The 144,179-nt window shown below is 40.4% G+C and overlaps 1 protein-coding gene and 1 pseudogene across 1 annotated transcript; one reads left to right on the forward strand and one right to left on the reverse strand.

Annotated features, from left to right (window-relative positions):
* Positions 1 to 43,362: 43,362 nt before the first annotated feature.
* LOC133806422 (serine/threonine-protein kinase BSK5-like) lies at positions 43,363 to 46,888 on the reverse strand. Its single transcript, XM_062244525.1, has 7 exons — positions 46,780 to 46,888; positions 45,781 to 45,909; positions 45,162 to 45,295; positions 44,962 to 45,067; positions 44,589 to 44,674; positions 44,277 to 44,465; positions 43,363 to 43,440 (listed from the first exon to the last, which is right to left on the reverse strand). The coding sequence occupies exons 1-7, from the start codon at positions 46,886 to 46,888 to the stop codon at positions 43,363 to 43,365; spliced, it is 831 nt and encodes a 276-aa protein (XP_062100509.1).
* Positions 46,889 to 46,938: 50 nt separating this feature from the next.
* LOC133806423 (putative metal tolerance protein C3) lies at positions 46,939 to 104,079 on the forward strand (annotated as a pseudogene).
* Positions 104,080 to 144,179: the final 40,100 nt, after the last annotated feature.

Below are 144,179 nucleotides of genomic sequence, written 5' to 3' on the forward strand. Positions count from 1 at the left end.
CTTAAGTGTACCAAAGAATATAGCATTCACTACTAAAATTTTCGTAGAATACTTGAAGGATATTCCATGCTAGTTGAATTTTCGAGAGTGTTCTTTATATTTTCTATTGTCCTTATTCCATTCTCTTATTTTTCTTTGTTCTTAATTTATTTATATTGTTATTTTCTTGAGTTTGTAATCTTCTTCTCTTCTTCTTTTTCATATATCTATTTTACTTGTATTTTGTGCATTACAGTTGCAACTTTATTTTATCAATTCTATCGTCGAAATTGTATTCTTGTATTGAGTTGTATATTTGGTTTCTATTATTCTATTGAAATATATATTCTCTAACAGTGGATTGAGAAGAGAGAATCATTGACAGATTTATGCATCGGAGTATCTTTTTGCAGATACTCTCCATCGATTCACTCTTTCAATTCAGTAAAAGATCACATTTCGCTATTAGTTTAACCAATAGAATGTTTAAAGATCAATGGTACTGCATAAAGACGAAGATCTTTCCAAATTGAAAATGTTATCGTTTGGAAAATTTTTGACCCGAACAAATATATATATAAATATTCTTGTTGAAAGAATACAGGAAAAAAAAAGTCATATATAATTGTTGACGCGGTTCTTCGGCAACAGGTAATTAAGAGAAGAAGAGAGAGATTAGTACTTAAAAGTAGAACCGCCGCAGATATGAAATCTTTGTGAGATGAACTAGGTGACCCTAAACACGTTTTTTAAGTGGTTCGAAGGTTAAAATCCTTCTACTCCACTAGTCAATATTATTGATCTTTTCTGGGTAATTGGTTTACAAAATATATAGTTCTTACAAGACTATTTTTTCCAACCCCTATCAATTCCCAGGGTCTCCATATTTATAGGAGAAGGCACCTGGAAATTGGTAGGGAGGTCATCCCGTGACCTTACCATTTGTCATATCAAGTCTGTGATATTCATGATTACTTCCTAAACCTGACACACAAGTGTGGTCTAATCAGTATGGAAGGAGATAATGGGCCGCACGGCCCAACCCATCCGTGGGTGTCTGAATACGCACGTTCCTGCGGCGTGTCCGAGAAGTCAGGGGGATATCGGACACGTGATGGAAGGATTATGCACGTTTATCTTGCGTGTTGACCTCCCATAGGGTCAGAGCTTCCTGAGAAGCTCGCTACCGGAGCAATCCATAACCCGAGCTGATCCTTCAGTGGTCGTCGGATGTTGTTCCCAGCTCCTGGAACAACAAGAAGGAGCAGGAAACTCCATCCCCTCGAGCTAGAAAGGGCCCGTCCTGAAGATAAAGCTTCTGGCCTGTGGGAGCCTCGGGCTAAATCATGTTTAGTCCGAGGATCGTCCTGCTAAACAGCCCGTGGGAAATCGAGGGCGTACATCTGCCCCCCAAGCTCCTGCTCGTGGTTCATGACGTCAGACATGGGAGACCACAGTTGGAGCTTTTAGACTTCTCCCACAACCCTTCGCATTCCATGCTTTTCGCATGCGTCTGATACGTGGAACGCCGCGGGTGGCGACGGTACATTCTACGAGAACCGCATTAAATGGCCTAGCCTACTGTCCAGCCGTCGTTTCACATTTCGAGTGGAGGGTCTCCCAGGAGCCTTTTACACGTGATCCCCCCTTGTATAAAAAGGGGGTGGTCATCCCACGCACGGACCACCTTACCATTCAGAACCTCTCAAATTTCCTTCTTTTCTCTCTGACCTTCCGAAGAGCAAAACCCTCATTTCCATTGCTCTCATCTTCTCCGTTCACGAAGCTTAAGCGTGCGAGTTCCTTCAAGGCCTTGGAGACTACTGTGCCAACGAAGCCCCTACCCGCGCAGCAACCTCGCTCACCATCCAACCCTATACTGTAAGTCTTCTGTCCCCATTTATTTTTGAAAGCATGCCACTGTAGCCTAGGTAAAAAATTTTACTGTAGCCACATGCAGAGGTTTTCTGGGTCGCGCGGATATGGAGGGTGATGGCCCTTCTTTGATTAGGGCACATTTGCCATGGGACATCGCATTAGAACATGGATTCCATGATTCTTTCTTAGGAACAATTTCTGGTAGGATCCGTAGGAACTTTGGGTGCAAAAACCGGGTAGCTTAGGGAATACGCCTTAAAAGCGGTTTTGCCACGCCTTGCCTGTTGAAACTTTCCCCCCAAGGCAAATTTTTTTTCTTACTTTGAGCCATCTGACACACGAATTCCGGGTAATCTGGGATCTGTTGAGGGCATAGGCGCGTGTTCCTAGGAACGCGTGGCACCACTCTCCACGGGCTGGGCTTACCCCAGCTCGTGTACTTAATGCTTGCCTCACTCTCCTGCTTGGGTCGCCTTTTAACGGTTATCTTATTTTAGCCCGTCCCTTATTCCAATTCTGATTTCGACCAACCTTGCAGCCATCTACTCGAGGACCGAAAAGTCCGTGACCCTCGGGGGTCAATACGACACACTGGAGAACCTGCCTCCCAGTGAGAAAGACTACCGCGTGCTCGTGACGGACGAGACGATGGTATTCTGCAAGCTGATTTTCCCAAATCAGACCTTGAATTTGAAAAGGCCCCGGGGGCCTCCCCCAGCCCGCGACAACAGGCCGATCGTCGCGGAGGAGGTCGCAGATGACGAAGGCGAGGAAGAAGGTGAGGAAGTTCCTCTGGTGAGGAACAGGAAGCGGAGCTTGGAGGTCGCCCAGGGGATGATCGAGGAGAGGGCCCAATCCGGAGCAGCCGCGGGTCCTTCCGGTCAAGGTAACTTTTACTTATTTAAGAACGTAGATAGGGCCACTGCAGACCCCCGGCTGGTTAGGTTCAACCCTAGGCAGCTCGTCCATCGTCACCCAAGGAATCCAGACCTGGACACGCTTCTGCTCCACTGCGTTGACCAGCTCGTGCTAGACAACCAAGAGAGTCGGCCCAAGGGTACCGTAGTAGTAGATAATACCCTAGCCTTTAGGTCGGCCATTTTTGAGGAGTATGGGACCAATTTACGCACGTGGCCTGCGCTCCAGAGGGGCGTCTACGCTCCGGGGATTAGGCAGTACGTAGAAGAGTCCAGCCCTGATTCAGAACCGGACCTAGAACCTTCGCCAGTTCATGAGATAATCGTCCTAGGCTCTTCCAGCTCGGGGGGTAGGGCTCCCTTAGTATTTGCTTTCTTATTGCCTTTATTTCTGTATGATTGCTGATAACCGTGTTTTTTGCTCTTTGGCAGAAGAGATGTCTCAGCCCGGGAATAGTCTGCGGGGCGTTGTGTTTGGTGGGAATCCCCCAGCGGGGCCGAGGTTAAAGAGGCTTCGCGAGTCCAAGAGCTCGACCGGGGTCTCCACCAAATCCCCAGCTACGGAGAAGGGGAGAGACCCGTCATCCCAGGTCGCGGGGGCGAACCTCCCTGTCGCCAGGACAGGACTCATGCATCCGCCACCCCAGCGATCTCCACTGGCCGCCCAGGACGGGGTAATAGAGGTCGGGAATCTGGTCGCGGTAGCCCCGGACGTGCGTATCCCGGTCGACCCCCGGGCTCTGGAGAAGATGCCCGAAGCATTCCGGGGTACGGTGTACGAGTCGGCCAGCTACGCCGTCAGCCACTATTACAATATCAGGGAGAAGGAGCTCCGGGCCATCGAAACAACGAGCCCGGTCCGAGTTATAGAGTCCGCTATGGACATGACTTTAACGGTAAAGTGCCCCCTTCTTTTAAGGCTTTGACACTCACACGCCGCCTTTCTCCTTCCAGTTTGCTAATTTATCACTCTTTTCTTGCAGGGCATGGCTGCCGCCTATAGAGGCATCGTTAGGACCAAGGCCCAGCTCGAGGGTTTGGAAGCAGATCGCCAGACTGCCCTCCAGGAGTCTCAGGAGGCGAGAGACGCCTTGGCGGCCTCAAAAGCCGAGCTAGAGAAGGTCCGCTCGGAGAACCAAGAGCTTAAACGCTCCCTGGCCGCATCCGAGCTAGAGAAGCTTCGCTCCGAGAACCTAGAGCTTAAAAACTCCCTGGCCGCATCGCGGACAGATCTTGAGGCGGCGAAGGCCGAAGTCCAGACCTCCCAGACCGCCCTGAAAGACGAGCGGGTCGTGTCGGAGCAGTCCTTACAGGACCTATTCTATCACTGCTGGTCCCACAATCCGGACGCGGACTTCTCCTTCATGCCGCCGGACCTCTGGGCATTCCTGTTGCCGCGGCTTCAAGCCCGCCTGAATAAGGAGGCTCCTCCTTCGGAGACTGGAGAGGCCTCTGCCGCGGCGGAGCAGGGTGAGACCGCGACCTCCAAAGGGCCAGCTGATGGGGCTTAGGATGCTTCTTGTTTTCGTATTTTGAACTCTTTTTTTTTTTTTATTGTAATTCTCTTTTTTATGTGAGGCGTTTCCGCCTCGAGACAATTTGCTCAACCAGTTTTACATATATATTTTCATGTATTTGGTCATAATTTATCTCTTTATTTTTATGAACGTAGTTCGAGTTAACTTTATCCGTATCCCGGGCTCTTTAAATAAGATCCGCGTTCAACAATTTTCTAGTTCACTCCTAAGTTTTCTGACCTGGTTAAGACCAGGAGCTTATTTTGAAAAAACTCAGATCGCGTCAACTTTTATCCGTATCCCGGGATCTTTAAAGAAGAACCTCGGTCAACAAATTTTAGCTAACTTCTAAGTTTTATGACCTGGTTAAGACCAGGAACTTATTTTGAAAAAACTTAGTTCGTGTCAACTTTTATCCGTATCCCGGGATCTTTAAAGAAGAACCTCGGTCAACAAATTTTAGCTAACTTCTAAGTTTTATGACCTGGTTAAGACCAGGAACTTATTTTGAAAAAACTTAGTTCGTGTCAACTTTTATCCGTATCCCGGGCTCTTTAAAGAAGAACCTCGGTCAACAAATTTTAGCTAACTTCTAAGTTTTATGACCTGGTTAAGACCAGGAACTTATTTTGAAAAAACTTAGTTCGTGTCAACTTTTATCCGTATCCCGGGCTCTTTAAAGAAGAACCTCGGTCAACAAATTTTAGCTAACTTCTAAGTTTTATGACCTGGTTAAGACCAGGATAGGACTTAGTTTGTGATAACTCTTATCCATAGATAAAAATTAACACCTAAGTCGTTAAGGAGACCTGGATATATCCGGGTACCATATGCCCCCCAAGTAACTGGGAAAGGGTCTTTCGTTGTTACTTTAAAATTACCCTTGCAAATAACGAGAAACATTTGATTTTTATTTATACATGGGAGGTGACCTTCTAGGTCTTACACATGTTTATTGATAATATTTCTTTAGGTGGATTGCATTCCAAGTCCGCGGGACCGCCCCTCCACCAAGTCGAGCTAATCTATACGTCCCTTCTTTGATGACTTCGATGACCTGGTATGGTCCTTCCCAGCTTGGTCCCAGAACCCCATCTTTGGGATCTTTCCCGGCCAGGAAAACTCTCCTCAAGACCAAATCGCCGACGCTAAAGGCACGTCTTTTGACCTTAGCGTTGAAGTAGCGAGTGATTTTCTGTTGATAATGGGCGAGCTGGAGTTGTGAATCCTCTCGCCTCTCATCCATCAAGTCTAAGGAGTGGCATAGGAGCTCGTGGTTCTTATCCTGTTCGTAGGACCGGACCCTGTGCGACAGGACCTTTACCTCCACGGGGAGGACCGCTTCACTTCCAAAGGTTAGGGAGAAAGGAGTGTGACCCGTGGGAGTCCGATGTGAGGTCCTATAGGCCCACAGAACTTGGGGGAGCTGTTCTGGCCAGATCCCCTTTGCCTCATCTAGCCTCTTCTTGAGGCTTGCCTTCAGAGTTTTATTGACAGCTTCGACCTGGCCGTTCGCCTGGGGATAGGCCACGGATGAGAAACTTTTCACAATTCCATTTTTTTCGCAAAATTCGGTGAACAGGTCGCTGTCAAATTGAGTGCCATTGTCGGAAACGATCTTTTTGGGTAGGCCGAAGCGACAAATGATGCTTTTAACCACGAAGTCTAGCACCTTTTTCGATGTTATTGTCGCCAACGGCTCTGCTTCGGCCCACTTTGTGAAGTAGTCAATGGCTACCACGGCGTAACGGACCCCGCCCTTTCCGGTGGGCAGGGCGCCTATTAGATCTATGCCCCAAATGGCGAAGGGCCAGGGAGACGATATCATTTTTAGCTCGGTCGGGGGTGCTCGTGCAACCGTGGCGAACCGCTGACATTTGTCGCACTTTTTTACGTATGAGATCGAGTCTTTGGACAGAGTCGGCCAGTAAAAACCCTGCCGAAGGATCTTCAAGGCCAGGCTTTGCCCCCCAGTGTGATCTCCGCAGAATCCGTCATGAACTTCCTGCAGGATGGCCTTCGCCTCACTTGGAAGAACACACCGGAGGAGAGGTAATGAATGCCCACGTCGGTACAACACCCCCTCGACTAGCGTATATCTCGGAGCTTGATAAAGGACTCGCCGTACGTCGTTGCGCCCTTCGGGTAACTTGCCCTCGACGAGGTACTCAACAATGGGAGTCATCCAGGTCGGCCTGATGTCAATCATCTCAATATCCGCTCGATCTCCGTCTATGCTTGGTTTGTCCAAGAACTCAATTTGCACCAACCCCAGGGTTTCTGCCTCCCCCGAGGTGGCGAGCTTGGCGAGAGCATCTGCATTGGCGTTCTGCTCCCGAGGTATCTGCTCGATCGACCCTTGCCCAAACGTAGATAATTCGGATTTTACCTTAGCCAAATAAGAGGCCATCTTGGGACCCCGCGCCTGATACTCGCCTAAGACCTGATTCACCACGAGCTGGGAGTCGCTGTAGCACTGGACAGAGCTTGCCTTTAGCTCGCTAGCTATCCTAAGTCCGGCTAACAAGGCCTCGTACTCTGCCTCGTTGTTGGACGCCTTGAACCCGAATCTCAGCGCCGAATGGAATCTATGTCCTTCTGGGGATATCAGAATAATTCCGGCCCCGGAGCCGTTCTCGTTAGATGAGCCATCAACGAAGATCCTCCACGATGAGCCTGAGGATGTGAGCTGCTGTGAATCTTCTGATGGGATCTCACGGAATCCCGCGCATTCTGCCACGAAGTCGGCCAAGGCTTGACTTTTTATGGTAGTTCGGGGAGTATAGAAAATCTCGAACTGACTGAGTTCGACCGCCCACTTTAGCAAGCGTCCCGAGGCTTCAGGCTTTTGCAAAACCTGCCTTAGAGGCTGATCGGTCATGACGTGTACAGAGTGGGACTGGAAGTATGGCCTGAGTTTTCGCGAGGCCGTGATTAGGCAGAACGCCAGCTTTTCCATCAACGGGTACCTTGACTCAGCTCCGAGGAGTCTCTTGCTGATGTAATAAACCGGTTTCTGAGCCCGGTCCTCTTCTCGCACCAGAACGGCACTAGCTGCGTCCTCAGTCACGGCCATGTAGAGGAAAAGAGGTTCTCCTACCCTGGGCTTTGATAGCACAGGTGGCTCAGCCAGGTGCGTTTTTAGGTCGAGGAATGCGCCCTCGCACTCTACTGTCCATTCGAACTTCTTGTTTCCGCGGAGCAGGTTGTAGAAAGGCAGGCACTTGTCGGTCGATTTGGAAATGAACCGGTTCAGTGCCGCCACCCTTCCTGTGAGTCCTTGGACATCTTTCCGCGACCTGGGGGATGGAAGCTCGAGCAGTGACCTGATCTTGTCGGGATTTGCCTCGATTCCTCGGGTATTGACTATGAAACCCAAGAACTTCCCCGATGCGACACCGAAAGTGCATTTCTGAGGATTGAGCCTCATGCCATATTCTCGCAGTATGTTAAAACATTCTTCCAGGTCGGCAATGTGGTTGGTGGCAGTCTTTGACTTGACAAGCATATCATCGACGTACACTTCCATGTTCTTCCCGATCTGATCCGCGAACATTCTATTTACCAGCCTTTGGTAGGTAGCTCCGGCGTTCTTTAGACCGAACGGCATGACCTTATAGCAATAGACATTAGTCGGGGTCATGAAGCTGGTGTGATCCTGGTCTGCTGGATTCATCGCGATCTGATTGTAGCCCGAGTACGCGTCCATGAAGGACATGAGCTCGTGCCCCGCCGTGGCATCCACCAGTTGATCGATCCTCGGCAACGGAAAGCAATCCTTGGGGCAGGCTTTATTCAGGTCAGAAAAATCAATACAGGTCCGCCACTTGCCATTGGGCTTTGGAACTAACACGGGATTGGCAACCCAAACGGGAAATCTGGCTTCGCGGATAAAGCCACATTTCTTGAGCCGGGCCACTTCTTCTTCAAGGGCCTCGGCTCGGGTTGTCCCTAAACGCCTCTGCTTTTGAGACTTTGCAGGGACGCTTTTGTCTAGGTGGAGCGTGTGCATGATTACGCTCGGACTGATCCCTATCATGTCCTCGTGCGACCATGCGAATACGTCTAGGTTCTTTTTCAGAAACGCGGTCAGATCCGCCTTTCTTCTATCGCAGAGGTTCTTTCCGAGCTTCACCGTCCGTGAAGGGTTTTGTTCATCGATGCCTACCTCCTCGAGATCTTCAATAGCTTGGAGCTCGGACCTGTCCTCGCCTACTCGGGGGTCAATGTCCTCGCTTAAGGCGAGCTTTTCGTCTTCGGAAACCCGAGGTTTTTCAATCTCAGGGGCCGCCTTGGGTCCCTGCGATTCCTCTTCATCCTGAATGGCCATCGCCACCTGCCCGGGTTTAGATTTTCCCTTCATGGAAATGCTGTAGCATTCCCTGGCAGCGAGCTGATCTCCCTTGATAGTGCAGACCCCTGTCGAAGTAGGGAACTTCATGGCGAGGTGCCGGACGGATGTGATGGCTTCGAAAGCAACGAGCGTTGGTCGGCCCAAAATTGCATTGTAGGCAGCGGAGCAGTCAATGACTACGAATTCGAGCAGTTTGGACACTGTTCGGGACTCGTCGCCTAGGGTAACAGCTGGTGCGCAAAAGAAAGGTCTTTGAAGAAGGACAACATCCGGACCAAGGCCGAGCTGGATCGAGGCCAGCAGCTGGCACCTCCGGCCAAGGTAACCCATATAGTGAATTAAACCAACCTGGTGCCAGCTTTATGCTAGTTCGATTCAACCCAAGACAGTTTTTGAGTTGACATATGGTTGATCCAACCCTGAACGTGACCTTCATTTAGTGTGTGGATCACTTGGTTGTACGCTAAGACCATAGCTACCCCTGGAGTACCGTAGTGGTAGATAACACCCTTCACTTTAGATCCACAATTTTTTAGGAGTATGGTACAAACCTTTCGTCATGGTCTTCCCTCTGTCAGGGTGTTCTTTCCCCGTGTATTAGGCAGGCTGAACATGAGTCTAGTTTAGATGAGGAGCCTGAACCCCGTAAGTCCCATAATGTAATAATATTATAGTCCCCCCACTTTTGATAGTACAAGAGTTAGAGGTTTTTCTTAGCCCAGTTCATAATTCAGGATCAATCATAGTAGTTTCCTCCTCTAGCTCGGAGGGTAGGGTTCTTGCTCTATTCTTTTCCCAGCCCAGCTCTATTCTTAGATCTGAATTCTGCTTGTCCTTTTGTAGGTGAAGATATGAGCGTGAAGGGTGCCTTCAAATCTAGTGCGGCCGGAATTGGACCTGTAGTCAAGAAGGCGAGAATATCAAAGAAAAGCGCCTCCAGAGCCGGAGCTATCACTGGATCTCCTGCAAAGGATAAAGGTGCCACCTCCACTCAACAATAGCAGCATCAAACACAACCACCCGCTCCAGTAATTGCAGTTACCGTTCATGAGGCTCCTCCTTCTCATCCCCATGAATCTGCTCTAGTTCCCCAAGTTGTTCAGGGCGAAGCCCCATCTGTACAACTCCCAGTCAAACCACTCGAGGTTGCAAGGGTCCCAAAAGCACTTTGAGGGCCCCTCCATGACATGGCGAACCACATGGTGGGTCATGCCAACCAAGTGAACGTCAAGGACTTGAGGGCTATAGTGGAGTGTTCCCTAGCGGAAGTTCTGGAGCCAGCCTTGGGGATGAACCTGACCGTGAGTTATCCATCTTCCTCCTATAATATTTCACTTTTTGTTATTACATTTGTGAGCTAAACCTGTCATGCGCTTTTCTTTTGCAGCCTTGTTTAGCTCAAATTCATGGCATCACCCAGAATCGAGCTCAAAGAGATGAGCTCAAGGCCACCCTAGCGGGATCCCAAGACGACGAGCGAATAACTAAGGACCAAGACATTGAGGTGAGCCAACGACAAGATCAACTGCAGGTCAAGGTCGATAGCCTCAACAAGAAACTGGAGGAAGTTAATGTGCTGAAGAATAAGTTGTCGAGGTTGAAATCAAAGCCATGGAGGATGACGAGAAGGTGAAGTAGGATGCCGAGCAGGTGAAGCTGGATGTTGCCAAAGTAACAAATTCCCTGGAGGAGATGCTTTACCGGTGCTGGGCATAAAACTAGGAAGGGGATTTCTCCTTTCTGGATGTGGAGCTTTGGGGACTTAATCTTGTTAAGTTCTAGAGCCGAATCTCACAAGAGCCCTCCAAGACTGCGGAGGCTTAAAGAGCTACTGAGGGGGGTGACGATGAGGTGACATCACAAAAGCAAGTTACCGGAGCTCAGTGATGTTTAGGACGCCCTCATCTTTTTTTTTTTTTTTTTTTATTTCGGGTTTTTTATATCCCTTGTAACTGTGCTTTCACAAGCTGAAATAATCACCTTCGGGCTTAGTTTGAGGTTATTTCTCCTCGTGATATTCATATACTTGTTTAGTATATTTTCATTACTTTATGATCTATTTTGTTCCCCTTAATCTATTATCTTTCTATGCTTATGAATTTTAAGTCCTTGCACACTCGCAATCATAGGGATTATCTTTAGATCGAGATAGATTTCCGATGGCTTAACCAATTAAATCTGGTCAATACCATGGTTATACCCCGGAATTAGCCAGCCTAATATTGTTATACCTGTTAGGAATCAGGTCTCGGACCTGGTTATATCCAGGGATTTGTCCTCCTTATAGCATTATACCTGTTAGGAATTAGGCCTTGGACCTGGTTATATCTAGGAGTTTGTCCGCCTAATAGAATTATACTTGTTAGGAATCAGGCCTCAGCCTGGTTATATCCAAGAGTTTGAAGTTGAATTCTAGGATTTGTTTCTTTGAATTTTCCTAACTTAGTTCGTATTTGGAATTTCCTAGAAAAATTGAGCTAGCTATAAAAAGCCTTTGAATAATGAATTTTCCAGATTCTAAGTTTCAAATTTTATCCAATCACACTAAAGGTTATAACTTGTATATCACAATCAACCATGTAAGAAGATTTTATAACTTTAGCAGCAAGTGACAAAGAGGCCGGGTGGCTTAGGGATCTCATGTTGGACATCCCTTTTATCACAGATATGGTATCAATGATCTCGATACATTGTGATAGTCAAGCTACTCTTGCTAGATTATATAATAGTGTGTATAATGAGAAGTCTAGACATATAAGTCTAAGACATGAATATGTGAGTTAATTGATTCAAGATGGAATCATATCTATCTCATATGTTAAGACTAGTGAGAACTTGGCAGATCCATTTACAAACTCTATTGTGAAAAGGTTAGTAAGTTCTACATCTAGAAGGATGGGACTAAAACTCTAATGACCCGGAAATACTAACACTAATTTTGCAAAATTATAGTCATTTATAACATTAAAAAGACCTAAAAATCCGGATAAAAAAAACTTTTACTGTAATGTGTGTACACACTAAAAATATTTACATTAAAACTTAAAAAGTATTGTGATATACCCAACATAGTTTAAACATAATTACAACTTTAATTTAGAAAGTGAAGACTCCACAAAGGTCGGGCCACATGTATACTTTCGCAGGTAAACTCCGGCTCTAATTGCGTTAGATTTCCTTGTCGTTACCTACAACATGAGCAACTAAGGGTAACCATCAGTTACATAGGGCATTTATACTAATTTCAAACAAGAATGGGGTTTGGTGGATCCACACCGACTCATCAAAACTCCTAGGTTATATGGTTCACTTACGTTCTGGCCAATTGTCACAGTAGCTAAACAAAAAAATAATGTCAAAGGCAGGAGCCACTTGCACAATGACCGAGTAAGCGGAAAAAGTCTGCTCTACAAATAAATGAGGTAGCCCAAAATATGAAAGGCAGAAATCGTCTACACAGTCATTAAATTGCCGGAAAATGTCCGCACTATATGACAATATGGAAATTGACCATGTTTATAAACCAAAAAAGGAGAGTAAGTGTCGCCTAATCATTGCGTCTAAATAATCCATCTCTTTCTAACTAGCCTATAAGCCATACTTCCAACAAGAAATCCACTAGTTAACTCATGTTGCAAACATATAATCATAAACTGACTTACAAGAAGTCCTTAGCTGCACACATCAATCTTCCCTCGGAGGAATTCTACTTTGTTAGCCAACACTGTAACTAACATACAGTGTACTCGGAATAATTATGGCATTATAGTAGATTAGCACTCTACTTTAGGCATTAATGTCATAACAAAATACCTACCAAGAGTATTTTTCGTCCTCACTCGTTTTAAGCATAACGACATTCAAAACTTTCAGAAAAACTTCCCTCAACGGGTCTAGTTATTTGAAAGTCATTTTTTTTTACAACATTTAGAATAAGATATTCACCAATGATGGAAACTCAACTTGAACCTTGTTAATATCAAGGGAAAGATTTCAATGGGTTAGAACATGTCAATGATAAATTGATAGTTTCAACAAGAAAAAAATTATGAGTTCCATCCAAGATGGTTAGTGTTGGTTGCTACTGAGGGAGGGTTAAACCTAAGGTTTTTAATGAAGTTCAGTTGAGTGCAACAAGCATCTCTAAAGGTAGCAAAGATGTTGTAAGAACTTCACCTATGTGAACTTAAAGGTGGTGCTGCCTATCATGAGAGTTGGAGTTTCTCCCTAGAAAGTTCATGAAAGGATGACCACATCACCATATTAGTGCTAAGCTAGAAAAGTAGGAAAATGAATGATCAAGTGGTGGTGTGTGAGGTATCACCGGTTTTATCATAAGGAATACTTGGTTCAAGCTTTTAAGCAATCAATGATTCCAATAAGACTTTGTGGTATATTCACTAAGGTAAAGTTCATGTCGAAAGAAGCTTTATTTTAGGCACTAACACTCTATATGAGCTAGAGGAAGAAGTTTGTATTTAACCAAGTGGAAGAAGTTAGTTGGTTAAAATACAAACTACAAGTGGTCTTATACAAGCTAGGTGTAAAACCCTAAACAATTTAACATAGTGAAGATGTGAAATTTGACTTTCTATTTTAGACATTTAAAAATTATGTTTTTGTATCCAAAGTGATACATTGAGGTATCTAAGGATGCCCAAAAAGTTTGGGAGAAGTTTGAGGTGTTTAAGGTCACTTTTGAGAAGTTGGATCTGCCCATGTGGCGTAGCATATCCTCCTTCGAGGTGATGCATTGCCTAACGTGTCCGTACATACACGTGTTTTAAGCTCCAAATGATGTGTTCATGTAATACCCGATAGATATTATTTGTGTTATATTTTTTTGTCTATTTGTTTAATTAATTGTAATTTATCTCTTTATTTATTTATTTGTTAATTAATTTATTTTCTCTAATATATTCTTTCATGTTGTATGTGAGTATGTGTGTGTGTGTGCATGTACATGTGAGTGTGTGTGTGTGTGTGTGTGTGTGTGTGTGTGTGTGTGTGTGTGTGTGTGCATATGTGGGTGGAAGACCACATGGGTGTGTGACATATAGAGAAAGAGATTAATGGTGATCTTGATTTAGGTCAAGAGATAAGATCTTGGAAAATAGCCATATTTAGAAAATATGAGCAATTTTAGGTAAGGGGTATTTGGAGATATTGCCTTTGATTCTAAAATATGTTTTAAATCATTCTATAAAAGGAAATTAGATTTTATTTATTATTAAATGGTAAATGGAATTACCATAGTGATAGAAATAAACTATAATGCCCGAAAACTGCTATTAGGGTTTAGGGCCTTGATTATCGTGCCGGGAGGGCATAATTGGATATATGTGTGATTTATTGATTAAATGCATGACTATGTGGCATGCATGATTTATATGATAATATGAATATATTTATATGCTTGTTTATGAGTATTAAATATGCATGTGGGCCTGTTCTTTTTTATAAGGGCATATCTGTAGTTTTGGCCCGTTAAGGGCATAAATGTGATTATATGTGTGAACTGGTTGAGACCACATTAATATGTGGATATATTTGCAGTATACGACTCGTGGCGATCCTAGTGAGCGGATTAGCAGAATAGTCACAGTGGATTAGCGGAATAGTCACAACGAGGTTTAAATGTGATTTTGGGGTATATTGATTAACGAGTAAGGGTTTAGTGATTAGTTGGGCATGTCGGGAATAATTGAGAATTTGTAGGACGACTCGAGGAAGTAGTGGGAAACGGGGCAAATGATCATTTTACCCTTACTAGAAATTACAGGGCTGGGTTGATAACAGGGGCAATTTGGTGTTTTGGTTAAAAGGTATATTCAACTAAGACTCTAGGAAACAATTAGAACTTAGCAGAAACCTCTCAAGCCTTCTTTCTCCCTCTCACTCATGTTCTCTTTCTCTCCCTCTCTTGGGCTTGAAGGTTTTGAAGTGTTGAAGGGAAGCTTGGTTTAAGCTAGGAAAAAGTTTGGGAATTTAGAGCTTGGGGATTGAAAGATTGAAGCTAGAAGTAGGCAAGGAACAACTGAGGATTAAGTCATCATTGAGGTAAGATTTTAAGCCTTATTATGCTAAATTCTGGTTGGGTTGGGTTTTGTTTAGAGATGTTTGGATTAGCTTTTGAATTTTGGATTTTAGGGAGAATTGATATGGTGTTATAGGCTATATGGGTTGCTTTTAAAGTAGTATTGAGAATTCTGAACCTGGTTTTGGCTTGGGTGTATAACTAGGTTGAATTTTCAGGCTTTAGTTGGGGGAAAAACGCAGAGAAACCGAGGAATTTCTGGGTTCACGGGGGCGTGCTGCGAACGAGTTCATGGCGCCGCAGCCCGTATGCTCCAGAAGGCCCTGGGAGGGCTTGCTGACTTGTGGGCGCGTCGTGACCCTAGGGGGAAAGTCGTGGCCCGCCTCCCCCTAAGACAAGAGGCTGACACCTCTGACTTGAGAGTTCATGGCGCCGCAGCCCGTATGCTCCAGAAGGCCCTGGGAGGGCTTGCTGACTTGTGGGCGCGTCGTGACCCTAGGGGGAAAGTCGTGGCCCGCCTCCCCCTAAGACAAGAGGCTGACACCTCTGACTTGAGGCGCGCTGGGACGCTTAGGGCCAGGTCGCGACCCGCCTAGGCAGCCATAGCCTAGGTTGGTTTTTAGGCTCGGAGATTTAAACCTAAGTGCTCGGGACAAATTCTACTACCATGTTTAGTAGAATTCAAGGTCCAGGAGGCTAGTATTTGTTTCCAAAGAATTTAATTGGATTATATTTTGATAGTTATCCATTGTCGCTTGTGACTAAGGTAACCGTTAAGGCTCAGGACTGAGGATTGTGCTCGGGACCGCTCTGCATCCTTCTCTCGGGACTCGAGGTAAGAAAACTTCACCCAAGTGGTTGTGATTGGGACTGAGATTCCCTATAAATGAACATATGTGTTATGTAATTTATGTATCTATTATGTGTAATGTGAAAGTACGACCTAAGGGAGTCGGGGCTGATGATAAGTGTACTGAACGCAGCTTGGCCTAAGAGAGTCGGGACCAGCTTAATAACCAGAGGGCTCGGCCTAAGGGTGCCGACCCCTAAATATTTGTATTAAAGATTGAATTTTATGTTTGGAAGTATATGTTTACTGTTGCCTAATTTATTGCTTGTACTTTGTTGTTGGTTGAACTAGTTGATTTAAAGTTTAATATGCACTTTCTGTGTTATCAATGCTTGTTGATTAACATTTTCTTGGTGGGCCTTGGCTCACGGGTGCTACGTGGTGCATGTAAAGGCAAAGGAAAGGTGGACCAACCGTGAGTTGGAGAGCTTTGGGGGTGGAGTGTACATTACAAGTTGCTCGACCGCCACGGCCGAGGGAATTACAGGGACTAGAGCTCAAACTTGTATTTTGCCATTTAGATTGGCTACTGTTGTGTTAGCTTTTGAGGGTTGTATCCGCCATGTAAATCTTACTTTTGGGATCCCATGTATCAAACTATTATTATAATGAAAATCGGCCATTTTACAATCAAAATCTTTTAACTCTAACCTGTCACTTGACTTTAGAAACACATTTATGTTCAAACAACTTGATTAGCAAGTTTGACACTATTTTAAACATACAGTGTAACGGTCTTGGTTATCCATGGTGTTACATAAACCTATTAGATTTTAAGAATATTTTAATATTCTATTCTATTATGGGAAAAGTTGAATTAGAAGATTGATGATTAAATAGGAAATGAAATATAAGAAAAAGGGATTTGGAGTGATTAAAGAGAGAAAGTTACATTTCTCAGAAATCCCATAACTTTATACTCAGCTGTAGTATAATGCACATAACTGGAGGCATAGGAGTTTGATTTGAACAATCTCAGTATCTTTGGAAAGATGATTTGATTATCTACAACTTTCTAGAAATAGTATTTTTTCTAAATTAACGATGTAACCGGGCCAAAATCGAGTCCCAATTTACAACACCCTAGAGTTATGAAAGGTCCCAGAATATTTACTTAGCTAGCTAGATAGTAGTAGTAGTTAGTATTAGTTTGTAGTATGTTAGTTACCGTGGATTTTGGTTCAAGCCGGGACTTAGTTGGACACTTATAGCAACAGTTATGGATTTTTATAAGTTTAACCTATAGTTTAAGAATATTAATTATAACATAAGGTTTGGTTAATATTGTTGGTCATAGAAATATATTTATTATAACCAAAGGTTTAGATAAAACCATTAAGAGCATGACACTTGTCATATGCATGTTTATTAAGGATTTAAGTATTTTTGATGAATAATTTAAATAAAAGAAAGATCTAGAAGCTCTAGAACCTTCCAGAAACTGTTAGGATCATATTATGACTCAGTCAAAGCTATTTATCCAATTCAAAATATGTTAAAAAAGTGCAAATACGTGTTTGATATATCAATGTATGCCGATATATCGTAGCTATAGGGGCCGATATATCGCCTACGGGAGATACGGAAAACACGTCGACTTTGCTCGAACGGGGCTCGGGATTAGGGTGGAGCCAATATTTCGCCCAGGGTAGGCGATATATCGCCCCTTGTGATATATTTTTGAATGTTGATGATTTTTAAATTTAAAAATACCCTTAACCACTTGGACCTGCCTTTGAACGATTTTGACCGAGTTCTGGGCGTCTGTTGAATGAAAATTCAAATCTTTTACATTTTATAATAATTTATTTATTCAAATGAAAAGGGGTTAGTTTCACTCCTTGAACTCTATAAATAGGACCTAGTACTTAGTCATTTTCTTCTTTCTTCAAGCAGTCTTCAGAGCCTCCAAGTTGCTAGTGTTACTATAGAGAGATACACTTGGGTTTTGGGTTAAAGCTTTATCATTCAAAGCTTTTCTAAAACACTTGGGAAGTGAGATATAGTGAGATTTCGGTATTGAGGTTTAGAACTATCCATAAGATCATTCAAGGTATTCTTATCCCTAAGTTCAGTTCTTTATGATTCTATAGTTTTCTTTAGTTTTCTATTATTCAGATCCTAACTCTTGTTTATGATTCTTGATTAGGTATTTAAGTTTCTTGAAACTTAAGGTTCTTCTTGGTAAGTTTCTTCTTGATGGTTTAGTTTTATTTCCATCTTTATTCTTTAGAGATACTCACCATTTTTACTGTTGGGTTATAGGAGTGTTCTAATCCCGTTCTTGTTCCCAAATATCCTGACTTTTGGTAAGGAAAATAGGATAGATTATATGTGCTTATATGTTTATGTTATGATATGTTTTATGCTATGATATGTATATGTATAATATGTCTTGTAGTCTTTGGGTCTTATAGTTGCTTAGCGAGCAAACCCTAATGTTTTTATGTTGCTTGGGGCTTATAGTTGCTTAGCTAGAAAACCCCAATGTTTTCTTTTATGTCGCTTGGGACTTATAGTTGCTTAGATAGCAAACCCCAAGATTATTATCAGAGTTATGATTTATCCTACCTCGACTAGTAGAGGACCTAGATGGTTTATCACATGCCATGTTAATGAGTTAATGGCCATTAATATTGTAGTCCTATATGATATACATTTTTATAGTCATATGTTTTATAGTATATGTGTATGATATAGTCTTATGTTTATGAATTATGATATATGATTGTTAGTAGATTTTCCTTATTGGGCATTAGGCTCATTCCTTTGTTTTTTTTAGCTTGATGCAGGAAAATGAATATGGAAGGCAGAAGGATTTATGGCAGCTTGGCTTGTGTATTAAGGATAAATGGATTCAATGGACTGCATGTTGATCAAGGATGACGTTAATTTTAGTCTTTTAAATTATGTTTTTGATGTAATTCCGCAATTAGTATGTAAAGTTATGTTTTATGTTTTTTAAACAATGGGATCCCATACAATATCTATCACATTTTATATTTTTATCTTGTATTTGATACAATATTTTGGGTTTTCAATAAAGATATGTTTTTTCTTATGTTTGTATCAAAATAGTAGTTATGTCTAGTAGTTTTAATGGTCCAAGGTCTTAGAAATAGTTGGGTCATTACAAATTCCATTTAGATAATTATTTTATTTTAAACCTATAACTCATCTATAAAAAGAACCTTAGAGTATTTTACTCAACCTTTTACACTAGCTGTCGTCAACCCCCGAGAGAGAGAGAGAGTTCGAAGGAGAGAAAGAGAAGAAGGAATGGAGGATCAAGGTTGCGATAAGTATTCTTCATTTAGTTTTTAGTATTCTCTTCATCTTTGTGGATTTCTAAGAGATGTGATATTTGTGATTAGGATTTTGAAATATATCAAGGAATGAAGCCTTGATTAGAGTTTCGGTCATCACTCAAAGAAGGTAACAATTTGAAGTTTTTATTATTTTAGATTTATGTTAGAGTAAAGGTGATGTTTTGAAAGGATGTTGATCTAGGGTTTTAGATTTTATTTTAAGAATTTGAATTTAATTTATTGGATGGATAGTCATAGAGAATTATTTGATGTTTATAATGTTTTGGATGTAAGGTTTTCCCACACCATTTTCTCTAAAGGTCACTCACGCCAAGGTAAGGCAGTTGGACTTTGTTTTCCATGTGTTATGTTGCATGATGTATGCTAATGTTTTTAGGCACAAGTATTTGGGAAGATAAGATATTTGGCAGTTAATGCCCTAAAACTGTGACCAAGTGGTCTTTGAGGAAAATTTTCCTTCGAGTTTCTATCCCATTTATGCATGGTTATGCATTCATGAGTTATGATGATAGTTGTGTGTTATGCTTGTTGGTTATGATGTTATGTATTATGTGTTTGCTATGTTTATGATGATGATTACAGGCACATGTATTTGGGTAGATGAGTTTACCATGTATGACCAATTGGCAGTAGTTTCCCGAGAATTGACCAATGTGGTCCAAGGAGGATAGTTTCCTACACCTAGCATCTATTCCATAATACTTGTTGCCTTTAATGTTTACGTATGAATGTATGAATGCCAAAGTTTGACATATGTAATGTTTGGGAATGGAAGTTATGACCTTGTGGTGTTTATACTATGACTAGTTTGATGTTATGTCATATTAAGTTAATGATAGGCTATGATGAGTTTAAATATTGTGCTTTTCATAGATGTTGTGCATGTTAAGACATCAAAGTGTATGTTGGCACTATGAAAATTAGAAAGATTGATGAATGGTAAGAGTTAAGTTAATGCTGCAACTTTGTATGAACTAAGGAGTATATGATTTTCTATTAGTTTCTAAAGTGGTTATGATTATTAAAATGTTCTGTTTGCAGGTTTGTGCCTCCTTACTGGGCTCTCGAGCTTACCTCTTACTTTCCCTCCAGTTGCAGGTATTAGTTGAATGCATACCTATGAATGCGGCAAGTTGAAGCCCTTCCAGATGAAGTATGTATATTGTGGGGGCCATATGAACTAGAAATCGATTAAGGACGCCACATGTTTATTTTACATTTCAAAGCATTTTAAATATGTTCAGTTTCATCTTAGAAATGTAATTAGAATTTTAAAGACATTTATTAGGTTGCATTAAATGTTTTACTTAAACCTGGATCCAATATTTTCTTCATGTTTTATTATTAAGGTGATATGGGCAAAACTGGCATTTTTTATACATTATGTCAAATTATGTATTCTCGAAAAGATAGAATATTTAGGGCGTTACAGTTCAAAAGCTTTAATTCTATTAGTTGGACTTAATGACGGTGCTTACAATATAAAATGGTTCTCTAAGAGTTTTGATAGACTTGATCACTCTTTTAAACCTATAGCTCACCTATTAAAAGGAATTTAGTGTATTTTACTCAACCTTTTAACCTACCTGCCATCACCCCTTAGGGAGAGAGAGAGAGAGAGAGAGAGAGAGAGTTCAAAGGAGAGAAATAGAAGAAGGAATGGAGGATCAAGGTTTAGCGGTAACTATTCTTCATTTAGTTTTTAGTATTCTCTTCATATTTATGGATTTCTAAGAGATGTGATATTGGTGATTAGGATTTTGAAATATATCAAGGAATGAAGCCTTGATTAGAGTTTGGATCATCACTCAAAGAAGGTAACCATTTGAAGTTTTTATTATTTTAGATTTATGTTAGAGTAAATGTGATGTTTTGAAAGGATGTTGATCTAGGGTTTTAGGTTTTGTTTTAAGAATTTGACTTTAATTTCTTGGATGGGTATTCATAGAGAATAATTTGATGTTTATAAGGTCTTGGGCGTAAGGTTTTCCCACACCATTTTCTCTCAAGGTCACTCACACAAATGTAAGGAAGTTGGAATTTGTTTTACATGTTTATGTTTCATGATGCATGCTAATTTTTTCAGGCACAAGTATTTGGGAAGATGAGATATTTGGCAGTTAATGCCCTAGAAATGTGACCAAGTGGTTTTTGAGGACTGTTTTCCTCCCAGCTTCTTTCCCATTTATGCGTGGTTATGTATTCATGAGTTATGATGGTAGTTCCGTGTTATGGTTGTTGGTTATGATGTGATGTATTATGTGTTTGTTATGTTTATGATGATGGTTGCATGGGTAGATGAGTATACCGTGTATGACCAGTAGTTGCCTGAGAATTGACCAATGTGGTCCAAGGAGGATAGTTTTCCTCACCCAACATCAATTCCATAATGTTTGTTGTCTATAATGTTTATGTATGAATATATGAATGCTAAAGTTTAAAATATGTAATGTTTGAGAATGTTTGTTATGACCTTGTGGTGTTTATGCTATGACTAGTTTGATGTTATGCCGTACTAAGTTAATGATAGGCTATGATGAGTTTAAATGTTGTATTTTTGATAGATGTCATGCATATTAAGACATCAAAATGTATGTTACTGCTATACAAATTAGAAAGATAGATGAATGGTAAGAGTTAAGTGAATTCCTTGGAAATGCTGCACCTTTGTATGAACTAATGAAGTAATGAATTTATATTAGTTTCTAAAGTGGTTATGATTATTGAAATATTCTGTTTGAATGTTTGTACTTCCTGTAGATTCCCAGAATGTTTACTTAGCTAGCTAGATAGTTAGTAGTAGTTTGTAGCATTTTAGATTTCGTGGATTTTGGTTCAAACCGAGACTTAGTAGGACACTCGTAGCAATAATTATGGATTTTATAAATTTATCCTATAGTTTAGAAATATTAATTATAACATAAGGTTTAATTTTTTTAGTAGTTATGATTATTATAGTATAGTATAGGTTTATGATATTAGTAGTCTTGTTTGTGGAAAAAGGGGGTGATTTCATAAGAATAAATTAATTATGATATTATTAAAAAAGTATTATGGATCAAGCCTACATAAAACCTAAAAGCCCAATAAGATTTTGGGCTTAGTAAATTCGAAATCAGCCTAGGGAATTAGAGTTTGTTATTTTATGGTTAGTTAAGATATTTGTGGATTATGTTGTTATTTAGATAATTAAATAGATTTTCCGTAACTTTAGGTTAATATAACTTCCAACCTATTTTTGATCGAGTTATGTTATGAATTTCGAAAAATAGTATTTCTAGAAAGTTGTAGATAATTGAATTAGATTTCTAACGGTATAAATATGGTCTAAATTGAAATCATACAGCTCTAGTTATGTTGATTTTACTACAGGTGAGTTTAGAGTTATGAGATTTAGGAAGTTAGAAGTTTGGATTCTATTTTATTTAAATTTAAATTTGGATTATAGTTAGAATGAAATTAAGTATTTTTAAAAAAAATAAAAGAATGATCTAGAATTTCTAGAACCTTCCAGAACCACTAAGAGCATGACACTTGTTGTAATCATATTTATTTAAGGATTTAATTATAAAAGAAAGTTCTAGAAACTCTAGAATCTTCCAGAACCAGTAAGAGCACGACACTTGTCATAATCATGTTTATTTAAGGATTTAAGTATTTTTTTAATAGGATAGCTTCACTCCACAAACTCTATAAATAAGAGCTAGTGCTCAGTCATTTTCTTCATTCTTCAAGCTGTGTTTAGAGCCTTCAAGCTGCTAGGATTTCTATAGAATGATACACTTGGGTATTGGGGAATAAAAGCTTTATCATCTTATGCTTTATAAACACTTGGGTAGTGAGATAAAGTGTGTTTTCGATATTGAAGTTTAGATCGGTTCTAGTTCATCCAAGGTAATATTATGCATAAGTTCTATTCTTTATGATTCCTTAGTTTTCCTTAAGTCTCTTTCAGATCCTAACTTCTGTTTATGATTTTGTGGTTAGGTGTTTAAGTTCTTTGATCTAAGGATCTCCTCGGTAAGTTTCCTCTTTGATGATTTAGTTTCCATTTCATCTCTTTTCTTTAGAAACTCACCATTCTTACTTTTGGTTTTAGGAGTGTTCTAATCCCGCTCTTGTTCTCAAATATCCTGGTTTTGGTAAGGAAAATAGGATAACTTTTATATATTTATATGATATGTTATGCTTATGTTATGTTATGCTTATGATATGTTATGTTATGTTATGTTATGTTATGTTACGTTTACGTTATGTATAGTATGTTTATAGTCCTTGGGCACATGACTTGTCTCGCTAGCAAGCCCCAATAATTTATGGGCATATGACTTGTTTGGCTAGCAAGCCCCACAAATCTATATGGACATATGACTTGCTTAGTTAACAAGCCCCAAGAAGTATGATGGCCATTCTAGTCTTATATGATATATGTTTTATAGTATATGTTTATGATATAGTCTTATGTATATGATTTATGATATATGTTGTTAGTAGATTTTTCTTGTTGGGCATTAGGCTTAGTCCTTTATTTTTTTTATTGTGATGCAGGAAACTAGATACGGAGGTGGAAGGATTCATGGAAGCTTGGCATGTGTATTGTGGATGAATGGAAGGAATGGGCTGCGAGTCGATCGAGGATGACGTTTATTTTAGTTTTTATGCTTTTATGTATTTTCTGCATTTAACTTTGTAAACAACTTCATTTAATTTAAAGTTATGTTTTATTTTAAAATAATGGGATCCTATACCGCTTATTTATGTATTTCAATATTTACTTTGGAGTTTTTAATAAAGTTATGAATATTCCTTATGTATGCTTTCTCAAAAATAGTGATTTTGTCTAGTAGTTTAATGGTCCAAGGTCTTTGAAGTAGTTGGGTCATTACACTTCATTACTGGGTTCACGAGCTCACCCCTTACTTTCCCTCCACCTGCAGGTATTAGTTGAACTCATACTGATGAGCATGGCGAGTTGAAGCCCATCCAAATGAAGTATGTATACTGTGGGGGCCATATGAACTAGAAATCGATAAAGGACGCCAAATGTTTCTTTTATCTTTCAAATTATTTTAAATAAGTCCAGTATCATCTTAGAAATGTAATTAGGATTTTAAAGATGTGTTGACACAATTTTTTGCCAACAGTGAATTAAGAAATTTGAGGTTGAAATCTGGGTTTAGTTAAACCAAATAAAGTAAACACCAAGAAATTTACGTGGTTTAGTGGTTAAAATCCACCTACTCCACGAGTCTATATCATTGCTTGTTTATCTCTTAGGAAATTGTTTATGACAATTTCTGCAGAGTTTTGGCATACAAAGCTTCGGTCCCTTTTTCTGTCAATTTCCTTTCTATTTATAATGGTTCAGTGGACAGATTTGGGTAGTCGTTTTACATTGTGTAACATACAAGCTTGGGTAACTTCCCAAACGTACACATACATATATTAAATACATTTCTTGTTTAATGTTGTACGTTGATCAGGCATGGGTTACAATATACTAATTATGCATATAAAGTCCTCGAGTCTTCAGAATTCAAGACTTCGTATTCCAGTTGTCGACAACGAGCTAAATGCACACTATGTGTAATGACCCAACTATTTCTAAGACCTTGGACCATTAAAACTACTAGACATAGCTACCATTTTTGAGAAAACATACATAAGAAATAATCATAACTTTATTCAAAACCCAAAATTTATATTGTATCAATAACATAAAAGTATAAAATAAAATGTGATAGGGTATGGGATCCCATTGTTTACAAAACATAAAACATAACTTTAATTACTAATTGCAGAATTACATTAAGAAAACATAATTTAAAAAACTAAATAATGTCGTCCTCAATCGACACGCAGTCCATTGAATCCATTCATCCTCAACACACAAGCCAAGCTACCAAGAATCCTTCCGTCTTCCATATTTATTTTCCTGCATCATACTAAAATAAAGGAGTGAGCCTAATGCCCAGTAAGGAAAATCTACTAACAACATACATCATATTTCATAAGCATAAGACTATATCATAATCATATACTATAAAACGTATGACTATAAAAAAAAATCATATAGGACTACACTGGCCATCATAACTTCTTGGGGCTTGTTAGCTAAGCAAGTCATATGCCCATTAATTTGCGGGGCTTGCTAGCTAAGCAAGTCATATGCCCAATATAACTTCTTGGGGCTTCCTTATCTAAGCAAGTCATATGCCCAATCATAAATTCTTGGGGCTTGTTATCTTAACAAGTCATATGCCCAATCATAAATTCTCGGGGCTTGCTTATCTAAGCAAGTCATATGCCCAAGTGGCTGAAAACATATTCTTGGGGCTTGTTGTTTAAACAAGTCATATGCCTAAGGACTATAAGACATACTATACATATACATATCATAACATAAACATATACATATACATATCATAACATATACGCACATAAAATCTATCCTATTTTCATTACCAACAACCAGGATATTTGGGAACAAGAATGGGATTAGAACACTCCTTTAAACCAACAGTAAAATGGTGAGTATCTCTAAAGAATAAAGAGATGAAAAGAATACTAAACCACCAGAGAAGAAACTTACCAAGAAGAACCTTAAGTTTCAAGAACTTAATTACCTAATCAAGAATCATAAACAAGAGTTAGGATCTTAATAAAAGAAAACTAAAGAACCATAAAGAATGAACTTAGGAATAAGAATACCTTGGTTGATCTTATGGATTGATCTAAACCTCAATACCAAAATCACACTATATCTCACTTCCCAAGTGTTTAGAAAGCTTAGAATGATAAAGCTTTTATCCCAAACCCAAGTGTATCTCTCTATAGTAACACTAGCACCTTGGAGGCTCTGATCAAATGCTCGAAGAATGATGAAAATGGTTGAGCACTAGGTCCTATTTATAGATTTTAAGGAGTGAAACTAACCCCTTTTAATTTTAATAAATAAATGAATATAAAATGAAAAAGATTTGAATTTTTGTTGAGTAGACGCCCAAAACTTGGTCAAAATCGTTCAAAGGCAGGTCTAAGTGGTTAAGGCTATTTTTAAAATTGAAAAACCAAACTTTTCAAAAAACTCACATGGAGCTGATATATCTCCCCCCTTAAGCAATATATTGCCTCCCCCACTATTCCCAAGCCCCGTTCGATCGTTCGTGCAAAGTCAACGTGTTTTCCGTATCTTCCGTAGGCGATATATCGGCCCCTATGCTGCAATATATCAACATACATTGATATATTAAACACGTATTTTCCCTTTTTCAGCATAATTTGAATTGGATAACAACTTTGATTGAGTCATAATATGATCCTAACAGCTGCTGGAAGGTTCTAGAGCTTCTAGATCTTTCTTTTTTTAAAACTATTCATCAAAATACTTGTACGCCCTGATTCTCCCACAGGCTGATTAGCGAACTGAGATACGACCTAATCACGACTACCACGTGAACATCCCCAAGACCGGAGCTGCCATCGTAAGGTCCTACCTCCTTAGCTCAACGTAACCTAAGGGTTCACCAAGATTGCTTAAGGACTGAGCCTGGGCTCTGAAGACCACAGGTCGAGGGAAGCATCCAGCTCGTGGTACGAGTTGGAGTTGAAGGCTGTGACCTTTTATAAAGTAAATCACGCAAGGTAAACGTGCATATATCAGACATCACGTGTCTGATATACCCCTGACTTCTCGGACACGCAGCAGGAACGTGCGTATTCAGACACCCACGACTGGTTTGGGCTGTGCGGCCCATTATCCCCTTACCTATTGATTTGACCACACTTATGTGTCAGGTTTAATAATTAATCATGAATGTCACAGAGTTGACATGATAGGTAAGAAGGTTAGGGGATGACCTTCTTACCAACTCCCAGGTGCCTTCTCCTATAAATATGGAGACCCTGGGAGTTATAAGGGGTTGGATGATATATTGTAAGAAATACCCTGTAATCAAATATCCAGTATATAGCAATAATACTGACTAGTGGAGTAGAAGGATTTTAACCTTTGAACCACTCAAAAAACGTATTTTGAGTCACCATTTCATTTCTAAGATCATTTATCTATTTCGGTTCAACCTGAGCACTAATCCCTTTCTCTTCTTTTCTTAATTACCCGTTGGCGAAGAACCGCGTCAACAGTTTGGTGCTTTCATTGAGAGCAAGTCAGATTAGTGCGACTGCAAACATCCAACTATGGTGACTACTCGATCCAGACACGGTAACGAGACGGAACAACATGATGGGCAGGAGGCTCATCATGTCGCCATCCCCGACGAACAAATTCATGAAGACCAACGGCGGCCAGGAAAACAGCCGGCGGGCCAAGATGACACTGGAAGTTCGGCGCCCCGGCCACCTAATCCAAACCCATGTTATTACACTACGGTGGAAATGGAGAATGCTCAGCTGAGGAGCCAGCTAGCAATAGCTAATCAGCAGATCAAGGATGTGCTGGCTCGACTACCCCCTCTCACAACCGACGTTATTGTCGGAGAGAGGCAAGGCGAGGCTCCTAAGTCTCGCTGGGGTAATCAGTCCAGGCATAGCCGCGCGGACAGACTTCCGACAGCCAACCCCACTCCCTCGTCGCACCGTCAAGAGGCAAAGAACAACAGCAGTACAGCCGTTCGGTCAGGACTTCGACTCCTAGCTCCCAACCAGCCTCGAGCGCGCCCAGGAGAGCTCGAGGAAATTCCAGAAGGAGGTCCGGGGAGGGATCACAGCGTCGGCCCGTCCCCAACAGCCATCCTGCGCCTCGTCCAGACCGCCAGGCTCGGGACCCGCAGGTTGGTAGGGCCGAAAGGCCCCCACCTAATTTGATCCGTCTTGACGAAACTAGGATCGCCTCTCCGGTCAGGCATCCTTCGTCTCTAATCAGATATCCATCTCCTCCTCGGCCCGTCTGTGATATTCTAGCCTATGGAAGTAGCAGGAGAAACCCGCCATCAGCCGGACCTTCCAGACGTAGCAGGGCATTGAGAGAAAGCCCAGATCCTCACCACCAAAGGTGAGCTTCGAGCCTCTCTAGCAGGAGCTATTGGACCGGCAGTCGCCGGAGTGACCTTTCGGGCGGAGACTTGCGTTAGCGTTTGAGCTCGGCACAAAGTCCACAGGCCACCCAGGGGGGCGACCTGCGAGATCGCCTTAACTCTCATAGAGGGGAGCCAGCAGGAGGAAACAGCCACACTCGCTCAGGGGGAGCCCTGTCCGAAGTACGTAACAGAGGGAATGCCCCAAATAACCTATCTCAAGATAGGAGGGGCAATAACCCACCAAATATGTACAATGGATCTGGAGCTGTTGAACAGCCCCGGAATAACCAAGGAAATCAGGACCAAACCCTCGAGCGCCTGGCCCAGATGGAGGAGCTGATGAGGAAGCTCCTGTCGGAGAAAGAAAAAGATGAATAGGATTCAGGGGACGAGATGGAGCTCTTCGCCCCCAGTATAGCAGCAACGGCTTACCCACCTGGTTTCCATATACCGCACCTGTCTAAATTCAATGGAGACGGAGATCCGTCGGATCATCTGGGGATGTTCAACACCCTGATGATGACCCACAACATTGGCCCCGAGCTGAGGTGTTTAATCTTTCATTCCACACTGACTGGACGAGCCAGGCAGTGGTTCAAGCAAGGAAAAATACAGTCAATCAACTCCTAGAAAACTTTCTCGGCTGACTTCAAAAGGGCATTCCGAGCCTCCCAGGCTGCCCGCGTCCAGGCCGACTCTCTGGCTAACGTGAGGCAGCAGCCCGATGAAACTCTGAAGGCCTATCTGAGCAGATTTGTGAATGTCGCTGCTCGGGCCAGAGACGCGGATGATAGCTCCAAGCTCATGGGCATGAGAACTGGAATCCTTGTCGGAGGGGAACTTTGGAAAGATATACAAAGAAAGGGAGTTAACCCGGTTAACGAATTCCTCAACAGGGCCCAAGAATGGATCAACTTGGAGGAAGCCGAAGCCTCAGCTGCAGGAACCAGCCAGGTCCCTGATCAGCCCGCTGGAGTAGGGACGGAGGTCATGGCAGCGACCCAAAACATCACACAGAACAACCAGCTCGGCGGAGGCAAAAGAAAGGGGAATGGCGAAAACAGCTAGCATGGCCCAAAGAAGAATAAGTCCATGGACAAGTTCAAGCCCGTCTACGCGACTTATACTGAGCTCACCCAGTCTAGGGAGAATATCTTCCTAGCTAACTCTACTCGCCTCCCCTGGAAGAGGCCGGAGCTGTTGAAGCACCAAAAGGGGAAGAGAGACACCTCCAAGTTTTGTCGTTTTCACAACGATGTTGGCCACAATACTGATGATTGTAGGCATTTGAAAGATGAGATCGAGACTCTCATTCGAGCCGGCCCCTTGACCCAGTACACACGAAACAGGGTTCCAGTAAGTCGACCTGCTCCAGAAGTCCTGGTAAGTCAGCCCGGGTCTCGGGTAGATCAGGATGTCCTTCCTCCCGTGATAGGAGGGGAGATATCCACCATCTCTGGAGGTCCGCATATGGCTGGCACGAGCAGGGGTGCCCAGAAGAGGTACGTGAACGAACTCAAGGCGCACAATGGAGTAGAGTTTGTCCCGGAGCAGCGCCTGCCAAAGCAGCAGCGATTGGAGAAGCAACCGATCATTTTTACAGAAGAAGATGCAGGCCATGTCCATTTCCCGCACAATGACCCTCTGGTCGTAGCAGTTCAGCTCGCTAATCGGAGGGTTAGGAGGGTACTGGTCGACAATGGGAGCTCGGTGAACCTCCTATTCCGGTCCACGTTAGAGAAGATGGGTTTGACTGTTGCCGTGCTGAAGGCGACTTCCATGATGCTATATGGTTTTTCGGGAGAAGGATCAGCGGCTATAGAGACTATCAAGCTGGTGATCACCCTGGGGGAAGGATCTCAGACAATCTCCAAACTCCTCGAGTTTGTGGTCATCGACTGCTCCGCTGCATACAACGCAATTTTGGGATGGCCCACGCTCATAGCCCTTGAGGCCGCCACGTCCATTCGCCACCTCGCGATGAAATTTCCTACCTCCACGGGAATATGCACTGTCCTTGGCGATTAGATCGCTGCTAGGGAATGCTACAACATTACCATGAAGGGAAAATCGATACCCGAGCAGCTGGCAATGGCCATCCAAAGTGGTGAAGAGGAATCTCGAGACCCCTTGGCTGGTCCTGAGTTTGAAAAACCTCAAAGCGCCGAAGGGGAAAATATCGTCTTAAGTGAGGATATTGACCCCCGAATAGGTGAGGATAGATCTGAGCTCCAAGCTATTGAGGAGGTCGAGGAAGTAAACATTGATCCGAAGAACCCATCACGGATGGTCAAGCTCGGAAAAAACCTCTACAGCAAGAGGAAGGCGGAGCTGATAAGATTTTTGCGGGATAACCTGGATGTGTTTGCATGGTCACACAAGGACATGGTGGGAATCAGCCCGAGTGTCATCATGCACATACTTCATCTGGATAAAAGCGTTCCGGGAAAGTCCCAGAAGCAGAGACGCCTAAGAACAACCCGGGCTGAAGCCTTAGAGGAAGAAGTAGCCCAACTCAAAAAATGCGGCTTCATTCGTGAAGCCAAGTTTCCGATTTGGGTCGCCAACCCCGTGCTGGTCCCGAAGCCCACTAGGAAATGGCGGACCTGCATTGACTTATCTGACCTGAATAAAGCCTGCCCCAAGGATTGTTTTCCATTGCCAAGGATCGACCAGTTGGTGGATGCCACGGCGGGGCACGAGCTCATGTCCTTTATGGACGCGTACTCAGGCTACAATCAGATCGCCATGAATCCGGCGGACCAAGAGCACACCAGTTTCATGACCCCGACTAATGTTTATTGTTACAAGGTCATGCCCTTCGGGTTGAAGAACGCCGGAGCTACGTATCAAAGGTTAGTAAATAGAATGTTCGCAGACCAGATCGGAAAAAACATAGAAGTGTACGTTGATGACATGCTAGTCAAGTCAAAGACTGCCGATAACCATGTTTCCGACCTGGGGGAATGCTTCAAGATACTACGGGAGTATGGCATGAGGCTAAATCCACAGAAGTGCACTTTTGGAGTCGCATCGGGAAAATTCCTAGGTTTCATCGTCAATACCCGAGGGATCGAGGCGAACCCCGACAAGATCAGATCATTGCTCGAGCTTCCCTCACCCAGGTCGCGCAAAGATGTCCAAGGCCTGACAGGAAGGGTGGAAGCCCTCAGCCGGTTTATTTCAAAGTCCACCGATAAGTGCTTGCCATTCTACAACCTACTCTGAGGAAATAAGAAGTTCGAATGGACAGAAGAGTGCGAAAGCGCTTTCCTCGATCTGAAGGCACATTTGGCCGAGCCACCCATACTATCCAAACCAAAAGCAGGAGAGCCTCTTTTTCTCTATCTAGCTGTCACAGAGGATGCAGCTAGTGTCGTATTAGTTCGGGAAGAAGATCGGATTCAGAAGCCAGTCTATTACATCAGCAAGGGATTTCTCGGAGCTGAATCCCGGGACCCGTTGATGGAGAAATTGGCGTTCTGCCTTATCACAGCCTCGCGAAAGCTCAGGCTGTATTTCCAGTCCCACTCAATACACGTCATGACCGATCAGCCTTTAAGGCAGGTTTTGCAAAAACTTGACGCATCGGGACGCTTGTTAAAGTGGGCAATCGAACTCAGCCAGTTCGAGATTCTGTACACTCCGCGAACTGCTATAAAGAGTCAGGCCCTGGCCGATTTTGTAGCCGAGTGCACAGGATTCTAGGAGGATCCTGCAGAAGACTCACCCCAGGTCACCTCGGCCCAGGTGGAAGACATTCGTGGATGGTTCATCCAACGAGAATGGCTCCGGAGCTGGAATCATTTTGATATCCCCTGAAGGACATAGATTCCACTCGGCACTGAGGTTCGGATTCAAGGCCTCCAACAATGAGGCTGAGTACAAAGCTTTGCTGGCCGGGCTAAGGATAGCCCAGGAGCTGAGGCCGAGCTCCGTCCAGTGCTTCAGTGACTCCCAGCTCATGGTAAACCAAGTTCTGGGCGAGTATCAAGCACGAGGACCCAAGATGGCTGCCTACCTAGCAAAGGTAAAAGTTGAGCTGTTTGCGTTTGGACGAGGCTCGATCGAGCAGATACCTCAGGAGCAGAACGCCAATGCGGACGCTCTTGCCAAGCTCGCCACCTCTGGGGAGACGGAGACCTTGGGGTTAGTGCCAGTAGAATTCTTGGAGAAACTAAGTATAGAAGAAGTCAGGACGGAGGTCAAGATGATCGACGCCAGGCCGACCTGGATGACCCCCATCCTTGAGTATCTCACAGAGGGAAAGCTACCTGAAGAACGTAATGATGCACGACGAGTGCTGTATCAAGCTCCCTGGTATACGGTAGTAGACAGGGTGTTATACCGACGTGGACACTCCCTACCTCTCCTACGATGTGTTCTTCAAGGCGAAGCACAGGCCATCCTGCAGGAGGTGCATGAGGGTTTTTGCGGAGATCACACTAGGGGGCAAAGCTTGGCCTTAAAGGTCCTGAGGCAAGGTTATTACTGGCCAACTTTGTCCAAAGACTCAATCTCATACGTGAAGAAGTGTGACAAGTGCCGACGATTCTCCATAGTTGCCCAAGCTCCCCCAGTCGAGCTGAAGATGATCTCTTCCCCATGGCCATTTGCAGTTTGGGGGATCGACTTGGTTGGCACCCTTCCTACTGGAAAAGGCGGGGTCCGTTACGCCGTGGTGGCCATCGACTACTTTACGAAGTGGGTTGAGGCAGAACCTTTGGCAACGATAACTTCCAAAAAAGTCCTGGACTTCGTGGTTAAGAGCATTATCTGCCGATTCGGGCTGCCCAAGAAGATCGTTTCCAACAATGGGACTCAGTTCGACAGCGAGCTGTTCACCGAGTTTTGTGAGAGGTACAGAATTGTGAAAAGTTTCTCCTCCGTGGCCTATCCTCAGGCGAATGGCCAGGTCGAGGCTGTCAACAAGACGTTAAAGGTGAGCCTCAAGAAGAGACTAGACGAGGCGAAGGGAGTCTGGCCAGAACAGCTCCCCCAGGTTCTCTGAGCATACCAGACCTCGCGTCGGACTCCTACGGGTCATACTCCTTTTTCCTTGACCTTTGGGAGTGAGGCAGTCCTCCCTGTGGAAATTAAGGTGCTTTCGCATAGGGTCCAGTCATATGACCAAGACTGCAACCACTGACTACTTTGTGCTTCCCTTGACTTGGTTGATGAAAGGCGAGAGGATTCGCAACTCCAGCTCACCCATTATCAGCAGAAGATCACTCGCTATTTCAACTCAAAAGTAAAAAATCGCGCCTTTAACGTTGGCGACCTGGTCCTCAGGAGAATTTTCCTGGCCAGTAAGGATCCCTAAGATGGAGTCTTGGGACCGAACTGGGAAGGGCCATATCAAGTCATCGAGGTCATTAGAGAAGGAACTTATAAATTAGCTCGTCTAGATGGAGGGGCAGTCCCACAAACTTGGAACGCCATCCATTTGAAGAGATATTATCAATGATTCACTTGTAAGGCCTGAAAGGCCATTTTTTATGTATTAAGCAATGAGAATTAACTTTTTGTTTATGTTTGTACATGTTTTCAAGTGTAATCTAAAGTAACCACGAAAGACCCTTTCCCAGTTACTTGGGGGGCATATGGTACCTAGATATAACCAGGTCGTCTTAATGACTTAGAAGTGGATTCATATCGATTGATCGTTGTTTTTCTTAAAAAACACGAGATATTGATAAGGATCAACGCGAACTAAGTCCTATCCTGGATTTAACCAGGTCGCCTCATAAAACTTAGAAGTTGACTTAAATCGATTGATTGTTGCTTTTCTTAAAAAGCACGAGATATTGATAAAAGTTAACACGAACTAAGTTTTCAAATTAAGTTCCTGGATACAACCAGGTCATAAAACTTAGAAGTTGACTTAAATCGATTGATTGTTGCTTTTCTTAAAAAGCACGAGATATTGATAAAAGTTAACACGAACTAAGTTTTCAAATTAAGTTCCTGGATACAACCAGGTCATAAAACTTAGAAGTTGATTTAAATCTATTGATCGTTGTTCTTCCTAAAGAGCACGAGATATTGATAAAAGTTAACACGAACTAAGTTTTCAAATTAAGTTCCTGGATACAACCACGTCATAAAACTTAGAAGTTGATTTAAATCTATTGATCGTTGTTCTTCCTAAAGAGCACGAGATATTGATAAAAATTAACCTGAACTAAGTTTTCAAATTAATTTCCTGGATACAACCAGGTCATAAAACATAGAAGTTGATTTAAATCTATTGATCGTTGTTCTTCCTCAAGAGCACGAGATATTGATAAAAATTAACACGAACTAAGTTTTCAAATTAAGTTCCTGGATATGACCAGGTCAAAAAACTTAGAAGTTGATTTAAATCTATTGATCGTTGTTCTTCCTAAAGACCACGGGATATTGATAAAAGTTAACGTGAACTAAGTTTTTGAAAAAATTGTAACTGAAATGCGTAGAGGCAAAAGGGAGTTAATCAATTCAAAGGTAAAAATTAATTGTCTCGAGGTGGGAACACCTCATGCAAAGGTTACAAAAAAAATAATAATAATAAGAATGAAAGAGTGGGGGTAGAATGGAAAGGCTCTAGGTTCCACTAGTTGGCCCCTTGGAGGTCGCCGTCTCGCCCTGCTCAGCTACGCCAGAGACTTCCCCAGCCTCGGAAGGTGCTTCTTTCTCGAGGCGAGCTTTGAACTTCTCCAGCAAGGGCTCCCAAACGTCCGCTGCAAGGAAGGAGAAGTCGGCGTCCTGATTATAGGCCCAGCAATGGTATAACATGTCCTCCATGGCAGTGCCTGAAGTTGCCTGCTCGGCCTCCAGGGCGGAAGCCTTGGCCTTGGCCTTCGCAGTGTCTAGGTCGGCCCTTGAGGCGGCGAGGGCGGCTTTGGTGGTCTCGAGCTCTTGTAGCTTGGGACGGGCCTCTTTCAGCTCGGCCTGCGCGGCCGCCAGAGCATCCATAGCAGCCTGCAAGGAGGTCTGGTGGTTGGCCACAACCGCTTGGTGCTCGCTCTTCATCCCCTCGAGCTGGGCCTTGGTCCTGGCTATGCTCCGATGAAAGGCAACGACGCTCTTTGAAAGCGGAGAGACACATGCCTTAGAAAAAAAAAAGAGAAGGGAGAAAGAAAAAATAGGGCAAGGCATGATAGTCAAAAACCATAAAAGGTTGAGGTTAGCTTACCGTTAGGGCCATGCCCAGTGAAGACTCCAACACGCCCACCGGGCTCCTGGTTTCCATGGCCCTGAGCTCCTTCTCGTTGAACTTGTATATGTGGCTGACGGTGTAGTTCGCCGACTCATACACCGTCCCTCAGAAGGCCTCTGGAATCTTCTCCAGGTCCTGGGGATCAACCGGAATGCGCACCTCGGAGGTTGAAATTTCCGAAGTCCTGGGCTCCGCCCCTGTGTCCCGGACGAGGGCCGAAGCTCGCGGAGGGGGTGGGGGCATGCTGTTGCCCCCTGCGGCAGGAGGAACAGTTCCCACGACCTGAGCGGCGGGAGGCTGCTCTTTCTCCTTTGCAGGAGACTTGGTCGGGGTCCCGGCAGTTTTCTTTAAACTTCGGGGCTTCTTCATTTTGGGCCCAAAGGCCCCGGCTAAGGGATTCCCCCCGGCGAACGCAGCTCGAAGACTCCCTCCATGCTGAGACATCTCTTCTGTCAAAACAAAGATATGGTTAGTACACAAGTTAGCAGCCATTCAAAAACAAAAACAAAGGGGGAAAAAGAGAAATTCAAGTATATATATATACTAAAAGGGATCCTACCCCCCAAGCTAGAAGAAGAACCTATGGTTACGACCATTGGCCTCGGAGCTCCTGCGGGAGAATCTAAGTCGATTATTTCTCGAGCTGCCGCAAGTTCTGGATCCGACTCTGGTTCCAGGCTAGATTCTTCTACATATTGCTTAAGTCCTGGAGCTACGACACCCCTCCGGAGTGATGGCCAGGACCGAAGGTTGGTCCCATACTCCTCAAATAGGATCGGCCTAAAGGCTAGGGTGTTATCTACGACTACGGTACCCCTAGGTCGGCTATCTTGGTAATCCAGCACGAGCTGGTCGACACAGTGAAGCAGGGTTGTATCTAGGTCCGGATCACTTCGGTGACGTTGGACGAGCTGTCTGGGATTAAACCTAGCTAGTCGGGGGTCGGCAATGGCCTTATCTAAATTCCTAAACATCTAAGGGTTACCTTGGCCAGAAGGACCCGCGGCTGCTCCGGACCGGATCCTCTCCTCGTCCGTTCTCTGGGCGACCTCCAACGCCCGCTTCCTGTTCCTCACGAGGGGAACCTTGTCCTCCTCGTCCTCCTAATCTTCGTCCCCCGCGACCCCCTCCACGATGGTGGGCCTAGTATCGCGAGCTGAGGGAAGCGCCCGGATCCTCCTTAGGTTCAGAGTCTGATTTGGGAAGATCAGCTTACAGGCCACCATCGTCTCGTCTGTCACGAGCACACGGTAATCCTTTTCACTGGGGGGCAAGCCCGCCAGTGTCTCATACTGGGCCTCGAGGGTCATAGATTTCTCTGTCCTCGCGAAGATAGCTGCAGGATTAATCTAAGTCAGAAAGGGATACAGGAGGAGCTAAACGATACTTAACTTACGAGCTAAGGTTGAAAAGTACTTACGAGGATGATTGAAGTAGTGGAGCTCGCAATTTCAGAACCCCATCGACATAAAGAATTGATCTTTGAAGTCGTTGGGGTGGCTGGGCAGCTCGATGATCGCAGCAGTGTTGGGGAACCGGGTTAAGTAATAAAACCCGTCGCCTCGCCCCCGCTGCTCCGGGCTGGCCTTGAGGTAGAAAAAGTACAAAATATCTGCAGGAGTGGGGACCTCCCACTCCTGTTTCAAGAATAAATATCTTAACCCCGCCAATAGCCGATAAGAGTTGGGGGGAGCTGGAATGAGGCCAATCTCACATAATTTGAGGAAATCAGCAAAATACTGATCCAACGGGAGGAAGGCCCCCGCCTTAAAATGCTCGTCGCTCCAGGCCGAGAATGCCTCGTCAAGCGGCGCGCAGCTCCGCTCGCCCTCTGCGGGAGGTCAGGCAACCACGGATCTTCTCCCCAGCCCGATGTTATGGGAGAGGAATATTTTTTTGACCCTCGCCTGGTCAGTGATCTTTGAAACGTTCCTCTCTGCCTCAAAGAACGCGTCAGGAGCCACCTCGAGCTCCTGTTCCACTGCTGGCCCGAAGTTGGGGATCGGGGATTCGGCCATCACCTCCTTTCCTTTGTCTTGATGGGAGGACGAGCTTCCTACAGGCTTCTTGGGAGAATTCTTCTTGGGTCCCATCTGGTCGCCTAGCGAACAAAAAGAAGAAATTTTAGAAAAAGGCAACCTAAGGTGGAAGAGAATCTGAATGTGTTTCTTTGACACGAGCTGAGGTAAGCCCAGCCCGTGGAGAGTGAGACCACGCGGTTCTAAGAACACGCGCCTGTACTCCCAACAAATCCCCGATTACTCGAAATTCGTGTGTCAGGAGGGTCAGGATAGAATTTTCCTTGGAAGGAAAATTTCAGTAGGCAATAAGGCAAAACCGACTGTTAAGCGTGTCCCCTAAGTTACCCGATTTTGCACCCAAAAATCCTACCCAGAAATTTTCCCCAGAAAAGGCATCTTGTAAACCATGCTCCTAAACGGTTTTCTACTGCAAAGATACCCTAACCTAAAAGACTTTCACCCTTCATTCCCACAAAACCCAGCAAACCCTTGCATGTGGCTACAGTAAATATTTACCTAAGCTACAGTAAAAAATAATTTCGAAACATGCAAAGTCAAGAGACTTACAGAGTGTTTGGCTGGGAAGTGGATGAGGATATCGCCTGGGTTGGGGCTTCGTCGGAGCAGTTGGTTCCAAGGCTTCGAAGGAGTCTTTGCGCCTGAACTTCTTGAACGATAGGAATGGCGGTCGGGAAGAAGAGGGTTTTTTCTCTTGAAGATGAAGAGAGAAGAAGAGGAAAATTTCTGAAAAATTTCAAATGAACGGGTGGCCCGTGTGTAAGGTGGCCACCCATTTTTATATGCATGAAGGGTCACGTGAAGAGGGCCGTTGGATTGCCCTGATGTGGGATCCAAGGCCCTCCACTTGAAGTACGAAATGGGCATAGGCTAGGCCATTAAATGCGGTTCTCGGAAGACGTACCGTCACCAACCACGATGTTCCACGTATTCGGCGCCTGCGTAGAATGTGGAATATAAAGAGTTTAGGGGGAAGCCTAAAAGCCCTTACTGTGGCCCTACACGACGTCGTGTACCACGAGCAGGGGCTTGGGGGGCAGATGTACGCCCTGATTCTCCCACGGGCTGATTAGCGAGCTGAGATACGGCCTAATCACGACTACCACGTGAACATTCGCAAGACTGGAGCTGCCATCGTAAGGTCCTACCTCCTTAGCTCGAGGTAACCTAAGGGTTCGCCAAGATTGCCTATGGACTGAGCCTGGGTTCTGAAGACCACAGGTCGAGGGAAGCATCCAGCTCATGGTACGAGCTGGAGTTGAAGGCTGTGACCTTTTATAAAGTCAATCACACAAGGTAAACGTGCATATATCAGACATCATGTGTCTGATATACCCCTGACTTCTCGGACACGCAGCAGGAACGTGCGTATTCAGACACCCACGACTGGTTTGGGCTGTGCGGCCCATTATCCCCTTACCTATTGATTTGACCACACTTATGTGTCAGGTTTAGGAATTAATCATGAATGTCACAGAGTTGACATGATAGGTAAGAAGGTCACGGGATGACCTTCTTACCAACTCCCAGGTGCCTTCTCCTATATATATGGAGACCGTGGGAGTTATAAGGGGTTGGATGATATATTGTAAGAAATACCCTGTAATCAAATATCCAGTATATAGCAATAATACTGACTAGTGGAGTAGAAGGATTTTAACCTTTGAACCACTCAAAAAACGTATTTTGAGTCACCATTTCATTTCTAAGATCATTTATCTATTTCGGTTCAACCTGAGCACTAATCCCTTTCTCTTCTTTTCTTAATTACCTGTTGGCGAAGAAACCGCGTCAACAATACTTAATTCCTTAATAATCATGATTATGACAAGTGACATGCTCTTAATGGTTCTATACAAACCTTAGGTTATAATAAATATATATCTATGACTAGCAGTATTAATCAAACCTTATGTTATAGTTAATATTCTTAAACTATAGGTTAAACTTTTAAAATCCATAACTGTTGCTATGAGTTTCCAACTAAGTCCCAGTTTGAACCAAAATCCACAGTAACTAACATACTACTAGCTAATACTAACTACTACTACTATCTAGCTAGCTAAGTAAATATTCTGGGACACTAAACTATGTGGGCTAGAGGTTTAGGTTTGACCGATCTGAACATTGAAATGATCGAGCTATGCTTATGCGACCTAAAGATCAGGCTAGAAGATCTCCTTGATGTCTTATCGTCCTGTGCTTGACTCGAACTACTTGTTTGGGGACTTGAACCATCTTCTCAGAACTATGAATAACTCCATTAAGTGCCTGCCAGTTGTACTGTAAACAAGACACGCCTGATCGTGTTTTTCAAGTAGAACATTTTCCTTCAAGTCTTTGCTCGTGTATCATGTCACCCATTCTTCTGGCAAACATAGTAGAGGCTTTACCACATTTGTCATGGGAAATGTACCCACCTACCCTCTCGAGCATAGGACATGTGGCTCATTTTGATACGCATCTATTCGGGTTCCCGAGTATAGCGAAAGTTGTCTTGTCATCTTTTTATTGTTGTTCTGCCTATTTAATTATGGCCATCGGGTCTAGAAACCCCCTGATCAAACAACCCCAAATTCACCCCATGCATAGTCTATATATACACCATTTCTATGATTAGCTCCATTACCATCTTTTCATTTTTTCTTTGCAAAACTTTCTCTTCCATTCTCTCTCTTTCTTTAGAAGCTTTCTGGTAGCCATTTTTTAGATTCCATGTCTCTATCTCTCTAATTCTTCGAGTTTCACTCTTTGATCAAAACCTATAACAAGTGTAAGTGATTTATATTCTTCGATGCCTATTTATTTATTTTAGTTGGATATTTTTTTGGAATGTCCCTGTACCATTACATTTTTCACGTATTAGCTCTCTCCGAGAGTTTTGGTTTATATAGTAGTGATTGGCAAAGAGAAAGTATAGGTTTGATAATGTAAGGATATTGAGAGAATGAAATAGGCGACTTTTTTCTTGGAGTTTTTTTGGGTTTTTGGGTTCGAATCAGCAACAGATTAGTTTACTTTTTAGGTTGATTTTTGAGTTTCTAACCCCAAAACCAAGTAGCTTAGAGGACAAGTATCCTGAGTGGTTTTGCATTAAAACCGCTTTCCCAAAATAGATTTTTGACACGTGATATCTGGGGAGACAATACTTCCCAAGGGTAGGGCGCGTGAATTAGGGGCGCGCGTGAATCCATGTACACGGGTTCCATACCTGCACTAGCTCATGTAGGATTCTTAGTTCATAGGATTTTCCTGCTCCTAGGATTTGATTCCCATCCAAATATTTAGGTCGAGTTATCCAGTAGTGTACTTCTGGTTATTAAGCACAACCAATTTACTTGTTACTTTTGAACCTTATCCGAGAGCCATATCCTTAGGTTGCCCACTAACAGTTAACACTATTCCATACCCAAGCGAACTAAATTACTGTCATTAAAATGAGTCAACCCAAGATAGTAGCTAGTTCTTCCTCTTAAGGCCAGAAATTTGCAGTGACCCCTGTTCCCCACTTTGGGTCAGTGGTGGATAAGGAGGTCCAGGTAAATGTACGTAGCTTTTATGAAGCCGGGTGAATCATGTCTCAGATAGCACTACAAGAAAAAATAATATTCATAACACTTAAAAACTGTTAACTGGAAGTATTCATAACACTTTTCAAAACGCTAACATAGCCCCTGTTATTAAAAATCCCATCTTTTCTATAACAGTTTTTGAATGTTATGTTGGATGTTATCTTAAAGTATTCAATAACACATTTTTTGTTGCTATCATATTAAAATAATAACATTTAATTAGAGTAATTGGTTATAAATTTGAAGTTTATTCTTAAACTTTTTGCATAACACTTTTCAACTGTTATAATTGATTATTTTGATAGCATTTTTAGTTTGTTATATTATATAAATCATAATGTTTTGTTACACTTATAATATGTATCCAAAACAGCCATAAATGTCATATTAAAGGTCCAGTAATAAAATTTTGTTATTTTAGTCTAGATAATAACTTTTTAATTGTGTTGTGTAAGGATAATCATAATTTTTTTTTAAAATGAAAAGGATTTTATTATTGTATTTGGATAAAAAAGTATAAAAATTAATCGCAAAATGTAATATTAAATAGATTGATAAACCATAAGTATTACATTAAAATTCAAACCATGTTTGTGGCTACTTCATGAGATGTTCTAAATTAAGTTTGAAAACATACATAATAAAGTTCTATAATCTTGAATATCTTTTACTTCAAAAATGAAAAACAAAAACATAGCAAGATACACAAAAAGTAAACCATGAAATTTGCATAATATTATAACAAATACAAAAGTAAGAGAAGATACCTCTTGCAAAATGTTGGAAATAAAGTTTCCTTCCAATTTAAAATCCAATGACGCCACTAAAATGAAAGCAAAATTACATACCAATTAATAAACTATCAACATCAATAGACAAATTAATTGAGATAATGTAAGAAAATGTGTTAAGAAAAAAAAATCAAACTCTAAATTTTTATATTATATTCTATTGGAAATCAATCTTGATATATATTCTTAGTAAAAATAAGAACAAAGGAGCTAGCATCAAACCAGTAGAAAAGCATGTCATTTTTTTATTGTAACATATAGTCAAAATTGTTGTAGTGTCATGAGCTCATCAATAAGAAAGTTTTCTTTCTTTTTTTACTTTCTGACATATATGTTAGGCAATGTGCATTTTCTAGTTTTATAAATACTTATACCATGTAGATCACCTATTCAAATCAAGATTATTGAGAAACCATATCCAAAATGAGAACAACACATTAATAGCTTCTATTGCAACTATTATCAAACATTTCATATGCAATAATTTTTTTAAAAACTTTATGATAACATGAATAATAATAATAAAAAAAAAGGTTCTCATGATAAAATACAAAGAACAATAGATTTGTACAAGCCACACTTTATCAACACGAAAGCTTTTCAGTATAAAATAATCAAAGAGTGAAAGAAACATGCATATGTAAACCAATATCTTTATGGTCATTAAAAAACTTGCTTAAGAAATACTTAAAACAAATTTAGTAGCTCAACCTATTCATTAGAAACCAATACCCATTTCGCAATCTTCAACTATTAAAAGGTCATAGACCTCATCAATAGTTCTCAAGCCACGTACCTTTGGCACCCCACAAGAGAACCCTATTGGCATCCTCCAACTAATTACTACGAACCAACTCCTCTGCCACAACTAAGTAAGCATAAATCATACTAAAGCCCCACCGATATTAGTTTTCAAATTCTCTTATAGCATAAAATATATTTTTTGATACATTTAAGTTATTTACCATATCAATCTGTGCAAATAATAAGATTTTTGAACAATTTTAAATCTAACATGCATCTTTAAATAAAACCCACTTGCTAGAATGCTGCTAAGACTATTCTCAACTGCTTTGCCGAGAATATCATTGTTTGCATAATCCATTTCCACTCTTTTCATCTCCCAAAATCTATTTTAAAAATAATAAGAAAAAAGAAATCATTCCTTTTAAATCGAAGTCAATAATATTAAGTGAACTGATCTACAGAAAAAATGAATAAAACATATTACCTGCAAAATAGCCCCGTCCAAATCAAACCTAATTTCAGATTTTTGGTCTAATGTTTTTTATTACTAGACAGTTCTTTCAATAAAATTCTATACTATACTCATATAAAAATACATGCTTCTCTATGATTTGCTTGTTACCATACCTAGTCCAACAGTACAAAATAATTGTAATTTGGGATGAAAATTCCTCACTCACTCACTCCCTCTCATCTCTATCTCTATCTCTATCTCTCCCTCTCATGTATCTCTCTCTCCCCATCTCACTGATACCTCTTGTCTCTCTCTCTCTATCTGTTAGAGTTCTCTAGTGGTTACGAAAACAGGAAGTGGGAAATGTTGGCGAAACTTTCAGGGAAGATGGGAAATAAACATTCACACTATATCCAAATGTTAATAAAAACTTCTATCCGCAACCCAAGATTTTAGATAAAACTCCAAAATAAATTAGATAAAATATAATTAAGGGTGAATACCTGTTGCCGATTTTTTTCTTTCTGTTTTATGTGCATCTTATTGTTTTTATGCTTTGTTTTCTATTTCAATTGTTGCTCTTTCCAACAGCTTAGAAAGACCTTAAGGTATTAGTTAATTAATAAATAAAGAAACCCATGTAAGAAAGTTCAAATACCTTAAACCTGAATGTTAATCAAAGAAACTTCCAACTGTGAATGTTGCTTCATGCATTTTAATTTCTCATTAAGACCTGGCTAAAAGCAATCAATACAAAATATTATATAACCACTATGTCAAAAAGCAATCAGTTGAATATTTATATTAGATGAAATTAACGCATAAATGATCAACTCTTAATAATGGACCCATTCTAAAGATACTTTCATCTTTTACCAAAACATTGTCGGAATCACAAATTGTTAAGTGCTTATAGTAACTCTTAAAAAACCATATTAATTATCAAAAGTATCAAAGAAAGAAGCCTAAATAATATAAATTTGCATATAAAAATAGACCTATTTTGTAAAATTATTACTAGGCAGCCACAGAAATGCTCAATGGGTTTCTTCCATCCTTGTTATTAATATAAAATAAATTATAAAATAACGTTGCTAAATACCTACTCATCTCTCTTAGTTCAAAAACAACTTCAGAATAGAGGAAAAGCTGGAAGGAATAAAAGAACTCAAGAAAATAAAAGGTCAAGCAAGAAACTAGAATACACTGAAGCCATATATTATATTAACTCAATGACTAAGAAACAAAAGAAAAAACTGAGTTGAGTACATACCATGTTGAGTAATTGGAGATAAGCACTTGGTCATTATCAAATGAGAACGGCAGGTTTCAATAATTTCATAAATTGCTTGCATATGGAAGCAAATTTTCAATTATCAAATGGTCAAAATCTCACAATCCAATTTGGTTGTATCCTCAATTAGACAAGTGCCAATGATCTCCATTTCATTATTCCAAAAAAATACATAAAGGTAGTGTGCAAAAAATAGTATTTCAGGCAAAAAGATAACTAATAAAATAGAAGAACAAATTTACTAAACATAAAAATGAAAGGATCAAGTAGAGTACACACCTTTGTTTCTTTCTGAAGAGACATGAAAGAAGTGACAAGAGACTTTAAATTTGGTCTCTCACGTGCTTCATACTGCAAACAACGGGAAGCTAAACGCACAATTTCAGTTCCATCATCATTTGAAAAATTACCCTCTAGAGCAGAATCCATAAGCATCAGAAAATTCTTGCCACGAATTAGATCAAGTGCCTGCAAACAATATAAATCGACAATGTTGATCCAACTTATTATCCAGTTAAAACCAGAGATATGTGCTTATGAACTGATGTACATATATTTACTAGTAGTAGTAAGAATAAAGTGTGAACTCACATGACTAGGGGGTATATGTTTTCCACTCAGAAGATCCAGCAACAACGTTCCAAAGCTGTAAACCACACTTTCTGGTGTCACTCTACCTATCAACAAAGAATTGAATCGTATCATGTATATATCATATTGCTACCAGACTAAATTCTCTCAGCTTCATAAAAAAAATATTTTATACTCGTCAGCCAAAGATATCATGAGGAAAATAGTACAGCAATGCTTTTTCCATCAACATAATTTTACTTGGAATTTCCAATACTAAAGTCATGAAGAAATGGCTCTTCAGTTGCAAATATCTAACATAGTGATGCCCGTTCAATGATAATCCACATTAAAAGAACACATTATTTCTACTTATTCAAGCAAACAAAAATACCAGTTCTCAGGTACTCCGGAGGAGTGAATGCTAAGTTTGTACTGTAACTCTTGCCGTCCTTGCTATTCTTCATGAGGCCAAAGTATGATAGTCTGGGATTGCCATCCTAATCAATGATCACAGCCAACCCAATAGTAAATTATTTTAATTAAAAGTGTTAAATAAAAATAAAAACTATATATCAAAGAAACCATTGTTACCTGATCAAATAAAACCATGTAGGCATTGAGATCGTGATACAATGCACGTCCTTTGCTGCTACAATACTCCAGAGCTTGTGCCAGATGCAAAGCCATCCTCAATCTCATGGCCCATTTCATTGGTTGAGCATCCCCTATAACAGCGCAATCATAAGAAACAAACTATCCAAAAAAAATCACAAAATCATTCTTAGCTAAATTCAATTCAATTGAGTCGTGAATGAACATTAGAGGTTTATTTGAGAGAAGAAATATCAATTCATAAGCACTACTTTCCATCAATAGCACTTCCAAAATGATAAACAAGCAAGTACTTGGGCAATCAAGGCAATTAAATACCAATATTTCACTTTTAAGTCCCATGAAAAATCTTTTAATAACAAAGATCTTGAATGAAACATCAATTTTATTCAGTCTTAGTCATTTTGAACAAGTCAAAAACCTACAATGCATTTTTCAGCCAAACAATAACCAAATACATCTTCCCAGCTCCACTTTCAGTTATTTTATCTTTATTTAATAAATTATCACCCATAAAAAGGAAACGAAAAGGAAGTATGTACAAAAATATACATGTAAATATATATATATATATATATAAAGAAATAAAGTAACTTACAGTGAAAAAGATGCTTAGCGAGAGTTTCATGGGGCATAAACTCGGCCACGAGCAACCTTTCATCTCCTTCGCAGCAACACCCAATCATATTGGCTAATCGCTCACTTCTGAGACTCCCAACTGACCTAGCTTCTTAAATAAAACATATGAGATGATTGAGAAAAATAAACCCTTTACCTCGCCACCTCACATGAACCCAATGGCCCAGAAAAATGGCACGACAAATGACCCCAATGTAAGACAGCACCTGTGAACAGACTCCTCACCCACGAAGAGGAGGAACCCAAGGGCTACAAATTGGAGGGCAAAGGGCTTTGAGTGAGTAAGCGATGTGGAAAATCGGAGAGCAAAGTGATGAAAGGCACAATGATGTTTTTAAGCCTTCACCATTTGAACCAAGCCCATGGAAGCTGGAGCACAGAGTCAGCCAAGACCACGACGGAGAAGGAGAAAAATAAAGGGAAAGAGAGGAGAAGCCTAGATTCGGGAAATAAGAGAAAGAAAGAGGGTAGACTAAAATGTCAAAAACCAAAAGATACGGAGAAGTAATCTGAAAATAGTACGCGCCTACTATTTCATTTTGGCGCCTAATAATTTCACTAAAATTTATATATGTCTGTGTCTTTTTTTATTTACACCAAACAATAACGCTTTGGAAATTTTGTAATATTTTCTTGTAATATTTGGTGAAAATTCTTGTAGTGTAGATTCCATGCCCTAGGTAAATGCCATAATGAAAGGCCATGGCATTCAGACAGACTCAAAATTTTATGCTTGCCCAACATTCCAAGGAGAGTGGAGCTTCACTCCTGTAGAGGAAAATTTTGGGGCTTGGAGCGACGAGCACTTGAAGGCGGGGGCCTTTCTACCATCGAGTACGTACTTTTAAGATTTTCTGAATGCCGTGAAGCTAGTTCTATTTCATCTCCCCCCAAACATGTATCACTTCCTCGTGAGGTTAAACAATTTATTTCTTAGAAATTAATGGGAAGAGCCTACCTCGAAGGATATCCATTACTTTTTCTACCTTAAGGTCAACCCCAGCACCATGATCATAAGTGATGGGTTTTACTACCTCACTCGGTTCCCTAAAAGCTGCCACTATCATCGATCTCCTAAGTCATCCAAACGATTTCAATGACGTGTTCTTAATGTCGAATGGGTTTGTGATCTGTGAACATAGATACTTCAACCGACCTCGCAAGTATCTTTACCTTGATGAATTTGTAAGTATTTTTGTATGCTTCACAATACTGAGTATTCTGATCATGTTGATTGCATATGCAGCTTTCTACAAGAGGTCTGATGCTTCTCTAGTTCGGAAGGACCAGTACCTAAAGCTCGCCTCTGTCCCCACTAAAGAAAAAGACTGGCGAGTAATAATAACAAATGCCAACATGTTGGTTTGCAAGATCATTGGGAATAGCCAATCTTTGGCATTTCAACCTCGGGGCCCTGCTAAAAAGAGGACCTTTCATTGTTGAGGAAGCCGAGGAAAAAGAAGAAGTCACACCTTTAGTGCGTAGACGCCCTTCTCAGAGTGATCTCAGTGAGGACCGAGATCATGCTCAAGGTAACAATGGAAATGACATTAATCGGGCTGCTGCTAGCTCAACATGACCCGAGGACAATTGTGACTAGGCACCTTAAGGATCCAAACCAAAATGTCACCATCCAACAATGTGTAGGCCTTTTAGTTCCCTATCACGACCTAAGTCTTCCTAATAAGATGATAGTTGTAGATAATAACTTGCATATTAGGAGTGCATTTTCGACCAATACGACACATTTATTCAACCCGGAATAATTTTTGCCCCTGGATCACTTTTCCCTATCTCTATGCATGTAGAGTATGACCTGAGGTTAGATGATGAGTTCGAGTATGAAATTATTCTTGTGATCATTGTGATAGAGTCTCCTAAACCCCTAGTTATCCAAGAACTAGCTAGTCCTCCTTTAGTTAGCCTTGTCTTCAATCCATATCTGATTATTTTACTCTCATCCTCTAGCTTGGAGGTAGGATTTTCTTCTTTACTTGTTATTTTCCAAGCTTAACTGAAGTTTATCTAACACTCTCTTGGTTACTTTAAAGAGGAGAACATGAGCGACCTGATGAAAACCATCAACAACTCCGGCCCTTCCATCAAAAGGCAGATGTTAATAAAGAGGAACATATCTGCAGCTGGAAGTTCATCTACAAGGGCCTAACCTAAGGGCAAAGAGCTGTTGTAACACCCTACTACCTTAGAGTCGTTACTAAGTGAGTTTTAAAACAAAAAAGGTGCAATGAACTCGCTAACCGAGGTTTTTAAAACAAAAGTGTGACTAAGCAAAAGTTAAGGCTGTAATCTTTGAAAATGCGTTGTTTCATTGAAAACTTCTAGTATTAAACATTTGGGATACCAGAATAAGGTTTGAAAACCATTTACAACTTAAAATAAGTTTACAGTTGGTCCGTTATTAAAATCACAGGTTATTACAGCCATTTCTCGAAAATACCCCCAACCAAAGCAGTCGGGCAGGCCAAACATGTACGCGTCGCTTCACGCTCTCCGTTTTCATGGCTGGTTGACTCAATCTTTGCCCTTACCTGCAACATAGAGCACCCGTGAGCCGAAGCCCAGCAAGAATACTCATATAGCACATAACATATGCGATTTATACAGTTAACATATCAGATAATCTACAGATAACCAAGTATTCCATTAGACTAAACAAACACGGCCATGCCGTCCCAGAGGCCTTATCAAAGCCTGGGGTCTTGGTCTCCACCGAAAGGATATCACATGTATCCATGGGGTCCCACCCTGACTACAAGCACTTCACGTGCTAAGTGTTACTTCCGGCCCCACTGCCGTTCTCGGCCCTTGCCGTTCATTCGGCCCTTGCCGTTCTCTCTACTATAACTGCAAATAGTATAACTCAAGTAGCATTCAAACATATATCAATTCAATTAAGTGTGCACCCTAACATGTAATGCAATATAGGGCGGTGCCCTGCAATCATCTCAGCATGCAAGGTAGGGCCGAGCCCTGCAATCACATCATGGGCCCATGCCCTGTCCTACGGGTGCTATAGTTTTCTTACCTGTCAATTTGATAGCTTTCAACACTTGACTCCTTGAGCACGATCCCACCCAAGCCTTAGCGCACACCTAAACACAGCCATAGGTCAAAGTCAACACCGAACCCCAAGTCTGAAAACTTAGCCTCGGGGCCAATCCCGAGCCCCCCGGGAACTCCTAGATCCACAAAACAAGATGGAGGAATTGAACCCCGAACCCTAGGTCAAAATCCCTCAAAATAACCCAAAAACCCCTTTCTGGGAACAGGGTAGCGCTACAGCGCTCAAAAGGGGGCGCTATAGTTCTATAAGCAGAATCAGCATCCCCAGAAATAGGGCCTAGCGCTACAGCGCCCAAAGACTAGCGCTAGTTGCAGGCAGGCAAAACCCAAATTCCTTTTCTGCGATTTCTTTGAGCCAATCTCAACCCAAACTTCCCCAAATCTTTACCAAACTCAAAATCAAGCTTATAAATACTCTCCACTCATCCCAAGCATCCCAAATCCTCAAAACCCAAGCACATTCAACCCAAATCTCAAAATTCACCATGATCAACCCTAAACCCAGAAATTCAGTCAAACAACAAAGTTAAAGGCTTAGAATTCATACCGTTGATGCAATTTCGACCTTGATTCATTTCCTAGACCTCCTTAGCTTGCTCTTCCTCAAAGCTTGCCCAGAAATTCCATAAAATTCCCATCATCTCAGCCCAAAACACAGCTCAAACCAGCCAAACCCTTAAAACTGAAAACTCTAAGAACTTACCTCGAAAGTTGATGTGTTCTTGCTAATCCTTGCCAAATCTTCAAGTCTAACTCAAGATCCTTGATGCTCAGCCTATCATAGCTCTCCACTGAGCTTTGCTCCAAGAAATTTGAAGAGAAATGGTGCTAGAACCCCAAACCGATCCTTTGAAACAATACCCCTCTGTTTTTCTCTCTTTTCTTTTTCTTCCTTTTTCTTTCTTTTCCACAGCCATTCACTCTCTCTACCAATCCCACTAAGTATATAAAGCCTCATAAATCAATCTCTAAAAGCCAATTGACAAAAATGCCCTCCCTATTAATTCTAAACCCTTTTTGTCCAAGTAGGGCCATTTTAGTCATTTTACCCAATTCCCGCTAATCCTCAAGTGTCTCTAATATTTTCCCGTTGCTTTCCAACACCTGATAAATCACCAAATAAGTATTCCCCATCATCAAAATTAATCTCAATCTATTCTCTAAATTCCTGCTTATACCCCAAGGCTCGCCCCGAGCCGGGTATAAATTCCTGCCATGACTTTTTCGCTAACCTGCTCTCTGGGATCGTCTCGAGTCACAAATCACAGATACACCCACATACCATTGTGGTCTCAACAATCATTACATATCAATATAGTTATGCCCAAAATGGCCAAAATTACAATTATGCCCTTCTAACACAATCAGGGCCTACATGCATACTAATATACATAGTCATGCATCTCAAATTTTCAAATAGTCATATAACACGCTTTAAATCATAACCATGCATTTAACTCATAAAAATCACACATAAATCCCAACATGCCCTCCTGGCACACTAATCAAGGCCCTTAAGCCTTATTTGCGATTTTGGGTCGTTACAGCTGTCTACTTCCAAACCCCGAGCTCAAAAGGAGACCCTGGTTATGATCAAGGACGTTCCTCCTACAACTCATCGAGCTGATCCCCTAGGGTCTATCCAAACTCATCATATGGAGGTGAATAAATTCCCAACTTGGCTTCGGGGCCAGGTCTAGGCTTTAACAAGTTACATGTTGTGTCACGTCAACCAGCTAACAGTACGTGAGCTAGAGAAAATAAAGGATTCAGCTCCAAGGGATGTGATGCGCTCAGCTCTGTGATGCACTTGATTGTAAGTTTTTGCCTCAATTGATTTTTTTCTGTGCTCATTCCATACTTGGTAAAAGTTTTAACTGTTTCTCTCGACATGCACTCCTGGCCCAGATTTGTGTAGGGATCAAAATCGATCAAAAAGATGGAGCAGGCCAAGAAGGGAAAAGCTGAACTCAAGACGAAGTACAAGCAGCTTGAGGACATTAGTTCCCATCTTGGAGAGGCATTCACCAAACTCTAGGCAGAGCTTGACACCTCCTGAGCTAATGAGGAGAACACCAAAGAGCAAGCTTGAAGTGATCAAAACTCAAGACCCGCTTCAGGTCAGGTGTAACGTCCCAAAAATTGCTAATAATGCTTAGTGCCTTGCTTAGTGTGCCGAGAGGGCCTAATTGGATTTATATACGAATTATGTGAAACTAATTAAATGTATGTATGATTATGTGGCATATATGATTTATATGGTGATATAAATACTTTATACTTATTCATTTTTATGTGTATTAAATATGCATGTTGGCCCATTTTCTTAATTAGGGCATATTTATAATTTTGACCTATTGAAGGTATAAATGTAATTATATGCGTTATGTGATTGAGTCCACATTATTATGTGGATATATTAGAGATATTCGACTCAAGGCGATCCTAGTGAGCGAGTTAGCAGAATAGTCACAACGGGATCAAATACTTGGCTTGGGGTGAGCCTAGGGGATTTATCAGGTGATGGGTAGTTATTTGGTGATTATTTGGTTATGTCGGGACTAACTAGGAATCTTAAGTGTAATTTGAGGATTAGCGGGACATGTGGCTAATGACCATTTTTCCTTTGAGGGCATTGAAGGGAAGCTCTTGGGTTAGGGGCATTAGGGTTTTTCGCCTAGCCTTGGACTACCTTAGCCATCTAGAGCCCTTAGGAAGCTTAGAATCAACCAGAACTCAGCTCACATTCCCTCTTTCTCTAGTTTTTTTTCTCTCTCTCTCTCTTGATATGTTGGGGTTCTTGAATTTTTGAGGAAGAAGGATTAGAGACTTAAAGCTTGGTGCTAGGTACTAATTTAAGGTGCAGGCAGGAGGACAAATCCCATCTGAGGTAATGATTTTGGGTCTGTAAACTCTAAGTTTCAATTTTCCATTTTTGGTGTTTTTGAGCTTCAAAACTCAAATTGGGATGGTGGGTTTCTATGGGGATTTTTGGGTATATTGTGGTGTTCTAATATTATTCTGGATGAATTTTTGTGAGTTTATAACTCAATTCATGGTTTAGTTGTTATTTAGGATGAATTTTGAAGATTTGGGCTTGGAAAAACTGTTGGAAATTTGGGGTTTGCGGTGTCGCGCTGCGGCGCTGTTCTTGGAGTGGCGCAGCCCGCATGAACTCAGAGGCTGAGGGTGGTTCTCTGAACCGCCTTAGCGTCGCAGTGCATGTCTAGGGTAGCAAGGGAGGTAGCTCTATGACTTGTAGAGGATCACGACGCCTTTGAGGGGCGCCGCGACTCAAATGGAGAATTTTGGCAAATTAGGGTTTTTAAGCTCAGGAACTCAATCCTAAAGGCTCAAGAAAGGTTCTACTACCCAATTTAGTAGAATTTGAGGTCCTGAAGGCTAGTGAGAAATTTTGATGCTTTTAATTAGTTTAGATCTTGATGATTACCATTATTGCATTGTCACTAGGTTATACACCAGGGATCGAGTGTAATGCCCGGATAGCCAAGATCTTTACAATGTGTGTTTTAAATAGTGATAGATTCTCTAAACAAGTCTCTTGGCCATAAACGTGTGACTAAATGTGATTAACAGTTTAAGGTTAAAATTTATTGTCAAAAGGAATAACTACTTCATAAAAATGTCTATGTTCATACATGGGATCCCAAAATAATGCTTACAAGGCTAATTATAGTTCGAAAGGTACAACCAGTTGACCTAAGTAGCAAAATAGGGTTAGATCCTAGTTCCTTTGAGAAACCCTAGCCGTGGTGGTCGAGCATCTACATATGTACACGTTGCCATAGAAGCTCTCCAACTCATGGCTGGTCCAACTTCCCTTTCCTCTTACCTGCACCACATAGCACCCGTGAGCAAGGATCAACAAGAAAACTTAAACATACTAATAAGGAGTTAATAACATATCATAGAATCATAATAAGCATGCCTAGCAGTAATAATCCTACTCATGCATGCATTCTATTCAAATAAGTGAATACAATGTCACATTGGGGCCCACTGCCGTAAATACGTGACCATAGAGTCACCCCGGGGCCGATGCCATAAGTAAATTACTAATAAGTCATATCGGGCCCGTTGCCCTAGGATATGGACTATAGAGTCACCTCGGGGATCACTTCCCTATTCTCTATATAACTAGGCTTAGAGCTGGCCCAACATACCTGGCGCTTTAACTTTCCAACGACCATAGGGTCGCTCAAGTGTATATCATGCTCCTGATTAGGCCTAACCATATCGTTCAGCGCTTAGTGCGCTATTGCCGCCCTTGACTTATAAGTCAATGCTTTCGACTAGCGCTCAGCGTGCTATTGCCGTCCTTCACTTATAAGTCAAGCCTTCTTAGTCAGATAATGCAAACACGCATACATCATTTAACAGTTATCCAGATACAAAGCATTCCACCATACTTAATCAGGCATAATCATATTCATGCTCATTCAAAGGGGCCCGAGCCCTAATCATAACTATATTGAACAACAGGGTCAAGCCCTAATCACTTATATCACATACTGGGTGCAGTTTTCTTACCTCTAGTCCAAGCACAAGTTAATTAACCACGACCCTCGAGCATGATCCTGTTCCAAGCCCTAGTAGTACCCTAGTCACAACCATAATAAACGAAATTTATCAATATCGAGTAAATAAAGACTTTTGGACTGAGTCCTAGTCTCCGGGAACTCGAATTCTACTAAACCGGGTAGTAGAATCCTTCCCGCACCCTTAGGTTTGAGTTCCCGCCACCCAAAACCTAACTTGGGCAAAATTTCTATTTTGAGATGCAGCCCCCCTCACAAGTGCTGGAGCTCTCCTCAAGTCAAAGAGCCTCCCCACTTTTTTCTAGACATGGGCTGTGGCGCGACCCATCAGGTGCTGTGGCTTGATGGCGGTTCAGGGAACCGCCTAGGCTCCTGGGTTCATTTGAACAGGGCAGCGGTGCGACCTCACGAACCCATTTTGTCAAACATTTTCTCCAAGCTAATTCCCTTAAAATTCACCCTAAAACAGTATCGAACTCACAACTGAGTCCCGGAACATCATCAACACATCACATGCAGCAAAACACAACTTAAAATCGAATCAAACACTCACCAAAACCATAAAATTCAATTAAGCCTAAGAAACTTAAAGAAAACAAAACTCAGAAACTTAAGAGCTCAAATTACCTCTGATAACTCCGTTTTCCAGCTAAATTCCCAAGCTATCAAGCTTCTAATCTTCCCTAGAATCGCTATGACTCTAACCTCGCTTAAATCTGAGCTTTAATACTCAAGTTTCCTTCAAAAATCCTAACAAGCGTTAAGAGAGAACAGGAGAGAGAATGAAAGTGAGATTATGTGTTTTCTGAGTTAATGAACTTAGCCGAACCGTTCTATTCAAACAGTCATAAATGACCAAAATGCCACCACTCAACCTGTAACGCCCTGGATAGTCAAGAACATTAAACTTTGTATTTTGAATAGTGATGGACTTGCTAATCAAGTCATTTGGATATAAACGTGTTACTAAGGATAACTAACGGATTAGGGTTAACAGATTTTGATTGTAGAAATAGTTGTTTTCATTAAAATGTTTAAGTCTATACATGGGATCCCAAAAAAATAAGTGTTTACAAGGCATATACAACTTCAAAATAATTACAAGGTAAGTCGGCCTAAGTGGAAAAATTAAGTTTTCTCTAGACCCTATTAATCCCTTGGCCATGGCGGTTGAGTAGCTGCAAATGTACACATCGCCCCTAGAGCTCTCCAGCTCACAGCTGGTCCAACTTTCCCTTTCCCTTATCTGCACCACATAGCACCCGTGAGCCAAGGCTCAACAAGAAAACTTAAATCACAAACACAAATGAACAACAATATATAAATCGTTGACTCAAATCATTCAATTCAAATAATAACATAACATAAGCAAAGAGCTAGGCAGTTATAATCTCCTTAATCCAACACATAATTAAATCTCAACATTCAGTATAGTTAGTTAAGTGCAAATGACACTTATGTTTATTTTAGTAACGTTCAAGCCCAGTGCCCTTAGGCCGAGTCTTTGGTCATATAGCGGACCTCGGTATGCTTAGGCCGGGCTGCATTCCGCATGCTTAGCGTTAGCCCCGACTCCCTTAGGCAGGACATTCAGATCAAACATAAACAAATGAATAAATTGCATAACACAATCAGTAGCAACATAAAGAAGCATGCCTAACCAGATATTCTCAAGTACAGATATAATCATAATCATATTCATTAACAGGGGTCCGAGCCCCGACAACAACCAGGGTGCAGTTTTCTTACCTCGAGTCTCGAACAAAAAGTATAAGGCAGTCCCGAGCACGATCCCTATTCCCAAGCCTTAGCGGTAAAAACCTCAACTAAGAATGTCGACCCCCTGAGTTGTTCCAATTCAATCCTAGCTTCAATTCCAAATCCACAGGCTCAATTGTCAAGCCTTCCTCCTCAAAACCCCAAGGCTTCCCCAAAACTTCAAGAGAGAGAGAAAGAGAGAGAGAGTAACTGAGAGAATTATTTGGTGTTTTCTTCTTTGGTCTGAGAGGTTCTAAGTGACAGCCGGGTAAATGACCAAGCTACCCCTTGCTAGGCTCTTACTCGTCAAATGCCCCTAAGGGCGAATCCGTCATTTGCCATATTTTTTGCAGATCCTTAAGTAATCCTATAAATTCCCAATTAATGCTGACGTGCCCAAATAATCACCAAATAACTACCCGTTACCCGATAAATCCCAAATATGCACTAAGTTTCCCACAAATACCCCAGGCTCACCTTGAGCTGGGTATTTAACCTCGTTGTGACTATTGCACTAATCCGTTCACTAGGATTTCCTCGAGCCGAATGTCGCAAATATATCCACATAATAATATGGTCTCAGTCATATAATACACATAATCACATTTATACCCTTAATGAGTGAAAATTACAAAATGCCCTTATTAACAAGAACAGGCCTACATGCATATTTACACACATAAACATGCACATATATTCATTTCATCATATAAATCATGTATGCCACATAATCATACATATACTCAATTAATTCCATACGTAATTCCTATTATGCTCTCCTGGCACACTAATCAAGGCTCTAAGCCTTTTAAGCAATTTGGGATGTTACAACTTTCCCCTCCTACTGAAAATTTCATCCTCGAAATTTACCTGAATAACTCGGGATGTTGGTCCCTCATAACCGACTCTAGCTCCCAGGTCGCTTCCTTGAACTTTCTATTCCTCTATAAAACTTTAACTAGAGGAATCGTCTTGTTTATCAGAATCTTTTCTTTTCTATCTAGGATCTGAACGGGTCGCTCCTCATAGGACAAATCTATTTACAACTCCAGATCCTCATATCCCAATACATGGGTCGTATCTAACACATACTTCTGAAGCATTGAGATGTGAAACACATCATGGACTCCTGACAACGACTGGGGCAGAGCCAATCTATAGGCTACCTACTCAATCCTCTCCAGGATCTCAAAAGGTCCTACGAACCTAGGGCTCAGCTTGCCCTTCTTTCCAAATCTCTTTACTCCTACTTGGTCTCCTACTTGGAAATCCATGTGCCCATGGTTAGGGTCAGCATAGCTTTTCTGTCTACTCTCCAAGGCGAGCATTCATGCTCTGATCTTCTCAATAGCTTCATTAGTCCTCTAAACAATATCTGGACCCAAATATTTCCTTTCTCCCATCTCATCCTAATGAATGGGCGACCTACTCTTCCTTCCATACAACATCTCGTATGGAGCTACTTCAATCGTTGGATGATAACTGTTGTTGTATGAAAACTCCATCAACGAAAGGTAGTTACTCCAAGACCCCTCTGTCTAAGGATGATATGTTGTATTGAACTTCTACTGAGTCCCCATAGCGCTTTGTAACCTAACCCAAAATATCGAGGTAAAAATGGGATCCCAGTACGATTCTATAGATTTTAGAACCCTATGGAGATGTACGATCTCCCTCACATACAGTTCTGCATACTGGTGTTAGGAATAGTTCCCTTAAAGCACTTGTAGTTAACAAATATTTTAAATAAAATAAATAATTGAATTGAATTATTATATATATACATTATGTTCGATATTATGTTGATAATGTTAAGTAAATATCAGAAAATTCCAAAGTTCGTCTATGTGGTGTTAATCTCATATTGGTATGAGAGGATCGAGATTGAGATGATGAACTTAAAATAGTTCGCAGTAAAATAAAGTTATGGAATATTAAGATTAATTACTGCTAGTACGGTTCACTAGCATTATGAATGCAAGTGACCTAGATTCGGGTCACTAGTGTAGTAGGACATTTTAGTGAATGTACTTTATATATAGTGATGTATAGAACTCGACTAGATGTGATGTTTTAATACTTGTTTAAACACCATTTTGTAGTATTGATCAAATAAATGAAACGACGATCATATACAGAATAATCTTAATCCCGAGGTTACTATGAACTCCTATATATGTCATCTGATCCATTGATTCATGCATTAAGGTTTGTAAGAATGATCAGGCTAAGAACAATTATTTTGAGGTCTCAATGATATATATGGCTGGGGACATAGTTTAATAGATATGGAATTTATACCTTCTTATAGATTGAATAATGGTTCCTTATTGGGTTGACTTTTGGAACTATAAAGGTTATGAGCGCTCACGTTGCAAACTTGTTGTAACATAACCTTCACTAGTAAAGTATGTAACGACCTGGATTTTTAAGACTCGATAATGCGGAAATATAAATGTTTTCATTTAACCAAAAGTCTCAAAAACCCGTATAAAAAAATCTTTTTAAAAGTCGTATGGCCATACTTAACATTTAATACAAACATATTTTATAAAGAGTGGAGTGAGCCTAGTTTATGAAAATAACACAACAATTCCAAAAAGAAAACGGCTTCCCAAAAGGTCTGTCCACATGTACATTCGCAAGGTAGACTCCAGTGCTCACTGCTCTGCCTTGCCCTTGATCTTACCTACAACAGGAAACAACTAGGTAAGTGAAAATGCTTAATAAGTTCAACTTTAAAACAAAAGCATGCAATCAGGACCCTACACAATCAATTTCAAGATCGCAAAAGCATCCTGGCAAACTTATGGTCATGCTTGATAACCAATGGCAAATTATTTCATATAAACAGATAAATTCCTGCAATGAGAAAATCCCAAAACAAGCAGATATATTATATCACAACTATTTCTTATCAACAAATAAATCCCTGCACTCAGAAAATCCCAGAACAAGCAAATATAATATATAACAGTATAATTCGAGACCAATGCTCGACAATTTCCAACAATTCGGGCGTAACGCATCCTCCAGCATAAATACTAATCTGCAAGAGAGCATCGAGTCTCAATACTAAGATCTAGCCAATAAATATCCCCATCAAGGGTAACTATCGCGTTACCTAGGGCATCGCTACTTATCCAAGAGTAAACCCCTCACAAGGGTAACCATTAAGTTACCTAGGGCATCACTACTTATCCAAAAGTAAATTGAAGTCACATGGGTTTATAGAGACTTCTATGTTAATCAGTGGTGCTGGTGAGCAGTTGCCCCTAGGGTGTTCAACCTTACTCAAACTTGGCAACCCCTAGTATCTCTAGGCACTCTCACTGAATGGCCAATATTCACGGCTACTATCTGGGAATAACTTATCAGAGCACTTTCTCGGGTTCTAACTGTTCACCAATTAAGTATGCATGAGGGCCCCTAGGTCGCATTCATTTTGGCATCACTAGGTTTAAACCCGAAATCCTCACCTCTTGGCCACTCATTACGGTAATGATCTGTACATAAACAAAATCAAGCAGTGTCGCGGGGATCAGCTGTCTAGAATATGACAGATATCTACCAGTCATATTTTCTTAATCAGCACCAACTAGACTAACGTCTCTAAGAAAACTTTCTACGATAGTGTATATAGGTGCATATGTCTCTATACTAACATACAATACAATAGTCGTTTCATGTCCCAGCTACACAATAGAAGTTGACTTACTTGGAGTCCTTAGCTCTTAGCAGGATTTCACCCTCCAATTTATAGTCCAGTTATGCTTAGCCAATACTGTAATTATCCATACAATATACTCGAATTAATTATGGCACTCTTAATTCATCATTATTATTTTGGGCAATAAAATAATTTGTAAGGATTAATGAATTTGGTTTTAAACCCATGTAAGAAATTCATACTCAAAAAATTTGAGACTAAACCCTAAGTCTCGGGGAGACCTATCATATGGTCTCGATACTTAGGCTCGGGTATCGCAATAGTATTTTCCCACAATCCGCTAAAAATCTTATTCTTTAAAAGTTCCGCTATTAAACCGTACTTTCAATAGGCGGTTAAATATATAAAAGATTTTAGCCGATATTATATACATAAAATACTAATTAAATTTCTTAATTATTTTTCAAGAAAATAATCTAGTAATTTTCCTTTTATTTTTCTTAAGGTTTTAATCTCTAAAAACCGTTTTAAGAAAATAGCCTAATTTTAACTTAATTAGGAAAACTGTTAAAAATTTCTTTTCTTCACTAGTAAATTTTTCCGAAGTTAATTAATCAAGTTTACTTATTAGAAAAAAAATTTACTTAATTATTTTATCAAAATATAGGGTTTTAAACCCTCTTTTAAGTTATTAACTTATTAATAAATTAATTCTTTTATTTTTAGAATGAATAAAAATTCTTTAATAAAAATAATTCTCACTAAACTCAAAGTGGTATTTTAGGTCAAAATATGTTTTCAATATTTACCAAGATTTTATCTTGCAATAAGCAAAATTTCACTTTTTACCTTAAGTTCCAAAATCTCATTTATTTTACACTGAGTGTGAAAACCCTATTTTTCACATTTTTAACTACATACTTTGTTAGGTCATAACTTGAAATTTACTTACCCAATTATTACCAAAATTTCTCAATTCCATTTTTGGTATGCCATTTAGGTCTTTGTAAAATCTTAGGTCAAAATGAACATTTTTTATTGGTGAAATTAATTTCCAACAATGAGGTAAAAATGACCTTATTTTCAAGTCCTTAATTTTTCTAAACTTTCGCACTTAATAACATTCAAACCGTTTAGTATTTTGTTACCAAATTTTAAAGTGGAATACTAGGTTATTCCAAGAACATGTCCACCAAATTTTAGAAAAAAATGGGTCCATTTTTCCAATACAGTGGATGTCCAAAGTTGGTCCCGAAATTAAGAATACGAAAACACAGTTTTTTACCTAAACTTTGAAATAGCATAACTCACTCATTTTTAAACATTTTTGAGTGTTTCAAAAGCTCAATTTTATGTAATCAATCTCAAAAACATCACAGAACAATTAAATTTTACTAAATCAATATACAGTGGATGCTTGACCCCTTGGAAATTACAACTCAAAACTTGTATTTTGTTTTAGGGTTTTCAACGAAACCCTTGAATTTTGGTTCCTATTTTAAAAAATCAATACACAAGCATCATAAAAATTATAAAAAAACTACCATAGCCTTATTACGTCACTAATAAGAAAATTTAAGCATTAAATATACAAAAAATGCTTAAAAATAAAGACCATACAATAACAACCATAAAAGTAAACTTTTTACCTCTTGCTGTTCTTGCTTTAGGTTTGGATCTTTCTGCTAGCTTTGGATCCTTCAAAACCCTTTCAAAGCCTTGAACAACTCCCCCAACAACATATATAATTAGCTATTGAAAAATCTATGCTTAAAACTTTACAAAAGTCTAGTTTTTTGAAACTTTACCTTAGGGAAACCCTTCCTAGACCAAAGCTTTAGCTTCCAAGCCTTCTTAGTGTTCTTGAGGTTAAAAATGGAGAGAAAACTTGAGAGAGAGTTTTCAAAAAAAGATGAGAGTGAAAGCGAGAGAGAGTGGTTGGTTTTGGGGGGTTAGAAGGGTTTAGACTTCTCTAAAATATCCTAAAAACACTTGAGTGTTTTACTATCCACTTGCCTATTTACCCTAATATTTAAAAATTGGATTAAACTTAATTAATTTGGTCTACCAAATACGTCAGGAAACTTGCACACAATCGGTACATTAGAAGGTTGTTGACTCATCTCTTTATCGTTATCCACTATGTTTGCCAGAAAACCGATGCATCCGTCACTCAACATTTTTCTTGCCTTCATTGCAGAAATCATTGGGCACTTATTTTCTCTTGATGTACCCTTGAACTCAAATGTGTACCGTGGGTACAAGATTGAAAAGAGACTGGGATGATCTACCATCGTTTCTGGACGGTAAGAGGCAGTCCAACTCCCAAACAATTACAAGGCTGGGTGACCAGTCTTGGGTTGTGTGGTAAATAGGCCACTGATCGACATCCAAGCAACCTAATAGGGGTGAGGGGCCAGCAAGCGCGTACCAAGCCATTCAAGGGTCGGTTAATACCTGAGCAATCAGGGTAAGGCACCACCCTAGCATCAACTAACCCTTTCAGATAGGATCGGTAGGATGCCATACTCACTACATACTCCATGGAATTGAGAACCCAGCGTAATTGGTTTTCTCCAGTGGCTCTTTTTCCTATATTCTTTCAGATGGCACTGCTACGCTTTTTCGAAGAATCCCGCACCCATGGGCATACGGCCTGGCAGGCCTTCCTTTTCTGCCGGAGCCTCATGGGCCCGGGTCTTGGAGTAGGCCCCTTTTTCCGTCAGACAATAAGTGGATGGGTGATTAACCCCATTTAACTAGTGTCGAAATAGGTCAGGAATCTGAAATGACGGCACAGCACAAGCTGCCATACCTCTGGAGGCTCTGCTTTGCCGCAGATCCACTTTGGTTTCGTCTCGAACCCCCCCCCCCCCCCCCCCCCCAACAAGGTACATCTCGCGCCTATGGAAAGCTATAACTATCCAAGAAGACACTCAAAACTGGAGGGATAAACAAACCCACCCGGTGGACTGTCGAGCTATGAAAGGCGTCGATGCCACCAATCCCCTTTAATCTTTGGTTCGAGCCGAGCTGCTTTAGCTGGTAGAAAGCGATTAGCGCCATGGGCAGTTGGATCAGAATTTGTGTGATGGTTCGAGAGTGGTTTCAAATATTCTTCACATCCATCTTCGACCTTTCCTATTGTTGGAGAATAGGTCCGAATAGAACGAGGGCTCTCTCTGTTTTCGTAGCATCCATTATTCTTAGTCTGGCTTTTGCGAAATCTCTTTACATGCCTAAGGGTGCACTAAGAAAGATTGATAAAACGACAAAAGGAAAGAGTATATACACCCATAAATCATAGAGCGAAACTGCCCTCCACTACCTGCACTGACTTCCTTGCCTTGTATCAGGAAGAAAAAAGCTTAGCTTAATAGATTTGAACCTGCGATGGAAAAACCAAACTTGTGAATTTTCCTTTTGATGCTCCTTGTATGAGTTTGATTGTTATAATATAATACATTGAGAGGAACCGCCCCCCATGGTTTGGCTGATAGTGGGTCAAGAAATATTGAATGGTGATGTAGGTGGGGGTTTTCGAGGAATACAAATAACCTCTGGTTTTTTTCAGCTCCACGGTGGTAATGTCTCATCTTGTGTGTTGGCCAAAGTTACAATAGTCACATTGAACCCTCAAATATGTTCGAAAATCTCGAAATGATCTTCTAGTTCCGAGGAGAATTCGCAAAACTCTGCAAGCAAAAGGCAAGGCATGAGCGTCAAGAATCAAGGGCTTGACCTGAGCTCCTACTCCTAGGCCTGAGCAAAAGCAGAGGAGAAGAAGGAACATTTTAAATATATAGAAAGAAAACTCAATCAATGTTTTCCGTCTTTGTCTGCTATAACCTTCAAGGAAGACAAGCGAAAGATGCAAAGAGGTAGGACAGATGAGTTGATGATGTATCTTTGCACTCTAAGGATGAGCAGGGAACTATTTAAGCTTCTAGCTTTCCACCTATATGGATTGTTTTCGCGTAAATAGACACAATCTTCGTTCGGCACATTCTACCTGCTGACCTATTGGGATAGCAGCCTTCGGGCTTTGCCTGCCCTTTATAATAAAAAATCTGGCTCGGCCCAGGAAAGCGCTGGCAACAACAGAAAGGAAGGGGTCCATGTTGCTGCTGCGCCCGCCCCCTTCTTAGTCTTATCTTATTAATATGAAAAATGGATAGTTATCCAGGTGAATCTTGTTCAAGAGAAAGCTCTTTATTTTAGTGAATATCTGGTGAATAAAATAACTATTGTAAAAGTAACAGCTACAGATGAATGCCCAGAATCCCCTGTGAGGGAATGTCATAGAAGAGAAGGACTTTGGACCCCGATTTCCCCTCGTAGGGAGCACTCTTCTGGGCCCCAAGATTCGCCAAAGGATGAGATCTTGCCTATGCAGTAGGTTTCAAAGGAAAGTTATCCGAACAGTGAGACCTGGGAAGACTACTACTTCTGTATTTTTGAAAAATCAAAGAGGCGTTTGAAGGGGTTTGTAACATGACCAAAGTATAAACAAGTCTTATTCTTGTAATTCCCCCTGGGTTAAGGAAATTTTTTTCTCTGTTTAAGGAACTTCTCCCTCTTAGTCATGTGCTCGTGATAGAGAAGACAGTTTTGAACGCATAATGCATAATAGAATCATCAAAATAATGGTATGATATTCCTCCACTCCCTACTTGGCTAAGAAAATGTATTGACCATTACTATGGATTTTCCCTCGCCTGTGCCTTCAAGCTTTCATTTCAACAAATAAGAATTCCCACTTCAAAGATGCTCTTCAAGACCTTCCTCACCCAGGTGGTGAGCTAGGAGGGAAGGAACATTCCATGCATGGAATGATAGAACAGAACGGCCGACAACTACTTGGGACTAATAAGAACGATTCTACATCTAGTACTAAGAAATTTTGGATTTTTCCTGCGGGTTCGAGCCCCGTCAGTCTCGACCTAGGATCCGATGAATCGATCAATTCATCTCTCCATTTTCTATGTAGAAGGGGGACAAAGAGTAGGATCTAATTCCTACTTTAGCAAAGCCAATGGGAAGATCAGTCCCAGGGCTCAATCTAGGCTGCCAGCCAAGATGAAGATGGATTGAAGGGCACGATCCTTAGAGTTATATAGTTACTTATTGTGGGAGATGAGTTCTCCATTCCTCTAATTGATCAGGATTGCTACCGACATTGGATCTTTTTCTACCAGATTACTAGTGAACAATAAACTGTAATGACACACAGAAAGCACATTCTTTCTAGCATGCAATGTCTTCGGTATTGGCATCTTTCCGGGGAGGTTCTTCTCCCGCTGGGGTGAAGACCACTTTTATGCGCTTGCAATTAATAACAGCTCCATATCTGGTTAATCAATCCATCCCAAATATGACGTCGTATTCATGTAGGTCCAAGGCTAACGGATCCACTGTCAACTCACGACCTTCAACCCAAACTGGTACGGCTCTAACCCATGTCCTCTTTAGTCATCCTGGAGCATTCCACAATGTAGTCAGCTAGAGCTTGCCCCTAGATTGATATTCTAGGGATGTACGTAATGTCTAATTGACTCAGTTCCATGGCCCACTTCAAGAGTCTTCCCGATGACTCAGGTTTTTGCAACACTTGTCGTAAAGGATGGTTGGTCAGTACTCTTATGGCATGGGCCTGGAAATAAGGCCTAAGCTTCCAAGACGTGATTAGTAGGCAAAATGTCAACTTTTCGATTAGTGGATATCGTGATTATGCACCTAAACTTTTGCTTACGTAATAGACCGGGAGCTGAGCCTTCCCGTCTTCCCGTACTAGCGCGGCACTGACGGCATGTTCGGTCACAGCCAAATAGAGGTACAGCGGTTCTCCCTCCACCAGTTTTGCCAATATTAGTGATCGGGCCAAATGTTCTTTTAGCCTTTGGAAAGCCTCTTCGCATTCAGCCGACCATTCGAACCTTTGGCTTCCCCCAAGGACGTTGAAGAACGGGATGCACTTGTCCGTGGCCTTCGAGACAAAACAGCTCAAAGCGGCTATATGCCCAGTCAGGCTTTGAACATCTTTGTGCTTCTGTGGTGGGGGTATCTCAATCAGATCCTTGATTTTATCTGGATTGGCCTATATTCCCCAATAGCTTACTATGAACCCCAGGAACTTCCCTGATGCTACGCCGAAGGTGCATTTTTTGGGATTCAACTTCATCCCATACCTTCGAATGATTGCGAAGGCTTCGGCCAGATCGTTAGAATGTTCGCTGGAGGTCTTGGATTTGACCAGCATGTCGTTGATGTAAACCTCCATGTTCCATCCTAGCTGGGCCCGGAACATTCTATTGACTAGCCGTTGATAGGTGGCTCCGGTGTTTTAGAGTTCGAAGGGCATGACGATGTAGCAGTACACCCCGTTGTCGGTTTGGAAACTGGTATGTTCTTGGTCCGCTACATGCATAGAGATCTGATTGTAGCCTGAGTAGGCATCCATGAAACTCAAGATCTCGTATCCAGATGTTGCGTCCACCATCTGATCGATCCGAGGGAGCGGGAAGCAATCTTTAGGGCAAGCTTTGTTGAGATCCGTGAAGTCGATGCATGTTCTCCAGGTCCCGTTCGGCTTAGGCACCAACATTGGATTGGCTAGCCACACAGGATATAAAGCTTCTCGGATGAAGTTGATCGAGTATAACTTTTCAACTTCTAGCTTGAGGGCTTCCGCCCTTTCTGCCCCAAGGGGTCTCTGTTTCTTCTGGACCGGGGTCGCATCCTTGTCGATAATCAAGGCGTGGTAGATTATATTGTGGTCAATCTCGGTCATATTCAAATGAGACCAAGCCAGGACATCCTGGTTCTCCTTCACCCAGGCGATGATGGTGGCACGGACCTCTGCTTTCAGGTTCTTCTCGACTTGGATTACCATGGTCGGGTCGGTGTCACTGATGCACACCTCTTCAATCTCCTCCATGGGTTTCAGTACGTGGTCCTCCCCTATCCGTGGGCCCAGCTCCTCCTCTTCCCGGATAATCCATCTTGTTGGGGGAGGAGGCAAGAATGGATCGGTGATTTCCTCAAGAGGTTCTTCGCACACCATGTAAATGGGTCGGGCGGATACATGGTAACATTTCCGTGCACTCTTCTGATCTCCCCGGACTGTTCCCACTTCTCTGTTATCACAGGGGAATTTCATGCATAGGCGGCAGATGAAGGTGATAGCCTCGAAGTCGACCAATGCGAGCCGACCGAAAATGATGTTGTAAGCGGTGGGGCAGTCCACCACCACGAACGTACAAAATTTGAATGATCTTTGCATCTCATTCTCCAGTGTTATGGGCAAATGGATTTTTCCCATCGGGACTATTGAATCCCTATGGAAGCCATAGATCTAGGTTGGGCACGAGGCTAGATCTGCCTCGGTCAAGCCAGTTGCGATGAAGGCCAGTTTGAACAAGATGTTAACGAAGCTTCTGTCGTCCAGCAACACTCTGGACACCATCTTGTTGGTGATTTGGGCATCAATGACCAGAGGGTCATGATGCAGGAAATGGACGTTGCGGGTGTCGTCTTTCCTGAAGGTGATGGGAGGTTCATCAACTTTGGGCGTTGAGTCGGTGCTTGGACCAAGGCGCATACCTCTTGGTCATGGTCAAGTTCACTGAGGTAACACTTTTGATCATTCCGGGACGGTCCTCCCAAATGGGGCCCGCCCGAGATGGTGGCTACGTGACCATCTACTCGTGGGGGTGCGGTCCCAGTTGGGTAAGGCCTTCCAGGTCTAGGCACCTGCACAGCGGGGGCCCCCTGAGGGGCCTGTGCTCCCAGGCCCTTTTCGTATCCTCCCTGGGGAGGTGGGTACGCTCCAGGTGCGCCCAAAATTGTGGACTGTCCGGGGACTGCTGACAGTCTCGGAACTCCCACGGGCATCCTGATCCACTGGTGGAGATGTCCCAGCTTGATCAAATTTTCGATCTCGTCCTTCAGCTGCCAACATTCTTCAGTTGTGTCACCCACCTCTTTATGGTACGCGCACCTTTTGCTGGTATACCTTGGGTTCTTTCCTCCTTTGAACATGGGGCTGGTTTCTGGTAATGAACCGTCCTTTCTGTGGCCAGGTAGATGTTTTCCCTAGAATCCACTTGGTTGGTGTACTCCGAATACTGGGGCTCATAACCCCTCTTTCCCTTCTTAGAGGGTTCGGACGATTTTTTCCTTTCTCGGATCTTTTTCCCCAAGAGGGATTCACACTTGCCATGGTTCCCCCCATCTAGGACGACTGGGCCCCGCCGGGAGTAGCACTGTACCCTACTGGCGCGATTCCGTATCCAGGCAAAGGGGTAGTCTGGGCCGGCACGTACCCGAAGATGCACAGCCATAGACCGTAGGCGTGGCAAAGGTCATTCCAGGCGCAGTTGCTGATCTCAGCGCTATTGGGGAAGTTAGGTACTGTTGGGCTGGATATTGCACCCCGTATCCTGGAAAGGTTTGGGCATTTGGCTGAGGTGTCGGCTGCCATCCGAAAGCCTGGATTTGGGCCTCCTCCCAGTTGATGAAGCCTTGCGCCCTCCTTATGAATTCCTTGAGGGTGGCCGCCTTGCTGCGCTGCATGTCGTCCCAGAGGGGAGACCCAACCTAGATTCCGAATTGTAGGGCCACCAAGCGCTATCCATCATTTACCTTGGTTTTGGAGGTTTCTTCTGTGAAATGCTGGATGTAGGCCCTCAACATCTCCGTGGGGAGCTGTTTGATGTTGGCGAGGGCACTGATCTGCTTGTCCATCCTCATGGCGGCCACAAACTGTTTGCAGAAAGCCAACTGCAGTCTGGACTAGGATTGGATGGATCCTGGCTTAAGCCTCTTCCACCATTCCTCTACAGGTCTGCCTATAGTAATAAAAAAGCAGAGGCACTTGTCGTTGTCGCAGACGTGGGCTACGGTCATTAACCGATTGTAGCACGACTGATGATCTCTGGGGTCGGTGTTCCCAATGTAGGCGGGCAGATTTGGCATTTTGAACCCTTTGAGGAGCACCACATCCAGGGTGTGCTTGGCACAGGGCTCCTTTTCTTCTTCGTCGAAATCATAGTCTCCTCCCTCCTTCTTGCGGACCAGGCAGTCCGTGACTTTTTTTAAGGCGGCTAGCTGTTCCATGAACTGTTTGGTCGTACCATCTTCCAGTGGAACTCTCTCGTTCCTTCTGTCATTGAGATTATTTCTCAAATCGCCTCCTCGGGGGCGTATCTTTTCCTTGCGGGCCCGTTCCTTTCGAGCGTTCAGCCCATCACGCAGGTCCACCTGGGATGTATCGTCCCTGGAGCTAAAGGTGTTCGGCTCGTCATCATGCTGGCGTCCCTGGTGGTCCTTATTCACAGAAGCAATTGGGCAGAAAAACTATTCCCATCTAGTCTGCCCTAGGGCAGGCCGAGGCCTGGTACCCTGCGGGCGCGTCCTTTGTGGATTGATCGGGAGGCCCTGTCCTGGGACGGGACGCACCCTCTCTTTTCTAGGGAGCGATCGGGGGTAGGTCCCGGTTTTCTGGATGGGAGGGACTTCCCTCTGGGGGTTTTCTTTTCCCTCTGGGTTGGCCGCTTTGGCCTTCCCTTTCTCTTGGGTTAGGTTAACCGGGCCCTATCCAGGAGCTTGTCCCGGGGCGACTCGTATTTTCGGGCACGTTATTCCTAGCCTACGGAGCGGGCAGTTGTGTTCTTGGAGATGGAACAACTGGAGGACAAGTCGCCAAACCTTGGGCGACTATGAAAGCTTGCAGGGCTTGGAGGGACTCTTGCATCTGTCGAGTGGCTTCCTTTTGTTCGGCAATCCTAGCCTCTTGGTCCAAGACTTGTTGTCTTAGTTTGGTCACCTCCGGGTCCTCCTTGTTGGGGTCTACTTTTTCTGGGATCATGGGATCCTCAGCTTCGAGATTGTGGTATTCCCCCTCATTTCCCTCCTCTTCCTCATACTCTGCTCCACCTTCATAGTTTTGCGACTTGTCAGGCTGGGATATCTCATGTGGTGTGTCCTCAGGTTGGCTCTGAGGAAGAGGTTTGCTAGGCAGTGGCCCTCCATTGCCTTGTTCTTGGTTAGTAGGGTCGAAAGTGGTGTGTCTTGTGTTCACCATTGCTGCAGATGTTCAAGATCAACTCAAACATTCTCAAGCCTCTCAATGAAAGCACCAAAATGTTTACCTAGTTTTTCAGAAACTAGAATTATAAAAGATTAGAGAGCTTAAAAGAAAGGATTTAAGAAATGTAAACAACGTTTTTACATGGTTTGGGCGTTAATGAGCCTTAGTCCACGAGTCAGTTGTATTAGAGAGCTTTTGACATTGGAGTTTTCTACAAGTTTGAACAGAGTAATTGCTTACAAGAAAATCGGATCCCCTCATCAATGCACCACTATTCATATTTATAGGCAAGCGAGTGCACTGGGCTTGGGCTAGGCTAGTCCGGGCCCAATAAGGATGTAAATACCATTTCCTTCTCTGATGGTAGCCCAATACAAAGGATTGAAATATAAAACATACATTAACCAAGGCCCATTGGGCCAGCCCAAACAAGATCTTACTATAGGACACACGACAAGCTGGTGTTTCAGTCTGGGTGTTATGGGCTACGAGGAAGATTTGGGGGACAAGATCGGTCAATGTAGTGGTGGTGCAGTTCTGAACCAACGACGTACAATCCCAAGGTAGCCTCCTCTGCGAGTTACTTATAGGGACATAGCTCCACTCTTCCTGGGATGATGTCAATATTGGAGTTACTTTACCACACCAAACTTGGCCAACCGACCCAGGTCCGTTTACCAATGTCCCCTTCCATTTACCAGGGTCCCGGTCCATTTACCAGGACCTGGGATTATCCACAGCGATCTCGGCCTACTCTCAGACTTGGGCCTCACGACCTCGCCATTGCACCCTAAGGGGGTCCAGGAGGTAGAGGTCTGGGAGCATGCAGCGTGCCAACGCGATGGTCCTAGCTAACGTCCCGGGATGCCCTTTGGGATTTGCTGAGACTTGGGCTGCCAATATTCATTCTTTCTTCTTCTTCTAGGCTTGACCTGGGCTTTAAGTTCCTGGGAGGCAGCCCATTAACTCAGAATGAGGATCCGTACACTCCGGGAGAAATGGGGATAACAGAAACTAAACAATCAAAGAGGAAACTTACCAAGAAGAACCTTAGATCAAATAACTTAAACACCGAACCAAAAAACCATAAACAGAAGTTAGGATCTGAAAGAAACTTAAGGAAAACTAAGGAATCATAAAGAATAGAACTTATGAATAATATTACCTTGGATGAACTAGAACCGATCTACACTTCAATATCAAAAACACACTATATCTCACTACCCAAGTGTTTATAAAGCTTAAGATGATAAAGCTTTTATCCCTAAAACCCAAGTGTATCACTCTATAGAAATCCTAGCAGCTTGAAGGCTCTAAACATAGCTTGAAGAATGAGAGAAATGGCTGGGTACTAGGTCCCATTTATAGAGTTCAAGGAATTAAAATATCTCCTTTTTGGCTTGAATAAAATAATGAATATTAAATGAAAAATACTTGAATATTCGGTCAACAGATGCTTAAGACTCGGTAAAAAAACATTCAGAGGCAAGTCAAGAGGTTAAGAGATGAATGAAGCTCGGATTCTACAAAGTTTGAAAAACAACTCCTAGGGTCGATATATCGCCCATCCTAGGCGATATATCGCCTAACCCTATATCCCGAGTGTTCGTGGTTTCGTTCATGTGAAGTCAACGTGTTTTCCGTATCTCTCATGCAGCGATATATCACCTCTAAGGCTACGATATGTCGGCATACGTAGATAATTTAAACGCGTTTTTGCACGAATTTAGGATAATTAAAGTTGATTAATCAGGTTTGACTCAGTAATACGTGATTCCAGCAAGTTCTGGAAGGGTCTGGAGCTTCTAGTAACTTCTAATATTGAATTATCCATTTAAAATGCTTAAATCCCCAGATAAACAAGATTGTGACAAGTGTCATGTTCTTAATGGTTCTGGAAGATTCTATAGTTTCTAGAACTTTCTTATAATTAAATCCTTAAATAAATATAATTATGACAAGAGTCATGCTCTTCATGGTTATATCTAAACCTTAGGTTATAATTAAAATATTTCTATGACCAAAAATATTAATCAAACCTTATGTTATAATTAATATTTCTAAACTATAGGTTAAACTTATAAAATCCATAACTATAGCTACGAGTGTCCTACTAAGTCCCGGTTTGAACCAAAATGCACGAAATCTAAAATACTACAAACTACTACTAACTATCTAGCTAGCTAAGTAAACATTCTGGGACTCTACAATTCTCCCCTACTACAAAGAATTTTGTCCCCGAAATTTACTTACCAAACAATTTCGGATACCGAGCATGCATGTCCTCCTCCAACTCCCACGTTGCCTCTCATTTAGAACTATTACTCCATAGGACTTTGACTATTGGAATACTCTTAGACCGTAATTCCTTCATCCCTCGATCTAAGATGCTAAACGGTCGTTCCTCGTAAGTTAAGTCTTTTTGGAGTGCTATCGTATCATACTTAAGGACGTGAGATGGGTCTGACACATATCTAAGTAGCATCGAGATGTGGAACACATTATGAATATCTGCTAGAGCTGGCGGTAGGGCTAATCTATATGCAACTGCTCCCACTTTGTCCAATATCTCAAAAGGACCTATAAACATGGGACTAAGCTTGCCTTTCTTCCCAAATTGCTTCACACCTTTCATAGGAGATATCTTTAAGAAGACTTGATCTCCGACTTTGAATTCCACATCACGTCGCTTGGCATCCGCATAAATTTTCTGATGGCTTTGAGCAGCGAGCATATGCTTTCTAATTTGCGCTACTGCATCCTAAGCTTCTCTAATAGATTCGGGTCCAAGTAGTTGCCTTCTCCTACCTCGTCCCAATGTAATGGCGATCGACACCTCCTTCCCTAAAGTAGCTCGTAGGGTGCCATCCCAATTGTTGACTGGTACCTATTGTTGTTGGAAAATTCTATCAGCGACAAATACTTATTCCTTGATCCTCCAAAATTAAGTACACAAGCGCGCAACATATCTTCTAAAATCTGTATGGTACGCTCGGACTGACCGTCTGTCTGAGGATGAAATGTCATACTAAGACTTAACTTGGTACCCATGGCTTGCTGCAAGCTTCCCCAAAATCTCAATGTAAACACCGATCCTCTATCAGATACTATTGTCTTAGGAATACCATGTAGTCTTACTATTTATGGAACATAAATGTCTGCGTATCGATCTGCTGTATATGAAGTCTTGACAGGAAGGAAATGAGCCGACTTCGTTAATCTATCTATTACTACCCAAGCTGAGTCGTGCTGCTTATTCGTTCGTGGCAAACCCGTCACGAAATCATTGGCTATATCGTCCTATTTCCATTCTGGAATGCTAAGTGGTTGCAATAAGCCTGTAGGCCGCTGATGTTCTGCTTTCACTTGCTGGCATACTAAACATTTAGACACATATTCTGCTATATTTTACTTCTTTCCTAGCCACCAATACATTTCCTTAATGTTGTGAGTCATCTTGGTCAACCCTGGGTGAACTGAGTATGGGGTATTTTTGTGCTTCTTCTAAAATCTTCATCTTAATCCCTTGATCATTTGGCACGTATACCCGATCCTTATATCTCAATAACCCCTGTCCTGATATTGAGAAATCTATGACCTTTCCTTCTTTAACTGCATCCATATGTACTACTAATGTGTCATCATGCCCTTGCCCAATCTGTATTTCTTCTAACAGACTTGACTGGATGGACAAGTTAGCCAGCTTACCAATGACTACTTCTATTCTGGAACTAATCAGCTCCTACTGCAGCGACTTTTCTAATCCAGCAAATGTCGATAGACTTCCATAGCTCTTCCTACTTAGCGCTTCAGCAACTATGTTTGCCTTTCCCGGGTGGTATAGGATTTTGCAGTCATAATCCTTTACTAATTCTAACCACCTGCGCTATCTCATGTTGTGCTCCTTTTGCGTGAAGAAATACTTTAAGCTTTTGTGGTCTGTATAAATCTCACACCGTTCTCCATAAAAATAATGGCGTTAGATTTTCAACACAAAGACCACTGCTGCCAACTCCATATCGTGTGTTGGATAGCATTGCTCGTACTCCTTCAGCTGCCTTGAGAAGTAGGCTATCACCTTATCATTCTGGATCAGCACACAACCCAACCCTTACTTCGACACATCGTAGTAAACTACAAACTTATCGTTGGGTATCGGTACACAAAGTTCTGGTGTTGAGCACAGCTTATCCTTAAGCAACTGGAAGCTCTGTTCACACTTATCAGTCCAGTTGAACCTCTGCTATTTTCGGGTTAGGTTGGTAAGCAGAGTGGCTATCTTAGAAAAGCCCTCCACAAACCTCCAATAATAGCCTGCTCGTCCCAGAAAACTTCTCACTTCTGACGCGTTCTTTGGTCTTGGCCAATCCTTCACAACCTCTACTTTAGTTGGGTCTATAGCAACTCCTTCCTTGGATACTATGTCGTCGAGGAATGCTACTTGGGAAAGCCAAAATTCGCACTTCTTGAACTTGGCATATAGTTAATGCTTCTTTAGTCGCAATAAGATCAATCTTAAATGTTCCTCGTGCTCGACTTCGTTCTTTGAGTACACCAAAATATCGTCGATGAACATGACGACGAATTTGTCAAAGTAATCCTTAAAGAACCTATTCATTAAATCCATAAACGTGGTTGGAGCATTGGTAAGATCGAAAGACATAATTAAAAACTCGTAATGCCCATAGCGAGTTCTAAAAGTTGTCTTAGGAATATCCTCTTCCCGTATCTTGAGCTGATGATACCTGGACCATAGATCGATCTTTGAAAACACGGTTGCTCCTCGAAGTTGATCAAACAAGTCGTCAATCTGGGGTAGCGGGTACTTATTCTTAATCGTCACTTTATTCAACTTGCGGTAATCTATGCACATCCGCATACTTCCGTCCTTCTTCTTCACAAATAGAATCGGTGCTCCCCATGGCGAATGGCTCGGTCTAATGAATCCCAAATCAAAGAGTTCTTGTAGCTGTGTCTTTAACTCATTCAGTTCGGTAGGTGCCATCCGGTATGGTGCCTTGGAGACAGGCTCGATGCCCGGTAATAGTTCGATTGTGAAGTCAATTTCTCAAGTCGGCGGCAATCCTGGTAATTCGCCAGGAAATACTTCTAGAAATTCCTTTACAATGTGGACGTCTCCAACCTTTAGTGGTGTTTCCTTTACCACTTCCGTGACCCTGGCTAAAAATGTGTGACATCCTTTTTCTATCATCCTCTGAGCTTTGAGAGATGAAATAACCGGTGTGCGTAGCCCTGAAACCTTTCCCATAAAGCATAGTCTCTGACCGTCAGGAGTCTCGAACATTAGTTGCTTACATCTGCATTCAATGCTTGTGCCATGCCTTGCTAGCCAGTCCATTCCCAGTATCACATCGAAGTCTTTGATCTCCAGTTCTATCAGGTCTCCTTCTAGTTCTACTTCCTCAATTTTGATCGGTACGCCTCGTACTATCCGTGATGATAGGACTATTTCACCCGAAGGCAATTCTGTTGCAAACCTAGTTCTAAATCTTTCACAAGGTTTGTCTAATTTTTCTATCATTCCTAACGAGATATACAAGTGAGTGGCTTCCGAATAAAATAATACAGAACATACATTATTGAGGATACGAATCTGACCTATGACCACTTTATTGCTAGCGTCAGCTTCTCCTTGGGTTAGGGCAAAGACTCTTGCAGGAACCATCTTGTTGTCCCTTTTCTCCTCTATCTTAAGCTGGGGACATTCTCTCTTACGGTGTCCTTCCTGACCACAATTGTAGCATCCCTTGGTAGTTGCACGACACTCACCAGGATGTTTATTTTGGCACTTAGCACATTGCGGGTTTTCTACATAACCCGGCCTATTACCTCCATTGTTCGTCCGTGCCCTATTATCGTTATCAGACTGCTTATTGTTAGGATGCCATCTCTTCTGACCATTATTGTTGCTGGGATGATGGTTGTTGTTTCGACCATTCTGAGGTTGACTTTGCTGTATAGGCTCACGCTTACTGACCTCCTCTTTACTAACATTTTCCTGAAGCCTTTCTACTTCTATAGCCGTTTCTAGAACATCAGCATAAGTAGTATTTCCCAAGTTTGCTAGCTTAACCCCTAACTCAATCTTTGGTCTAAGTCCTCTTACGAACTTGGTAACCCTCAGAAAGTCTGTTGGAACCATCTTTGGTGCAAATTTTGCTAGTTGGTCGAACGGCCGAGCATACTCTGCTACTAATAAGTTCCCTTGCTTCAAACCAGCGAATTCCTCGACTTTTGTAGCGATGACAGCTAAGTTGTAGTACTTTTTGTGGAACAGCTCCACAAATCTGGTCCAAGTCATGGTGGCGACCTCGTGAGTCTGCTTAACTATGTCCCACCATATTCTAGCTTCCTTCTTGAGCAGAGACGAAACGTAGGATATGCGGTCCGCGTTGTTGAGATTCATGTGCGCTAAGATCGGCTCTACATTTTGAGCCATTCTTCTACCTTGAAGGGGTATGTTGTCCCTTCAAAGTTCGAAGCGTGTTGCTTATGAAACTGCTCATAGATTGGCTCCATGTGCTGAGCTGGATAAGGCACATAGTTTGCCATTGGCCATCCCCCATAAGGACCTACATGATGGGGTGCTGGAGCCATTTTCTGCGGTTGCGGCTGAGGCGGAGGCTGAATCTGAGTTTGAGCTTGTAGTCGCTGTTGTTGCAGTAATTCCTCAACTTGCTGTCATAGCCTATAATTTTTTGCAGTGTTGTCAACCGGCAGCGGCAGTGCACTTTGGTTAGCAGCAGTAGTGGTAGCACGCCATCCTCTTTTGCGAACTGGAGGGGCTTCATTGCTCTTGGGAGCGACGATTGAGGCATTGGCATTGGTGCGTGCAGACCTTCTGAGCGACATCTTCAGCAGAGTTCTATTAGTCAAGAAAAACATGTTAGAACTTACCCTAATAGGCTCTAAGGAAAAAACTTAATCTAAGCAAACATAACTCAAACCTATTAATTATGATTGTAAAAAAATCAAACTCATACATGTCATCAAAATAACAATGATATTTATTTGGAAAAACAGTTTTCACCAAGTACAATCATAAAAGAAAAAATAATAAATAAAATAAAGAAATAAACTAATTTATTCTAAAAATTGGGATCTTCTACATCTGATCCTTCATCTAACATATCATCATCTATCTCTTCATAATCATCATTTTCGTGAGCCTCAAAATTTCCTCTAGGAAGATTTGTAAAGATTCTATTTTTTTTTCTCTTTTTTGAATTGGAATTCCATCTTAGAGATAAACCTAAGTATGAGAAAATAATATCTCATAGCTACTGGTAGTTCATCTTCATCATCTATTATCTCCCATATTTATTCTAAAGTGGCAATTACAATAGGAAAATCTTTAAATAGTCTAATCACTAAAACATATTGCTCTGTTTCTCTCACCATGATTTGTTTAGTTGCTTGGAGGTGACCTATCTCGTTGTGGAATAAAAGTAATCTCCGAGTGATTCTTTCTAATACTCCTACTGTATTCCTTGGCTCTCTAATCATTTTTAAGGCTTTAATGGCTTCGGTATCGTCATAGGTTAAGGCTCCATCCATTCTTAACTGAAAACATAAGGCTTAAAACGTTAGCTAAACACATAAACATAATAACTAAAACATAAACACTTACATTGGCGGTTAGATTCAGAGCTTGAGCGTGTGTATCAAGGAGAATTTCATGCAAATGAACAGTTGCTCTGATACCAACTGTAATGACTCAACTATTTCTAAGACCTTGGACCATTAAAACTACCAGACATAGGCACTATTTTTTAGAAAACATATATAAGGAATATTCATAACTTTATTAAAAACTCCAAAATAAATATTGAAATACATCAATGAGCGGTATGGGATCCCATTGTTTTAAAATAAAACAATACTTTAAATTAAATGAAGTTGTTTATAAAGCTAAATGCAGAAAATACATAAAAACATAATTAAAAAAAACTAAAATAAACGTCATCCTCGATCGACTCGCAGCCCATTCATTCCATTCATCCTCAATACACAAGTCAAGCCACCAAGAATCCTTCCACCTCCGTATCTAGTTTCCTACATTACATTAAAAATAAAGGAGTGAGCCTAATGCTCAGCGAGGAAAATCTACTAACAACATATAACATAAATCATATACATCAGACTATATCATAAACATATACTATAAATCATATGTCATGTAAGACTAAAATGGCCATCATACTTCTTGGGGCTTGTTAACTAAGCAAGTCATATGCCCATATATTTGTGGGGCTTGCTAGCCAAGCAAGTCATATGCCCATAAATTATTGGGGCATGCTAGCTAGACAAGTCATGTGCCCAAGAACTATAAACATACTATACATAACGTAAATGTAACATAAGATAAGCATAACATATCATATAAACATAGAAAATCTATCCTATTTTCCTTACCAAAACTGGGATATTTGAGAACAAGAGCGGGATTAGAACACTCCTAAAACCAAAAGTAAAAATGGTGAGTTTCTAAAGAAAGGAGATGAAAAGGAAACTAAACCATCAAAGAGGAAACTTACCAAGAAGAACCTTAGATCAACGAAGTTAAACACCTAACCATAAAACCATAAACAGAAGTTAGGATCTGAAAGAAACTTAAGGAAAACTAAGGAATCATAAAGAATAGAAGTTATGAATAATATTACCTTGGATGAACTACAATCGATCTACACTTCAATATTGAAAACACACTTTATCTCACTACCCAAGTGTTTATAAAGCTTAAGATGATAAAGCTTTTATCCCCAAAACCCAAGTGTATCACTCTATAGAAATCCTAGCAGATTGAAGGCTCTGAACACATCTTGAAGAATGAGAGAAATGGCTGGGTACTAGGTCCTATTTATAGAGTTCAAGGAATGAAAATATCTCCTTTTTAGCTTGAATAAAATAATGAATATTAAATTAAAAATACTTGAATATTCGGTCAACAGATGCTTAAGACTCGGTCAAAAATGTTCAGAGGCAAGTCAAGAGGTTAAGGGATGAATCAAGCTCGGATTCTACGAAGTTTGAAAAACCTCTCCTAGGGCCAATATTACGCCCACCCTAGGCCATATATCACTTGACCCTATATCCCGAGTGTTCGTTGTTTCGTTCGTGCGAAGTCAACGTGTTTTCCGTATCTCCCGTGCTGCGATATGTCGGCATACGTAGATACTTTAAACGCGTTTTTGCACGAATTTAGGATAATTAAAGTTGATTAATCAGGTTTGACTCAGTAATATGTGATTCCAGCAAGTTCTGGAAGGGTCTAGAGCTTCTAGAAACTGCTAATATTGAATTATGCATTTAAAATGCTTAAATCCTCAAATAAACAAGATTGTGACAAGTTTCATGTTCTTAATGGTTCTGGAAGATTCTAGAGTTTCTAGAAATGTCTTATAATTAAATCCTTAAATAAATATAATTATGACAAGTGTCATGCTCTTAATGGTTCTATCTAAACCTTAGTTTATAATTAAAATATTTCTATGACCAAAAATATTAATCAAACCTTATGTTATAATTAAAATTTCTAAACTATAGGTTAAACTTATAAAATCCATAACTATATCTACGAGTGTCATACTAAGTCCCGGTTTGAAGCAAAATCCATGAAATCTAAAGTACTACAAACTACTACTAACTATCTTGCTAGCTATGTAAACATTCAGGGACTCTACAGTTGGCCATATGAAGGACTTCTGTCATGTAATGAGTCTATTGCCAAATGACACGCTGATATTGTTGATCGTACTCGAAGCATCACGAATTCTGATCGTTAAAGATTCTATAGTAATCGATCTTAGGCTTAGGGATCATGGGTAGGTTTCCTATCACAAGGTCACCTATCTCAGGTATATCGACCATAACCTACAATTTATATAATTGAGGTAAATAAAAGAAAGCAAAGGAAACATATATGAAAAGACAATACTTACAGTGAGTGCTGGTCTATCTTTGTGAAATTTACATGTGGGTTGTCTTCAGAACTGGCTCAACTCGAGCTCTGATACCAACTGTAACGACCCAAATTTTTAAGACTCGATAATGTGAAAATATAAAAAATTTCATTTAGCCAAAAGTCTAAAAACTCGTATAAAAAAAACTTTGTAAAAGTCATATGGCCATACTTAACATTTAAAACAAACATATTTTATAAAGAGTAGAGTGAGCCTAGTTTATGAAAATAACACAACATTTCCAAAAATAAAATGGATTCCCAAAAGGTCGGTCCACATGTACATTCACAAGGTATACTCCAACGCTCACTGCTCTATCTTGCTCTTGATCTTACCTACAATAGGAAACAATTAGGTAAGCAAAAACGCTTAGTAAGTTCAACTTTAAAACAAAAGCATGCAAAGAATTAGGGTTCCGAATCCTTCCGGACCCTTCACAATCAATTTCAAGAACGCAAAAGCGTCCTGGCAAACTTATGGTCATGCCTGATAACCAATGACAAATTATTTCATATAAATAGATAAATTCCTGCCCTCAGAAAATCCCAGAACAAGCAGATATATTATATCACAACTATTTCTTATCAACAAATAAATCCATGCCCTCAGAAAATCTCAGAGCAAGTAGATATAATATATAAGAATATATAATTCGAGACCAACGCTCAACAATTTCCAACAATTCAGGCGTAACACGCCCTCCAGCATAAATCCTAATCTGTAAGAGAGAACTGAGTCTCAACACTAAGATCTAGCCAATAAATATCCCCATCAAGGGTAACTATCGCGTTACCTAGGGCATCGCTACTTATCCAAGAGTAAATCCCTCACAAGGGTAACCATCAAGTTACCTAGGGCATCACTACTTATCCAAAAGTAAATTGAAGTTACATGGGTTTATAGAGACTTCTATGTTAATCAGGGGTGCTAGTGAGCAGTTTCCCCTAGGGTGTTCAACCTCACTCAAACTTGGCAACCCCTAGTATCTCTAGGCACTCTCACTGAATGGCCAATATTCACGGCTACTATCTGGGAATAACTTATCAGAGCACTTTCTCGGGTTCTAACTATTCACTGATTAAGTAAGCATGAGGGCCCCTAGGTTTAAAACCAGGAATTCTCACCTCTTGGCCACTCGTCGCGATACTGATCCGGACATAAACAAAATCAAGCAGCGTGACGGGGATCAGCCATCTAGAATATGATGGATATCCACTGGTCATATATTCTGAATCAACACCAACTAGACTAACGTCTCTAAGCAAACTTTCTACGACAATGTATATATGTGCATGTGTCTCTATACTAACATACAATACAATAGTCGTTTCATGTCGCAACCACACAATAAAAGTTGTCTTACTTGGAGTCCTTAGCTCTGAGTAGGATTTCACCCTCCAATGTATAGTCCATTTATGCTTAGACAATACTGTAATTATCCATACACTATACTTGGATTAATTATGGCACTCATAATTCATCATTATTATTTTGTGTGGGATTATGTGCATTTTTATATTATATGTGATATATATTTGAATGGATGGATGTTTATATTGATGATGATAGATTCATAAGAGTTGTTTATAATGGTACTTTTGAGTTTAGGAATTGTTCTTAAAATTTCTAGATGAAAAATGTAACCCAATTTTTGGGGCATAGGAATTTTGTAATTTCTATTTTCGAAATGTAAATTATAAAATTATGTTAATTGGATTCAACGGAGTTTGGCACAAAAAATTCAGACGATGACACCACCACCGCAAACCACCGTGGCACACACCCCGAGATGCCCCTCCCTTCCCCGTCCGTACGGATCCGTACAGCTTCACCCATTGCCGCCCATGCCGTCGGACCCCTTGTTGTTGCCCCTCTTGATAACACACCTAGGGTTTGTGTTCATGCAAACCCTAATGTGTTGTTACCAAAAAATGTTTTAATTATTTAATTAATTAAAAATTTTAAATTGAATTAAAATGGTTTTAATTTAGGAATTTCTATAATTGAAATGGTTTTGATTATTTTCCTTCATTAAAAATGTTTTAATTATTCTCTTCCGTAATTAAAATTGTTTTAATTAAAATATACAAAATTAAAATTATTTTTTAATTTTAATTTATTACAATTAAATTTTTTAATTTTAATTTTGAATTAAATAACTCAAATTCAAATTGGGGCTTAGAAACTATTTGGGTGTTAAAACCCAAAGTTTAATTATTTTAAAAGGTTGTTTAAAATAATTAAAAGTTGTATAAGTCAAAATGGACATGGAAAATGGTGGCATTGTCTCAACAAGACTACATCTCAAGGCTCGAGATCAAGGCGTTATTCATTAGGCCTTAGCTATTCTAGGTTAAATTTTCTTGTATATTTTTCAAGTGTTGTAATTTTTCTAGAAATACCCAAAAGTTACCAACCCGCTTTTATTTACTTATTATAAATGTTTGAATATGATTAAAGTGTTTAATATTTTGTCATGCATTATAACATGTCATTCATATACCCACACAGTATGCAATTAGCATGCATTACATTCCTGTAGAAACATACTATTAGGAACGTCCTATATTTTATTATATGTTTATATATGATAATTAATATAATAATACATTTAGTCTTAATTAGTTAAGATGGAAAATCAAAATTAAGTTGTTTAATTTATTATTTTAATGATAAATATTTTATTAAAATAAAAATGATATTCTTTAATTAAAGAAAAATTAAAATTAGAATTCAAGGCACCATTTCTTCATTTTTATTTATGCTTAATTGGATTAGTAATTATTAGAATATCATTTGGTAAAAGTAATTAAATTTATTTTTACAACAAAATTAAAATGTATTGATTTTGTGAAAAACACAATTTTCCAAAATAGTGAGTGAGAGAGGGAGTTATGACAATAAGTCTCATGGTTTCCATTATTGATTGAACATTGAGAGGCATAGGAAAGGCCTCGTGTCGCCACTGTTTGCGGCCTCCCTAAGGAAAGACTTTCGAAAATGTTTATTTTATCTCAAGGTTGACTTCTTTTATGAGAATATAATTAATGATTTATTTAAAGTTTGACTGATCCTAAGACACACTTTTGAGTTAAAATATTAATTGAAAATAATGGGTTACACTCTGAAGGTGTATCTAGGCTTTCGAGCACAATTAGTGCATCTTGACCAAACTAGCATTAATTCATAAGTCAAATGAGAAAAATGCGTTTTTAAGTTTTCACTTATGAAATTGAGATTTGTCCCAAAATTAATTTGGAATTAGTCTGACCTACCCTAAGGCTGGTCAATTAATTTTCAAATTAATTTATTGTGGATTAGTATAAATAATTTTTATGTGTTTTTTATATGTTGCATTCATGCATCATGTTTACTTTTCCAAATAATATCTGGTATTGATTATATGTTTTAATTCATTATATTTTATTTATTTATTTCTAGCAACAATGGTTAATTCTCCTAATCCTAATCAAGTAATGAAAAACATGAGAATTGACACACTCCTAACTGATAGAATCTTGGAAAGTCTTAACCGCATAAGAAGATGGTATGAAGGAATTCACGGAGCGATCTTCGATCCACCTCCAGAGGTTCCAAGCTTTTCATCAAGCTTTGATAAACATGAAAAATATGGTGAATGGATGAGATTGAATCACCTAGCACGTCAATGCATGTTATTGACCATGCATGGCGACATTAAAGAAAGATTTTGCATACGAGATGTGGGCCTTGAAAAATAATGATGCTCTTGCACATGCTCAATTTTTGAAATACGGGGTGAATTCGATTTACTCAAAAACTCTTCTTTAAATATTTTGAATGGTTGATACAAAATTATGCCACTAATATTATTTTTCATTTGTTCTTGTCTTTAGGGATGAAAAAATCTTTTGGGAAAAGAGTAATTGCATTGAAACCAAAGCGAAAAAGAAATGATGAAGACGATTGAATAATGAAAAGAGTAGTGTAGAACTTTATTTTGTTTACTTTAAAACAATTAAAAAATTTAGCCATTTTCAAATAGTTGATTTTCATTATGAAAGAAACTAAAAAGTTCTTTCTTTAAATTTCTAGAAACTATATTTTAGATTCTTTATTTGATGAGTGGACAAGTTTAATATTTCTTTTAAATAATAAATTCAGTTGAAATATATTTGTTCTACGTATTTCATCAATGAGTATAAATGATAATTATGAATTATTCATTATTGTGAAAATCATAAATTTAATAAATAAGACATATTATTCCAACAACAATTAAGTGAAACATATATGTGAATTATTTTTTAAATTGGTTTATAATTAATTACACACATAAAACAAATAAAAGACAGTCTTTTATTAACCATTCATTGGTTCTCTCCCTGTTTATATAGTCTATTTATTAAAGTTAACCAAAAGACCTTTCTCTTATAAAGGCTCAAAAATCACATAATCGTTTAGTTAATACATAGAGATGTATGTTGAACCTTTTAATGTTCAAAGCGAAAAGAGATAATAAATTGTAAGTTAGTATTGATTGACATTTATTAAAGATATGTTTACTTTTGTTGAATGCAAAGAAAATTTATAGAAATTTTCATGCAACATTTAAAGTAAAGTCACTTAAAGACTTGTTTGATCTGATCAAAAGGAAGTCTAAACTTGAATTTAGAATTCAAGTAATTTGCATGTGAACTTGGATTTCAAACTCAACTCACATACAACTAGAATGCTAAGCAACATTAGTATTTTAAAAATGGAATAGAATCATATTAGATAAGATTAAATGGATAATGAGTGATCATTATCGTCTTTATTATTTGTATAATTTTGACACTTGTTTTACTCTGTACACGTTTGATTATACATCACCAAAGACTTAAAAGTTGCGATTCACAAGTAGTTATGTGAATAAATTGAAAGTTTTCCATGAAGTCATTTAGTGAAACAATTTAATAATCATAAAAGATTACAAAAGTGTTTGTATCTCTTAAATGATACTTAATGAAGCATAATTATTATAATCACTAAATTTCAAGTTAACTTGTACTAGAAATAATGACAATAAATCAAGTAAGTGAATTACTGATAATTAACAATGATGAAACCAAAGAATATCACAAATTCTGTAAAGCTTTATTGTAGTGGGAGCATTAGTTAGTAAATACTCCTTTACAAACCTAAAGTTTAGTTGGTTGTGTGTAACACAATCTAACTATATTTCATTCACACACTAGTATGTAATGAAAGGTTTTAACAGAAAACAATGGTTGAAACACCATGAATCTAGAAATGGATTTGGAATTCCTATGACATCTGGATTCTTTGAACATCCAACTAATGTTCATTAAACTTTAGTTTGCAACAGGATATTCAAGATGAAGAGAAGAACAAAGGAAAGTGCAGAGTTTTCAAAGTAAGGTTAATAGCCGAAGGCTATAAACAGAAAGAAGAAATTTATTACTCGAATAAATACATTTTACTGTAACAAAGCTTAAATCTGTTTACATACTCTTATCCATTGCTTTATGCATGGATTATGAAATTTATTAAAATGGATGTCTAGAAAATGAGGTTTATTAAAATGGATGTCTAAGTAGTCTTTCTGAATGATAGACATGACAAAACCGTTTAAAGATCTTGCCCAGAAAGATTCAGTTGTGATTCTTATTCTTCATGTTGATAATGTTCTAATCATTGGGAATGATGTAGAGAAATTATTAATAGAAAAGAAATGGTTAGCTGAACATTTCTATATATTAGATTTGGAAAAGGCAAACATGTTCTATTCATTCAAATCAATAGAGATTGAAAGAATAATCTTTTGGTACTGTCTCAAGAAACTTTTATAGATAAGAAGCTTAAATAGTTTAGTTTACAAAAGTCCAAGAAAGGACTTTTTTCTTTCCGGTCTGGAGGATGTATTATCTAAATAATAATGTCCATTTATTCTCTTGCAAGAAAAGAAGGACATGAGATAGTATTCCTACAACTCAGTGATGGACTGTTTAATGTATCATATGTTATGTCTTCATTAACATTTGTTAAACTGTGGGACTAGTCAGCAGTTGTCAATCCAATTTTGGATTGAGTCATTGAATAATTATAAGGACTTGATTCTTTGAGTATCTTGAATATAATAGAGATTATATGTTTGTGTATTTAGGCAGTGACCTAAAATCCCAAAAGATGAACTGATTTTAAACTAGATAGAAATCTTCTAAGACTGATATCAGAATCTGTTTCTATAAATGTGGAGGAATAGTATGTTTCACCATAGAAGCCGAAATGTAACAACTACTGAGCAGTTAAATAGGTTATTTGATTTAGCTGAGTTCTTTGCCATTCTGGAAAGGGTTTCAGACTTGAATAAGCTACTAGTATCTCATTGCGAAAGTAATGGAGATATAACTATTCTAGAAGAACTGATAAATCATGAGAGGGAAAGCACATGAAATGAGGTATCATTTAATTCAAGACAATTTTACATAATTGATGTAATATTCTTGAAGATAGTTTCAAAATAGTTTCTTACAAAACTGTTTACGAAGATTTTGTTAGACAAATTCGTTTAGGACAATGTGAATGACACATTGAAAGAGATGCCTCAATTTGCTTTAGGGCAAGTGAGAGATTTTTAATAATAGTGCCCTTAAAGCAATTGTAGTTGATAAATATTTTAAATGAAATAAATAATTGAATTGAATTATTATATACATATATAGACTATGTCCGATATTATGTTGATAATATTAAGTAAATATCAGAAAATTCCAAAGTTTGTCTATGTGGTCTTAATCTCATATTGGTATGAGATGATCGAGATTGAGATAATGAACTTAAACCAGTTCACAGTAAAATAAAGTCCTGGGATCTTTAGATTAATTACTGCTAGTACGGTTCACTAGTATTATGAATGCATGTGACCTAGATCCGAGTTACTAGTGTAGTAGGAAACTTTAGTGAATGTACTTTATATATAGTGATATATAGAACTGGACCAGATATGATTCGTTAATACTTGTTTAAACACTGTTTCGTAGTATTAATCAAACTCATCAAACGATGATCATATACAAGATAGTCTTAATCCTGAGGATACTATGAACTCCTATATATGTCATCTGATCATTTGATTCGTGTGTTAAGGTTTGTCAGAATGATCAGGCTAAGAACAATTGTCTTGGGGACTCAATGATATATAGGGTGAGGGACATAGTTTAACAGAATTGGAATCTATACTTTTTTTTAGATTGAATAATGATTCCCTATATGGGTTGACTTTTGGAACTAAAAAAGTTATGAGCGCTCACGTAGCAAACTTGTTGTGACACAACCTCCACTAGTAAAGTCTATAGTACACTAGGAACTAGATATAGTTAAAAGGGTAAACAATAATTTTATTCCCTTTTAATTATGAGCCAATAATAGAGGATTAACGTTGTATGTAATGATTATATCAATAGACACTTTATTCTTTAATAAAGTGTAAATATATGTTATAATTATCAAGAGTTCAATCTCATGTTTATAGAGGAGTAATCATGAGATTAATAAATGTGATTATTTAATCCAAGAGCTTTTATTAATAATCTAAAATTTATTGGAGTATGATATTATAGGTCCATAGGTCCCCAGGGTGGCGCTCTCAACACCATAATAAGGTAAGAGTTGATATAAGGGTAAAACTGTAATTTAGAAATTTGAGAAGAATTTTATTCTTCGTGTAAAATATACAATTATATGATATTTGAGGTTGAATAATTTATTTGAAATTAATTATTATATTTTGAAATTATATTTATTTATTTAAATATAGAATTTTCGAATGAAATATATATAATAATAAATTAATTATTTTATTTGTGTGGGAGAAAATAAAAATAGTAAGTCAAAATAGTTTTAATTTATTGATTTTTAAAAGATGATGATAATGATTATCATTAATTTGAATTTTGAAATTAAAATTTAAAATTTGAATTATGGTTGTGATCTTTTCCTTAGAATGATAATACCATATTTTGTGGGAATGATTTATTTAATTAAATAAATAAATAAAAGCAAATTGTAAAAATGTAATATTTCCTGAAGGGGAATAATGTTACACGCATGACACAGTCCAAGGACTATGCCATGCATGTATATGATACTAGTAAAGTATGAGTATTGTTTTTATTTTATTTATTTAATTAATTAATAATTTGAAAATAGATTTTTTCAAATTTGGTAAGTTAGATATTGCCTAAATCAATTCCTATCATCATTACAATTGTATTATTATTATTATTATTATTTTTATTATGAATAATAATTTAATATATAATCTATATAGATATTATGTGACAACAAGAGAAAAAACATAGTGGTGATTCGGAAGAATTTTCAGAAAATTGTCTGATAAGAGATTCTTCATCTTCTTCTCTTATTATTCCAACATTTCTTAAGCCATAATCCAAGTACTCATGTGTTGTGATAAACTTGTAATTTCTATATTACAAACCCTTGTTCTCTGTGTGCCCACACACATCTTGAGGTGTAGAGAACACTCCGGATGATCGTGGTTTGAGTACTCAAAGCGTTGGATAGGAAGATCGTTATTTATACAGAAAGACTCGAGGACACTTGATAGGCTTCAAGTGGTAAATATTTCTGTCCTTGAATATTTGTATACATGTGCATATAATATATAAGTATGTGTATATATATATATCTTGCATGATTAATGATATTGCATATTGATGGTTCTTGTATGTATTCTTGAACATATACATTTGTTATCCCAAAATTCAGAAGTGAATGACATGGCAGGAATTAATTGCATGTGGCTGACACCTGGCAAAACCTGTGTTCGACTATCGACCAGGAAGATATTCGGCATTATGCAATCGGTCTCTTCACACGACTAGTCTGGTCGTATGCACGTAACACGCGGAGGAAATCTTAGGCAGTTATGATGGAATCTGAAATTCTCTCCCATGATTTCCTGAGTATCCGATTATTTAGGAAATAATATCTGTAACAAATCAATGTAAATCTTCCCTGAGCTTATAAATAGAAGAAGAGGACTCAGGGAAGGGGATTCTGATCTTTTTTCTGGTCTGACTTCTAAATCGCTTGAGATCAGAGTTATCATATCACTCATATGGTATTGTTCTGCAAAGGTTAGTGAAACTCATTGAACCCTAGTTCTTTGATCACTCCTTTGAATCTCACATCAATTACAATCTAAGTGGACGTAGGTTATTACCAGATCCTGGGGCCGAACCACTATAAAATATCGTGTTCTTATTCTTTTCATCAATACGTTCTTTTCAACGCATTCATCCACGTCAAGCGTATTTTGACTCCGTGTCAGTTGCCCAAAATCAGGGTCAACAACATTGTTTATATGAGAGGTGGAATTTTTTTTGTTATTTACAAATTGGGCCCACCATGCCATTTCGCTCCGCACACTAACTGCTTTTCTAACAACTGGTCCATGATATAGTTTGTCCTCATCGACAGTAAGTGAGCTGACTTGGTATATATGTCTACTATCACCCATATCGAGTCATATTGCCCCACTGTCCTGGGCAAGCCTCCTACAAAGTCCATAGTAATGTCTTCCACTTCAACTCAGGAATACCTAAAGGTGGTAACAACCCCGTTGGCCACTGGTGTTCAACCTTCATATGCTTATAGGTTAGACACTTTGCTACATAATCAACCACGTCCTTCTTCATCCCGGGCCACCAGTACAATGACCTTAGATCCTAATACATCTTCATGGTGCCTAGATGTAATGAATACGGTGTGGTATGAGATTCATCAAGGATCTTTCGTATGATACCCATGTCCATCAGAACACAAATTCGATCCTTATATCTCAGTAAACCCGTCTCTGAAATGAAACAATCCTTAGCTACTCTAGCTAGGACATCCTCTCTAAGCTTCTTCAACTGTGTATCACTCATCTGGCCGTCTTTTATTCTCTCTAAGAGGGTGGACTGCAAGGTAATATTCACTAGCCGGCCCACTACCAACTGTATCCTTGCTTTGGTCATGTCTTCTAATAACTCCTTCGATATCTGCTTCGAGCAAAACAACTGCTTTGGGCCCCTCTGACTCAAAGCGTCTGCCACTACGTTGGCTTTCCCGGGGTGATAAAGGATCTCACAGTCATAATGCTTTACCAACTCTAGCCAACGTCTTTGTCTCATGTTTAGGTCCTTTTAGGTGAAGAAATACTTCAAGTTCTTATGATGGGTGTATATTTTGCACTTCTCTCCATACAAATAGTGTCGCCACACTTTTAGTCTAAATACCACCGTTGCTAATTCCAAATCAGGTGTAGGGTATCACTGATCATATTCCTTTAGCTCTCGCAATACGTAGGAAATGACCTTCCCACTCTGCATCAACACACATCCTAATCCCAATCTTGATGCATCGAAATACACCACAGACTTATCCTTGTCTGAAGGAAGACTCAGCACTGGAGCAGTGATCAATCGTAGCTTCGGCTCTTGGAAACTGCTCTCACATATTGTAACGCCCTACTACCTTAGATCCATTACTAAGTGAGTTTAAAACGGAAATTGTGCATCAAACTGACTCTACGAGGTTTCTAAAACCAAAAGTGTGACTTGATCAGAAATTAAGGCTGTAGTCTTTAAAAATGCTTAGTTTCATTGAAAACATTAAGTGTCAAACATCTGGGATCCCAAAAATAAGGTTTACAAAATATTTACAACTCAAAAATAGATTTACACCTGGTTAACTATCAAAAGAATAAGTTAATACAGCCATATACAAAATGCCCCTAACCAAAGCAGTCGGGCAGGCCGAACATGTACGCGCTGCCCCCACGCTCTCCATACTCATGGCCGGTTGACTGACTCTTTGCTTTTACCTGCCACACAGAGCACCTGTGAGCCGAAGCCCAGCAAGAAAACTCATACAGTATATAACATATGCATAGAATATAGCTAACATATAATCCACTGATTAATAGGAAAACCATCAGACTGAACAAGCACGACCATGCCGCCCCAGAGGCCTTACCAAAGCCTGGGGTCTCGGTCCTTACCGTAAGGATAACTCATGTATCCATTGGGTCCCACCCTGGCTATAAGCACTCCATGTGCTAAGTGTTACTTCCGGCCCCAAGGCCGTTCTCGGCCTTTGCCGTTCATTTCATTATAATCACACATATAGTAAATTTTGAAATAATCATTCAAACATATAATAATTCATTTAAGGTTATACATTCGCACGTAATACAATCTAGGGCCATGCCCTGGAATAACACTGTGGGCCCATGCCATGTTCTCGGGTGTTACGGTTTTCTTACCTTTCAATTCGATAGCTTTGATCACCTGACTCCTCGAGCACGATCCTACTCGAGCCCTAGCGCTCACCTAAAAAAAATCCACAAGTCAAAGTCATTACCAAACCTCAAGTCCAAAACCTAGCCTCGGGACCAATCCCGAGCCCCCGGGAAGTCCTAGATCCACAAAACAAGGTGGTGGAATCGAGCCCCGAACCCTAGGTCAAAATCCCTCAACAAAAGCCCAAAAACCCCTTTCTGTGAACAGTGCAGTGATAAAATGCTCTTAAGAGGGCGCTATAGCGCTACAAGAAGAACCACACGTCCCCAGAAACAGGGCCTAGCGCTACAGCGCCCAAAGACTAGCGCTGTAGCGCTAGTTGCAGACAGGCAACACCCAAAATCGTTTTCTGCGATTTCTTTCAACCATTTCAACCCCAAACTTGTCCAAACCTTTCCCAAACCCAAAAACAAACTTATCAACACCTCACACCCATCACAAGCATCCCAAGAACTCATAACCCAAGCTCAAGCAACCCAAAACTCAAGATCTGCCATAATGAACCCTAAACCCAGAAATTCAGTCAAACATCAAAGTTAAGGACTTAGAAATCATACCGTAGATGGAAATTCGACCTTGAGTTGAACCCTATACCTCCTTAGCTTGCTCCTTCTCAACCTTGGCCTGATTTCCCCCAAAATCCCCATCTATTTAGCTTAAATACACAACTCAAACCAGTCAAACCCTAAAACTGAAATTTCTAAAACTTACCTCAATGTTTGATGTGTTCTTGCTAATCCCTTGCCAATCTTCAAGTCTAGCTTAGGATCCTTGATGCTCAGCTTACCCTAGCTTACCACTGAGCTTAGCTCCAAGAAAAATGAAGGGAAATGGTGGAAGAACCACAAACCGATCCTTTGAAGAAAACCCCCACTGATTTTTCTCTCTTTTCTTTTTCTTCCTTCTTCTTTCTTTTCTACAGCCTTATCACTCTTTTCTACCAATTCCACTAAGTATAAAGCTTCCTTTAACTTATCTCTAAAAAGCCTAAAGACCAAAATGCCCTCCCTATTAATTCTAAACCTTTTTGTCCATGTAGGGCCATGTTAGTCATTTTACCCAATTCCCAATAATTCCTCGAGTGTCTCTAATAATTTCCCGCTTGCTACCCAATACCTGATTAATCACCAAATATATATCCCTTATGTAACGCCCTGGATAGCCAAGACCGCTACACTGTGTGTTTATAAAGTGCCAGACTCGCTAATCAAGTCATTTAAGTAAAAACGTGTTACTCAGATAGTAGAGGTACTAGGGTTAAAAGAATTTTTGTCTCAAAAGATACATTTTCAATATTAAACATTGTTTATGTACATGGGATCCCAAAAATGACGGTTTAGAAGCCTTTTACAAAAGTTACAAAGTTTAAATACATTAACAGCCATGCTAAGGCAAAATGAGCGGTTAGGTGATCTCTGTCCTGACACACTCCTCGATCATGGTGATCGAACGGCTGGTTATGTACATTTCACCTCGGAGCTCTCCACCTCAGGCTTGGTCCAACTTGCCCTTGCCTTTACCTGCACCACGTAGCACCCGTGAGCCAAGGCCCAGCAAGAACATACATCAATAATAGAGCATGCACATTTAGCTGTCAGGTCAATCTCACATATGTCATCTCATAAACTTCAAGCATAGCAACAATCAAGTATTTCATATACAAAGCATATCAGTAATCAAGTATTTCATTTACAAAGCATATCAGCTCATATAACACAATGCACAGATGATAACCAAAGCTAGCGCTCACAAGCTGCTCCCTTTGTTATCCTTTCATTTCTGGCTCCCAGTGGCCAATTCGCGTCCCATGCGCTAAATTCATGAACGGTACCCTTAGACCGCTTATACGTGTCCCTTGGCATAATACCAACGATGACACAAAACAATTCTCGGGAGCACTTAGTCCCATCACAATCATACATTCGGGTGCAGTGTTCTTACCTTTCAATTCACTAGTTTTCGATGTCACGACACCTTGAGCACGATCCCACTCGAGCCCTAGCGCTTACCTAAACACAATCATGGTCAAAGTCAACATCAATCCTCAAGTTCAAAACCTAGCCCCGGGGCTAATCCCGAGCCCCCGGGATGTCCTAGTTCCACCAAACAAGGTGGTGGAACCAAACCCCAAACCTTAGGTCAAAAACCCTTGAAAAACACCCCAAAATCCCCTTCAGAAGGCAGGGTAGCGCTACAGCGCTCTTGGAAGGGCGCTATAGCGCTACAGACAGAACCAAAACCCTTCCAGCATATGGGTCTAGCGCTACAGCGCCCAAAGGCTAGCGCTGTAGCGCTAGTCACAGGCAGCCCAACACTAGAATTTCCTTTGTGCGATTTCTCTCGAGCCAACCTCAACCAAACCTCTTCCAACTCTTACCCAAACCTAAAAACAACCTCATGACCACACTCCACTCATCCCAAGCACCCTAAACCTCCAAACTCCAAGCACATGCAATCACAAACTCAAAATTCACCATAGCCACCTCCAAACTTCAGAACCTAACATAAACCAGCTGAACATCAGAACTAGAGTTTAGAATTCATACCTTTGATAGAATTTCGCCCACAAGCTAACCCTAGGCTCCCTTGGCTTGCTGCTCCTCAGCCCTAAGCTTGAATTCCCTAAAGTTTCATTCAATTCAACTCAAGTACCACAGCTTTAAACAAACCAGAAACAGAGAATGGATGAACTCTAGATTCTTACCTCAAGTATTGGTGAAACCCTGTTAAACCTCTGTCAACTCCTTAGTCTTAGATCAAGGTTCTTGATGTTTGGTTATCCCAGCTCTCCTCTAGGCTTTACTCCAGAAATTCTCCAGAAATAGGTGAAGGAAAGTGTAAACCGACTCAAGAAACTCTCTCTGTTTTCCCTCCTTCTTTTCCCTTCTTTTTCAGACCCTTTTGATATTCTATAAATCCCACTATCTTAAAACCTCAGTAATACCCTTCCTTAAAAGTCAATTGACCTTTATGCCCTCACAGCTAACTCTAATCCTTTAGTCCTCTTAAGGGTATTTTAGTCATTTGCCTAATTTCCGCTACTTTCTCGAATGTCTCTATTATTTCCCGCTTAGTTCCCAATACCTTACTAATCACCAATAGCCTTCCTCAATGTTACAATAATCTCCAGCTCATCCACTAAATTCCCATTTACACCCCTGAGCTCACCCCGAGCCGGGTATAAATCCCCGCTATGACTTCCACGCCACTTTGCTCACTAGGATCGTCTCGAGTCATAGATTACAGATATATCCACATAATAATGTGGTCTCAACATTTATCACATATATCAAAGCAGTTATGCCCATAATGGCTAAAATTACGATTATGCCCTTCTAACCTAATCTGGGCCTATATGCACACTAACACACATATACATGCATCTTAAGTCATAATAATCACACATAATTCCCATCATGCCCTCCTGGCACACTAATCAAGGCCCTTAAGCCTTATTAGTGAATTTGGGTCGTTACACCTTATCATTAAGATTAACCTCAATATATTTTCCAAATTCCCATTTAAACTCCCCAGGCTTAACCCAAGCCGGGTATAAATTCCCGCTTTGACTTTTCTGCTAATCCGCTCATTCTAGGATCGTCTCGAGTCATAGATCACAGATATCAACACAGTCATGCCCAAAATGGCCAAATTACAATTATGCTCTTTCTAAGACAATCAGGTCTACATGCATACCAATACACATAGTCATGCTTCTCAAATAGTCAAATAGTCATATAACATGCATTTAACTCATTAAAGTCACACACAAAATCCCATTATGCCCTCCAGGCACACTAATCAAGGCCCTTAAGCCTTATTAGCAAATTTGGGTCGTTACCACTATCCCCTCCTCATGAAAATTTCGTCCTCGAAATTTACCTGAACAACTCGGGGTACCGCTCCCGCATATCCGAATCCAGTTCCCACGTCGCCTCTTCAACCTTGCTATTCCTCCACAATATTTTAACCAAGGCGATGGTCCTGTTCCACAAGACTTTGTCCTTTCTCTCAAGGATCTGAACAGGCTTTTCTTCGTAAGATAAATCCCGATCCAACTCCAAGTTCTCATAGCTCAACACATGAGTAGTATCCGATACATACTTTCGGAGCATGGATACATGAAACACGTCATGAACCCCTGATAGAGCTGGAGGCATTGCTAACCTGTAAGCCACCTCCCCAACTCGATCTAGAACCTCAAAGGGGCCAACAAACCTGGGACTCAGCTTGCCCCAAACAGCGAATCGTTTTACTCCTCTCAGGGGTGAAACCCTGAGGAATACATGATCACCGACCTGAAATTCCACGCTCCTGCGTCTCTGATCTGAATAACTCTTCTGGCGACTCTGGGAGGCGAGCATACGAGCTCTAATTTTCTCAAGTGCCTCATTGGTCCTCTGAACCATCTCAGGACCTAAATACCCTCTCTCACCTGCCTCATCCCAGTGAATCGTTGATCTGCACTTTCTTCCATACATCATCTCATACGGAGCCACTCCGATAGTCGCCTGATAACTATTATTGTACGAGAACTCAATTAGAGGGAGATACCTACTCCAAGATCCCCCAAAATCCAACACACAAGCTCGTAACATGTCCTCCAGTATCTGGACTGTCCTCTCAGACTGTCCATCCGTCTGAGGATGATAAGCAGTACTAAACTGAAGCTGTGTGCCCATTTCCTTCTGTAGGCTCTTCCAAAACTTGGAAGTGAAAGTGGGGTCTCTGTCGGATACTATCGACCTCGGAGCCCCATGAAGTCGAACAATCTCCTTCACATAAAGCTCTGGATACTGCTCCACAGTATAAGTTGTCCTCACAGGCAAGAAGTGGGCGGACTTAGTATACCTGTCCACAATCACCCACACCGAGTCATGCTGACCCACGGTCTTTGGCAACCCAACCACAAAGTCCATGGCAATATCTTCCCATTTCCACTCGGGAATCCCTAGAGGCTGTAATAATCATGCTGGCCTCTGATGTTCAGCCTTAATCTGCTGACAGGTTAAGCATCTAGCCACATAGTCCACCACGTCCCTCTTCATGCCTGACCACTAATACAAAACTTTCAAGTCATGGTACATCTTCGTAGAACCTGGGTGCAAAGAGTAGGGAGTGGTATGAGACTCATCCAGAATCTCCTGCCGAATATCTGGATCAATCGGAACACAAATCCGTCCTTTGTACTTCAATAAACCCATCTCAGAAATAGAGAAGTCCTTAGCAGCTCCAGTTAGGACATTCTCTCTACGTTCAACTAACTGGGGATCCATTCCTTGTGCTTCCTTAATCCTCTCGAGGAGAGTTGACTGAAGAGTAATGTTGGCTAACCTACCAACCACTAACTCTATACCTGCTCTGGTCATCTCTCCAGCTAGTCTGTCAGATATCTGCCTCGAACTATACAGCTGTCCTGGGCCCCTCCGGCTCAATGCATCAGCCACTACATTACCCTTCCCAGGATGGTATAGGATATCGCAATCGTAATCCTTTACCAACTCCAGCCACCGCCTCTGGCGCATATTCAAGTCCTTATGGGTAAAGAAATACTTTAAACTTTTGTGATCAGTGTATATCTCGCATCTCTCACCATACAGATAGTGTCTCCAAACCTTAAGTGCGAATACCACTACAGCTAACTCCAGGTCATGCGTGGGATATCTCTGCTCATACTCCTTTAATTGCCTTGATGCATATGCTATCACTTTCCCAGCCTGCATCAACACGCATCCCAGACCCTGTCTAGAAGTGTCACAGTAGACCACAAACTTCTCATCATCTGTTGGTAGGCTCAGCACTGGTGCAGTAATCAACCGCCGCTTTAACTCTTTAAAGCTATTCTAACATCGATCTGTCCACACATGGAGTAGCAATTCTGAAGAACCCCTCTACAAACCGCCGGTAGTAACCTGCTAGTCCAAGGAAACTTCTAACTTCAGGAACACTGCTTGGTCTAGGCCAATCTCTTACTGCTTCTGTCTTGCTTGGGTCAACCAGTAACCCATCCTTACTGATAATATGGCCCATAAATGAAACTTACGATAACCAGAACTCGCATTTGCTAAACTTAGCATATAGCTTATGCTCTCTCAGCCGCAGCAACACCAGGCGCAGATGACGCTCATGCTCTGTCTCTGACTGGGAGTACACTAGGATATCATCAATAAATACAATCACAAACTTATCCAGATAATCTTTGAAAATTATGTTCATCAAATCCATAAATGCTGCTGGGGCATTGGTTAATCCAAAGGACATAACCAGAAATTCATAATGCCCATACCGTGTTCGAAAAGCAGTCTTTGGTACGTCCTCTTCTTTGATCCTCAACTGATAGTAGCCTGATCAGAGATCAATCTTTGAAAACACTGTACTCCCTTGACGCTGATCAAATAAATCGTCGATCCTAGGCAATGGATACTTGTTCTTGATGGTCAACTTATTCAACTCCCTGTAGTCAATGCACATCCTGAGCGATCCATCCTTTTTCTTAACAAATAATACTAGAGCACCCCATGGCGAGAAACTCGGTCTGACAAACCCCAAATCCAGTAGTTCCTGCAACTGAATCTTCAATTCCTTTAATTATGTCGGAGCCATTCAATTGATTGGTTTCTTGGAACCACAAAATGAGTAATTATTGTTTTGGTTTTTTTATTAATTTTCTTAGGAAACAAACAGAGGTATTGTTTGTGGTTTAAGGAATTGTTTGTCTGTTGAGAAACTGAGGGAGAATTCTTCACTTGTTCAAAGATTCTGCAACCAAAGCAATCCAACGATGCATGATTTGATTCTTTTACTATTCTTATGTTGTTATATATACATGTTCTTACAAATAATTTTTTTTGTTTCTTATTTAAATTATAGGAGAAAAGGACTACTATGAAAGATAACTTTCAACTCTGAAATCTTTTGAGGAAGTTGACTCTATACTGCAATCAGAAGGCATTGATGAAGATGATCTTTAAGAACAAGCTCAACATGAAAGAGCCATGAAGATCTCTATGTAACGCCCTACTTCCTTAGAGCCGTTACTAAGTGTGATTAAAATCGTGCTTTCAACTCGCTAATCGAGGTTTTAACTCAAAACGTGTCACTACGCCATGATTAAAAAGAAAACATTAGAGAAAGTAGCTTTTCACAATTAATTATAAAAATTTACATTTGGGATCCCAAAACATAGTTTAGAAAATATTTACAACACAAAACTGATCAGAGTCGACTAGACGACAAATTCTAAGTTCATTTACAAGCATCTCCCAAGATCCCCTAGCTGTGACAGCCAGGCTGGCCGGACATGTACACGCCGCCTCACGCCAGCTGTGCTCATGGTTGGTTGATCTTCTCGTTACCCTTACCTGCACCACAGAGCATCTGTGAGCCGAAGCCCAGCAAGGAAACCCATAACAGATAACATATGCAATACACGAATCAAACATATAAACAGGCCACCAATGGCTAAACACATACGACCTAGCCGTCCCAGGCATTTACCAAGCCCTGGGTTCGCAGACCACGCCGTAAGGATATCCCAAGTATCCTGTTAGGGACTCGCCCTGGCAACTCGCACCCCACGTGCTCAACGCCGCTCCCGGCCTCTTGCCGTTCTCGGCCTTGCACTGATCGTGCTTGACGACGTTCCCGGTCTACACCGTTCCCGGCTCTTGCCGATCACACATATAATATCAAACACAATATAGCATGTAATGACCCAAAATCGCTAATAAGGCTTAAGGGCCTTGATTAGTGTGCCAGGAGGGCAGGTTGGGATTTATGTGTGATTTTATGAGTTAAATGCGTGGTTATGATTTAAAGCATGTTATTTGGCTATTTGTTTATCTGAGATGCATGACTACGTATATTAGTATGCATGTAGGCCCGGATCGTGTTAGAAGGGCGTAATTGTAATTTTGGCCATGTTGGGCATAACTATATCGATAAGTGATAATTTTATTCTGTGAATTGTACCACGTGAGTGTGGTTTTATTATTGTGATGCACGTGCTGAGACGGTCCTAGAGAGCTAGTTAACTCAAGAGTCACAACGGGATTTCTATACCTGGCTCGGGAGGAGCCTAGGGGTACCTCGGGAATTTTATGGTTAAGTTGAGATTTAGCGGGTAATGGTTATTGGAGATTTAGTAACCTGGGTAACCATTAGTTATTGCTGAGAGTAACAAGTTTTAGAAAGAAAATGGTAGAAATGAAATAGAAATGAAAGGACTTAAGTGCCCTTGAGGTTTAGGTAGGAAAGGATAGGCAAGGAGGGGCAAAATGGTCATTTGGTTGGGAATTAGATAAATGGCAGCTGGGTTATATGGGGTACATGGTTTGGGGCTTAGTTATTTTGGTCATTGATTGGTTTTGTTAAAAATAAAGAGAAGAAAAGTTAGGGCAATGAGAAGAAGAAGAAGAGAAGTGAAGGAGCTGAAATTTGGAGACTTAGGAGATGAATCAAGGGAGCTTAGGCTGGGATTCTCTACTTAAGGTAAGGATTTATGCATATTTAAGTTTGATTATGTTTAGATTTGTGAAACTTAAAGCTTGAGTTAAGTTTTTTAAAGTTTGAGTTTGAAGTTGCTGATTTTTGCAATCTAAGGGTGGATTGTTGGATATGTTTGTGTTTTGAGCTTGAATCTAGTGTTTATGGGTTGTTAGATGGTCCATTTGAAGTATTAAATTGATTTTGGGGTTTGGGTATTGGTTTGGTATGATTTGGGAAGGTTTTAGCTCGGAGAAAACGCAAGAGAAAACCCAAAAAATCTGGGTTCGCGTATGAGCGCCGCGGCCTTGTTCTTGGGCGCCGTGGCGCGATGTTGCATCAGGAGAGGGGCAAGTCGCTGGGCGCCGCGGCCCTTGAGGGGAGCGCCGCAGCCCTAGGCCTTTTTGGCAGGCAAAAATTCTGGTTTTTAGGGCTTTTGCCAGGGGACTCGGGGGATGGTTCCGATGTATCGTTTTAGGGAAATAGAGGTTCCGGGAGTGCGGGATTGGTCCCGGGAAGTGGTTTTGGGTTGGTTAGTATTAAAAGTGTTATATGTGTGTTGTGACTAGGATTTCGAGGAGGCTCGTGCTTGAGGACCGTGCTTGTGGCCTTGGTGCATCGGAAAGCTCGGGAAGCAGGTAAGAAAACTATAACACCCGTAGGATGGGGCATGGGCCCATAGTGTGATTGCAGGGCACGGCCCTATATTGCATGTTGCATGATGAAATGATTGCAGGGCACGACCCTATAGTGCATTACATGTTAGGGTGCAGATTTAAATGAATTTATATTTGTTTGAATGTTGTTTGATTTATGCTATATATGATTATAGTGAAATGAACGGCTATGGCCGAGGGCGGCAAGGCCGAGAACGGCAGCGGGGCCGGAAGTAACACCTAGCACATGGGATGCTATGGTCAGGGTAGGACCCAGGGGATACGGGTGGTATCCCTATGGTGAAGACCGAGACCCCAGGCTTCGGTAAGGCTTCGGGGGCGGCATGGCCGTGTTTGCTTAGTCTAATGATTGACTTGTTTATATGTGGATTATCTGTTATGATAAACTGTATAGATTACATATGTTATGTACTGCATGAGTTTTCTTGCTGGGCTTCGGCTCACGGGTGCTCTGTGTTGCAGGTAAGGGCAATGTCTTAGTCAACCAACCATGAGTACGGAGAGCGTGAAGCGACGCGTACATGTTTGGCCTGCCCGACTGCTTTGGTTGGGGGTTTATTTGAAAATGGCTGTAATAATCTATGATTTTGTAACTGATCAACTGTAAACTTATTTCAAGATGTAAATAGTTTTCAAACCTTATTTTGGGATCCCAAATGTTTAATAATAGAAGTTTTAATGAAACGACGCATTTTCAAAGATTACAGCCTTAACTTTTAATTAGTCACACTTTTGTTTCAAAACCTCGGTTAGCGAGTTCATTGCACACTGTTTTGTCTTAAAAACTCACTTAGTAACGGCTCTAAGGAAGTAGGGCGTTACATAGCAACAAGCACAGAATTCAAGCATAAACAGATAAAGAGCCATGCTCTGCAATTCTAGTATATAGGGCCCGGCCCTGCATGTCATTTCTATTCAATATATCGGGCTCAGCCCTGCACACAAGCTCTATGGATACAGGGGTTTCCTGTCCTGAGTTCCGTGCTTCCTAAGCACCGATGCCCCGAGCACAGTCCACTAACGTGAGCCTCGTCGAAATCCTAGTCACAACACATAATAATATCCGACCATCAAATTCCAACCCAAAAAATAACCTCAAACCATAACCCTAACCTCCGGGATCTTGAATTCTATCAATCCGAATGATAAAATCCATCCCGAGCCTTACCCTTTATGTTCCCAAGTAAAAAATATCATTAAAATCCTCATTGACACTAAGGGCCGCGGCCCCACCCTCTAGAGCCGCGGCTAGCCTCAAAACAGAGGCTAGCTCTCCACTGACCACCACGCGGGCCGCGGCGCGCTCGAATTTTCTCAGCCTCCCATGGCTGCGCGCGCATGCGGGCCGTGACACACCCCTCCTAGGGCCGCGGCTCCATACGACGAACCCAGATTTTCCATCAGTTTTTCATCCCTTCTTCAAGCCAATTACCACCAAAACCAAACTAAAACTCCTAGATATTCAACATAATTACTCCAGCACAGAAACAACATCAAAACCTCATTAAAGTATGCTCCAAAACTTAGCTAAAACACCCAAAGATTAAGCAAGCTTAGCTACATGCAATCCTCTAGAACCAGCAGAAAGTTAAAGACTAGAATTAAATTTTTAGAGCTTACCTTGCTGAGCCTAATCCCAGAATTTTGATCCTCAATCCCAAAGCTTCAAGCTCCTAAAGCATCCCAGCTGAAATCCCTTCAATTCCTTGGTAAATCCTTTAGGTTTCCTCTTGAATTCCACCTTAGAGAGTGTAAGAGAGAGGAGAGCAAAAGCTAACTTCAGTTCTTAGGAGAGTATGAGTCGGTTTCTCAAGGTTTCTAAACAGTTCCTTTCACTTATTTGTTTTATATAACTTAAGTCTAAAGGTTACCTCAAGGCTCGGGGTGTCAAAACGTCCCCGAAGGCAAAAATGGTAAATTCCCCAAATATTCCCACCTAGGCATTCTATCCTCAAATATATCTCCAAATATTTATTTCCATGTCCCGATAATCCCATAACTCAACTAATACCCGAGTTACCCCTCGACTCGCCCTGAGTCCGAATCTCAACCCCGTTGTGACTCTCTGGCTAACCGCTCCCCAGGACTGTCTCGGTTCGTGCTGTACAGACATATCACACGTATACATCATATATTTCATTTATCACATTTATGCCCCCAATATCCAGACGGGGCCCACATGCACATTTAACTCAATTAAACATGCATCATAATCATGTATACACATAAATTCACATACAAGCAAATTAAATCACTTATTGCCCTCCAGGCACACTAATCAAGGCCCTAAGCCCGATTAGCAAATTCGGGTTGTTACACTCTAATTATGCAAACATAATTCTCTTGGGACTTAAGGTAAAATTTGGGTATTTTTTATAAGAAATATTGGCTGAAGTAAGTTCTTAAGAGCTTTTACAGCTCCAGTCGTATCTGTAACGTTTTAGATTATATAGACCATGTTTTAGAGTATTTGAGTTCTTGCATCAAATAATATTTTATGGCCTTATAGAACATTCATTCCCACTTTACAAACTAAAATTGAAACTTATGTTTGATTCTGCAGATCTATGCTACTATAAAGAGTGGGTCCGTAGCCATTGCAGCATCAACACTAGATTCTTTGCTGGATCTCATGGCTGGTGGCATACTTTGGTTCACTCACTTGTCAATGAAAAGTATAAATATTTATAAATACCCCATTGGCAAATGGGTGGTGCAGCTTGTTGGCATAATCATTTTTGCTGCTATCATGGCAACACTAGGTACAATCTGTAGCTTAATTTGTTGATAGTTTTCACAGATTTTTCTCTTTCTTGCTTCATTTCCACATTGAAGGTTGTTTGTTTTACTCTGTTTGTTACAGAGTTGATAAATTCATGAGTCTTGGATGAAACTAGGAAAAAATAAAGCTTATTGAGTGACTTTGTTTTATTAAATTTGTCTAAAGAAGACGTGTTATTTGATTCTAGAAATTTTCTTTGGTCATTTTCTGCCAGAAATCTCTAAAGTATATGGTCATGATTGCCAACTGCAAACACTTAATAAGGAATTACAAGAGTTTTGACTAAGCATTGGACATGGTAATGGTACATAACCAAATAAGAGGGACTTTTTCTGCTTATCCTACTACTGCTCTTAGAGAAGAGTTTTTTGAATATATAATAAGGGGGAAAGATGCTTATAAAGTTATAATTTTACTGAATAAAAAATATTAAGTGTATGTTGGAGTAGCTTAGGAAGGAGAGGTTTGTTACAGGTAGGCAACTGTATAATTATAAAACCAACAAGTCAGTAAATTAGCTTATGTAAGCTTTGAATCTCAGTGAGATTTCAACTAAAGGATTCGTCCGAGTAGTAGGCATATTGTGAGGGACATAAACTGTGACACTTGGTTGTCTGAATTCTAAACATATTACACCTTGTGCTCTTTATTCAAACATACTTTAGAGTTGCTCAATGCTTTAACATGGAACATCTTAGCAACCTTAGAGAAGGTTTTGTTCCTTTCTTTATTTTAAGTATTCTTAGGTTGACTTAGATTCCATATCAAAATAATTTTCAATTAAATTTCAACTTACAGGTTTTCAGGTATTCATCCAGGCTTTAGAACAACTAATTGAAGCTAATCCTTTAGAAAAGATGTCCTCAAACTAGTTAATGTGGTTGTATTCGAGCCATGATCTTGAGCAAAAAGTACCGCACTCTCATAAGCTCTTGGATTGAACCTTTGCAAGAAGAAGCTGAACTTGGATATGAGAATGATTATGTGGCCAGGTGTGCATATAAATAATACTTTTGTTGATGTAAAATTTTGTTTTCCCCCCTTTTTTTTCATGTTGATTCACTTATGTACTAACACATATTGGATTTTTCTCTTCATATTTTGCTCAATATGTTCAGCTCCTAATTGTGCATTACAAGTTTACAACAATGTCTCCATCAATTTTATTCTCATTGTTAGCACTTCAAATTATTCCCTTGTCTTAAAATACTTGAATGGATCTCCTCGTTTGTCCATTTACTTAGTGAATTTGTTGGATTCCAATGCTTCTGTTGCTATTTTCTTTTCCATAAATAAAGAAAACTTTAGGGGTATTTGGAAATTCTTTATAAATAATTTGCTTGAATTTTTGTGGCTGTGTTGTGAATATTCTGCAACAAAATAATCATCTCTAAATTATGATCTGGAATTTTACTTTTAATTAATTTGATAATGATATTTAACAGATATTATGGAGATGAAACCATCACTGTGCACTATGATTTTCAAACTTTGAAATCTCATTGGAATTGTAAACTGTACATAGGGCACAAAATGAGAAAGGGAATGTATTCCGAATCTGCTTCATGTTTCTGAAGCTATACTTGTAGTCTATCTTATCCCTTTGATGCTAGTGCTTTACTTGCAATTATCTTTGTTGTGGTTTGCACAAGTACTTTATCAACAATGCAGGTTCATGATCTGTTGAAGCTTTACAATGAAATTGATGTCCCTTCTGAGCGTTTGTTGTTCAAAATTCCTTCAACTTGGCAAGTAAGTTTCATGATAAAACATCTCTATTCCTTATCTTTATATTTTTCTTCAAGGGAATATATTCATGAATGCTCATAGTTTTTGTCATCTAACTATTTTTTCTAATTGATTGCATCTCCACTTAAGGAATAGAGGATGCAAGATTACTGGAATTTGAGGGCATAGAAACTCATTTGACTTTTGTATACAGGTTTTATATATGTTCTAATTAATTGTTAAGTACATTACTTTCTCTTGCATAGCTTTGTCGTGGGTACTCATCATTTTGAAATAAATTATCTTTGCTTGTCTTCTGCCATTATTTCTTATTAGTTCCATTTTATTACCTTCTTATTAATGGTGATAGTTTCCTTTTGTTTCCTTAGCTTCGCTCAAGCTGCAGCTGCAGCTCAAGCTGGTGCGTCTGTTAGTCAGATATTTGTTGGTCAAATCAGGGTAATCTTCTACCTTTAGTTCCATAATGATCTTGTTCTTCTCAGTTTCATGTTATTGATGTTCATATTTATTATTCAGGATTGGGCACGTAATCATTCTGGCGACCCTGAGGTAGAAGCTGCACTCAAAAGAGGAGAAGACCCTGGGATAGCTTTGGTTAGTTATAACCGTTTTAATATCTCAATTCCATAGTTGCATGGAATTCTGTTTAAATTCTTAGTAAGCTTGATTATGGCATACTCTTATCTCAATATATTTTAATAATGGGTATTTATTTACTAATGCATTTTTAAAAAAAAAATTCTATGATAGGAAAATTAACAACTCTTCCAAATACCTACTGTTCTATGCCCTTTTGTCCTCTGCTTTGTGTTAAGCACGCTAATACACATTAATACTTTTTGTTGTAATTAATTATTTTCTATTGTAATTAGTTAATGTATATTCCTCTCTTATTATTCATTGTACAACTTGCATTGCATGAGGAAGGACACCTGTCTTGGTTGTCCTCTTTATTTCGTTCCTTAGTTTGTATTTATATCCCTTGTACAGGACATTGATAATAATATATAGAAAATTCTGAAAACCCTTTTAATTCTTCTTCCTAGTATCTAAACCAGGCTATAGACAACCTTTCACTTTGTTCTTGTTGTTTGACTACATTTGACTTAGATATTATTCATTATCGATGCCAAGAGCTTCTTGGTAATAAAAAACTTTTAAGAGACTGTTGCATTAAAATTCCAGATCTCAACTCATAGAATAATTAGTTTCTCTTTGTTCATCTCTTAGCTTATTGTTTCTCTTTTGTGTTTTTTGATGGTTTAACACAATGCTATTTTTTGGGTTATTAGCTTTCTAATCTGAACAGCACAAAAGAACAATTTCTATCAAATATTACTTGATGTAAATACTATGCTTTAATTTATCATTGACTTCTATCACTTTTCTTAGTTTATGATTGGTCTATTTTTCAAAATAAAATAATTTACAAAGTAAACAATAGACTTTATAGCATGTAATTCATGAGACTAGTATGAATAGAACTGATTTTTTATTAGAGAGCAAGCCTTATTTTTTTAATTTGTAAATATGATTTTGTTTTTCGGCATTTGGGTTAGTATTTATAACTTGAATTTCAAATTGGAAGGTCACTTTTGTTTTAATACTATGAAATTTTTTGAAGAGTTTGAATATATTAAATATTCATCCATAGTGAAGTAGGCTCTAAGATTGTTACTGTGTGTTGCGATGATAACGGAATGTTGAGAACTTGAATGTTTTAGTGAAGTAGGATCTGAGAAATTTGTGTGTTGCGATGAGATAAGGAAGAAAACTTGTGTGTTGTTTGAATTGATATTGGCAAATGGTTGGTTGCTAGTATAGGGAAAATATTGTTCGATTTTATGTAGACTTGTCTATGATTATCCTATAATTGAATTATGTTTGTTTGATTGGTTTGATTATTGGTAAATTAATTATTTTGATTTTTCTTTTAATTTTTTGTAGACATAGGAAAAGTTATGAATGTAATTCTGCTTTCATTTTATTAGCTCAATTGAGGCTATCTCTTTGAGTGGACTAATTTTTTGCATAGATTTCGAAGTCCATTTCTGTTGTATTGCAAGTAGCTCTGGCTGATTTTCTTTTCTTTTCAGGGTCATGTATAGTTTCTCCTTGAAATTAACATTATTCTACTTCTCATGTATAGACACCTATAATTTACCAATATACAAGGAATATGGAATCATATTGTGATCATCTTTTATTAAAAAAAATCATCTCTATATATAGTTTCACACAGATCATTGGTTAAGTACTCAAGAGATTAATAAAACTAATGTACATTTGTATCATTTAATTTTAATTTTGTATTAATCCTTTAGGTATTGATTATATTCTTTAGGTTGTGGATCGAATTGGCAATAAGGATTGCAAAGTTAATTAACTTGATTATTAATTGCAAGAGGTACAGAAATATGTTCCCTCAACTCTTTTATTAATATCATACAAATGTTAGAGGAGTTTGAATATCTTAAATATTCATTCGTAGAGAAGTAGGTTTTGAGATTAAAATTGTGTGTTACGGTGATAATGGAAGGTTGAAAACTTGTGTCTTAGAGAAGTAGGTTTTGAAAAATTTGTTTGTGTGCTGCGGTGATATAAGGAAGAAAATTTATTGTGTGTTGTTTGAATTTTTTTACTTGGTATTGATAGATGGTTAGGTAACCTTTATATTAATTGATCAACAAATGTAAAATTAATCATACTTGGCAAACTATGAAAATTTTAACATTGAACATTTACTAATTCAAATCTAATATAATATTCAATTCAAACCATAACTATCACCACTAAATAAAATTATTAGGTGAAGTTTTACAATTAACATAAGTCACATCAAACTACTAATCCTCCACATATTTTACTTAAAAAGTGAACAACAAAACATAATCAAAACACATAAAAGTTTGAAGATAGCTCCCATCTATTCCATGATTCATTATGCTCTTCTTTCTATTATTGCTTTGGCTTGCCCAACTACATAATCTGCAATCCCAGTTTGTAAAGATTAGTTAAATAAAAAAACAGTACAAGTAATATCAATTAATAGTAAGAAAAATTTGTGAACTAAACAAAGAAAATCCTAATAATATATAGGAGACATGCTAAGTTGTTGTAAGATACATTTCTTACATTTATGAAAAAAAAATTGATATTTTGAGGTATATGAATTTATATTCATTATATATTTACATTTTACTTTCGTACAAATATATATTAGATTACGTGTACTTGAATTTTCAAGATGAAAAACTATAGATTATAGAGTATGAAAACATAGATTATATTATATGATTTTTATTGAATTTTTTTTTGGCTACCCATATTTGTATATCATGGATTTTTCACTAGTTATTAGGGTTCTCAAATGAACTTACGATGTTCATGTATTAGTTCCAACTTTCAAGTCTAAGCTTACTTGGAAAAAACAAATAATAATAAATTTATTTCACAAAATTAGTATTATAATTTGTATTTGTGCAGAAGTTTGCATGTCGTGTGGATATAATGGTTGAGTATATCGATAGGCTAGTTTATGTTGATGATCATAATGTGTGTTTTGACCATTTAATGCACCTCTTAAAAAAGAAAAAGATAAGCAGTAGTAATTTTTTTCCACAAAACAAACAGTTAAATTCCAAAATGAAAGAAAGAAAATCATATAGAAGAAGAGAATATTCATGAGTATTCAACAAACATATTATGTGCAACCAAGAAAGAATTATCATATGGATCATTCGAATTCCCAACATTTAATTTCAAAGGCCAAAAATCTATTCTCTTCCCCTGTTTTATTACAACAAGAGGTTCTGACTAAAACACTTGAAAATCAACTTCTTCAAACCAAAAATATATCATATTCAAATTCTTCTAGAGATACCCCATTCGGAAAATTATTGGAGACCTGAACTGAAAAAAAAATCAGCTTGAATACCCAAAATATGTCATTTACTCAGGATATATTATGTGTTTTATCATGTAGTCAGCAAATCAAAAATATTAAATTAACTGCATATATAATTAACATTTAATCACTCAAGAAACACTAGAAAATTAACTTTTTCAAACCCAAAATTTATCAACTTAATTGAAAACAGAAAATATTTTACATTTAATCACGCAACAATACTTACTTCAATAATATTATAATCGAGACATCATCAATAGTGCTAGAATGAATAATATTATGCACCATTTAATTAAAGTTCTATGGTCACTTGAGTATAGATAGTTGTAGTAATGTGTATAATATAATAACTTGTTTATTATTCAAACTCAATTATTGTAAATTTGGTTGTGTCATGATATTATTGACTATTTTAGATGAATGATAAGATATTTCATGACCTCATTAGTTTTTCTTTTATGCTTTATTTACCAGATTCAACAAGTGAAGTGCAAAAGAAAATCTGATTTGGAAGGCTTTGATGTGCTTACACTTGGAATATCATGAATTCCCACCTTTACTTTTGAATATGCAACTGTTTAAGACTATTTTGTTGACTATTGTGGGGATATTTTGTTTATGTTAATTAAGCAGTGTTGAATATCTTAAGACTTTTGGATTGTTTTTAAGATAATCTTGAATGTATTTTGACACAATTATTAGGGTATATGTGTTATGAACCATATAATTGGTATTCAAAAATATATTTGTACAATGTTAAGGGTGTCTTAAGTATATTAAATGAAGCGGGTTTGAATTAAAGCAATAAGAAATGATTATAATGTACAGGATTATGTAATAATAATTCAAGCATATCCAAATATTAGAATCATACAAAAAATGTGTTATTGTATCTTTTACAATAACACCGGTTTATAAGCATAAAATTATGCTATGCAAACTATTTTCTATAATGCAGAAAGTGTGTTATTATAAATTGTATCATTACACTACTTTATAAGTACAAAAAATGTTATATAATCTATTTATAAATAGCATAATGTAATACTTATCTAACTATTAAAATAACACAACAAAAGTGTTATCGTAGGCTACACCATAACACATGTCTATAACTATGGAAAAGTGTTATGCAAAGTGCTCCGACCTACTATAACATCGATCTCCTTAACACATCAAAAAGTGTTATTGTATATATTTGATAATACTTTTTCGGTCTTATTGAAAGTCTTTTTTCTTGTAGTGCCTCGACACTGGTTCTGTACCTGGCACCAACTCAATGACGAACTCAATCTCCTAATGCGGTGGCAGCCCCAATAATTCCTCAGGGAACACATCTAAGAACTCACACACCAATTTGGTGTCCTCTGGTCCTACTGACATGACCCTAGTGGTATCCATCACACTGGCTAGAAATCCTATACAACCTCCTGGTAATAGGTCTCCAGACCTCAACGTTGATATCATAGGAATGCGGGGTCCATGAATAGTACCAACAAAAATAAAAGGGGTCCTCACCCTCAGGCTCAAAAGTCACCATCCTTGTAGCGCCCCAAATTCAATAATAGGGTTTAGGGCTTTGATTAGCGTGGCAGGAGGGTAATAATTGATTTAATTATGCTAATATGTGAATTAATTGATTATGTGATTAGAAATGCATGTTTAGGTGAATTAAATATGCATGTGAGCCCAATTTGGTTATTAGGAGCATATTTGTAATTTTAGCCGATTGAGGGCATAAATGTGATATATATGTGTATTTTGATTGATACCACGAGAGTATGGTGATATATTCATAATGTGTGATCCGGGACGGTCCTAGGGAGCATAATAGCTGAATAGTCACAACAGGGTCGAATACCTGGCTCGGGAGGAGCCTAGGGGTATTATGGGAATATAGTATGTGTTCAGGAGTTACTAGGTAATAGGTGGTGATTTAATGTTTGTTTAGGTGTATTGAGGATAAAATGGGGATCTATGGGAACACTCGAGGATTTAGCGGGATGTGGCAATTGAAGGGATTACCCTTGGTGACACTAGAGGATTTAGGATAGTCTTGAGGAAATTTTGGACTTTTCAGCTAAGGGATAAACTTAGACCTTAGGCAGCTAAGACTCTAGAGTCACTTAGAAGGAAACTTATTTCCCTTATCTTATCACACTCTCTCACTCACGGCTCCCTCTATCTTTATTTGGTTGTTGGAGTTTGATGGAACATTAAGGATTCTAGACCAAGGAATTGAAGACTAGGGGCTTGCTGTTCTTGGAGATTAGCTCAAGGATTGAGGACATCACAGAGGTAGGGAATTTTAGGGATTGTTCTGTCGAATTCTGTTAGAACTATAGGCTTTCATGTGACTGAACTTTATTTTGATTTTGAGCATTGATGAGGATATGAAAATGTTTAAAGGATTGTTAGGATGCCTAGGCTGTGTGGATAGGAAATCTAGCCTCAATTCTGGGTTTAAATAATGTTTTGGGTGTGAATTATTGAGTTAGGCTCGGGGAAAAATGCATAAAAGTGGTGAGAATTCTGGTTTTAAGGCTCAAGATGCAGCCCTGTTGATCAGGCGCTGCAGCCCATTTGAACATTGAGGCCTGGGTCCTCAGAAATTTACCTAGGCACTGCAATGCAGGGTATGCACGCCAAGGCCCATGTCCTTCAGCATAGAGGGCTTGCCCTTTGACTTGTAGCGGGCCGTGGCCCTAAGGGGCGGGTTATGGCTTAAAAGGGAAAAAAAGGGAAAAATGAAGGTTTCAATCTTAGGAACCCAAATGTTAAGGCTCAGGAAGGATTCTACTACAAGGTTTAGTAAGATTCAAGGTCCCAGAGGCTAGAGTAATATTCTGAAGTTATTAATTGGTTTAAGGCTTAATGGATGGTTATTATGAAGGCTCGGGTTAGAGGACTGTGCTCGGGATCGCGGTAATCAATCAGCTCAGGACACAGGTAAGAAAACTGTTGTACCCATAGAGCAGGGCATAGCCTAATTGTTTGTGTTCAGGGTGTGGCCCTATTTTTTATGTTTAATATATGTGTGAATATTTGTGAATATTATGTTGTGTTATGAATGTTTATGAGTGAACGGCGAAGGCCGGGGACGGTGCAGGCCGAGAATGCCAAGAAGCCGACTATGACAAGGGGCATGGATCAGTGTGGAGCATGCATAGTGTAGACCGCTAGGGAGAGACCCTCCAAGGGTGTTGTTTCCACCCGCTCAGTGAAGACTGCGAACCCAGGGCCTGGTAAAGCACCTGGGTTGGCGTAGGCCATTATGTGTTTGTTCTATTGACAGTTGGTGTTATTATTATTGGTCGACCAACCATGAGTATAGAGAGCGTGGAGCGACGGGTACATGTTCGATCTACCTTTCTGCCACGACCATGGTTATTTTGGGGAAATGTACTGTAGTGGTTTATTTTGTCACTTAGGTCGACTGTATTTATATTTTGAGTTGTAATACATTTTCTAAACAGTAGTTTTGGGATCCCAAATGTATAACTTCTTATGATTACAATGAATGTCCAAATCTTTATTATTAATATTGTTAAACGAGTTTTATTTAAATTTAGTCACACTTTTAACCTAAACCCTCGATTATCAAGCTAGTGGCCCATTTATAACTCACATGGTAATGACTCTATGGTAGTAGGGTGTCAACTTGGTATTAGAGCGTGCCAAGGTTTATGGTTCCTAGAGATCGGCCGATCATGTATGCTCGCTGCCACTGACAAGCTCAACTCAGGGTTGGTTGGTATTTAAATGAACTATATGCTTAACTACTTGCTTAGGTTGCCCTGTTTGCCTGAATGTATAAATAAGCATGATGAATGTGTTGATATATACATGATGCTAGGGCATGGCCCCCTTGACTGTTATATGCTATGTACGATATGTGGATTTGTTGATTATGGATGACTGATGGGATTGGGAGGTGGTTTTGGATGTTGTATCATGCTTGATGTGCGGTGTCATTGATTGCAGGCATATTGTAATAATGCCTCATCGATCAATCAAACTCCGCGGAAATAGGGTCGAAGATGACAACGAGGGTCAAGACCCTCCACCTGCCCCACTGAACCGGCAACATATGTATGACTAAATGGTAGCGAGATTGCAACAAACAGAAGTTGAGCTCTGGGAGTTGAGGTAGTAGACCCCTCCTCGAGGCATTGGGTTACAGGTTCCATAGGTTGTGGCACTAGTCCCAGCCCAGCTTGCTATGGAAAATAGGTGGGAACCTTTGTATGAGAGGTTCGGGAAGCAGCATCCTCCCACCTTTGAGGGTTGCCCAAACCCACTGCGGGCAAAGCAGTGGATGAACATCATTCCTTCCATCCTGGATTTCATGAGGGTGGAAGGGAATGAGAGAGTGGCCTATGCCATCTATATGTTATAAGAAGACGCCCGCATTTGGTGGGAAGTTGTGTCCCAAAGGAGGAATGTGAAAGTCATGACTTGGGAAGAATTCAGAAACATCTTCAACGAGAAATACTATAGTGTTGCAGTCCAAGCTGCAAAAGTGGACGAGTTTGTTAATTTGACTTAGAACCGGATGACAGTTATAGAGTATGCTTTAAAATTTGAGCGGTTAGCGAAGTTCACGCTAGACTTGGTGCCTACTGATATGGCACGAAGGGATCGGTTTGTGCGGGGATTGAACGTTATGATCGCCTGTGATGTCACGATAACCTTGGATCCGGGAACTACCACCTATGGGCAAGTAGTGGAGATGGCCCTTACTGCCAAAGAGGCTAAGGATCAGATATGGACAGAGGGCACTACTAGGCGCAATGCTCAGAGGATGGTGCCTCCTTTCACTAGATCTAATCGGGGTCTTGGCCCTAGTGAGCAGAAGAGAAAGGCCCCAAATTCTTTTGTTGCTCTTGGCTCAGATAGGAGAGTATATGGTGCTTTCAGTGGCCGTCAGGGTGGGAGAGACAACTAGAGGAATTTCCCAATGTGTCGTCGGTGCAGACGACAACATCATGGAGAGTGCAGGATCAGGGCCTGCTTTACTTGTGGGAGCATTAGTCATTTGAGGAAGGATTTCCCACAAGACAGGAAAGAAGAACTGAAGCAGAGTGACAGCCTCACTCCTGCCAGAGTATTTACCTTGACCCAGATTGAGGCTGAGGCTAGCCCTTTGGCCGTGACAGGTCAGATTTTTAGTGTCGGTTCTTCATTTACTCCATTGATTGATTCAGGGGCTACTGATTCATGGACACCTTATAGATTGGCTCCAATAGAGTTGAAGGAACTGAAGATTCAGTTGGAGGAGTTACTGGATTTGGGATTCATTAGACCGAGTTTTTTGCCATAGGGTGCTCCAGTGTTGTTCATCAAGAAGAAGGATGGATCCTTAAGGATGTATATTGACTACAGAGAGTTGAACAAGTTGACCATTAAGAATAAGTACCCACTACCTAGGATCGATGTTTGATTAGCTACAGGGGAAGACAATGTTCTCCAAGATTGACCTTCGGTCAGGCTATCACCAGTTAAGGATTAAAGAGGAGGACATACCAAATATCGCATTCTGCACTAGGTATGGACACTATGAATGCCTAGTCATGTCCTTTGGATTAACCAATGCCCCAGCAGCCTTTATGGACTTGATGAATAGGGTCATCAGGGATTATCTGGACAAGTTTGTGATCGTATTCATTGATGACATACTGGTGTACTCTCAGTCAGAGGTAGAGCACGAGCAACATCTTCGCTTAGTACTATAGCGGTTAAAAGAGCACAGGATATATGCTAAGTTCAACAAGTGTGAGTTTTGGTTACCCCAAGTAACATTTCTGGGGCATATTGTCAGTAAGGAGGGGATTCTGGTAGACCCAAGTAAGATTAAGGCGGTGAGAGATCGGCCCAGGCCGAGTAGTGTACCAGAGGTTAGGAGCTTCTTGGGATTAGCAGGTACTACCGGTGGTTCATTGAGGGATTCTCCATAATAGCCACACCATTGACCGAACTGACGTGTAAGAAGACTAAGTATGTGTGGACAGATAGGTGTGAGAACAGTTTCAAGGAGTTGAAGCGGCAACTGATCACTGCTCTAGTATTGAGTCTGCCGTCCGACAATGAGAAGTTTGTAGTTTATTGCGATTCTTCAAGGCAAGGTTTGGGGTGTGTGTTGATACAAGCTGGAAAGGTGATAGCCTATGCATCGAGACAGTTGAAGGAGTATGAGCAAAGGTATCCCACACATGATCTGCAGTTGGCAGCAGTGATATTGTCACTAAAGGTTTGGAGGCATTATTTGTAGGGCGAGAAGTGCGAAATATACACCGACTATAAGAGTTTAAGGTACTTCTTTACTCAGAATGATCTGAATATGCGCTAGAGGTGTGGCCTGGAATTTGTAAAGGATTACGACTGTGAAATTCTATACCATCTCAGAAAGACTAATGTGGTGGCCAACACGTTGAGTTGGAAGGATCCATGAAAATTACTTAGTTTGAGGCAGATATCAGATAGGTTAGCTGAGGAGATGACTAGAGCAGGTATTGAGTTTGTAGTTTTTCAGCAAGCCAACATCACTCCTTAGTCCACACTCCTTGAGAGGATCAAGGAAGCACAGAGGGAGGATCCCTAGTTGACAGAACACACAGAGGGAGTCTTAGCCAGAGCGGCTAAGGACTTGTCTATTTCTGAGATGGGTTTACTGCAGTACAAAGGTTAGATCTGCATTCCAATGGGTTCCGATATCCGACGAGAGATTTTAGACGAACCTCATATCACTCCCTATTCCTTACATCTGGGTACGACGAAGATTTACCAAGATTTGAGAACCTTTTCTTGGTGGTCGGGAATGAAGAGGGATGTGGTGGATTGTTTGGCCAAATGTTTGACTTGTTAGGAGGTAAAGGCTGAACATCATAGGCCAACAGGGTTGCTGCAACCTTTAGGGATTCCAGAGTGGAAATGGGAGGATATCACCATGGACTTTGTGGTTGTATTACCGAAGACTGTGGGACAACATGATTCAGTGTAGGTGATTGTGGATAGGTACACCAAATTAGCCCATTTTTTTCCTGTTAGGACAACTTATAAAGTGGAGCAGTATGTTGAATTTTATGTGAAGGAAATTGTGCGACTACATGGGGCTCCGAGGTCGATAGTATCTGACAGGGACCCCACCTTCACCTCCAAGTTTTGGGAGAGCCTACAGAGGGCTATGGGTACACAATTGAGGTTTAGTATCACCTATGGGTACATGATTCAGATACAGGAGGATATGTTGCGAGCCTACATGCTAGATTTTGGGGGATCTTGAAGTAAATATCTTCCTTTGGTAGAGTTTCCATACAATAATAGCTATCAGGTGACTATCGGAGTGACTCCATATGAGATGCTTTATGGGAGGAAGTACAGATCACCCATCCATTGGGATGAGACGAGTGAGAGGAGGTATTAAGGTCGTGAGGTTGTTTAGAGGACTAATGAGGCGACTGAGATGATTAAAGCTCGAATGCTCACTTCCCAGAGTCGACATAAGAGTTATTTAGACATGAGACGCAGAAGCGTAGAGTTTCAAGTCGGCGATCACGTGTTTCTCAGAGTTTCTCCCTTGAGAGGGTTGAAATGATTTGGGATGAGGGGCAAGCTGAGCCCTAGGTTTGTTAGCCCCTTTGAGATTCTGGAATAGGTTGGAGAGCTAGCCAACAGATTGGTGATGCCTCCAACTATATCAGGGGTTCATAATGTACTTCATGTGTCCATGCTCCGGAAGCATGTATCAGATTCTACACATATGTTGAGTTATGAGAACCTGGAGCTGGATCAGGATTTATCTTATGAAGATAAGTTGATTCAGATTCTAGACAAAAAAGATAAAGTCTTGCGGAGCAAGACCATCGCCATAATGAAAGTGCTATGGAGGAACAACAAAGTGGAAGAGGTTGCTTGGGAGCTTGAGACTGTTATGCGTGATCGGTATCCCGAATTATTCAGGTAAATTACAAGGACAAAATTTCTGTAAGGAGGGGATAGTTGTAGTGTCCCAAATTTGCTAATAGGGCTTAGGGCCTTGATTAGCAAGCCAGGAGGGAAATAATTGATTTAATTATGCTAATATGTGAATTAAATGATTATGTGAATAAAAATGCTTGTTTAGGTGAATTAAATATGCATGTGGGCCCAATTTGGTTATTAGGGGCATATTTGTAATTTTAGCCCATTGAGGGCATAAATGTGATATATATGTGTATTTTGATTGATACCACGAGGCTGTGGTGATATATTCATAATGTGCATTCTGAGACGGTCCCAGGGAGCAGAATAGCTGAATAGTCACAACGGGGTCGAATACCCGGCTTAGGAGGAGCCTAGGGGTATTCTGGGAATATAGTATGTGTTCGAGAATTACGGTGTAATAGGTGGTTATTTAACGTTTGTTTACGTGTATCGGGGATAGAATGGGGATCTATAGGAACACTCGAGGATTTACAAGGATGTGGAAATTGACAGGACTTCCCTTGGTGACACTAGAGGACTTAGGGTAGTCTTGAGGGCATTTTGGACTTTTCAACTAAGGGATAAACATAGACCTTAGGCAACTGAGACTCTAGAGTCACTTAGAAGGAAACAGATTTCCCTTAGTTTATCACACTCTCTCACTCATGGCTCCCAAATGTATAACTTCTTATGATTACAATGAATGTCCAAATCTTTATAATTAATATCATTAAATGAGATTTATTTCAATTTAGTCACACTTTTAACCTAAAACCTCGATTAGCGAGCTAGTGGCACATTTATAACTCACATGGTAACAACTCTAAGGTAGTAGGGCGTTGCATTCTTCTTCTTGCAGTCTATAGTCATCCCATACCTGGCTAACCAATCCATTTCCAAGATCATGTCAAAATCATCCATACCCAACTCAATCAAGTCCACTGATAGTTCATGTTGTCCACCATCACTGACAATGACCTAACTCATCTCCTAGAATCTACCAGTTCCCCTGTAGGAAATATAGTCCCAAACCTCGCAGTACAATAATCACAGGGCCTACACAATATATCAATCACTTTGCTAGAAACGAATGAATGTGTAGCATCAGAGTCAATCAATATATTATGAGGTGCCAGCATTAGAAAGCTGGCCTGTCACTACCGAGGGACTAGCCTCAGCCTCAGCCTCTGCCTGAGTCAAGGTGAACAGTCAAGCTAGAGTCAAGTTCTCTGCCTTCCTTGGTTCCATATTCTTCAATGTCAGGCAGTCCTTCTTGAGATGCCCAATCACCCAGCACAAGTAACATGATTTTGCTCGACATTCGCCCAGATGGCACTTCTTGCATCGTGCACACTCCGGGTAACTTCTCTATGCCTCACTGCCGCCCTGGCAGCAACCCTGGACACCCCGACCCTTCATATCAACACAAGTAGTGGTTGAGGTGTCAGGGTCTTCCTCTTCTGATCACTAGGGCCTCTGCCCCTACCAGATCCCACAAATGGAGGCACTACCCTCCGAACATCTTGTCTTGCAACTCTCTCCCTCCATATCTTGTTTTCTAGCTCCTCACCTTTAAGGGCCTTCTCAAGCACCTTTGCATAAGTAGTCTCCCCAAGTATTGAGGTAATCCACACATCCTGGGCTATCATAGCATTCATCCCCTGAACGAACCTGTCTTGCCTGGCTACATCTGTAGGCACTAGATGAGATGCAAACTTCACCAGCCTATCGAATTTCAAGGTGTACTTAGTAACTGTCATGCTGCCCTGTACCAAACCAGTGAGCTCGTTCACCTTTGCCCCCCTAACGTCATTACTATTGTACTTTTGGTTGATCAAGTCTCTGAACTCATCCAACCCATGATAGAAACATCTCGAGTCTATGATGCCACCTCCCACCAAATGCGGGAATCATCTCGAAACATGTAAGTGGCACAGGCCACCCTATCATTACCTACCACCCTCATGAAGTCTAGGATGGAGGTGGTCAAGCTCATCCACTGTTCAGCCTTTAGTGGATTTGGTCCTCTCGCAAAGATTGGAGGATGTTGCTTCTTGAATCTCTTGTACAATGACTCTCACCTATTCCCAATATCAGGTTGCTATACGGCTGGTGCCAGAATAGGTGGCAAGTCTGGTGCAACGTTCTCTGACGGAACTTGTTGTCTTAGAAGGTAGATCTCTTTCTCTACAGTATGAATTCTAGCTTGCTTTTCAACAAGCATCTGCTGCCAGTTCTCAGGGACTGGCAGAGGGTTCTGACCTTGGTTATCATCTCTAGCCTCGATCTCGGCGCTAACTAGTCGAACTGATCTCCTTGGGCGCATAACTCTCCAAGTATATCTGCAATCAATGACTCGACTGATTGGGAAATGATACCAAGTTTTTGAAATCACCCCATGATCTAATGCAAACAATCAAGTAACAATATGCAATCAAAATGCTAACATGCATTCAACAATTATCCACATGCAGTAGCAATGCTAATAAGAATGCCTTATCATATACACATAGAAATCAAGGGCCAGTCCCTATCAGTATATCTCATGCTTTATATTAAATAGGCAGATAAGGCATTCATATTTCATTGGAACAGTCAAAGATATAATCATGTATATAGTTACCAGACCCTGAGTCGAGCTTGTCTTTAGCGGCGAGTGTACATGCCTAGCCAGTCTTCAGGAACCCTTAAACCTAGACTGCTCTGATACCAAGTTGTAATGCCCTGGAAAGCCAAGACAATTACACTGTGTAGTTTGAATAGTGCTAGACTTGCTAACAAAGTCATTTAGATATAAATGTGTTACTAAGGATAACTAACAGATTAAAAGATTTTGATCGTAGAAATAGTTGTTTACATTAAAAAGTTTAATTCTGTACATGGGATCCCACAAAAATAAATGTTTCCAAGGCATATACAAATTCAAAATAATTACAAGGTAAGTCGGCCTAAGCGGAAAAATTAAGTTTGCTCTAGTCCCTGTTGATCCTCTTTCGTGGCGGTTAAGCAACTACAAATGTACACACCACCCCTAAAGCTCTCCAACTCACGGCTAGTCCAGTTTTTCCTTACCCTTTCCCTTACTTGCACCACATAGCACCCGTGAGCCAAGGCTCAGCAAGAAAATTTAAATGACAAACAAAAATGAACAACAATATATAAACAGTAGACTCAAATCGTTCAACTCAAATAATAACAGGACATAAGCAATGAGCTAGGCAGTAATAATCTACTCAATCCAACACATAATTCAATTTGAGCTTTCAATACAGTTAGTTAAGTGAAAACGACACTTCTGTTTCTTTTAGTGACGTTCAGGCCCGGTGCCGTTAGGCCGAGTCCTTTGGTCATATAGTTGACCCCGACAAGCTTAGGTCGGGCTGCGTTCCGTGTGCTTAGTGGCAACCCCAACTTCCTTAGGCAGGACCTTCAGATCAAACATAACACAAATGGATAAATTGCATAACACGCAATCAGTTGCAGCATAAAGAAGCATGCCTAACCAGATAAACTCATATACAGATATAATCATAATCATATTCATTAATAGGGGTCTGAGCCTCAACCACATCCATGGTGTAGTTTTCTTACCTCGAGTCACAATCAGAAAGTATAAGGCAATCCCGAGAATGATCCCTATCCCCGAGTCTTAGCGGTAAAAATCTCAATTGAGAATTTTGAATCCCTGAGTTGTTCCAATTCTGTAACGCCCTGCTAATTAGGGTCCATTACCAGGTGTGTTTTGAAACCAGTGCTGGACTTACTAACAAGTCATTTGGACTAAACATGTGATTAAGCCACTAAGGTTTGGGTATCAAAAACTTTTGATCATTTAATAAACATTTCCATTAAGTTAATAACCAGTTCATTACATGGGATCCCAAAAACATTAGTTTAAAAGCCGGTTACAAAACTCAGATTACACATTAAGCCGTCCTAAGTGGCAAAAGCTGGGTTTAACCCTAGTTCCTCTAAGCATCTCGGCCGTGGTGGTCGAGCGGACGGCATATGTACATACCACTGCTAATGCCCTCTGACTCATGGCTGGTTGAGCTTCTCTTTACCTTTACCTGCACCACAAAGCACCTGTGAGCCAGAAGACTCAGCAAGAAAACATAATCAACAATTCAGTGAATAAAACAACCACCAAACAGTAATAACTTGAATCTAGTGCATTCATTAAACCCAATTTGAGACCATAGAGTCACACAAGTGCAAGTCGGACTTTCTTTCAAGTTGTTGGCATCCGAGCTAGTCAAGCGCATGTTGCACTCCCAGGGTGGCCCAGCCATGGTGGCCTGCACTCCACGTGCATTATGCCAATCTTAGCTTATAAACTAAGTTCCTTATGCCCTTGACTTATAAGTCATGCCACCACATGCCTCCAACTTATAAGTTGAAGCCTCGGGATTTTCAACTATTAAGAATCTCCCAAAGCCCATCATATTCTCAACTAATAAGTTAATCCCCACTTAACATTCCAATGATACCCTAGTTTATAAACTAAGCCTCACAATCATAACAGACAGTCACATATTTCATATAGCATACTTGACAGATAATCACATAATGCATTACAATACATTCACTCAACAGTCATAAGCATAATCATAATTATGCACGTTACAGTATACCTAAACAGACATTCGCAACATAATTATATTCATGTTCATTACCTTAACTAAGCTCTAGTCAAGCATTCACATAACAGGTGCAGTTTTCTTACCTGTGGTCCGTATGCGGGTTATTGGCGACGACCCTTTGAGTACGACCCTCGATTCAAGCCCTTAGCGAAAACCTAGTCACAACCCCAATAAAGAAGTTCCCATCAATAACAGGTAAATAACAACTTCCAGACCAACTCTTAGCCTTTGGAACATCAAATTCCACTTAACAAGGAAGTAGAATCAATCCTGAGCCCAAATGGTTAGGTTCCCAATCTAAAAATCCCATTTAAGCCAAAATTCCCCTTAAGAGCCGCGACCCCTCACACCCGAGCTGCAGCCCGCCTCTAAATCCACAGGCTCGACCTCCCTGAAATCCAACGTGCGTCGCGTCGCGCCCCTGAGGCGCCGCGGCCCGCCCCTGCCTCCGAGCCCTACTGGCTCAAAAATTCCTTCGCAGGTCGCGGCTCACCACCACGAACCCAGAAATTTCTGTGTTTTTTCTGCAACCGAACCCAACCAAAACTCATCCAATTTCATCCCACTCCTCCAATATAATTCCCACAACCTATATATTCATTCCCACCAGTAAAACCCAACTAATTATCATGATACAACCCATCAAAATCCCAAAACCCAATCTTCCAATTGTCAAACATGCATCAACACCATAGCTTAAATAAACCAACTGAATTAATATGATATCTCTCAGTTTAGAATCTTACCTTAGCTGAGATGAAACTTCTGAACCTAGCCTCTGATTTTCCCTAAGCCTAACACCTTAATTCTCCAAGCTTTGCTCTTCAATTTTTCCAAAAACCACTCAAACCTCCATGAAGCATTAAGAGAACGTGAGAGAGAGAAAGGGAGTGCTACTGTTGTTTTCCTTTAATTTCTTAGCCTTCTCAAACATTTTCCAGCTTATTCTACATTACACCTAAAGAGAGAATGACCATTTTGCCCCCTTGCCTTAGCTTATACCCCAAATATTCACAAGGGCAATTTTTCATTTTCCTTAAATCCCGCTATCCACAATTTACATCCTATAGCTCCCGCTACTTTCAATATTCACACTCGGTTACCAATAAATTCCCATTACCCACTAATTCCCGGTAATGTACTAAATTACTAAAATACCCCTAAGCTCACCCCGAGCCGGGTATTAAGACCCCGTTGTGACTTTTTTGCTAACTTGCTCATCGGGACCGCCTCTCATCAAGTAACCCAAATATATCCACATAATAATGTGGTCTCAATCACACAAACATATATTTAATATCTTTAAAATACAAGCATAATTATAATATAATATAATTCACATATTAACTCAATTATTGCCTCCCGGCCCCCTAATCCTGGTGCTAATCCATATTAGGAAATTTGGGATGTTACAAATTCAATCTTAGCTTCTATCCCCAATCCACAACCTCAATTGTCAAGCCTTTGTCCTCAAAATCCCAAGGCTTCCACAAAACATCAAGAGAGAAAGATATGATCGAGAGAGAGTAACTGAGAGAGTGTTTTGGTGTTTTCTCCTTTGTTCTGAAAGGTTCCAAGTGACTAAGTCACTTCAGCTTGGTAAATGACAAGGCTACCCCTTGCTAGGCCCTTACTCATCAGATGCCCTAAGGGCAAATCCGTCATTTGCCACATTTCCCACAAATCCTCAAGTAATCCTATAAATTCCCAAATAATCTTGACGTGCCCAAATAATCACCAAATAACTACTCGTTACTCAATAAATCCTGAATATGCACTAAGTTTCCCCAAAATACCCCTAGGCTCACCCTGAGCCGGGTATTTAACCCCGTTGTGACTATTTCATTAATTTGCTCACTAGGATCACCTCGAGCCGAATGTCGCCAATATATCCACATAATAAGGTGGTCTCAGTCATATAGCACACATAATCACATTTATACCTTCAATGGGTCAAAATTACAAATATGCCCTTATTAACAAGAACGGGCCTACATGCATATTGAACACACATAAACATGCACATATATTCATTTCATCATATAAATCTTGTATGCCACATAATCATACATATACTCAATTAATTTCATACGCAATTCCTATTATGCCCTCCCAACACACTAATAAGGCTCTAAGCCTTTTTAACAATTTGAGACGTTACACAACCCGCTTCTCCCTCAACACCCCCTGAGGGCAAAAATGTCATTTTCACTCTCTAATCCAGCACTATACCCAAAATTTTCCCAAATAATGTCGCTAAACCCAGAATATTGCTTTTTCTACCAAATTACGCCTTGGCTCACCCCAAGCCGGGTATTTCTCCCCGTTGTGACTAAACCATTAACTTTCTCCCTAGGATCGTCTTGTGCCGAATAACTCAAATGTATCCATAAAATAATGTGGTCTCAATCAATATGCACACATATATGTACAAATATGCCCTCAACAGGCTAAATTATGAAAAAGCCATTCTAATAAGAAATAGGCCCACATGCATGCTTAATACATCTAAACATGCCAATTTATTCATATTATAATATAACTCACATAATTCATATAATCATATATATCATCACATAATAATGTAATTAAATCAATTATTGCCCTCCTAGACCCCTAATCAAGGCACTAAGCCTTATTAGGGAGATTGGGACGTTACAACTATCCCCTCCTTACAAGAATTTCATCCTCAAAATTTTACCTGAACAGCTTGGGATACTGATCCCGCATGTTGTACTCTAATTCACAGGTGACCTCCTTGAGCTTGCTATTCCTCCCTAATACCTTAACCAAAGGTACAGTTTTGTTCCTCAGGACCTTGTCCTTCCTGTCTAGTATCTGGACTAGTTGTTCATCATAGGAAAGATCTTCCTGCAACTCCATACCTTCGTAACTCAATGCATGAGTCACATCTTACACATACTTCTGATGTGTCGAAATATGAAACACATTGTATACGGTCGAGAGTGCAGGAGGTAAGGCCAATCTATAGGCCACCTAACTGATCCTCTCCAGGAACTCAAATGGTCCTACAAATCTAGGGCTCAACTTGCCTATCTTCCCACATCTCTTCACCCCTTTCCATGGTGAAAATCTAAGGAAGACATAGTCTCCCACTTGGAACTCTACATTCTTGCGCTTCGGTCAGCATAACTTTTCTATCTACTCTGAGAAGCCAGCATTCGAGCTCTAATCTTCTCAATAGCCTTAATGGTCCTCTAAACTGCCTCAAGACCCAAGTATTTCCTTTCTCATATCTTCTCAATAGTAGTATTGCTCGGATGTAAATGTTAAATTAAAAGGTAAAGATGCCCATGCAGCAATAAAAAAAATAAATAGTGTCTTAACATCATGACCCATGGGTCATGTAAGGAAAAAAAAAGGAAATAACATAAAAACAAACTAAGAAGCAGCAGGAGGATCCTGGGGAGCATTTTGGTCGACTGCGTCTTCTGCAGCTTCCCCTCCGTCCATCCCCATGGCCAGAGAAATCTCTGGGGAGGCAGGAACTTTGGCCCTTTCTTCAGCAGCTAGCCGAGTAGCACAGTGAGCCAACTCAGATGTCCTGGCATCCTCTGGAAGGTAGCCGAAGTTGGCACTTTGATTGTGTTTCCAGAAGTCGTAGAAACACTGAAGTGTCGCGTTCTTGTACCTCTCCAGGTCCTTGGTGTTTGTGAGCCTTAGTTGCTCCACTTGGCTCTAGAGGAAGTCGATGCTCCTGTCCTTCGCAAGATTTTCCTCCTGGAGCCTCTTGACTTCATGCCAGTGGGTTCGCCCGACCTCCTGGAATTCATCTCTCTGTTTTCTGGCATTTTCCAGAGAGGCTTGCTTATCCGCCAGCTCCGCAGCCAAGGAATCATTTTGTTGGGTTATCACCTCCAGCTCTCCTGCATGCCTCGCCTCCACGGCTTGAAGTTCCTCTGTTAGCTTTGCTAGCTTCGCCTCCTTAGCATGGGACTGCTCGACGCTTGCACTCGCGCGGGCACGAGCAGCCGTCATGGTTATCATTGCCTGCAGTCAAAGAATAAGATTTAGACTGACTTCAAAAGGGAAAATTAGGACCATGAGAATAAAAGAGAAGGAGGATTACTTACACTGGCCACCCCCATTGTTTCTGCGTCAACCATCGCCTCCTTGCAGCGGTCATGCTTAAGGATGTGAGCAAGGCGATCCTTGGCTGACCTTAGGGCGCGACCCGATAGTTTGGCCCCTGGGGGAACCCCCTCAGTTTGTTGGGTATGGTCGATAGGGGCCGGAGGTGAAGGAGTCCTGGAAGTAGGAGCAGGAGGAGGCAGAATTTCCTTCTCGACAGAAGCAGAAGGCTGGGCAGATGCTTGGCCAGAGGACCCATCTTTTGAAGGATCGATAGCTTGATTCTTCTTGGCCAAAGGCACCTGGCTGGACTCACAGTCGTGTTTCCTGGCCGATTTCCTCTTTCAGACCAAGGGAACCTCTTCCTCCTCCTGAGTGCTGTATAAATAAAAAACGTTTGCAGAAGCCATTTCTGCAAAAGAGATAAACATGCAGACAGTAAGCCAAAAATAGATGACAAGTCATGTTGCATCAGAAAAGAAATATAGAAAATTACAGAGTCAAATACCCGACTTATTACTACTGGTCTCTACACTATTGACTCTACTAGTCATACACTCACTCTCAGGAATGAAGAAGTCTGGCCCTAGGTTTGGAGCATATGTAAAATTTCCATCCCCGTTGAATAAATGACAGGGAATTGGCAAGTTATCTAAGAGTGAAATAACAATACTGTTTTGGTCAGAGGACTCATCTAAATCTACGACAGTCTCGGCTGCCTTTTGTTTTCCCTTTCCTTGAGGGGCAGAAGACCTTTTTGCTGGGGGAGTGCCAGTTGTTTTCCCTTTCCCTTTCCCTGATTGTAACCCCAGTTATTCTCCGTCAAGGAGGAGATGCTGGTGGTTGCTGCTCAGGATTTTCCTCAGCAGTGGCACTTACTGCTGCGGGTTCCCTCACATCCTGGTGAGGGGCCAGGAGGCCAGCTAGCCTCAAGTTGGCCTCGGTGACCAGGGACTTGACACTCTTCTCAACGTCCGTCAGGCTGGCCAACATGGCAGACCTCAACACCATGTCTGGTGTTGGGTTTGGTCGTAGCCATGGGCTTGAAAAACACAAGATATTTCAGAAAAATGCAAGGGAATTTGCTAAGTAAAAATAGTGACCAGTGGAAAAAGACATTTACCTCCTCGAGTGAAGGTCAAGTTATTCACGACCATGTCAGGCGTGAGGAAATACTCCTGACTGTATTTCCACATGTTGGAAATATGGGTGGTGTCACTCAGGAAGGTTTGGGTGGTCTCCTAGTGACAAAAATGAAAGAACCCAGTACCAGATTGTTGGGGGTTGGACTTAAGGTCAAAGAGATAATTGACCTCATGGGGGGTAGGCTCTGGGCATTTTTTATGATTATAGAGGATATAGAGTGCAGCAAGCATTCTATATCCGTTGGGTGTAATTTGGAAGGGGGCGACACCAAAGTAGTTCGCCACCCCCTGGAAGAATGGATGAAGAGGAAGGGTAGCCCCAGCCTCTATGTGATACGTCGACCAGGCACTGTAAACGCCTCCAGGTAAATTTGCCCTTTGATCCGCAGTAGGGATTTTGAGAGTTACCCCAGTTAGGCCATACTTTCTGAAGTAGTTGGCTAGCATCTTGGGGGTTACTTGGCTAAGTGGGGAAAGATACCACTCGACATCAGGAAGAACTGAATACCGAGGGCGGGCCCTAACTTGGATGTGGGGGTCTGGAACAATGTTTTCTCGACCAATGGTCGAGGGAACCCCAGCCTACGAATCAGGCCGGACTGGAGGGTTTGAAGGGTGTTCAGGTTTTTTCTTCTTTTGGGCAGTGGACTTGACACGACCCATTTTGACTGGAGTTGGTTGAGTTCTTACAGGAGAAATTCTAGAGAAAGGAATCTTGTGGATGCACTGAGTTGGCTGTTCTTCGCCCTCGAGCAGCTGCGCAAGAAGGTCGTCATCGATCGACCTCTCACTTCCCCACAAATCTGGCATTAAAATCTATGGACAGAAAAATGGGGAGGTGAGGAAGAAGAGCCTAAAAAGTTGGTTAGAATAACGTTGCTCGTGTATAAAAGTTTAACTTTTATACAGCCGCATTCTAACAAAAAACTAAATTTTTCATGCGAACACTTTGAAAAACAGATCAAAAAGTGAAAGCAAAAAGTTTTTTCTGAAAAAGCTTTTTCAACTTCAGTAAGGGCGGGAAAAACTCAGTTTTTCAACTAGCATAAAAATCGAATTTTTACTTCGATTTTACATCCTAAATTTATGATCTCGACTATTAAACTAATTCATAACTCCTAAATGGCTAATATACGCCACCATATCTAGCCTCACTCGACAAATACCCTATTTTCATGCATCTCTACCCAAGAACACAGAGCAGTATCAGAACCTAAAAAGATAACTTAAATTGGCATGCACGGCAAAATGAAGGGTGCAAAAGTTCTGAAGCTTACCTATACGAAGATTATGAAGTGCTGAAGAAATTTCGAGCGTAGGTGTGTGAACGGCCGATTCCTGGAATGTCGAAGAATGTTCTTCAAGGAGATTCTAGGTTTTGACTTGGGAGTTCATGATAAGGAAAAAGCTTGCGTAAAGTAAAAAGGAAGTTTTGGAAGCTATATATTTCGTCTGAGATATGGAAAAAGAGGTAATTATAAGTTCCCTTTTTTCAAGACGTGGGGAAGAGTGATAGCCATCATAGGATTGCTTGGGAACCGAAAGGGCATGATTAGACGTGAGTAGGTCACTTTTTCCAAGGAGGCACGAACTACTCTGACTGATTTGGTGGGGTAATCGAAGAGTCATTTTCCTAAAAGTTTATTTATTGCTGGTTGTAATAAATAAACTTGGGGGGCAAATGTTATCCAAAAAGCAAGCGGGGATGACATGGCAGACATTTTTAACACATGGCTGACACCTGGCAGAAGTTCTGTTTGACCATCGACCAGTGAGATTCCCCTGACATAACATTTGGATTTTATATACGACCAGTTTGGTCGTATACTCCGTATATCTCGAGATAATCTTGTACAATTGTAGTCATATATGAGATTATCTCCCATGATCCCTGATGATCTGATTATTTAGGAAAGAATATTTGTAACTAATTCATGTAATCCTCCTTGAGCCTATAAATAGAGAGAAATAGCTCAAGGAAGGGACTTTTGGCTGATTTTTAGTTTATGCTTGACAAGAGAATTATAGCTATTATCTTCTGATTATATTATTCATCCCTCTAAGGCTTGTGAAACTCAGAGAACTCGATTTCTTTGATCACTCCTTTGAGGATTAATATTAATAATAGCTTAAGTGGACGTAGGTCATTACCAATTCGTGGGGCCGAACCACTATAATTTGTTGTGTCGTTTGTTGTTCTTTCCATTAGATTTATTTCAACAATTTCAATCACATCAAGCATTTGACTCTGTGTCAGTTGACCAAAACGAGGGTCAACATAAGGCTTATTGCCTTGGTAAGTGTGTCAGGTGGGCACAATTGGATTTATATGTGTAATTAATGGAATGTATGTGTGATTGTGCAGTATTCATAACTTATATGGTGATGTGAATAGTTATGCATGTTTATGTGTATTAAATATGCATGTGGGTCCATTTTTATAAATAGGGGCATATTTGTAATTTTTGACCCGTTGAGGGCATATTTGTATTATGTATGTGTTATGAGGACACATTTGAGATGTGTGATCTGAGGCGATCTTAGTGAGCAGATTAGCAGAACAGTCACAACGGGGTTAAATACCCAGCTCGAGGTGAGCCTAGGGCTATTTTGGCAAACCTAGTGAGTATTCAGAATTTATCGAGAAACATGTAGTTATTTGGTGAGTAATTGGGTATGTGGGGACTAATTGGGAATTTATAGGACTACTTGATGATTAGCGGGAAATATGGTTAGTCTTGATTGAGGGGCGTTAGAAAGTAAGTTTTGATTGAGGGGCATTTGGTCCTTTGCTGGCCTTAGTTAGTCTTAGTGAGGCTAGACGCCTTGGGAAGTAATCAAAAAACACTCAGCCTCTCCCTCTCTATCTCCATTCGGTTCTCTCTTTCCCTCTTGATGTGTTTGGAGCTTTGTGAATTCTGAAGGGATTGGCTAGGGGATCCAAGGAGCTGAAGCTAGGATTAGGATAAAAGGAGGGTTGGGGGTCGAAATCACAACTAATGTAAAATTTGTAACCTAATTATGCTGTGAATTCCACAATTATTTTAAGTTTTTGACAGAGTTTTACTCTATCTTTGGTTTTTGAATTGTGTTGGAGTTTTGGTTGAGTAGTTGGTTTGGTTATGCTGCCTTAGGTGTAGTATTGGTGTATTAGGGTTTGATTTTGGTTGTATTTCAAGAGTTGGGGTGAATTGAGGTGATTTGGCTTAGGAAAATGAAGGGGAAATTGTTGGGAATTTGTGGGTTTCGAGCTTGAGCCGTGCCACTGTTCTTCAAGTGCCGCGGCCCGTGTGTGTGGAAGGGCGTTGGCGGTTCTCTGACGTTGCTTAAGCGCCGTGATGTTGGTTGGGGCGCACCACAGCCTGGGTCCCCCAGGAAAGAGAGCCTTGGGCTCTCTGACTTGTAGCGCGCCGCGGCCCTATGGGCTTAGCCAGAACTCTAATTAAGGAAAATAGCCTAAACATATTTGTAAGCTCTGCAACTCAAACGTAAGGGCTCGGGAAAGATTCTACTACCGATTTAGTAGAATTCGAGGTCCTATAGGCTAATATATTATTTTGATGATTTTAATTGGTTTAGGTTATGATGGTTACTTATTATTACATTGTGAATAGGTTGTACAACTAAGGCTTAGGATTAGGGATCGTGCTCTGGATCGCCTTACACTGTCAGCTTAGGACTCAAGGTAGGAAAACTGTTTGTGCCCGTAGATCAAGGCATGGCATGATTATTTGTGCTTGTATTGTGTTTAATATTATGTGTAGATGTTTGTGACTATTATGTCATATATGTGGTTCTAAAAGAGTGGCAAAGGCCGGGATCGACAAAGGTCTAGAGCGTTAAAGGCCGGGAGCGGCAAAGGCTAGGATTGACAAAGGCTGAGAGTGGAAAATGCCGAGATCGGCATTAAGCATGCTGAATGCAGGTCGTCAGGGCAAGGCCATCTAAGGGTGCCATACTCATCCGCTCGGTTAAGACCGTGAACTTGGTACCTGGTAATGCACCCTAACTGGCTTAGGCCGCTGTTGGGAATTTTAATAAAAACTTGTGGATTATCTATTGTATTTGATTAGTTATGCATTTATTGAATTAAATTATTATATGTTGTGCTATGAAGTTTTCTTGTTGAGCCTCGGCTCACAGGTGCTCTATGGTGCAGGTAAAGGCAAGGAAATGATTGATCAACCATGAGTTGGAGGGCATGGAGCGATGCGTACATGTTTTTCCTACATGGCAACCACAATTGGGGTACCTTTGAGGAGCACAATAAAATGTCTAATTTTATCGCTTAGGTTGACTATACAATGACTTTTGAATTGTAAATATGTCTTAAGAAATATTTTGGCATCCCAGTGTACTCTTTTACGATCTTAATGAAAGTACAATTCTTTTACATGAAAGCTTTATTAAATGAGGCTTTACGTTACCGAACATGATTGTTGGAGATTGACCGAACATGTACCCTCGTTGCGAAAGACAAGCTCGACTCAGGGTTGTTTGGTATTAAGTGAAATATTTGTCTAATTGCTTATTTGAATCACCTTATCTACTTGTTGATGTAGAGAGCATGACATATATAAATGTATTTTGTGGGAGTAAGACTTGATAATTGGTGTATGAATGTTATAGACTTGTGTCTTGGTGAGCTTACTGTATGTGGTTATTGTGTTGTTTGGCCCTATCCGTGGAATAGTTCTAGATATGATTATCATGCCTGATAGGCTAAGTCATTGAATGTAGGCAGATTCAGAAGTTATGTATCCAAGGCATTTACTTGGACCCGACATTGTTAATATCGGGGTTACGAATGATAGTCGGGGCTAGAATCCTCCATTTGCCCCCTGGGATTGGCAGCAAATGTCTGCTAGCATGCAAGCGAGGTTGCAAAAGCAAGAGAAAGAGATTAGGTGGTTAAGACAGCGGGTTTTATCAGGGAACGTTACTTGATATGTTTTGACAACAATGGCACCAGTTTCGGTTCAGCTTGAGGGTGGAAACATATGGGAATTATTGTATGAAAGATTCCAGAAGCATTATCCACTAGTTTTCGAAGGAGGCTTAGATCCGTTCAGAGCTGAACAGTGGATGGGCATGATTAGCTCCATCCTTTACTATATGGGAGTTGTAGGCAATGATAGAGTGGCTTGCGCCACATATGCTACGAGGGGATACCTGAACAAGATGGAAAGTTGTGTCCCAGACCCGGAATGTTCTCATGATGGGTTGGGAGGAATTCAGACAATTGTTCAACAAGAGGTACTACTGTGATGCAGTTCAAATTACAAAGACCAATGAGTTTATGAACTTGGTTCAAGGTAGTATGATAGTGACCGAGTATGTCAATGAATTTGATGGGTTGGCTGAATTTGTCTTTGATTTGGTACCAACGGATGTGGCCCGAAAGGAACGATTCATTCATGGACTGAACTTTAGGGTAGCCTAGAGAGTTAGGATCACTTCAGTGCATGAGATTTCTACCTATGCTTAGGCAGTAGGGAGGGCCTTCGCTATAGAGGACATTGGAAATGAGATATGGAGCGAGAGTGTCGTAGGGCAGGAAGCTCAGGCAATGGTACCCCCATTTCCAGGATCAGGTAGGGATGGAGGCCATAAAAAGAAATACCCCTGATAGTTCTACTACTCCTGGTCCTAACAGGAGGGGTCATAGTATTCAGGTGACCACCAGGGTGGCAATGAGGTATGGAGAAGTTATCCAGTGTGGGCCAGGTCCAGGAGACGCCATTTGGGAGAATGTTGAGGGAAGGCATGTCTTCTATGTAGAATAGTTAGGCACTTCAAGAGAGATTGCCTGAGGTCAAAGAGGGGAGAACCAAGGGGTATAGATAGCTTGATTTCGGCTCGAGTGTCCACCTTAACGCAGTCAGAACCCGAGGCTAGCCCCTCAAAAATGGCAGGTTGGCTTTCTAGTTCTCGTTCTTTTATATTGTGCAAATTGAGGCTGTATCATCCCAAACCTACTAATAAGGCTTAGTGCCTTGAGTAGTGTGCCGGAAGGGAAATAATTTATTTAATTATGTGATGACATGGTTAATTGTGATATAAGTGTGTCAATATGTGATTCCGTGGATTAAATGATTTTATGATAAGAAATGTATGTTTAGGTGAATTAAATATGCATGAGGGCCCGTTTTCCTTAATAAGGGCATATTTGTAATTTTGGCCTGTTGAGGGCACAAATGTCATTATGTTCGTGCGTTGTGCTTGAAACCATAGTATTGTGGAGATATAATTGAGATATGTGGTCCGAGACGGTCCTAGGGAGAAGATTTGTGGAATAGTCACAATGGGATCTAATACCTGACTCGGGGTGAGCCTAGGGGTACTTTTAGAAACTTAGCGTATATTTGGAATTTACCGGGTAACGGGTAATTATTTGGTGATTAATTGGTCTCGTCAAGATTAGTTGGGAATCTATAGGACTACTTGAGATCTAGCGGGAAAATGGTGGCAAAAGATGATTTTGCCCTTGGTGGTGTTAGAAGGGCTAAGGATAAGTTAGGGGAATTTTGGTCTTTTGCATTAATGGATAGACTCAGCCTTAAAAAATCCGTGGAAAGAACCAAAATCAGAAAGAAACACAACACCCTATCTCTCTCTCTCTCTCTACTCGACACTTTCTCCCCCTCTTGGTGGCTTAGAGGGTTTTGGGAAATTTTAAAAGAAAAGTTCAGAATCTAGGGCTGGGAGTTGAAGATTTGAAGGGGAAGGTGTTGGGGATCTAGCTTAAGGTCAGAATCATCACTGAGGTAAGGTTTAGAACAAGTTTTCTTTATGAATTTTTCTAGTTTACTTTGAGTGCTTTGGGGTTTTCAACTCAAGTGTTTAAGCTTAAGTTGTGGTGGGATTTTAGTTAAGTTTTGGGGTGTTCACACTGATTATATTGCCTTGACATGAATTCTAGACTAAATTCTAGGTCTAGGTTTTGAATTTGGTGAATTTTGGAGAGTTTCGCTGGTAGAAATGCATGGAGGATTGCTGGGTTTTGGGCTTGAGCCGCGATCCTATTCTTCAGGCACTGCGGCCTGCGTTTACGAAGAGGCTTGGGAACCTCTGAAATTTGCTCAGGTGCCACAGTGTAGGTAGGGCGTGCCGTGGCCCGTGTTCCCCAGAAGAGAACCCCAAGGCTCTCTGACCCTTAGGGGCTGGGCCACAACTCAAATAGGGAATAATGGCTAGAATAGGGTTTTATACTTGAGGACCCAAACTTGAGGGCTCGTAAAGGATTTTACCACCCAGTTTAATAGAATTCGAGGTTCCAGAGGCTAGAATAATATTCCAAAGTTTTTAATTTATTTGGGGCTTAATGGATAATGATCATTAATGCGTTATGACTAGGTTTTACCGCCAAGGCTCGGGATTAGAGGATCGTGCTCGGGATCACACTAGATAGTCAGCTCGGGACACAGGTAAGAAAATTGTTTGTGCTCGGAGAGCAGAGCATGGTTCGATTATTTGTGTTTATTGTTATGTGTGAATATTTGTAGTTGTTATGCTATGTTTGCATGGTTATGATTGATCAGCGGAGGCCTGGATCGGCGAACGCTGGGAACGGCGATAAGCATACTAAATGCAGGTCGAAGGACAACAAGCATGCTAAATGCAGGTAGTCATGGCATGGCCATCCAAGGTGTTGTACTATCCCATTTGGTGAAGACCGTGAACCTAGTGCTTGCTAAAGCACATGGGTCGGCTTAGGCCATTCTGTGAATAGTCTGTTATTTGTTTAAAGTTGTGCTTTTACTGGATTGAATTGTTATATGCTATGTAAGGAGTTTTCTTGCTAGGCCTTGGCTCACGGATGCTCTATGGAGCAAGTAAGGGCAAAGGAAAGTACGACCAAGCATGAGTTGGAGGGCATGGAGCGGCGTGTACATGTTCGGCCTACCTAGCTGCCACGACCGGGGTTTTTTTATAGGGACATGTTATAAACGGTTGATTTTGTCGCTTAACTTTAACTTTTGAATTTTAAATCCATTTTGGAACAATGTTTTTGGATCACGATGTAACTCTTTTTATAAGTTTAATAGATGTTCCACCCTTTTTAAACTTAATTTTCATTAAATGAGTCTTCATTGCGATTTAAGCACGCTTTTCAGTCTAAAACCTCAATTACCGACCTAATGGCACATTTTAAAATCACAGGGAGAATGTCTTAGCCGGAGTGACTAGAAACTTTTCTATTTCTGAGATCTTCTTATGTATAAAATTTGGATTTGCATTCCGATTGAGTCCAGTATCAGACGAGAGATTCTAGATGAGTCTCATACCACTCCCTATTCCCTACATCCGGGTATGACAAAGATGTACCAAGACTTGTGGACTCTGTATTTGTGGCCAAGGATGAAAATGGACATAGTGGATTATGTGGCCAGGTGTTTAACTTGTCAATAGATGAAGGCTGAACATCAAAGGCAAGCAAGGTTGCTACAGCCTTTAGGGATTCCAGAGTGGAAGTGGGAGAACATCACCAGCACTTCGTGGTTGGATTGTCAAAGACAGTGGGGAAACATGATTCAGTGTGGGTGATTGTAGATAGGCACACCAAAATTAGCTCACTTTTTACCTGTTAGATTGATTTATACGGTGGAGTAGTACGCTGAGTTGTATGTAAAGGAGATTGTGCGACTCCATGGGGCTTTGAGGTCGATAGTGTCCGACAGGGGCCCCACCTTCACCTCTATGTTTTGGGAGAGCCTGCAGAAGGCTATGGGCACGCAGTTGCAGTTCAGTACCGCTTATCATCCTCAGACGGATGGACAGTCTAAAAGGATAATTCAGATACTGGAGGGTATGTTACAGGTTTGTGTGCTGGACTTTGGGGGATCTTCGAGTAAGTATCTCCATTTGATTGAGTTTTCTTATAACAACATCTAACTGGCGACTATCGGAGTGGCTCTGTATAAGATGTTGTGTGGGAGGAAGTGTAGATCACCCATTCATTGGGATGACAAGGGTGAGAGAAAGTACTTAGGTCCTGAGGTCATTCAAAGGACCAATGAGGGAATTGAGAAGAATAGAGTTTGGATGCTTACCTCCCATAGTAGAAAGAAGAGTTACTCAAACTTAAAACGCAAGATTGTAGAGTTTCAAGTCATTGATCATGTGTTTCTCAGAGTTTCACCTTTGAGAGGAGTGAGAGGCAAGTTAGGTCATAGGTTTGTTGGCCCCTTTAAGGTTCTGGAACGAGTTGGAGAGTTAGCCTATAGATTCGCTATGCCTACAGCGTTATCAGAGTTTCACAATGTATCAGATTCTATGCATGTGTTAAGTTATGAAAACCTGGAGCTGGGTCAAGATTTATCTTATGAGGAGAAGCCATTTCAGATCTTCGACGAGAAAGATAAAGTCTTGCGAAACAAGAACACTACCTTGGTAAAAGTGCTGTGGAGGAAAAACAAGGTGGAAGAGGCAACTTAGGAGCTTGAGTCTAATATGTGGGATTGATATCCCGAGTTATTCAGGTATTTCAATGATAAAATTTCTATAAAGAGGGGAGAGTTGTAATGAACCAAATCTACTAATAAAGCATAGTGCATTGATTAGCGTGCCAGGAGGGCAATAATGGATTTAATTATGTTATTACGTGGTTAATTGTGATATAAGTGTATCAGTATGTGATTACGTGGATTAAATGATTATATGAGTAGAAATGCATGTTTAGGTGAATTAAATATGCATGTGGGCCCATTTTCGTTAATAAGTGCATATTTGTAATTTTTTCCTATTGAGGGCATAAATGTGATTATTTGTGTGCGGTGTGCTTTACACTACAGTATTGTGGAGATAGAATTGAGATGTGTGGTTTGAGACGATCCTAGGGAGCGGATTAGCGGAATCGTCACAACAGGGTGTAATACCCGGCTTGGGGTGAGCCTAGGGTTATTTTGGGAAACATAGACTATATTTTAGATTTGTCGGGTAACGTGTAATTATTTGGTGAATAATTGGGCATGTCAGGATTAGATGGGAATCTATAGGACTACTTGAGGTCTTGAGGGTAAATGGTGGCAAAAGTCAATTTTGCCCTTGGTGGTGTTAGAAAGGCTAAGGATAAGTTAGTGGCGTTTTAATCTTTCTGCATTAAGGGATATACTCAACCTTAGGAACTCTGAGGAAAGAACCAAAATCAGAAAGAAAGATAACACCCTCACTCTCTCTCTCTCTCTCTACTTCGCACTTTCTCCCTTTCTTGGTGGCTTAGAGGGTTTTGGGAAAATTTGGGCTGGGAGTTGAGGATTTGAAGCTGAAGGTGTTGGGGATCTAGCCCAAGGTCAGAATCATCACTGAACTAAGGGTTAGAACAAGTTTTCTTTATGAATTTTTTTGGTTTACTTTGAGTGATTTGGGATTTTGAACTCAAGTGTTTAAGCTTAAGCTGTGGTGAGATTTTAGTTAAATTTTAGGATGTTTATACTGCTGATATTTCCTGGACATGAATTCTAGATTGAATTCTAGGTTTAGGTTTTAAATTTGGTGAATTTTGGAGAGTTTGGCTCGTAGAAATGCATGGAGGATTGCTGGGTTTTGAGCTCTAGTTGCGTTCCTATTCTTCAGGTGTCGTGGCCCGCGTGTGTGAAGAGGCTTGGGAGCCTCTAAAATTTTCCCAGGCACTGCAACGCAGATTGGGCGCTCTGCGGCCCGTTTCCCCCAGAAGAGAGCCCCAAGGCTATCTGACTTATAGCGCGCTGCGACTCAAATAGAGAATAAAGGAAAATATAGGGTTTTAAGCTCGGGAACCAAAGCTTAAGGGCTCGGGAAGGATTCTACCACCCAGTTTAGTAGAATTTGAGTTCTCGAAGGCTAGAATATTATTCCAAAGTTTTTAATTGGTTTAGGGCTTAATGGATAATAATCACTAATTCGTTGTGACTAGGTTTTACGGCCATGGCTCGGGATTAGGGGAACATGCTCGAGATCACACTAGAATGTTAGCTCAGGATTGTGCCCGTAGCGTAGGGCATGGCCCGATTATTTCTATTTATTGTTATGTGTGAATATTTGTAGTTGTTATGCTAAGTTTTCATGGTTATGATTGATCTGCGAAGGCCAAGATCAGCGAATGCTGGGAATGGCAATAAGCATGTTGAATGCATGTTGAATGGTAACCAGCATGTTGAATGCAGGCCACCATGGTAAAGTACTTGGGTTGGCTTAGGTCATTGTGTGAATAGTCTGTCATCTTTTTAAAGTTGTGCTTTTACTGGACTGAATTGTCATATGCTATGAGTGGAGTTTTCTTTCTCGGCCTTGGCTCATGGGTGCTCTATGGTGTAGGTAAGGGCAAAGGAAAGGCCGACCAAGCATGAGTTGGAAGGCATGGAGCGGTGCATACATGTTCAACCTACCTGGCTGCCATGGCCAGGGTTCTTTTGAGGGACATGTTATACACGATTGATTTTGTCGCTGAGGTCGGCTGTACTTTAACTTTTGAATTGTAAATCCATTTTGAAACAATGTTTTAAAATTCCGATGTAACGCTTTTTATAAGTTTAATAGATGTCCCAACCTTTTAAACTTAATTTTCATTAAATTAGTCTTCATTCCAATTTAAGCACACTTTTCAGTCTAAACCTCGATTAGCGAGCGAATGGCACATATTAAAATCACATAGTAACTACTCTAAAATAGTAGGGCATTATAGAGTCCGGTGCTACTTATCTCTTAGTAGAGACATAGATATGTGGTACATACTATATGATTATTATGCTATGGGGCTTGAGATCTTAGCGTCTGCCAGGGAAAGTTGGTAATTTCCAGGAGAAGGGTCAGAGAATTATTGGTAGAAAGTTGGCAACAATAATTGATTGAGTTTATTATATGAGCATTTAGATATGATCCTCAATATGAATTAGTTTTCCAAATAATGGGCAACCATGGACTATAAGAAGAGATGGTGACTTTAGAGTTTAAAAGGGATGGACCCGGTTGCGTTTATGGGATGCCTAGCTATTGTGGTATGTACCACTAGGCTTATATCAATTAGACCAGATGAAAACTTAATCAGCCAGTGAGGTTTCAGATGTGTTTACAAGGATTTTTCGGGATTGCTGTCATGTCAAGGAATTCAAGGTGCTACGGGACTAAGGCATGGATAGAACTAGTACCTAAGACATCATGTAGAATGGCACTAGATGAGCAGAACGAATGAAAGGTTCAGTCGAACAAGTTATTTGACTTAAGGGTTGATTAGACGGAGCATCTCACCATGGGACATGTCAATGTCATTTGTTAGGGAGAAGACCATGTTTGGGAGAATGTGTATTGCATATGGACAGCCAAATAAAGTAATTGCCGCTCGCACCAAGTATGATGTGATGGGTTATCAGTGAAGGCTCTTGAACTAATCAATGCTTCAGCGGCCCATGTAAATTCAACAAGTAGAGAATATAAGAATAGCATGGACAAGTTGTATCTGGGTCGATTGAGAATATTTGGATTACTTCAGGTTCAGAACAGAACACGAGTAATATTTTTGTTGATACCACAGAGGTAGAGGAAGCGGGGTGTAATGACCCAAAATTGCTAATAAGGCTTAAGGACCTTAATTAGTGTGTCAGGAGGGCATAATTGATATTTATATGAATAAATGGTTAAATTCATGATTATATTGCATGTATGATTAGATGAGTATACGGATATGATTAGATGCATGTTTATGAGTATTAAATATATATGTGGGCCCTATTGTGTTCATAAGGGCATACTTGTAATTTTGGCCCGTTGAGGGCATAAATGTAATTATATGAGAAAAATTGTTGAGACCAGAAGCCAATGTGACTTACTGGGTAATTCATGTTAGAAATTCTTGATTTTACAAGAGGAAAATTTATTTGGAAACTGATCTCTTACTTGACAAGGTCAGGGTCAGTTGGATAGGACGCCACAGGTTACGGCAAGGTCAGACAAAGTAACAGTTGAGATTAAATTAGCGCTTGTGATGGGTTGTGGATAGGTATATGCCTCAGTGGGCAACGAAATTCAGGAAGAGGATCTCGTGAGAATGGTTATGAATCCTACCATTGTAATATGTGTTAAAATATAAAGAAAGGATGAGTGATCCGATGGAATTTGATGTGGAGAGGAAAGTCTTGAAAGAACATTGTACTACCTTTTTAGACACATGGTAGTCAGGAAGTTTAAATGGGTGATAAGGTTAAAAATTCGTTTATTGGAAGGTAAAATTGTATAGTGGTGGATTGTAAGAGTGGACCACATTAGTCTATATGTGAGATGATTGGACATGAAAGGTTGCAACTCAGCTGATTGAGTTGACACATTTTTTTTATTCGTGTGAATGAGTGTCATGGCGTGATAATTGATGGTGACGGGTTGAGACTCTTTAATTTTCCAGGTTCTGGAAAGAAATTAGAAAACTTAGGGAATAGGATGGGAACTTAAAATAGGTGGTTGTCTGCAAATAGAATGGCAATCTAAAAAAAAATTAACAGTGGTTCTAAGGAATCATGCATTGAATGTGAAAATGAACGAGATAGTAAGAAAAGTATATTCCTTTGGTGAATAGTCACAGTGATGAATGTTGGTTTGCGGCGGAAGTGACACAGCATAAGATATGGTAAGATAGGGAGCATGAAGTGCTGATTCTAAGTAAGGAAACAAAAGATAATGAGTATTATGGTTCAGTATTGGTTCGAGGGAAAACCAACGAAGTTATGAGAATCATTAGGGCAGGAGCATCTGCCCATCTAGAAGGACATAAGAGCTTGCAAGATTCAAGTGTCGGAACATGAAATTCTGGAATAAGAGACTTGTAATTATCCAAGAAGTGCAGACAAGAAAGAGTATGATAGTCTGGGGAAGAAAAAGGAAGTTTAATTCTCGATTTAACAAGAGTTCTAAGATCGTACCGAGGATTAGGCCGGGGCCCTATAAGTTTGCCTTACCCTAGTGTGGGTGGTGGCTTATGGGTTTTAATGATGTCAAAAAAAGTTCAGAAAATGATCACTGATGAGATAAGTAGACTCTGGGGTTTCAGCAGAGTTTTTGGGCGAGAAAAGGTTAATGAGATTACAATTATAAGATAAGATGTTATGGAACAAGACTGTCACTCTAGTAAGAGTGTTATTGAAGGATTAAAGGTAAATAATTGGACTCTAGAGTTGTGGTCAGAGATGTGAAATTTATTGCCTGATTGGTGTTCGAATAAATTTTGAGGACGAAATTGTTATAAGGAAAGGATAGTTGTAACGACCCAAAATTTCTAATAAGGCTTAAGGGCCTTCATTAGTGTGCCCGGAGGGTATAATTGGTATTTATATGAATAAATGGTTAAATGCATGATTAGATGGGTATATGGATATGATTAGATGCATGTTTATGAGTATTAAATATGCATGTGGGCCCTATTGTGTTCATAAGGGCATATTTTTAATTTTGGCTTGTTGAGGGCATAAATGTAATTATATGAGATAAATTGTTGAGACCACATTGTTATGTGGATATATTTGCAGCATGTGGCTCGAGAAGGTCCTAGTGAGCGGATTGGCGAAATCGTCACAGCGGGGGTTTATACCCGACTCGGGGGAGCCTAGGGTATTTATGAGAATTTGGGAAATATATTAGAGATTGTTAGGCATTGGGGGAAATAATTGGTGATTAATTAGATGACGGGAATAAAGTGGTGATATTAGGAACACTTGAGGAATTAGCGAGAATTGAGAACAAATGACCAAAATTCCCTAGAATGACTAAAAGTCTTGGAATTAAATGGGAGGGTAAAAGAGTCTTTTGGCTATTAAGAGATATACTTGTTATATCTGATGTCTTTAGTGAAAGTTGTCAAAAGTGATAGAAACAGAAGGAAAGAAAAGGAAAGGGAGAAAACAGAGCCTCAAACCTTCTCTCTCTCTCACGAATTGTTGCTTCTCTCTTCCTCTCTTGTGAATTTGAAGTTGGGAACTCAGGGAGGTTAGGCTAGGTCTTGGGGACTTTGATCCTTGGAAGTGGCTGAGAAGCTTAACTGGAAATAGCAGCTAATTAAGGTAAGGTTTAAAGGTTTATCTGAATTTTTCTGGGTTTGTTGAGGTTGAATTCTAACTTTGGTTTTGGGATGGAATTTTAAGGATGTAAACTTTGGGAATTGGAGGAATCAAAGTTGGGAGGAAACGGTGAAGCAACCTAGGGTTGGATTCAGTGATCAGAGGTTCTTGAGCTTTTGAACTCAATTGTGATTTTTGTGTTTGATGATGATTTTAGCTAAGTTTTTTTTATGTTGTTGGGTTGTTTGGTTGAGCTATAGTGTATGGTAGGTTCAATTTTGAGTTTATTTGAGGTTTGGAGTGGGTTTGTGGAGCTTTGACTCGGAAGAAATCGAAGGAAGAAAACCCAGAATTTGTTGATTCTGGTGCTAGCGCTAGGCTTAGAGCGCTACAGCGCTAGCCTGCGTTTCTGGGAGGCCCTGGTCTCTGTTTGTAGCGCTTTAGAGCCCCTCTGGTGGCGCTGTAGCGCTACCTTGCTTCCAGAACTGGGTTTTTAGATACTTTTTAGGGTTTTTCTTGGGTCCTCGGGGGGACGGTTTCACCACTTTGTTTAGTGGAATTAGAGGTCTCGAGAGCATGACTTTGGGCCCTGAATTGTCCTTTAGACTTTAAACTTATCAAAGTATTATTTATGGATTGTGACTAGGTTTATTGCCAAGGCTCGAAGCTAAGGACCGTGCTCGGAATCAGTATATCTTCTTCGCTTGAAACCAAAGGTAAGAAAACTGCACCCGGTTATGTGGTTATGTTTGGACTAAGAGTTCCCTATACTTGTATGTGATATCCTATGATGGTATTATGCCATGGGGACATGAGATAAATGGCCTAAGAGTGCTAGAATCAATATTTGCGAATAAGACGTAGCTCGGCCATAGGTAGCTAAGGTTAATCAAATTATCACTGAGCTTGGCCTAAGCGAGTTAGAGTCAGTGGGTTGAACACTGGTCTCGGCCTAAGTGAGCAGAAGACAGTGACTTAAACAGAGGGTGTGGCCTAAGGGCATCAACCCTAGATATTGTGTGATATGTTTATTGATGTTAGTATGATGATTGTGGCATGCTCATTGTCTGGATGGTTAATTATTGGTTTGTTGACTAATATTACTGTTTATGTGAATGACGTGATCTATTGAAGATGTGATTAATGATGTGTGAGTTATTTGATTACTATTTTTGATTATGCTATGCATTATAGTTTTCTTGTCGGGCCTCGGCTCACGGGTGCTTCGTGGTGCGGGTAAGGCAAGGTTAAGATGAGTTAACCATGGGTTGGAGAGCTGTGGGGGCGAGGTGTACATTGTCAGCTGCTCGGCTGCCACGGTCGAGGGATTGTACAGGGATAGAAACCTAAAATATGTATTTTGCCATTAGAGTGGCCTTGATTATTTATTACTTTTGGTAATCTTGTAAATATGTCATTTAAACCCTGATTTGGGATCCCATGTACCAAACATTTATTTTAATAAAAATTATTCGTTTATAACCAAAATCTTTTAAACCTAACCTGTTTATGTCTTTAGATTCACATTTTTATTTAAATGACTTGGTTAGCAAGTCTCATACTATTTTAAACACACAGTGTAACGGTCTTGGTTTTCCAGGGTGTTACATAGGGAGTTACAAGTAAGGTTCAAGAAGGGATAAGTTTTGATTTCTCCATAGTATGTTCAAGGTCACATTATGGGAAGTGATGGGATTGCGTATGAGGAAATTAAGATAGAAACAATAAGGAATTTTCTAAAGGAACGCCTTGGGGGTTTGAAGCATTAGGAATCGGTAAGACACCTCAGCTTTTACTTGAAGCATCTTTGGGGATTCCCATACCACTGACTGAAGTAACGTAGAAACCTAAAGTTTGTTTGAATGGATAGTTGCGTGTCAGAATCTCATAAGTTGAAATAAGGATCGATTCACACACCACAGTATTAGAATATGCATTTGAAGGACTGGTACATGAGGACGGTGTGATGGACATTGTCCTTGCATAAAACGTGGAGTTAAGAACAAAGATGCTTTACATAGTGCGGTACGTCAAGGATTAGGGTGCACCCGTGTGTAGACTGAAAAGGTGATTTTTTATGCTTCATGGTGGATAAAGGAATAAGAACATAGATGCTTTACATGGGACTTTAAGTTGACAGTAATGCATGTTAGCCACAGTTAGGGTGTGGTAACGAACAGGATTGGTATAGAACCTGTGATTGAAAATTAGCAGATATACCTCTATGAACAATGAAATACAGAAGAAGGATCTTGTAGGAATGTTTAAGAATCCTACCATTTTAGCATGGATAGGTTAAGATATGAGGATTGGATGAGTGATCTAATGTAGGCTGGCGTCGAGGGGGAGATTTTGGATGAGTCTTGTACAACCTCTTTATAATCGTTATACCTAAAAAGTTTGGACGAGTGTTAAGACCTAAATCTTGTATACCGAGAGGCGCACTACCTATCCTTTTAGCAAATGAGAGATGATAATCAGAAGCCAGAAGGGGCTATTGTGACTCTAAAACATTCTAGAGTTAGTATGGAGGGATATAATTATAGACCGTATGGGTGGATCTCATCAGATTGCAGGTTAGAGGATTGGATATGAGAAGTTGTGACTTGACGTGTTAAGTTAGTACACTCTTGTTTGGGTGAGCGAGTCATCATAAGAATGAGTATATGAAAAAGGGAATCGTACATCTCCGTGGGGGCACCAGAGTTGATAGTGCTAAATTGGAAACCCTTTATTTATTTTTTCCCATGTTCTCAAAAGGGTCATGGAGGGTGATGTGTATCATAGTGGGATTTTGAATTATTGGTTACCTTCAGAGAGACTGACAACCTGAAGGAACGACTCAGATTTTGAGTATTTTACTTCGAATATGTAAGTTTCGGGACATTGAAGAAAGTATGGTCCCTTTATTGGATTGTCACGGTGATGAATACCGATCGACGGCCAGTGTAACGACCCAAAATCACTAATATGGCTTAAGGGCCTTGGTTAGTGCGCCGGAAGGGCATAATTTATGTGTGAAATTTATTAAATTAACGTGTGATTATATGATAAACATGTTATATGGCTATGTGAATGTAAATGTGGGTATATGTTATATCTGTGAGAACCACATTATTATGTGGGTAAGTCTGCAGCGTGCGACTCGAGGCGATCCTAGGGAGCTAGTTAGCAGGAAGTCACAACGGGGCTTAATATTTGACTTGGGGCAAGTCAAGGGGTAATTCAGGGATTAGATGATTATTTGGGTTATCGAGTTATGGAAATAAATATATGGAGATATATTTGAGGTTAGGAAGCCTAGGCGAGAATATTGGGGAATTTTACCATTTTTCCCTCGGGGACATTTTCGGTACCTCGAGCCTTGGGATTGACTTAATTAGCTAAGATTAGACTAAGTAA

Source organism: Humulus lupulus, chromosome X (assembly GCF_963169125.1).
Source record: "Humulus lupulus chromosome X, drHumLupu1.1, whole genome shotgun sequence".
NCBI lineage: Eukaryota > Viridiplantae > Streptophyta > Magnoliopsida > Rosales > Cannabaceae > Humulus > Humulus lupulus.

Excerpts from the sequence above, each read along its gene's own strand:
- LOC133806422 (XM_062244525.1), bottom strand. The coding sequence starts at position 46,888 with ATGATAGTGGCAGCTTTTAGGGAACCGAGTGAGGTAGTAAAACCCATC. Across the intron at positions 44,466-44,588 it reads AACATATACCCCCTAGTCAT|GCACTTGATCTAATTCGTGG; the intron begins GTGAGTTCACAC and ends TATTGTTTGCAG. Across the intron at positions 43,441-44,276 it reads CTCTTCAGAAAGAAACAAAG|CCAGGTCTTAATGAGAAATT; the intron begins GTGTGTACTCTA and ends GATTGCTTTTAG.